The following is a 144,179-nucleotide window of genomic DNA, read 5'->3' on the forward strand; positions in this document are numbered from 1 at the left end:
GTCTCCAGCACTTTAACAGGGCTGTTATCATCAGGCTTCCATATTTGAAAGCCCCTCTTCATTGAAATGGAAGAAACAGTTGTTCCGTTATGGTAAGCAGCAGAGGAAGATCAGTGCATATGAATAGTGGGCCATTTTGTATCACATATGCTATGTACTCCTTGACGAACAAGAACATGCATATTGTGATGTTCGGTGCAACATAGTATTGAGCAAATGTAGCTTGATGCAGCTCTTCACCTCTGCCCACTCCATGTGCAGAACTTTCTACAATCCCCTCCTTTATATCAGCACTCAGACTCATGTAGTAGCTTTCTTCCAGTCATTTTCATTTATCAAAATATTGCAAAACAATATCCAGTAATGACAGGGAAGGAATCATATTAGACATCTCTTGCCATTTGAAATGACGAACAAAAGCAAATTGTATTCAGTAGTCCATATGAATATTGTACAGTGTGCATCTGCTATTATAAGCACAAGTGTGATGTAAAAAGGAAAAAAGCTAATGACAAATTATTTTATCATTTAATTCACAGAAGCTTAAAAGATTTTTATAAAACATACCTGCAAAATTTCAAAAATGTGTTGGTTTGTTTATGACAGGAAACTATGTGCATGAATACCTTTTGTTAAGAGTTTGTTAATAAAGTTAACGAAACCACATTGATGTGCACGTAACTTAATGCCATTTTAACCACATTGTAACATAAACCTCAATCAAAAAGGAACATGTAAGAATGCTCTCTCAAGATATAAAAAGAACCAATAAATGACACTGTGTAACACACTTCTGAGTGTGTGCATCAACTAATATTCCTCTGTGAGCAGCAGATTTAAATTTCAAGAACTTTTTTGATGCCCACAGTTTTTATACAATTTTTCACAAATGAGCAGCTTGGGGGAACACAAAGGTAAGCGCCAAAATCATAGTTTTGAGACTCAGTGGATTTAAAGTTAGAATTGACCTACAGATCCGCATAATTTTTTTCGAACATTGCCTTTATTCTGTAGTGCTTTTAACATCTGTCTTCGTCTATGTAGACATAAATAAAACTGAGAACTGACTAAAACATATGAAGTATACAACAGGTATTAAATTATCTACATCTACATTTATATTCCGCAAGCCACCCAACGGTGTGTGGCGGAGGGCACTTTACATGCCACTGTCATTACCTCCCTTTCCTGTTCTAGTCGCGTATGGTTCGCGGGAAGAACGACTGTCCGAAAGCCTCCGTGCGCACTCTAATCTCTCTAATTTTACATTCATGATCTCCTCGGGAGGTATAAGTAGGGGGAAGCAATATATTCGATACCTCATCCAGAAACGCACCCTCTCGAAACCTGGCGAGCAAGCTACACCGCGATGCAGAGGACCTCTCTGGCAGAGTCTGCCACTTGAGTTTGTTAAACATCTCCGTAACGCTATCACAGTTCCCAAATAACCCTGTGACGAAACGCGCCGCTCTTCTTTGGATCTTCTCTATCTCCTCCGTCAACCTGATCTGGTACGGTTCCCACACTGATGAGCAATACTCAAGTACAGGTCGAACGAGTGTTTTGTAAGCCACCTCCTTTGTTGATGGACTACGTTTACTAAGGACTCCCGCAATGAATCTCAACCTGGCACCCACCTTACCAACAATTAATTTTATATGATCATTCCACTTCAAATCGTTCCGCACGCATACTCCCAGATATTTTACAGAAGTAACTGCTCCCAGTGTTTGTTCTGCTATCATATAATCATACAATAAAGGATCCTTCTTTCTATGTATTCGCAATACATTACATTTGTCTATGTTAAGGGTCAGTTGCCACTCCCTGCACCAAGTGCCTATCCGCTGCAGATCTTCCTGCATTTTGCTACAATTTTCTAATGCTGCAACTTCTCTTTATACTACGGCATCATCCGCGAAAAGCCGCATGGTCGTATAGATGTGATTACGCTTTACCAACCACACATCATTAAAAATACATGGTGATAGAAAATTACTTATGAAAACTTACAGCAACTATTCAACACTTTACTCAAACTGCATTCATAACTCTCATCACTGACGTGTTCTCTGTCCGAAACAGTTGGCTTTAGTGACACGAAAAATCCGTGATGAACTGGATTTATGTAATCTACGAGTGACAGGACAGCAGCACTTTCTTCTTTTCAATAAGTCTTGGCCCGTTGTATTTAAGTCGACGGGTAGGAACTGGGCATTGCCTTCCACATTTTCTGAAACTTATTTCGTGCCAGATGTCATAACAGAACTTCTCACTTATGAATAAAGATGACGGAAATTCTGAGGTCCCGTTCCACCTGCATACATTCCTTAGGTTGATATCTTTACCATGAACTGTCTTCTTTCTTGAGACAAATGCTTCTTTCAAGTGCCCTATTTGAAAGAAATGCTCTCTTTTCATATTGTACACAAAAAATGGATTCTTCTTATCTAACTTCTGGATGATATCCAACCACTGAACTGGACTGTACACATCTTGTACTTGCCGGCGAACATAATTGTCAGTTGTTGCGAAATCTCTATCCGGGGGTAACATCGTGTTCACACTAACTGGGAAGTGGTTGATATTAGATACTTCCAAAACAGAACCATGTTACAGTTCTTATTTAGGCCTCGGCAGTTATCAGATATCGCGATGAGAGTCTCTCCTTTTATGTCATAACGTAAAAGGCAGCTTAAATTTCCCTTGATTCACGGGCAGCAGTAGTCTCATTCCCCAAGAAGCAGTGCCCTTTGTTCTTGCCACAGTCATGAACATTCAGGTTATATAACCAAATTTTCCTTTTGTAAAAAGCTGGCCCACACCTTAACTTAGGAACTGGGAGAGTCTGCTGCAAATCAAAAGTCACAACATGAAGATTACTGTCTGCTTCTGCTCGTTTTGTCTTGATTCCAATGTTAGCCTGCTCGGTCTCTGCGTGACGGTGGTGTAGTTCCAAGTGACACTCAAAACTTGCTTTCAGCTGGGAGTCAACAGTACTCTCACTTTTCACTTTTAACATGTCACAAGCCTTACACATATCGTTTCTTAGTGGCTTTACTCCTGTGTTATATTCTTCAGTGAAAATTCGACTGCACTTGTCTACAGATACAGGATCAAAGGACATCTCCTTGAAGGAGACATTCTTACAGTGATCGTAACAGAAGGCAGTTGTTGAGTCTGCAGGTACAATCTGCCACCATTGTTTGAGCGTCTGTAGTGACTCTCATATTTCGGTATTTTGTCAATGTGTTCCCTGATATGATTAACTCTTGTTTCAGAGTTAGCACGTGGACGCGTTTGTCCTGGGGTGGCGTGCTCAGTCCAGATGAGCTTTTCTTCTCTATATTTTCCATGCTACCGTGTTTATTATGCAGACCATGAAGGAAAGTTTGCAAGAAAAGCTTTCTTGCAAACTTTAATATCACTGCCACCAACTTTTACACTGTAGGAGATTAATCGACTACTTTTTGATGATGTGCAACAGCATTATATTTCATTGCACTAAATAAAAATGCATTTTGAACATTAAAATCACCCATTTCCCAAATTTTCTGAACGTTTTCATCACATTTGAATCTCTTACTTTCTCGAAACACTTACGAGAGCACTGGCAATTAGGTCCCACACTTTTTTTTTACATAGTTTCTCCTGTACGCAAAACATATTCTTTGCCAAAATTATGACTCTTCTGTTTAATTTTGTGCTGAGAATCGAACCTCAGCCTTTTCCGAGACGTCCTCTTCATCTCTTCGAAGGCCCATTCCTGACTTGTTTGTGCAGCAGCAATACAACGTTCATTGTTTTGGGAAATATGATCTGATTCACTATTAATCTGTATCACAACAAAAATTACTATTATTGTTACCATTAATATTATTACATGTAATAATATACATGAAAAATGTACTGTAAGAAGTGGTGATTCTAATGTAACCTCAAAATTTTTGTACTTCAGGAACATAATGGTTTGTACATGCACTTACCAGTATGTTCAAGAACGTACTAAATACATTATATTTACAAATTAACATACCTCTGAGTCTTCAGCAATGACCGAGCGAGGTGGCGCAGTGGTTAGACACTGGACTCGCATTCGGGAGGACGACGGTTCAATCCCGCGTCCGGCCATCCTGATTTAGGTTTTCCGTGATTTCCCTAAATCGCTCCAGGCAAATGCCGGGATGGTTCCTTTCAAAGGGCACGGCCGACTTCCTTCCCCATCCTTCCCTAATCCGATGAGACCGATGACCTCGCTGTCTGGTCTCCTTCCCCAAACCAACCAATCTTCAGCAATGTATTCTGGATCCTTCTTGAAAATATCAATACCACTGGAGGTATACTCATCTTCTGTTATCTTCAATCTTGCCATAACTTCAGAAGTAGTACAAGGGTTACTTTTACTAGCCGCCATTTTCTCTGTCACTTACCATTATGTTTCCGCAACTGGCGCTTACCGATAAGCTTCGCCCTGTCATCTGTTGAGTGAATTTAGAACTACTAATAAGTGTATTGCATTGTGTACCTCACAGGTGGCATCAGTAGCTATCTATCGCAAAATACACAGTGATGGTGCTAACCATTGTTTTTCCCCGAACCGCTCAGTTATTCCCATCCCCTAAAACCTGCCACTCTGGCCAGTCGCCCACTTTGCCACCCTCCCAAATATGGCCATGGCCATTTATCATGTTGTATCTCCTCCTTTCTCTCAATATCCTCTCCAAACTAGACCTTCACAAAGCATCTGTTAGCAAGCAGTCCCATGTCAATGAATTTCCCATATAGTTCTTTTTCCTTACAACCTTCTCCTCTCACCAACCCTTTCCAACACACTTTCATTACTCACTCTTTCTATCTAATTTATCCACTTGATTTTAATCCACATCTCAACTACATCTAGCTTTTTTTCATCTTCTCATCTGTATCCATAGAATGCCATGCTCTAGACAAAATGGATGTCAAGGCTTTTCCTCAGACCTTTATCTAGTTTGTCACATAATAATCTCCTCTTTCTATTGAATGCTTCCTTCACTACAGCAATGCAAGTTTTCACCTCCTGATGACATACTAAGACTTTAGAGATATTACTAGCCAAGTAAGAGCATTTAAATACCTTGGAAGGACTAACTTGTCCTGTCTTAATATTTACCAGTCTCCTCCCTTTGCCAGTCACCATATGCTTTGTTTTTGTTGTATTCCACACAAGTTTCATTCAGATCTTTTAGCATTTTATGTACAGTTTGTTCTCTTTTTGCCATCACCTTCTGTCATCAGCAGATATAGATTCTATCCTCTTTCCACCAATACACACTCCTCTTTTTTCCATCTAAGCCTTTAACTGTAATTTCTTCGATGTATAACTTGAACCATAAAGACGAGAAGCAACTACTTTGTCTAAACCTCCATCCAGTGCTGCTTCCTTCCGATGTTTCATTTCCAACCAGTATTCGAACTTTATGTTGTAAATATAGATTCTGTACTAGTCGTCTCTCCTTCCTGTCTGATCCTTTCCTCTGCAACAGTCTATCAGCTTGGAACTTAGCAGGCATGGTGGCAGTTTTTAGAACGTCTTACTTAATCCCCACTTATCACTGTAACTGGAAGAATGCTAGTGTATCAACAAAACCTGAATGTAAATTTGTCAGAATTGTCTTGGTTGGATGGCAGTTGCCAGTTACTCAAGCACATAGTGCCACACTCTCTTCATTAACCAGGGCAAGTAGCATGCCAATGGCACCAAAAACCCCGACTTTTTACTGTCTCATCAACAGGCACTTACGGATAGCCTTGCTTTTCTGCTATTGTAGGGACACACAGTAAGTATTTAAGGGTTCTTAGAACAACTTGAGGTAGGATTTTGCCACAAATAAACAAGTCAGTTACAATAAATCATCTAATATAATTGTAAGGCACATTGTTCTCTTAATATCAGCAATTTACATGGCAAGGGACTGATTGCTACAGTTGTGTTACGCACTTGCTGTTTAAGATGCGAGCAAGACAGCGGTACCAGGTAAATGGCTTCCCTTGTGCATCTTTTATGACATTTTCATCAATCATGTTAAAACTCTCCACGAATCAAGTACTCACAAAATGGAGTAACTTTACACATGTGAGCCATTTTTACAACACATCTGCCTCATATACTTTGGCATTAAAATAAGTATAATGCTGAAAAACACATGTAACTGATCTTGTACTGAATGAAAAATGCACTGCCTCGCAGGTCTTTCAACAGCGATTCTAAAATACAGTCTAGCTCATCAACTCATATTAACACTGAACCAATGATCAGTGTGATTAATCTCTGAAGGCACAACATCAAAGTTTGAAGGCACATCATCAGAGCCAATGCCCTTGCCACAATGTTAACACCAGTTCGTGTCAGACCACCGTAGTTAAGTGCTGTGAGGCTTGGGTAACCACTAAGGTCTGCCAAGTGCTGGAGGGAAGTGGGGTGCACTCGGCCCTTGTAGGGCCAATCGAGGAGCTACTTGATTGAGAAGTAGCAGTTCTGGCCACGAAAACACAATGGCTGAGAGAGCAGTGTGCTGACCACATGCCCCTTCATATCTGCATCCAGTGGCATGTATCGCCTGAGAATGAGATGGCCATTGGTCAATACGGTTGGGTCTTTCGAAATGTGTTCGGAAGAAGTTTAGAGAGAGAGATCAGGAATTCCACAAGTGCAAAGCCATGCATCGAAATAGCTTACCTCTCGTGTTGAGACAGTATAATTACTTGAGAACACAGTGTTACTGTCATTCTAAAGATCCGCACAATTTTAAATGATTCTATTACACACATTCAGAGTCACTTCCTACACGTACACAATACTTGTCTAATAAATGCGGAATAACATGTTGCTACTTACATGCTGTTTCAGATACCCAGAGCAGTGTCCGAAAAGCGATTGTACTCCAAAAGTACAAAATTAAATCAGAAATGAAAATTTTTGTAGTCTGTTTATTTGTCTCTCATGCCTCTACGGCAATTCACTAGCAACTCAATGTTTTGGGTGTGGCACTACCATAGCTGGCATCCCCCTCCTCTGAACATATGCTTCCATGCTCATGCGTCACACTAGATGCTGTTGAAAATGAATGAAAGCCTACAAATTGTAATACAGGAATCTCTCTAGATAGAGTCCTTTGTTACCCATTTTAAATTACCATTAAAACAAGTAGTTCTTAACCTGATGGATTAGGAACTTCTGGGACTATTTTGTGTCTTTTGCAATATATCCATCTATTGAATAGCAGAGCAGTGTGCGGATTTCCCTCCGACCGCCGTACCACATGCTTTTAAGCTGATGGAAAGGTCTACCTGTGCAGAGATTGTTCTGGAAACTTTGAGGTGTTCTCCACTTTCCTTCAGAAATGCCATACCCATATAACTTCCAGCTGGGTTGTTATTGTGCCTTCTTGCTCTCGGCAACTCACTGCCTTCTATACGTAACATCCAGGCATCCCACTTCCTAGTGTCACTTCAGGTGCTCCCCCTTATGTTAATTTGATTACAATGTAGATATTTTATTCATGTTACCTTATGGTTCCAGTGAGTCTTCTCTTTGAATTTAGATGAAGATTTTTAAGCAGTTGTTATTACCAAGAACTTACTGGTGGCTTTTAATACAAGTAAAAAGAAAAATAAGAGGAGGAGACATTTATATGTAACTTAGTTGCTATGTTGCAAGCTTGTTCCATTACACTCTGTTAAAAGCTTTTTCCAAATCAATAAAAACATGTTTCTCTTCTCAATATATCTTTCCCGTATGATTCTGAACTGGCCAATAGCTTCTATTGTTCTTTTTGTAAATACTGACCATTTCTCATCAGTTCAACTTGTCATATAGACTTCTATTCAAACATTAAGCAATACTTCAGCTGCAGGAAAAAAGACTGATAGGTCCATGCCCTTCACATTTTTTGACATCTCTCTTTTTCTCAATTGGTTTCATTACTGCTGCAAGATCATCATCATCATCATACATCATTACAGAATTGGCCTTTAGTTTCTAATGCCTGTTTTCCAAACTCCTCAACATTTCTGCCAGCAAGTTATCGATTCTATGCCTCGTCCTGCTTTCCATCTTCCAGAATATAGTAGTCCTCTTCAAACTTGATTCCATTTGGCATATGATCCATCTTACACAGACATTCTATAGTTTTTTGCCATCTGCTCAAATGCTCATGTGGTTCCTCAGCTGATATATCATTTGCTTTTTCTATTTCCATGTCAGTATGCTTTCTTTAACTTTCAAAAACTATCTCCCTAGCCAATTTGTACATCGCTTCATACTTTCCCTCTCTCTCCACTTTATCGCATATCTCTTTCATCCATAGTTTTTCTAGATTCTTCAGTTTATCTTCTGAAATCATTACTCACTTTCTCGTGCCTCTTTTTGCTTCTTCATTTTCCACTTTCTCCATTCTTCCTTCTTTTTCAACATGTTTTCTGTCATCCATCCATTCCTTCCTGATACTTTTAGACACACTAATTAATTCCTAATACTTCTTTGCAGAGTATATGATTCCTTCCCTCATTCTTATCTATCTGTCATTTACACATTCTTCAACTCTACCTCTTTTCCATTTTTTCATGAAGTTGTCTTACAGTTCTGAAGCTTTATCTACCTCCACGAGTATCTCTCAGTTTAATCTTTCTTTTGCTTTACCTTTCCACATTTTCTACAACTTCACTTGTATTTCTCCCACTGCTAGGTTGTGGTCTGAATTTATGTCTGCTCCTAAAGTCTGGAGTTCTCCAGAGAGCTCCTAAACGTTTTCAGTATCTGGTTGTAGTCCAACTGACACATTTCTCTATTAAAATTTGAGATGCATGTTTAACACCTCAGCAAATAACGCAGTTTAAATTGTAGCAATATCATGAAAAGTATGTACTGCAACTCACCATGCAGAGGAGATATTGAGTCTTGGATAGATGCAACAAACAAAAAATACATTTCAGCTTTCAGCCAAAAAACCTCCTCCTGAAGTAGGAAGTGTGTGCGTGCGCCCCTCCCTCCCCCTCCACATATATGCACACACACCAGCCACACAAGTTGTTCTTGTGTGAAAGTGCACGTTTTCTGCTTCAAAAGTAGGCCTTTTGGTCCAAAGCTAAAATTTCGTTGTGCCTGTTTGTGACTCAATGTCCCCTATAGGTGGAGAGTAACAATCTGCCCTTTTGGTAATATTGTTTTAATTAAATTGTAGAAATTATTCAAAATTACATACTCAATTCAGAAACACTGTGTTTATAATTCAAGAATTCTTTTACTGTGAAGCACTGTTCTATCGGAAATGGCTTACAGCGATGTTTAAAGATATTTTTACATTTTTATGTTGCTGATGTTTTAACGTGTTGGCTGATTCATGCAAATGATGGATGTTTCACCACCAGGCCACAGCATCATGCATCAAGACCCTGCCTTGGCTGGTGTCGGCCACGTGGCAGTCAATGTCCTAAACCTGTTGTGGAAAATTAAGAGCGTATTGAGTTACTTCTCTGCCCAAGAACAAAAATTTCAAGATTCTGCTGATTAGTAAATAAACTGATACTCATTTTGTAACAAATTAGGAGAAAATTAAATAAAACTGCTTCTCACACATTTCCTTCGGGCATCAGTGTAGGTCACTTGCCTCATGCCCATAAACGTGAGAATTGAAATCACACCTGTGCAATTTTTTTTTTTTTTTTTTTTTTCTGTGCCTATATATTATTGACAGATAACATAATCTATACACAGGAGGGGGTGCTAGATGTAGAAACACGCCATATGGAGTCCTTGCTAATCATATGGAACTGCACAACAGTTCAAACAAAAATCCAGGATTGTTTTGACAATATGCACTTAAATCTTGGTTTAGTCTGTATGCCCTAGACTGCATTCCTTCAAAAACTGTCTCTTGTGACGTATTTCCATTAGTCTAAGTATTCTCTGTTACTATTTACATTGTATATTTGTACAGTGTCATTTTAATTGACTCCTTACTATACAGTTATTGCCGTTAGAAAGTAGCATATAAATTACAGTATATGAACAGAGAGTTTTGAAGCTAGTGGATGGTCTGAGCACATCAGTAATATGATAATATATGCTCCTATGACTCTCAGACATATTCACATTATATTGACTGTAAGCAAGAGTTTGAGATCTGCTGCTACACATTTATCACTTGTGTATTCAGAAATTGTGTTCTTCCATTTTCCAATTATTACCTTGTGAGTATTGAACAATTGTATTTCCATTTCCCATTTTTTGCAGATACAACTTCAGTAGTATATTAGCAAGCAGTAAAGGAAACAAAAGAAAAATTCGGAGTAGGTATTAAAATCCAGGGAGAAGAAATAAAAACTTTGAGGTTCGCTGATGACATTGTAATTTTGTCAGAGACAGCAAAGGACTTGGAAGAGCAGTTGAACGGAATGGACAGTGTCTTGAAAGGAGGATATAAGATGAACATCAACAAAAGTAAAACGAGGAAATGGAATGTAGTCGAATTAAGTCGGGTGATGCTGAGGGAATTAGATTAGGAAATGAGACCACTCAAATTAGTAAAGGAGTTTTGCTATTTGGGGAGCAAAATAACTGATGACGGTCGAAGTAGAGAGGATATAAAATGTAGACGCAATGGCAAGGAAAGCGTTTCTGAAGAAGAGAAACTTGTTAACATCGAGTATAGATTTAAGTGTCAGGAAGTCGTTTCTGAAAGTATTTGTATGGAGTGTAGCCATGCATGGAAGTGAAACATGGACAATAAATAGTTTGGACAAGAAGAGAATAGAAGCTTTTGAAATGTGCTACAGAAGAATGTTGAAGATTAGGTGGGTAGATCACGTAACTAATGAGGAGGTATTGAATAGGATTGGGGAGAAGAGAAGTTTGTGGCACAATTTGACTAGAAGAAGGGATAGGTTGGTAGGACATGTCCTGAGGCATCAAGGGATCACAAATTTAGCATTGGAGGGCAGTGTGGAGGGTAAAAATCGTAGAGGGAGACCCAGAGATGAATACACCAAGCAGATTCAGAAGGATGTAGGTTGCAGTAGGTACTGGGAGATGAAGGAGCTTGCACAGGATAGATTAGCATGGAGAGCTGCATCAAACCAGTCTCAGGACTGAAGACCACAACAACAACAACTTCAGTAGAGATGTTGCTCTTTACTTTGGCATCCTGGTGTAGTGTTTTTTCCAGACTTAAAAAGATTTTAGCTAATTATTTCTCGATAGTATCAATCGTCGATGTGTACGCAATAAAGGTACTTTTAAAACCATTCAGTTCACTCAGCATGTACACATTGATGCCACATACATACATATATTTTTTCCAAGTCAAGCCTCTATGAACTGTGCGTTAAGAAGCAATTTCATTTTCATTGTCTAGATCTTGTCTGTCAGATGGCTGGCTGTGACGTCCTGCCAGTATATCTTGAGCCTGTCAGTCAGCACTTTGTTTGACTCCTCTGGTAATGACGAGCCCCACTTTCTGGTCCTGATTCTACCATAAGACTGTTAACTTTTTGCCATGTCTTGAAACTACCCCTGTAATTTATTTTATCCTTAGCCAAGGCCATCTCTCTTAAATCTCTCACCCTTAGAAATAACTCACATCCCATCTTTATGTGTACTTCGCTACTGTATTTCAATCAAACCTGTTCATCAACCCATTTGTTGCTGAGAAAACTAATCAAGATGAAACAGAGTTTCTGGACAGTACTTACCTTCGGGAGGTATTTTAAATCATTAAATGGATATTGCCTGGCAGCATAATTAAATGGATTATATTTTGGTGGATAACAGGTACAAGAATATGATGAAAAACACCCGTGGACTTCCAAGAGCTGACAATAATAGTGATCATTTATTATTCGTGATGCAAACAAGTGTAACGTTGAAAAAAGTGAAGAATGCATACAATATGAAGGCATGGACCTTGCAAAGAATAAGAGAAAAAGAATGAAAACTCTGGGAGAGAAGACAGGTCAAACCATATGAGATGGAAAAAAAGTAGGAACAAAGAAGTTGAGGAAAGATGAACAAAAATTAAAAATGTTCTAACCATACAGCAGAAGTAGCAGAACACTTCCAAGGAAACTGAGCAAAGAAACATGAGTAACAACAGAGATGATAAAGGAAATGGAAGAAATAATAAATTATAAGAACAAAGGAGATAAGAACAGATGCTGTACAAAAGACTAGATAATTACTTGAGAAGGGGGGACAGGAAAAGTGAGGGAGCAATGGTTAATAGAAGAATGTGATGATATAGAGGACCTAGGGAGAAATGGGACAGTAAGACCTGCTGTACTTTATGTTAAATGGTTGGGAATAGAACATGGTGGGGCTTTTACTGGCCATGATTCCAAGTTATCATTATTAATAAATATAGCATCGCCATATTACACTTGGCAGCAAGAGTGTTTTCACAAAAATGAATCATGACCCACTGTTTTATCACATTAGCCAATAAGATGAACATATTTGGACGACTTGCTTACACCACTTGTTCAGATGTACATAATGAACAAAAGAGAAGCTAAACTTAATATTAACTAAGATAGGGAACGGCCGAGGAAAAATATTGTCATAGTAAACAAATCCCACACTTGAGCTAGATACAATTACGCTACCATATATACACAGGAATTAACAATAGAAGAAATAACTAATATGATGCGACTGTTTTGTTGGAGGGAATAGAAAGTGTGCGTTGTTTTATTATACGTTTCTTGTGTGGTGTTTGGTGGTGAGGTATTCCCTACCTGTGAAGATGTCATACAAAGGGCCCCAAAAAGTCCAGAAGGTGATGGAACAGCCCATCAACCTTATCTTCCGATATTGCAAAACTGATTGCAAGTGCAAGTACGGTTGCTCGAGAACGTCTCTCTTCATATAGAAGGCCATATTGTTGGATTCAATGAGTACACGAACTTGATGTTAGACGACACCGGAGAGTATCATACGAAGACAAAGGCGAGAAAAAGTCTTGGAAGAATAACGATGAAAGGTGATAATATTACCTCGGTTCAAAATGTCAACCCACAGTATACGGGGGCAATGTGAAAGACAAACTGCACGTTGCCAAAATCGGCGTCCGTGTGGATTGGTCCCGATACAGTGCATAATGTGTGTTTGTGGAACTGTCAGACTTCCAGTGAGGAACTAAAAGTTTGTGTTTTTCAAGCGCTTAATATTTAATTACTTTTCCATTACCAAATACTGAAAAATGTGGACCAACCTTGTCAAAGGCAATTTGAAGTCTTGTCAAAACATATAATTATTGTGATTTGTTTGAATGGAGGTGTGATGTTTCCATATCTTTTTCCTTAGTACACAGTTTTTCTAATGAGTGATTAAATGTGGATTAAAATACTGTAATAAGCTTCACAGCAAATTAATATTATAATTTACAATAAAATTCTGATCAGGAGCCGATAGAATCACAAGGATATAGGATTTATAAGGGAATACCAGGAAAAAGAGTCATGAAACAGTGTCCACAATTTGGAACAGGATTCGTGGTGAGTCTGAAAATAATAGAGTCCATAATAGAATTTAAAGCACAATCTCCCAGGCTCTCAACATTAACTCTAAAAGCTGCAAATAAAATGTACACAATAATAAATGCCCATGCCCTGACAAATGATAAAAATAATAAAAAAGAACACAGAGAAGATGTAGAAAAATTTTGGGAGCTCTTAGATCAAATGACGAATAACATTAATAAAAATCACATCAAAATTTTAATTGGAGACTTCAATGCCCAGTTAGGAAGGGAAAAGAGATATAGAGACATAATAGGGAAATGGACAGCACAAAGAAGAACAAACAAAAATGGCATAAGACTAGTGGAATTTTGCAGAAACCATGACATGATCTCAAAGTCGACGTATTTTAAGAGAAGACCAAGTAAACTTAAAACTTGGAAACATCCAGACTGGAAAAAAGGAGAATGGCAACTGGACCATGTCTGCATGGATAAGAATTACCACAAGGAAATTTACAATGTGAAAGTACTGAGAGGGACAGATACCGGATCAGATCATTACATGATAAAAATTAAAATTAAATTAACCCCATTAGCAAAGAAAAAATCCCACCAGAAGAAGAAGAGAACCTATGACCCTCATAAACTGATACAAAATGAGGATTATGAAGCACAAACCAGGGATATAAAAATAACAGATGATCTGGAAGAAATAATTCCCAAATTGAAACAAATAGCTGAACAAGTTGCCCCTATAAATCCAAGGAAAAAACACCAGTGGTGGAACGATGAATGTGATGAAGCAGTGTTGGATCGACACCAAGCCTGGTTAAGGCATCAAAATGAAAAAACAGAAAAATCATATTTGGAACTCACAAAACAAAGGAAGACAACACAAAAAATAATAAGGAGAGTTAAACGTCAGTACCAAAAAGATATACTTCTAATGATAGAAACAAATAGTGAAAAAACAAACTCAAGAGACTATTACAAAATATTTGGTAGACAATTACAAAGATATGATCCTCCAACATTAATGTTAAAAGATAAAGATAATAGCCTAGCCCATAGCAATAGTAAAAATACAGAAATTCTAGCAGAAACATTTAACAAGTTACTAAATTGTGAAGATCCCCCAGAACTTCTTCAGATAAACACAGAAACCCCAATTAAAACACCAGCAGAAAATATAAATCCACCTACAATTAATGAGGTCTACAGAGCTTTGAAAGAACTCAAAAACTACAAAGCAAGTGGAGAAGATCAAACGTTTGCTGAACTTTGGAAATATGCAGCAGAACCAGTAAAGATAGCATTACACAAATGCATAGTAAAAATCTGGAATGAAGAGAAATTACCAGAAAATTGGACTACTGCTATAATACATCCATTACATAAGAAAGGAGAAAAATCAAATCCAGACAACTATAGAGGAATTTCCCTTTTGGACTGCACGTATAACATCATGTCAAGAATACTATACAACCGCTGTAAAGATCAACTAGAACTGGAACTGGGAGAATATCAAGGAGGATTTAGATCCTGGAGAAGCTGCCCAGAACAGATAATCACCCTGAAGTTAGTTATGGATGTCTACAAAAGAAGGCAAAAACAACTAGTCATAACCTTTGTAGATTTCAAAAAGGCGTATGATTGCATCCATAGATCTTCAATGATGAAAATATTAAGGAATTTTGGACTTCATCCTAAATTAATAAAAATGATACAGTTAACCTTAACAAACACCAAATCCAAAGTAAAATTTAGAGGAGAAATATCTGAACCATTTACGATTAAAACAGGGTTGAGACAGGGAGATTGTTTATCACCATTGCTATTCAATCGTGCTCTTGAATATGTAATGAGAGAATGGTACAAGGAAAATCCTATGAATATTAAAATTGGAACTAAGAAAGATAAAATAAACCTAAATTGCTTGGGATTTGCTGATGACCTAGCATTACTAGCTAATAATATTCAGGAAGCCACGAAACAAATAACAAGCTTACAAAATATAGCACAAAAATTAGGACTCCAAATATCATTTGAAAAGACTGAAATAATGGTAACGGATCCACTTGTAATAGATCACATCACAGTGAATAATAGGGAAATTAAAATAGTGAAACAATTTAAATACCTGGGTGAAATTATAACACATAAATTGGACGAGAAACCTGCATGGCGAGCAAGAACTAATAAAATGATAAAAGCTCAAAAACTAACGTGGTCTACGTACAATAAAAAATGTCTATCAATTAAAACAAAATTAAAACATTACAAGACGGTGGTTCAACCAGAGGTTACATACGGAAGTGAAACTCTTTTTAAAGTCACCCAGAAAAACAGAATTGACAAAATTTTAAAAGTAGAGAGAAGAATTGCTAGAACATGCATAAATAAGAAATATCAAAAAGCTGGGCAATGGCGGATAGTTCCAAATGAAGTGGTATACAGAGAACTGGAGCCCATCACTGATACTATACGAAAGAAAAGGATCTCTTTTTGTGGTCACATTCTGAGGACACCAGAAACCAGATTATCAAGGAAAATTATTGAGAAACTCTGGAAGTTGAAACAACAAGGAGGATGGCTTAAGGAAATAAGAGAGGATATGGAAGAACTGGAAATAACCCTGGATGATTTGCAGAACAAAACGCCAAATTTAAAGAAGTTGAGGGACACAGAAATAAGATTTAAACCAAAAATTGACAAACGACATACAATGAAAAGGGTATTTACAGATGAGGAACAACGAAAAGCATCGGAACGAATGAAGAGATACTGGGCCACTCGGAAGGGGAAAATACCAAAGAAGAGGACCAGAAATGATTGACTGAAGTGGTCCAATGAGGCCGTAAAAGCAGAAGAAGAAGAAGAAAATTCTGTTGACACAAACCTGATCAAAATGTCACCACTGAAAAGGACAGTGCCCTAATAGATGACATGACAACTTAAACAATGTCACTCGTTCACCAACTAAGCACAGTGCCTCAAAAGCAACGTCACTTGAACCCAGTTAACCCACACTCTAGGAATGTCACACTGTTGTACCAGAATGCATGGGTGAGGAGGAAAAGAGACACTTGGATAATCATAACCAACAATGAACAGACCACGATTTCACCCCGGGTATCACCGGTGTAGTCGTTATGCGTTCTCTTGCAACCACAGCCGCAACACCTATTAATGTGTTCCTGTCACTTCCGCATCCATCCAAATGTGACAAGCACAGAACACACGAGTGCACTGTACTTCAAACGTGGCAGTGAGAAGATGACAGGCAGAGGGGCCGCACTCGTTGCCTGTAATTGTGCAGCATCTGTGCAGTCTTCATGGTCTGTACAGGGCAGCCCAAAAGCACAGGCACACAGCCTGTATTTGTAGGCAGTATCTGTGCATCATCCATCTGGATGCTGTACTAAATGACCGGTAAATGTGCCGCACATGTTGGCAGTGCCTCTGTGATTGTGAACATAGGCTGCCTTCTCCCCAACGCACTACACCTTCATTGTACACAGGCAAACTGTGACAGACTATGCACTAACACACACTGCTCCCATCTGCCTCAGCCACAGGTACTACTCGCCACATGGCAGTTGTGTCAAGCCCCTCTGATATCAGTCCCAGAGACTTTCCTGGAATGGCTAAATATGGATGAAAAAGGTGTAACAGAAATGAGTTTTGATCAGTGTGATATATACAAAAGTGGGACACGGTGAGAAGACAGTGATGGTTTCAACCGATAAAGAAATTGGGTACCAACAAATGTACAGACTAAGGAACACTCATACAATCTCTCCTGCTGCCAAAATTACATTGGGGGTATCGAGTCATAGATTGGTATGTAAAATGGAAGAGAATGTAGGGAAAGAGGAGCTTGGTTCCAGAAAAGTGAAAAGTTCAAGAGATGCTATTGGAATAATTATGACGATTGGTGAATGACCGATAAAACAGGAAAAAGAATAAGTTTGTGGTTCATAGATCCAGGAGAGGCTTTTGACCAAGTAAAATGGCACAAGATGACGGAAATTCTAAAGCTGAAGAAGGTGAATTGGAAGTACAGGAAGTTCATTAAGAAGTTATAGACAAGGCAGAAAGCAACCATAAAGCTAATAAATGGGGTGGTGGAGTGGTTTGAAATCAGACGAGAATAAGGCTGTGGGGTTTTCTTTAATAAAACCTGCTTACTTCATATATCAGAGATTTGATAATGAAGACACCGGAAGTAGAAAAGGAAGGAGTAAGCATAGGAGGGCATAAGTTCAACTGCATCAGATTTGCTGATAACATGGCACTGATTGCAGATAAAACAATATTTCTGGGGAAGAAGAAGAAAAGAAACTACCACTGCTATCCACACTTGAAGAAATACAATGGTACCTAAGGTGATGAAGATTACATGAAAAAGAAGATACGAAACAACAGATGATCATACTGAACAGGTTGCACAGTGTAAAAATTTGAGAAGCATGCTAACTGATTCCTGGATGACTGAAAAAGAAATAAGATTCTAGAACTGAAATGGCAAGTTTTCTACAAAAGAAACACTTAAAGAAACAGATGAGATGTGGGTTTGGAGCAGAACGGAGAAAATAAAATGGTTTGGAGACATTAAAATGATTGGATAATGTGAAGAACAGTGGTGTTTTTGAAAGGGTGAAGAAAGAAAGAACTCTCCTAAACCTAGAAAAGAAAAGCAGGGTGAGCGGAATGTATACTGCAAAGAAAAGGACTTCCACCATCATCTATTGAAGACAGTGTTGAAGGACAGATGGAAATAGGAAGGAAAACAATACAATGCTGGATGAAGTGGAAAGAGGGTGGGAGACACCAACAGTGTCATGTACCTGTTAATAGGCACAACACATGATGATGATGAGAAAAAAACAAATGTCCTAGTTTAAAACAGCCCATATCTCTTAAGTGTATTCTCTCTTCTTTGTCTAGTGAAAACATTATATATCTTTTAGTTCAAATGAATGTCACACCAGCAAAGGCACAAATATTTTTTTGACAGAGATAAGCAATGATCCGAAACATGTATGGGTGAATATTTACTTACCTGAATCATCTGTAACTAAATCAGTAGTGAATAATGTTCTTTGTCTGCTAGATTGTTTTGTGATGTAAAGAAGGAGTTACAGATGGAAACACATTAATAATAATAATAATAATAATAATAATAATAATAATGTGGTACTGAAAAACACAGATGTATTGAAAATAATATGTCTGTACACTGATGTCACGTATCCCAACATACCTGCTGTGTATCCTGTGGGTAGCACTTGTGAAAGATATGCAGTAGAGTGTAGTTTGTGATGTAGGAGAGAGTTACTGGCAGAGCTGAAGCTGTAAGGGTGTCATGAGTCAGGTGTAGACAGCTCAGTTGGTAAAAACATTTTCTACAAAAGGAAAGGTTCTGGGTTTGAGTCGCAATCAAGTGTACAGTTTTAATCTGCAAGGTTTTGAAACTGCCCTGACAACAGTTCAGAATGATTATCATTCTATGGTATGAACGGTTTGTATCTTCTAAGTAGCAACAATGTTATAACCACAAAATACATTCTGCATATTAATACTTTGATTGTGGCACCATACACAATCATTAACCCGGCTCCAGGGAGGTAGGGTGCCCTTCCTGTCTGGCGCGTCCACGTCGCAGGGGTGGGCATCCTACACTTCAGTAGGCTGGAGTGCTCGGATGACTGGGTTCAGGCAGGGACCCAATCCCGTGGGGTATAACAGGGAACCCATGCCCAGGGTTACGGGTGAAGACCTTAATGGCAGCGACAACATAGGAGGAGGACTTCAGAACGGCGTAGCTGGCAGATGAGGCAACCCTCTTTTCTGGGGATTAAATGATAAGGGAACCACTGCCTTGTGGTGGAGGAGAAACTCCAAAGGCTAAGGGAGACAACCCCAACAGAAAATCCTTTCTTGCGTTAGGCCTAGCAAGCCAGTAGGAAAGTCTTCATATATTGCTTTCAAAACACAGATGAGCCTCGGAACGAACCACTCAGGATTTGACCCCACTGCTTCTTCAAGTACTGGTGCAAATGATGGGAGACCTGATGATATTCATCAGTACAAGAAGATGAAACCAACTGGACTAAAAAATAACCTAAATATTGGCACCCTTAATATATTAACCCTCAATGGAAAAATGGAAGAAATGACAGATGTACTAACAGAGAGGAAGTTAGATATATTGGGATTAAGCGAAGCAAAGTGGAAGGGAAAAGGTGAGAAGAATTTGAGAGGAGGAGGAAAACTGTACTGGAGTGGGAATAACAGGTCTGGAAGAAATGGTGTGGCAGTGATGGTGAATAAGAATGTACAAAGCTGTATTGAAAATGTGAGATATATATCAGACAGGATCATAATATTAAACCTGAGATCCCAAAAAGAAACACTAAAAGTAATTCAGATTTATGCACCTCAAGTGGGATGTAGCGAAGAAGAGAAGATGGACTTGGAAAATGTGTTAGAAAACCATATAGAGAGTGCTAATATAGTGATGGGAGATTTTAATGCACAGGTAGGCAAAGACAGAAAGGGATTTGAGCAAGTATTGGGATGTTTTGGATATGGAGGCAGAAATTAAGAAGTGGAAAGACTCCTGGATTTGTGCTAGAGGAATGGAATGAAAATAGCAAACAGCTGGTTTATGAAGAGAGAAAGTCATGTTATCACCAGATACAGTTGGGATGGAAGAACCAAGAGTGTAATTGATTATATTCTAGTAGATAGGGAATGGGGAGAGAGAGTAACAAATGTGAAGGTAATTCCAAGTGTGAGTGCAGATGGAGACCATAGATTACTGGTGGGACAATGGAAAATGAATCAGTGCGTGAAAAACAGAAAACAGAAGAAAGTGATGAGGATACGGGATTGGAAACTGAAGGAGAGTGAATGTGCTGAGAAGTACAGAGAATTAATCACACAAAAATTTCCAAAAGAAGTTTTCTGCGATGAATAAAAAGAATGGATTTTATTCAAAGACACTTCAGTCAAAGCAGCACAAAAAGTATGTGGCAGAACTTCTGGAGAGGAAAAAATAAGACAGACAAGTTGGTGGGATGATACCACAATCCAAGCAGTTAGAAGAAAAAATGGAGCATGGAGAAAGTGGTGGAAAACTGAAAATGACGAAGGCCATAAAAGATATAGAGAGGAAAAGAAGAAGTGCAAAGAAATAGTGGAAACAGCAAATAAAAAGGCATGGGAAGAGTTTAAAAAAGCTTGAAGAAGATGTGAAGAGCAATAAGAAAATGTTCTATAAAATGATGAAAAATAAAAGGAAGGCTTCTGACGTACCAGTAAAGATGGAAACAGAGGATGGTACCATTATTGAAGATCCAGGGAATATAAAAGATCTCTGGAAAGAACATTTTAAGAAGCTGTTAAACGCTGAGGAGCAGGTACAAGAGGAAACAACAAATAATGGAGAAATTGAGAGAAGTTGGGAAGCAGAATTAGGACAAATTACACGGGAAGAAATGGAAAAAGCTGTGAAGAAGATGAATGGGGGGAAAGCCCCAGGACCTGATAAAGTATCAGTGGACATGATAAGAGCAGCAGGTCCAGTGGGAATGCGGTGGCTCTATAGAGTACTATCAAGCGCGTGGAGAAATAGTACAATACCTGACGACTGGAGAACAGAAGACATTGTTCCCATCTTCAAGAAAGGCAATAAAAGACTTTGTAAAAACTACAGAGGAATAACCCTTATGAGTCATACAGCCAAGATTTTTGAAAGAATTTTACTAAATCGAATAAGTGAAAAGATAGAAAAGGAGTTGAGTGAAGAACAGCATGGGTTTAGGAAAGGGAGAAGCACAAGCGACCTAATATTTTCTATCCGTCAACTGATGGAAAAAAGTTGGGAGTATAACCAAAGGGTGATAATGGTTTTTATAGACATAGAAAAGGCATATGACTCAGTTGACAGGGAATGACTCTGGGAAGAAATGAAGAAGATAGATATAGAAGATGGATACATTAATGTTATAAACACAATGTACAGAGGACACAATTGTAGAATTAGAACACCATTGGGGAACTCTGAATACTTCGAAATAAGACAAGGACTTAAGCAAGGAAGTATTCTATCTCCTGCACTTTTTAATGTTGTGATGGAGGGAATGAATAGGGCAGTTAAAGATATAGTAAAAGAAAAAGACAAAAAGATGTTTTTTGCAGATGATATGGTAATATGGGGTGATAAAGAGGTAGATGTACAGTTACAGCTTGATGCTTGGAAGGAAATAATGAAAAGTTATGGATTAAAAATAAATAAAGATAAGAGTGAAGTAATGGTATTTGGAAGAGAGAAAGGAATCAACAGAAATATTACCTTGAATGGAGAACCCCTCAAAGTGGTAGAAAGTTTTACTTATTTAGGCAGTGAAATATCTAGGGATGGAAGAATAACTAACGAAATTAATAGGAGGTTACAGAAGGGAGGCAATTTTTACCAAAAAATAAAACACCTGATTTGGAATAATGAAGTTTCAGAAAGAGCAAAACTCCTTATGTATAAGAATTGTTACATCCCTATTGTCACCTATGGTGGAGAAACATGGACAATGACAGAAAGGGACTGGAGCAGACTGCAAGCAGGGGAAATGAAATTTTTCAGAGCAATTAAGGGAAAAACAAGAATGGACAGAGTAAGGAATGTAGAGATTAGAAAGGACCTCAAACAAGAAAGTATGAGAGAGGAAATTGAAAGAAAGAGATTAAGATGGTATGGGCATGTTATGAGGATGCATGGGCAGAGACTCCCCAAAATTATGGAAGAACTAAAGATGGATGGGAAAAGACCTAGAGGGCACCCAAGAACACGGTGGAAAATGGGAGTGAGAATATCTGTAGAAAGGAGAGGTGTGACCTGGCAGCAAGTGGAGGAAGAAAAGTGGTGGGAGGAGCGAGCCAAATGGAGAGGACTCATCAGCACCCAGACCCGGCAGTAGCTGGAGCGGGATTCGGATATAGATAGATATTAATACTATAGAACAATCTGAGCTTTCAATGGTGTCCATCTAGTAAGTGGCTGTTAAGTAATAAATGGCATTACACAGATGTAATAGTGTCCATAATTACCAGAGTTATATTGCCACCAATGATGAAATGTTATGAAGAGCATCTATTTGCATCATGATGTATAATACGGGGCATAATACGAGTGGAGTCTCTTGCTATCAGTGCCTACTTTCATGCACTGCTGAAATTGTAGCTGGTATCTCTATAAAAGCTGTTGATACACATTATAACTGCCATATATCCTTTGATTACCAGGTCTCAGTAGCTTGAAGTGTGGACTAAAATCTCGCTGCTCATTTTTGGTATAGTGGCAAATATTATGAAATTACCGGTGGAATGGGTGTCTGTGGGCTCTGTCTCCAGGTGTGGCCAACTTTTTAGTTAAAAATTTTGAACATGCCTTTAAAAACACTACTTCACTCATCTGGCTTTTTCCTGTCATGGTAATCCTTTTATGATTTGGCCTTGTGTAAAGAAACATTGCAGCAGTTCACTGATCAAATGAACAGCATACGTCCCAACGTAAGATCACTGCAGAAAAAGAGTTGTTGTTGTTGTGGTCTTCAGTCCTGAGACTGGTTTGATGCAGCTCTCCATGCTAATCTATCGTGTGCAAGCTCCTTCATCTCCCAGTACCTACTGCAACCTACATCCTTCTGAATCTGCTTAGTGTATTCATCTCTGGGTCTCCCTCTACGATTTTTACCCTCCACACTGCCCTCCAATGCTAAATTTGTGATCCCTTGATGCCTCAGGACATGTCCTACCAACCAATCCCTTCTTCTAGTCAAGTTGTGCCACAAACTTCTCTTCTCCCCAATCCTATTCAATACCTCCTCATTAGTTACGTGATCTACCCACCTAATTTTCAACATTCTTCTATAGCACCACATTTCAAAAGCTTCTATTCTCTTCTTGTCCAAACTATTTATTGTCCATGTTTCACTTCCATACGTGGCTACACTCCATACAAACACTTTCAGAAACGACTTCCTGACACTTAAATCTATACTCGATGTTAACAAGTTTCTCTTCTTCAGAAACGCTTTCCTTGCCATTGCCAGTCTACATTTTATATCCTCTCTACTTCGACCATCATCAGTTATTTTGCTCCCCAAATAGCAAAACTCCTTTACTACTTTAAGTGTCTCATTTCCTAATCTAATTCCCTCAGCATCACCCGACTTAATTCGACTACATTCCATTATCCTCGTTTTGCTTTTGTTGATGTTCATCTTATATCCTCCTTTCAAGACACTGTCCATTCCGTTCAACTGCTCTTCCAAGTCCTTTGCTGTCTCTGACAAAATTACAATGTCATCGGCGAACCTCAAAGTTTTTATTTCTTCTCCCTGGATTTTAATACCTACTCCAGCCCTTCTTAGACATTCTAGATGAGCGAAAGTTTGTTGGCTTAGACACTAGATATATCGTAAACACACTTGCAGAATTTCCTACCTCAATGGGCACAATATCCATCATCCTCCCCAAAGTAGAGCTGTACAACAGTCTGAAACAAAGCTAGACTCATATTGGACAAGAACCAACTCACAGTGGATATAAACCGTCTAACTTCTGGTCATATGAAATGGCTATCGGCCACATAAAATCAAGTTCACTCTCTGTGAAAAAACGCAAGTCCAAGTAACTCAAGAGGATTAGCACTGAACATACCTTCTATTCTGTGGTGCAGCATCAAGCAAAATTAGGTGAATCTGAAACAGGCATGTGATTAAACCTGTCTTTCAGACATCCAAAAAAAAAAAAAAAAAAAAAAACCAGAGAGATGCCATGGCCTCAGAGATCCCAGCCATTGATAACTTTTCATGTGAATATGGTAATAGCTACATGTGTCAGTCTATTTGGGCAATTTTCCATCTCTGTACCGAAGATCAGCTGCACATCAAGTACAACCATGAGGGGTTGCTTGCAAAAACCTCACTGGTCAAAAAAATGAGTCAGAGGTGCCATCGTGCAGTGTTCAGCACTATGCACACGATTACACAACTGGTTTTGTCAAAAACACCTGAAGTCATACTATATAAACCTTTAAAAATACAATGATTCTGCAAAAACCCCAGAAGTCTGGACTTTTGCCAGTAGGAACACAACTAGTCAGTGGTGCTTCAAACAGCTGCCATGACTGCACTTTGCTCAACTTCCGAAAAACAAGTCATACACGAACACTTTATTTACAAGTGTCCTTGTTGTTCAAGGTTATATTCCTGCCTCCCAGTTTTTACATTAATATGGACACAAATGGTCCAGAGTGCCTCTGGACGAGAGCAAATAAGATGAAAAATAAGGATAATATTTGTGATGCCAAAGTGTATGGTGAGGAACACATTAATTAATAGCTGGAGAGGACTGCAGGTTCACAGCATTACGTATTTATTGTATTGTCATTTATTCATTGGTATCGCATACATTATCATAAGGTGACCACTTTTATAAGTCTCAAACTAGTACATCTGAAATAGCTCTGATGTCAGTTTTATCTGTATTTATCTTTCTTTTAAATTTAATAGAAAGAATTCCATAAAATGTACTTTTATTTATACTCCTGAAAGTAATTTTGGAAAACAAAATTTATATTTGATGTTTAAAAGCTCCCATCTTTTCTTTATTTGACAACCGTATTAGTTTTATTTCATAGCAATCCAGGATGGTGATCAAAGTACCAGTTCTGTATTGGTAAAACCATTACGAATGGTCACCTTAATTACTGTCATTGTTATTGTCGGTTCCCCTAATTTCTTTGATTGTGGTACACTTGCCATATCTTAGGAAATTGCAGTCCCCACTCAGTTTACCTTTTAAAAGTTAATCAGGTTTTTCTATGTTTCTTTCTAGGTGATTGAGGTTGCGCTGCTTTGAGAAGTGGAGGAAGAAGCCTGGCACAGTATCACGAAAGACTTTAACAAAATGATGCTGAAAGACACCCAAGATATTCACCTCAGTGGTTTGATATCATGAATTTTCAACCAAGAATGGATGAAGAAGAGAATATGATCCTTCGGGTCACAACGTTCACCTACAGAGTGTGTGTAAAAGGAGATGATGATGTTCGCAAAAATGCTTTTTTAAGTTTGCATAAAGTTAATTGTGACAAATTGAGAAGACTGCAAAATAACATAGTTCATTGTGGGAGATCTCTAACAGAAAATTGTGGTAAATATTCCAAGTGGCCATTCCAAGCTCCAGAACAGCTTGTACAGGTTACTGAAGCCCGTATCATGTACGTCCCTGTTTAGAAATCCCATTATTCACTTGGAGATATTCCCAATAGACACTTTGCCAAAGACCTCACTGTCAAGGAGAGCATGACTATTTCTTTAATGTCTACCAAATAAATGTGCCCTACAAACTTCCGTGTCAGATTTGCGAAACTTTCAACAGCCATGTTGGATGTCCTACATCTGATACATCCAAAGAATGTGATTTGCTTCAGCAAAAAATAAACACAGCTAAACAAGATACGGAGAGTAAAGCTTTTGAGGAATAGAAAGCTATTCATCTCAGAAAACAGGAGGATTTCTTCGATGAAACACAAGCATTTATTACGAGAGCTTCACTGGGCAAAGTTAACCGCATCTTGAATGATTTTATGCCGAATTTCTCTCCCCCTCATTTACCACTACATGCATCTGCTGTGGTATTATATCTTTGGGATACACAATTTGGGTACAGTAGATGTCAAAATATAGAGATATTTAGAAAATGAGGTTATTTCAATACCGATACATTTAATAAATAGCATCCGACACTCAGAGTAAACGGAGGAGATGATTTTAATAACTGACAGTTGTATGGGGCAAAACAAAAGTAAAACAATGGTTTACTTCCTCTTCTGTATGGTGCACTTTCTAAAAAATTTTGAGTTACACACCTTTTCTCTGTTGGTTGTCATAGCTACACTATGTGATCAAAAGTATCCAGACACCGCCAAAAACATACGTTTTTCATATTAGGTGCATTGTGCTGCCACCTACTACACATCAGCGACCTCAGTAGTCATTAGACATCGTGAGAGAGCAGAATGGGGCACTCCGTGGAACTCTCAGACTTCAAATGTTGTCAAGTGATGGGGGTCACTTGTGTCACACGTCTGTACGCGAGATTTCTGCACTCCTAAACACCCCTAGGTCCACTGTTTCCGATATGAAGTTAAGTGGAAACATGATGGGAGACGTACACCACAAAAGCGTACAGGCCTACCTTGTCTGTTAACTGACAGATTGCCATCAGTTTAAGAGGGTTGTAATGTGTAATAGGCAGACAGATATCCAGACCATCATACAGGAATTCTAAACTGCATCAGGATTCACTGTACTATGAGTTAGGTGGGAGGCGAGAAAACTTGGATTTCATGGTCGAGCAGCTGCTCATAAGCCACACATCATGTCAGTAAATGATGCCTTGCTTAGTGTAAGGAGCGTAAACACTGGACGACTGAACAGTGGAAAAATGTTGTGTGGAGCGACAAATCACGGTACACAATGTGGTGATCCGATGGCAGGGTGTGGGTATGGCAAATGCCCGGTAAGCATTATCGGCCAGCATGTGTAGCGTCAACAGTAAAATTCGGAAGAGGAGGAGGAGGAGGAGATGGTGGTGGTGTTGTCGTGTTTTTCATGGAGTGGGCTTGCACCCCTTGCTCTTTTGGCGGGCACCCTTACAGCGTCAGCCTACATCAATGTTTTAAGCACCTTCTTGCTTCCCATTATTATGGGATGGCAGTTGCACATTTCAATACAATCGAGCATCTGTTCATAATGCACGGCCTGTGGTGAACTAGTTATATGATGATAACATCCCTGTAATGGACTGGCCTGCACAAAGTCCTGACCTGAATCCTGTAGAGCACCTTTGGAACATTTTGGAACGTCGACTTCGTGCCAGGCCTCAACGACCAACATTGATACCTCTCCTCAGTGCAACACTCCATGAAGAATGGGCTGCCATTCCCCAAGAAACCTATCAGCACCTTACTGAACGTATGCCTGCAAGAGTGTAAACTGTCATCAAGGCTAAGGGTGGGCCAACACCATACTGAATTCCAGCATTATCGATGGAGGGCACCACGAACTTTTAAGTAATATTCAGCCGGGTGTCTGGATACTTTTCATCACATTGTGAATAATGATGAACAGTGATAAAAACTGATCACATAACCTTATGAACGCTCTTGGAGTGTCAAAGTTAGCAGCAACACTATGAACGTTGAGTACTGTTGACTGTATTAATAATTAACTTGAATTGATGACCTTTAGTAGTTTGATATGAAGCGTCTCCGCGTGCCAAATTTAATGTGGCAGACTGTACTGAAGCCGCGTGGCAAAACAATAACGCAACGTTGGGTATGCAGCGAGTCGCGAAAATATTTACATTCCGCTTAAGTAAACAAAGCACACTATGGACACTTGTATGATTAACGGTGCAGTGTTGAAAATGTGCATATTGTGATAAACTTACATGTGAATCACTACATTGTGTTGAACAGTGTCAATATACAGAGCATACTCCAAAAACAGTCTAATTCCATCCGTGTGAATGCGAGTGAAGTGGACACTAATAAACTTTTCCATAGGATGAGAATAGTAATTATCTTGTCACTGCTGCTTATATCTTGATATTTCATGTACCCGTCTTAAACTGAGGGACGTGGGAAAGGAGAAACAAGACCTGCTGCAGCGCCACTTCTAGCCAGCAGCAGATCCAAACCACAATGCAGCCGATGCCCCACCGACTCGGCCGGGGGCGGTCCAGCAGCAGCCACTACCTGTCTGCGTTCCAACGGCTCGACATGGGGACAGTCTTGTTAAAGACATTCGATAAATGAGTGACTGGAAATTTTATGATATACCACCATGAAAAAACATTCATTACCTCAGATGCTTACAACAGTCATAAATTTGCATTTTCCAGCATATTTTATTACATTCATGTCAAGCCTGACTGTTAAAAGTAGGTGTCTGTATTTTCTTGAAGCCCCTTGGACAGTTTTATTCCCGGTTTTCCGAGTCCAGTGAACCCAAATGGGGTGGGGGGACAAGTTAATCCGGGAAGTATCTGCAGCAGTTTCCGAGATAATACAGTCACTGAAATAATTTAAAGTACTCGATTCAACTATAATTTTATCATGTCTAATACAACATTGAAACTAAACATTTGCATTTTGAGAGTAGCAAATCTACGTGGACTGATAAAAAATTTATACAATAGATAAACTAATTTTTTTTCTCAGCCCAAGGGGCATTGTAACATCCACGAGATAAATTTTAGCTACAGTGCGACGAGAGGAAATTATGCCTGTAACAGTTATAAACATTATCCATTCGACATATGAAAAAAAATAGTGAAAACGATGATAAATATTAATTATTTATATAATATTCTATGATGTAATTGGACATATCGATGTGTATCATACAAAGACAATGATAATTGTAAATTCCTTTTATGATCTGCGTTTGTCTTCTTTTGTTTTTACCTTTTGTTGGTTGGCTTTTGTAGGTTGCGGACGCATATTAAACTGAGGTCTGTTAAGAAATTGTAATTATTTGTTAATTATTACTTGAAAATAGAGTTCATTATTATTATTATAAATATGAATGAATAATTATTTGTAACTTTAATTCCTCTCTCAGTAAGCTTTATCTGTGTTAATTATTTATTTCTGCTGCAAGGAGTGCAGCCATTGATGATAGCGATTTGTATCGCGTTTTTGTCTGTGTTTTCCTTAGAAACAAATCAAATGTCTGCTTGATGAAGTCTAAATAGTGCACAATACGAAAGTAGAGTTTATATAAAGTTTAATAAGCATTTAAAATACTTATTTGCTCTAACAATAGAAAGTCTATCAATTGTCTGCCGCCATCTTAACAATTATCTCAGCGGCAAATTCAAATTACGCAACTCTGCAGACATAAATGCCGAACGTAATACAAATGTGTAAAAATAAATAAGCACCGATGGTCACGAACTCATTTTAATGAAAATGATTCGAATCAGATTGGTTCTTTAAAAACAGTGCTCATAGCACGATCGATAACAAACTTTTCTAGCTGATGTATGGAGCTGAAATTAATTACGCACCAGTTGCGAAAATTATTGTTTCAGGTAACATACGTCAGAGTTGTGCGCGTCTGATATTCGATGGTTTTAATGATCATTTTGCTGAAGATAACTGTTTCCATCATAATCAATAGTTGTATAGGATCTGTTGTATGAACTGTGATTTAGCGACAGTTACACAACTTACAGACAACACTTTAACACAACGTTAACTTGGAGTTCTTTAGCAACTTGATCAAATCGTTGGCCGGGATAAAAATTATTTAGTAATTACTTAGTGTAATAAAATAAGATTATCATTTCCATTTACAAGTTAGTTAAATACCAAACCACTGAATAACACAGCGAATGCCACACAATGTTAATTTGAACCTGTTTTTAGGTTAACTTACCTGTAATTTTCAAGTGCTTTATGAAACAATGTTTGTGGAGGAAAAAAGTGAAGTAAACATAAAATAACATTGGCATGACATTGGCCTCCAGGTGGTGTTACGTGGTTAAGTTTCTTGACACAAAGGTGCTCTATTCAGCAGATCTGAATCGGTAAAAGTCTCAATAATTTGTGCTTTGTGTCCTGTCACCATTCTACTTGGTGTGGTGGCTGATGGGAGTAACGTTAAACACTGCACCGGTTACGATTTTTTTCTATTAGCATAGCACTTTTTGAGGCTTTATTCTTATTGTCAAGTGCAAATACTTAAGTACTTTTTGTGATGCTTCACAAACAAACAGAGTGTGTGTGTGTGTGTGTGTGTGTGTGTGTGTGTGTGTGTGTGTGTGTGGTTTTCTGCATAGTGGAGTAGGCATAGTACACTTTGTAACCTTAAAGAAATGACTACAGTGCAATAGAGGCAGATGAAAACATGAGACAGCATCATTACATAAATATTTGCACTTGAAAACGAGAATAAATTCTCAAAATGTGTCATGTAAAGTACTAAAAATAATGTAACTGGTGTAGTGTTTCATTACTTAAATAATGACTGACACAGTTTCTGGTTTTCCAGAAACATCAGTTATGATGACTGAAATTAAGTTAAATGCTTCTACTTCCCAAACAATGGAAATTCTAGATTGGAGAATATAAATATCATAAAAAGGACAGATTGCTTCTCACTGTAAAGATGACACATGCCAAGTGTTGGGAGACTGTGTGTGTGTGTGTGTGTGTGTGTGTGTGTGTGTGTGTGTGTGTGTGTGGTGGGGGGGGGGAAGAAGAGAAGCACTGAAGGGGAAAGACCAGTGAGTGTATTGGCAGAGAGTGGAACACAATGAGGGTGGGGGGATGTGAATTGGAAGGAAGTGACAGGACAGATGGGGGCTTTGACTAAAAGCTTTTATGTAACAGTCTTTCCGTTGTACCTGTAGGCAACTCACTGTGTCATCTGTAGGACAATGAGCAGAGATCTATTCTTTTCATAATACTGTTTCTACTTCCCAGTCAGTTGCCAGTTTGTTTCATCAGCAGCTAAACACAGAACAAAATTCAGACACTGAAATCTATTAGATAATAAGTCCCCAGCAAATATTTTAATTCCTATTATGTACACGCATCATACATAAACTATGAGAAAGGAAGGGCAGGAGATCCTAAATGTAATTTTTACCACTTAAGAAGTTATTCTTCACATTTTACACTTTTTAAGTCCCTTGAAAAGTATAAAAGCAGAGTTCTATTGCATTGCCAACTTCTGGTATTTCCCTTGCAAGACCACATGTATCATATAACTTTACTTCTAATCTAGATCCAAGTCGTTTTTTGATTTAAAAAAAAGCTGTTTGTCAATGAAAACTGAACTATGACACTAGTGGTGTACCACAGAAATAGCGGTTAACAAAAGGCACTGAAGTATCATGTGGCAGAAAGGGAGAGCTACATATAATGGTCAGGATAAGCACAGATGCACTAAGGCTTTCATACTGTAGAAGGCATTTTCTACACTCCTGGTAATGGAAAAAAGAACACATTGACACCGGTGTGTCAGACCCACCATACTTGCTCCGGACACTGCGAGAGGGCTGTACAAGCAATGATCATACGCACGGCACAGCGGACACACCAGGAACCGCGGTCTTGGCCGTCGAATGGCGCTAGCTGCGCAGCATTTGTGCACCGCCGCCGTCAGTGTCAGCCAGTTTGCCGTGGCATACGGAGCTCCATCGCAGTCTTTAACACTGGTAGCATGCCGCGACAGCGTGGACGTGAACCGTATGTGCAGTTGACGGACTTTGAGCGAGGGCGTATAGTGGGCATGCGGGAGGCCGGGTGGACGTACCGCCGAATTGCTCAACACGTGGGGCGTGAGGTCTCCACAGTACATCGATGTTGTCGCCAGTGGTCGGCGGAAGGTGCACTTGCCCGTCGACCTGGGACCGGACCGCAGCGACGCACGGATGCACGCCAAGACCGTAGGATCCTACGCAGTGCCGTAGGGGACCGCACCGCCACTTCCCAGCAAATTAGGGACACTGTTGCTCCTGGGGTATCGGCGAGGACCATTCGCAACCGTCTCCATGAAGCTGGGCTACGGTCCCGCACACCATTAGGCCGTCTTCCGCTCACGCCCCAACATCGTGCAGCCCGCCTCCAGTGGTGTCGCGACAGGCGTGAATGGAGGGACGAATGGAGACGTGTCGTCTTCAGCGATGAGAGTCGCTTCTGCCTTGGTGCCAATGATGGTCGTATGCGTGTTTGGCGCCGTGCAGGTGAGCGCCACAATCAGGACTGCATACGACCGAGGCACACAGGGCCAACACCCGGCATCATGGTGTGGGGAGCGATCTCCTACACTGGCCGTACACCACTGGTGATCGTCGAGGGGACACTGAATAGTGCACGGTACATCCAAACCATCATCGAACCCATCGTTCTACCATTCCTAGACCGGCAAGGGAACTTGCTGTTCCAACAGGACAATGCACGTCCGCATGTATCCCGTGCCACCCAACGTGCTCTACAAGGTGTAAGTCAACTACCCTGGCCAGCAAGATCTCCGGATCTGTCCCCCATTGAGCATGTTTGGGACTGGATGAAGCGTCGTCTCACGCGGTCTGCACGTCCAGCACGAACGCTGGTCCAACTGAGGCGCCAGGTGGAAATGGCATGGCAAGCCGTTCCACAGGACTACATCCAGCATCTCTACGATCGTCTCCATGGGAGAATAGCAGCCTGCATTGCTGCGAAAGGTGGATATACACTGTACTAGTGCCGACATTGTGCATGCTCTGTTGCCTGTGTCTATGTGCCTGTGGTTCTGTCAGTGTGATCATGTGATGTATCTGACCCCAGGAATGTGTCAATACAGTTTCCCCTTCCTGGGACAATGAATTCACGGTGTTCTTATTTCAATTTCCAGGAGTGTATTATTGAGAATAGTTAAGAAAATCAAAAAGCTTGCATTTAAAAATAAAGACTAAATGATTCATGATACGCAGTATATAACAAGCCCTTTTAACAACATCTTTCTAATTGTAACAGAGAAACTCTGTACTTAGTTCAAAAGAAAAAAAGCGCTTCAGTTTATGCAATAATCAATACCGCATCAATTCCATCAATCTGAGATAACACGAATTTATTAAGTAGCTCATAGGGGTTAATAACATTTAAAACAAAATAGTGGAATCATGTTGTTCAAATGAAGCTACTGTACTGAGCAACATATTTAATGAATCACTTTCACTAGGTGTCTTTCCAGACAGACAGAAGTTTAAGAACAGTTGTAGGATAAGATATCAATAACTATAAACTAGTTTCACTATTACCTTCCTTCTCAAATTGTCTTCCAAAAGGCAATATTTCTAAGTGATGGTTGAGCATATCTGAAATATAAAATTCTTAGCCAGTAAGAGTTGCTACTTTTTAGTGACCTAAGATTTTTTTTCTCTCTGCTACTGAAGAGCCAGCAAAACTGATATCTGATGGAGGAATATACTTTGCCTGTACAAGTAAATTTATTGGATCTTCTTTCAATACATTATTTTTTGCAACACTCATCATGAGGGTTGCATGGATTATGAAACATGACCATATGCCACAACATATTCTTTTGATAAACCAGACACTAATTCTCTGGTTGTTGCCTGCCTTGCTATTTTGTAATGTGTAAAAGTTACCATTAAAACTCATGACACTTTGCTGTTCTCCAATGTCATCTGAATCAAACATAACTGTTTGCAGCACTTGTGTTATGTAAGCCAGGCCACAGCAACTATGTCATATGAATCCGGTTGCATCAAATGTTGTCTAAATGTTATCACAACCACCTCCGCTAGCAATACTCACTATGATAACCACTCCTATGAACACTGATGTGAGTGCATGTAACACAGTAGTCATACCACCACCACCACCACCACCACCACCACCACAATTATACTGGTAAAATAACCTTTCATTGTGATTTTTTAGGACTAAAAAGCCAGTTTGTCCCAGCATATGTTACTTCTGATGAAACAAAGTCCAATCATGTCTTTGCATTATTCGACGCGTGTTTGGACACAGATGCGCAGGATATCTTAGAGCCACCACTGACTTTAAAATGGAATGCAGGAAGGTTAGGGCTTAGTGTACCATCCATCAATGGAGTCATTGGAGACAGAGCTCCAGTTCACACTGGGGATGTACACCTCCCAGTCTCTTTCAAAGGAACCACCCTGGCATTTGGCTTAATCAATTTAGGGAAATCATGGAAAACCTAAATCTCGGTAGTAGGATGAGGATATGAACCTCAAACCTTTTGAATCCAAGTTCAGAAGCATTTCCACTGGGCCACAACACTCGGTACCACCCACTTCAAATAAATACACTGTCACATTGCTTATCCGAGGAAAATGTTAATAGGCCCAACGATTGCACGCAGCTGCAACTGTTGGGTCACCTAGGACACTGTGAGGTAGTGCAATCTGCGACGATATTCCGAGGCATTTTTAGCTACAATGTTCACCCATAGATGTGCAATAAATCTTCCTGGTCTGTGATGGTGACCTGGACACATATCCGAGCACATTGTTGAAAGAAACCCGTTCTTACACTTTGTGATTTTGGACACACTTGTTGTTTTCCCTGTCTCCCTCCCTATCCACCTGTCTGTCTGTCACTACTCCTTAATTTTACAATCTCTGCCAACATTCTATATCCCTGGCTAAATTTTACTGTTCCAGTTACAAAATAAAGCACTTGCACTTGTCTTACTCATGCTCCTGATGCCCTTATGTGAAATTTAGGTGCCATTAATATGAACATGTCTTCTCCTCTGGTCTAGTTACATATTTTATTTTTGTCGGCAGTTGTGGAATTTTACGTAGATGTGTAGAACAAGAAACAGAAGTATGATGGGCAATATGAGAGGTGTAAAGACAGGATTTTTACTGTTGGATCAATAATGTATGCTAGTACCAACTCTGAGCATCATATTCATATTTGCAGCAATTACGGAGATAATTAGTTTCCATGTCACAATTCGTTTGCATGTTGGATATTAATGTCAGCACTTGGAGAAAAAGTAAGGCAAAACTTCTACAGTGATTTCATAATTTTGCTGCTTTTATGTACAATTAAGTAACAGAATTTGTCGGAACACTTAGGGAAATGAATATTTGTCACACTATCTTAATATTGTATTTCATAATGGCACACATGATGAGTCACATATACACTGCACGGCTCTCCCACTGCCGCGTAATAAATTCATGAAAACTTAAAAATGTAGCACAGAAATGAGGACATCCACTTAAGACAGTAATACTGTTCACACCAACACTGTATTCTTACAATGCTAAAGCTCTTACAGTCTGATTACAAAGGCCATTTCTGAACAATAAATCAGGATGATACAACACATGTATTTACACAAAAGTTGACAAGCAACTCCTCTTCAGTTCCATTAATTTTCACATAAATAGCTCTCAATAATACCATCACTATTCAAGTGTATCTAGTTCAACAACTTGCTGATTAAGGTTTCTAAACAAGAATAACTTTAAATACACTTCTCTCTACTGACAATGTCTTGTCCAAGTTAGGCCCATAAGAGGACATTTTAAACACACAGAATAATTACTGCTAGCACATTGTTGGCTTCTTACATTGTTGGTGCTTAATCTCCAAACTAGAGACAACAAAATGGCTGTGTAGACTAAGAACCTGTAGCACAAAGTCCTGAGACAAAAAAGTCCAAGTTACTGTCCAAAATTGATGAGAAATGACTTTTCATCTTGTGTTTATAGCTTATGGATCCAGCGGAACCTGGAATGTAAGAATTACAATTTGCAATGACATTCACAAGAACCTTGTTACAAGTCTAAATCTTCAAATAAGAAAATATACACACTTTAGGTAATTGTATAGAAACACAATTTTGGTACATGCTGAGAAGATGGTATGACACTACCTACACATATTATATTGCAGTATGGAATCAACAAGCAAACTCTACCAACTACTACATACCCAAATATATATGATTAAGATTTTGAGCAACAATCTGATCTTTGTATGTACTAGTGACTGCTTAACACTATTGTATAGGGATTTCTAAATTTATAATTGTGTGTCCTAACTGTTCCTTATCGTATCTAACATGGGCCCTCACAATTCCTTTTTATATCATGAATTTCCACATGCTTTTAGAATATCAACCCCACTGTAAATTCAAAGGAATACAGATCTAAATATGAGAAGTTCCAAACTTTTGAGGAAATAGTTTCCTGTGTTGTCCAGCAAAACTATTTGATTGATATACCTTCACATAATTTTTTAACAACAGCAACATAACATTTCATCTGTTTCCAAATAAAAAATTATCACCGAGAAGCAGTTGGCGAATATGGGCTTTATACTATACTCTGTGTGAAAATCTTTGCTTCTCCTGTCTAGATGCAGATTTTCATCTGACATTTCATACCAAATAATTCAATAAACAATAATTGCACTCTATAAGAAACATAAAATCTAACCACATTATGTGTCTGACTAAATTAATGTTGGAAAACAGCTGTCAAGAATAGCGAATATTGTTAGGAGGGAGTATTATGGCTGTCACATGATCCATCCATCCAATCTGGGCTTGTTGTCAATCTCATAAATTTAGCTATTTGTCTAATTTAATTATTGCTCTGCTAGTACTTGGTGTGCCATTAAGTACTTAGTTTTGTTGTTACACTTCACTATTTTGTTTGTTATTTATCTTACTTGGCAATGACAGTAGCTACAAAATTAGCTGAAATGGAAATTAGGGTTTACAGTTCGGTTGATAAAGAAGTCATTACAGACAGCCCAAGTGCGGGATGGGGGAAAGAAGTTACCTACAATATGTGATCAAAAGTATCCGGACACCTGGCTGAAAATTACTTACAAGTTCATGGCACCCTCCATTGGTAATGCTGGAATTCAATATGGTGTTGGCCCACCCTTAGCCTTGATGACAGCGTCCACTCACACGCAGGCATACATTCAGTCAGGTACCGGAAGGTTTCTTGGGGAATGGTAGCCCATTCTGCATGGAGCGCTGCACTGAGGAGAGGTAGCAATGTCAGTCGGTGAGGCCTGGCATGAAGTTGGCATTCCAAACTATCCCAAACGTGTTCTGTAGGATTCAGGTCAGGACTCTGTGCAGGCCACTCCATTACAGGGATGTTATTGTTGTGTAACATTCCACCAGAGGCCGTACATTATGAACAGGTGCTCGATTGTGTTGAAAGATGCAATCACCCTCTCCGAATTGCTCTTCAACTGTGGTAAGCAAGAAGATGCTTAAAACATTAATGTAGGCCTGTGCAGTGATAGCGCCACACAAAAAAACAAGGGGTGCAAGCCCCCTGCATGAAAAACACGACTACGCTATAACACCGCCACCTCTGAATTTTACTGTTGGCACTACACACGATTGCAGATGACGTCCACAGGGCATTCGCCACACCCACACCCTGCCATCGGATCGCCACACTGTGTACCGTGATTCGTCACTCCACACAATGTTTTTCCACTGTTCAATCATCCAATGCTTATGCTCCTTACACCAAGCGACGTGTCATTTGGCATTTATTGGTGTGATGTGTGGCTTATGAGCAGCCACTCAACCATGAAATCCAAGTTTTCTCACCTCTCGCCTGACTGTCATAGTACTTACAGTGGATCCTGATGTAGTTTGTAATTCCTGTGTGATGGTCTGGACAGATGTCTGCCTATTACACATTACGACCCTCTTCAACTGTTGGCGGTCTCTGTCAGTCAACAGACAAGGTCAGCCTGTACGCTTTTGTGTCGTACGTGTCCCTTCACGTTTCCACTTCACTATCACATCAGAAACAGTGGACCTAAGGATGTTTAGGAGTCTTGTAATCTCAGGTACAGAAGTATGAAACAAGTGACACCCAATGACCTGACCACATTCAAAGTCCGTGAGTTCCGCGGAGTGCCCCATTCTGTTCTCTCACAATGTCTAATGCCTACTGAGGTCGCTGATATGGAGTACCTGTCAGTAGGTGGCAGCACAATGCACCTAATATGAAAAACGTATGTTGTTGGGCGTGTCCGGATACTTTTTACCACATAGTGTATGTCCTCAAAGGAACTGTCCCAGCATTTGCTCTAAGTGATTTAGAGAAACAATGGGAAACCTACAGTGGACAACATGACAATGATCTGAAACGCATTCCTCTGACTGAGTACAAGGTCTTACCACACTGTCACAACACATAGTATTTTAGCTGAAATCAAGTAAGTATGTCGATTACCTAAGATTTCATGCTTAAGTGGTTGATGTTCTCACGAAATTCCTCAATCCCAGTTTATTTTTGTGAAAATTTCTCAGGATAGAATTTCATTTGGGAAAAAGAGTCAGAAGTGTTAACTTGGAGACCTACTTGTTTACATTATTTTTCCTTGAATTTTCTAGGTGTAAGGAACAGTTTCCTAGATAAATGTGGTACAAATTTTGTTAAAATACAGTATAACCCCACATTTACATGCCTGGAATTAACGTTTCCATGCCATTTACGAACCTTTTTTATTGCTCCTATCAAATTTCTTACATGCACAATGTTAATTTGCACCTGATTTTGCATTAACAAATTTATAATTTTTCTGCGATTTGTACATTATAAAAACATATTCTTGGAGAAAAAAACTGACAGAAAATAATGCTGGTATAATATTGGCTGTCAAGTAGTGTTTACAAACATTACAGGATTAAGTTTCTTGACACCAGGGCACTTCACTCAGCAGATTTGAACCAATAAACACGTAAAAGCTGAACAATTCATGCCGAATCTCCTGCCGCTCTCAAGCTCTACTCAGTGTGGTAACTGATGGGAGTAACTAGATTCGTTTGGATAAGGAACTTGTGATCAATCCCAAGCATTTCCAAACTGTCTTTCCTGTGCATACATAGTTTTGTCATTGTTGTGATCATTGTGACACCTTTGTCGAACCATATTTAGTGTGTCTCTTGATTTGGCCACTTGTACTGCTAGCTGACGTAATCACTCACTTTTTGTTGCTCAAATGTTTCTGGTTTAAACAGCACCTATTACGTATTTTTTCATGCTGAGCAAACCATATTTCAAGAACTTATTCTCATTGTCAAGTGAAGTTTTTACGATTTTTGTTTTTTGTTTTATTGAAGTTACACAAACAAAGAATGTGAGTGATAGTTTGCATGTTTGGATTTCCACATAACTGAGGAGGCACAGTACACGATAACCTAAAAAGACTACTACAGTGCAAGATACACAGAACACCACACGTGCTAACACCACAGAAAATACTTATGTACATAATTGCACTTGACAAGAAAAAATTCTCAAAACATTGTGCTTAAAAAAAGGGGGGAGGGGGGTAACTACTGCAGTGTTTCATTATTTAAATAATTAATGATGGCTGCAGGCTTTCCAAAGACACCGATTATGACATATGAAATTGAGTCAAATGTTGCTAATTCCCAGCCAGCCATCAGTTCCAGTTACATCAGCGGTTTTTGTTAGATAATAAACCTTTATTAGATAGTAAACAAATCCCTGACAAGGATTTTGATGCCTATTATGTACATATTGCTTCCCATGGTCCAGGGGTAGCATCTCTGATTAATAATCGAAACGTCTTTGGTCCCAGGTTCAAATCCCGCTGCTGCTTAAATTTTAATTAAGAATCCGCATAGGCAGAAGACGACTTCCAGCATAAGAAGTCGCCCTCATTCTGCCAACATCCTTGTCAAAGAGGACAGAGGAGCGGACAAAGGTTCAGGGCACACTCTTGTCCTAGGGGTGGAAAACTGCCAATAAAGGTAGAAGAATCAGCAATGATCAATGGCATAAGGATGCAGAAGGCAATGGAAACTTCTGCATTAAAGATGTGTAATGCGTATCCACAGGACATGTGGCCCGTAACTGAAGAAGTATCATGATGATCTCCCCATTGGCAAAAGATTCCGGGAGGGGACTTAGAAGGCAAAGGTGACCATGAGAGAGAGAATGAATAACCAATGGAAGGATAGTGTTCCACGAGTTGGAGCACGGAATGTCAGAAACATGAATGTGGTAGGGAAACTAGAAAATCTGAAAAGGGCAATGCAAAGGCTCAACCTAGATAGAGTAGGGGCCAGCAAAGTGAAATGGAAAGGAGATAATGATTTCTGGTCAGATGAGTATAAGGTAATATCAACCGCACCAGAAAATAGTACAACGGGTGTAGGATTAGTTATGAATAGGAAGGTAGGGCAGAGTGTGTTACAGTGAACAGACCAGTGATAGGGTCGTTCTTATCAGAATCTACAGCAAACCAACATCGACAATGATAGTTCAGGTATACATGCCGACGTTGCAAGCTGAAGATGAAGAGAGAGAGAAAGTGTAGGAGGATATTGAAAGGGTAATACAGTATGTGAAGGGGAATGAAAATCTAATAGTCATGGAGGACTGGAATGCAGTTGTAGGGGAAGGAGTAGAATGAAAGGTTACAGGAGAGTATGGGCTAGGAACAAGGAATGAGAGAGGAGAAAGACTGATTGAGTTCTGTAACACATTTCAGCTAGTGATAGTGAATACTCTGTTCTGGAATCACAAGAGGAGGTGGCATACTTGGAAAAGGCTGGGTGACACGGGAAGACTTCAGTTAGATTACATCATAGACAGAGATTCTGAAATCAGATACTGGATTGTAAGGCATACCCAGGAGCAGATATAGACTCAGATCACAATATAGTAGTGATGAAGAATAGGCTGAAGTTTAAGACATTAGTCAGGAAGAATCAATGCACAAAGAAGTGGGATACGGAAGTTCTCTAAGGCTATATATACAGCAATACAGAATAACTCAGTAGGCAGTAAAGTTGAAGAGGAATGGACATCTCTAAAAAGGGCCATCACAGAAGTTGGGAAGGACAACATAGGTACAAAGAAGGTAATTGCAAAGAAACCATGGATAACAGAAGAAATACTCCAGTTGACTGATGAAAGGAGGAAGTACAAAAATGTTCCAGGAAACTCAGGAATACAGAAATACAATTCGCTGAGGAATGAAATAAATAGGAAATGCAGGGAAGTGAGGATGAAATGGCTGCAGGAAAAATGTGAAAACATCAAAAAAGAAATTTTGGTCAGGACAGACTTAGCATACGAGAAAGTCAAAACAACCTTCCGTGACATTAAAAGCAAGTGTGATAACATTAAAAGTGCAATGTGAATTCCAATGTTAAATGCAGAGGAGAGAGTGGATAGGTGGAAAGAATACACTGAAAGCCTCTTGAGAGAGACGATTTGTCTGATGTTATAGAAGAAGAAACAAGAGTCGATTTAGAAGAGATAGGGGATCCAGTATTAGAATCAGAATTTATGAGAGCTTTGGAGGACTTAACATCAAATAAGGCAGAAGAGATAGATAACATTCCACGAGAATTTCTAAAATCAGTGGGGGAACTGACAACAAAACGACTATTCACGTTGGTGTGTAGAATGTACGAGTCTGTCGACATACCATCTGACTTTCTGAAAAACATCATCCACACAATTCCGAAGACGCGAGGAGCTGATAAGTGCAAGAATGATCACAGCACAATCAGTTTAACAGTTCATGCATCCAAGTTGGTTACAAGAATAATACACAGAAGAATGGAAAAGAAAACTGAGGAGGCTCTAGATGTCTATCAGTTTGGCTTTAGGAAAGGTAAAGGCAAGAGAGGCAATTCTCACGTTGTGGTTAATAATCGAAGCAAGACTAAAGAAAAATCAAGACATGTTCATAGGATTTGTCAACCTGGAAAAAGCATTCAACAATGTAAAATGGTGCAAGATGTTCGAAATTCTGAAAAAAGTAGGGGTAAGCTATAAGGAAGATGGGTGATATAAGATAAAAAGGGTGTAAGCCAAGGATGTAGCCTTTCGCCCCTAGTGTTCAATCTGTACATCAAGGAAGCAATGATGGAAATAAAAGAAAAGTTCAGAAGTGGAATTAAAATACAAGGTGAAAGGATATCAATGATACGATTTGCTGATGACATTGCTATCCTGAGTGAAAGTGAAGAAGAATTACATGAACTGCTGAATGGAATAAACAGTCTAATGCGTACAGAGTATGGACTGAGAGTAAATCGAAGAAAGACGAAGGTAATGAGAAGTAGTAGAAATGACAACAGCGAGAAACTTAGTGTCACGAAGTAGATGAAGTTAAGGAATTCTGCTACCTACGCAGTAAAATAACCAATGACGTACAGAGCAAGGAGGACATCAAAAGCAGACTAGCAATGGCAAAAAGGGCATTCCTGGCCAAGAGAAGTCTACTAATATCAAATATTGGCCTTAGTTTGAGCAATAAATTTCTGAAAATATACATCTGGAGTACATCATTGTATGGTAGTGAAACATGGACTGTAGGAAAACCAGAACAGAAGAGAATCGAAGCATTTGAGATGTGGTGCTACAGTCGAATGTTGAAAATTAGGTGGACTGATAAGGTAAGGAATGAGGTGGTTCTGAGCAGAATCGGAGAGGAAAGAAATATGTGGCAAACACTGTTAAGGAGAAGGGTCAGGATGATAGGACATCTTAAGACATGAGGGAATGGCTTCCATGGTACTAGAGGGAGCTGTTGAGGGCAAAAATTGTAGAGGAAGACAAGACTGGAATACACCCAGTAAATAATTGAGGATATAGGTTCCAAGTGCTAAGCTGAGATGAAGAGGTTAGCACAGGAGAGGAATTCGTGGCGGGCTGTATCTAACCAGTCAGAAGACTGATGACAAAAAAGTACATATATCATACACAAAGAGCAAAAATGCAAGGGCTACTCTACAAGTAACTTTTACAGCTTAAAACATTATTTCACACATTTTACATTTTCCTGCAAAGTAAACCATTTTTATGAAGTCCCTTGAAAACTATGAAAGTGGGGTTTCACTGCACATAAAAACAACGATGTAACACCAAAAACAGAGAAAATGCTGTTGAAAAATAGCACTGAACTTTTCAGAAATACATTTATTATAATACAGAATAAATTTTTACTGTCCCAGTTTCTCAGAATTCTGCTCAGTTTTTAAAATCAACCGAGTTGTATTTTTCCTCTCGCTGTTAATACTTCTGCTTGACTATTTGGTTATTTAATGTGCTTTTCTCCACAATACAGTGACTTCCAAATACCATAATGCATTTAAATTCTAGGATCAGTGTGAAATATACTGCTTAGTGTGCGTAAAGTCTCTCATAGTCCATTGGTTTGATTTTCTCTTATATTTGAGTTTTTTCCAGAACTATAATTTTCTATATTTCCTTTAATTTTTCTCTAATACCTGCTGTTAATTGAAAGAAAATGAGAGATGACATGCAGCTAGGATGAAAATACTACAGCAGAGAGAAAATATGAATAGCATAATCCTCTGGTGATTAGAGAGAGAGAGAGAGAGAGAGAGAGAGAGAGAGAGAGAATACACGCAGTGCAAGGCATTGTTGTGCCAAACACAATAAAAAAACAACACATTTTTACATCTAGAAAGAAACAAGAAGTTAGTAAATCAAATTATTCAAATACTGCACAAACTACAAAATTATGTTAAACATTTCACATGCTATAATTATTCTCATTAAACTGAGACATTTATTTACCTTTTCTATGATAATAGTCTTTTGCTTTGGCTTTCCTTTGATAATGGCATAGCATATCAGGGTCATGGCCATCACAAACAAGAAGTAACTCGTGTGTATCAAGTGGAGATTGATCAATGAACGATCACGCTGTAACAAATAGTAAAATAGCAGTCGGCAATAAAATCTGAACACTACCTTAAATATGAAAATTCTGAAATAAATTAAATCATTTTTGTCAGCATAAAAAATGAAGTATAATTGGGATATTGTCACTGAAGACAATTTCAAATGTGAGTATTACTAATTGTTTCAGTTGGTAACCAGACGCTTCATATTATCTTAGAAGTTGAGAAGAAAAGCCTATATTTATAGCACTTTCAAATTTATAAAAAGCATTTGACAATGTTTATTGGATTACATGCTTTCAGATTCTGAAGGTTGCAATGGTATACAAAAGAAGAAAATGTTATCTACAATTTGTATAGAAACCAGAGTAGTGTTAAAACTCATGATTGCAAGCAGCTGTATGACTCCAAAATTTATCACACAACTGGTTTCAGTTGTTTCCAGACCATCTTCTGGTGTCTGCATACAACACAAAACCAAAATAAGGCTAAAAGCGTCATCACAAAAGAAAATCTTAAATGTAGGAGTCAACATAGACAATTTACTGTGAATTTACACACTGAAATTTTAAGCAAATGTGGTACAAATAATAACCATTGTAAATCGTCATGGCCAAGCCAACCGCTCCATTTACCTCCAGAACAAAAGCAGATGCAGCATCTCTTACTTTCACATGCCATCCAATTAGCTCATATCGTGTAAGATGTGAGAATTCAAAAACACTGATAACTGAGTAGGATCTGTTAACTGACAAACTGTACATATTGGTACTGGTTGCTGTTATACCACATAATGCAGTATAGGTGTTCACAAGAGTTGTCACCATATGCACAATAGCCTAAATCTCATATCTGTGCTGTGCCTGTTGATGCAATTGGGAGGTGGGGTTACACTAGTCATGGCCTGCACCTGAATAGGAGGGGGAAGGATAGATTAGTTGATCATCTTGCAGAAAATGTAAGGGGGGCCACATGCACACAAGACAAAATACCTGTGATTACTGGAGTCAGAAGGACGCATTTCTTAGGTTAGAGTCAGGTTACAGACAGAGTATTGAAAGAGATTAAAACAGAACAGTGCCATAATGTCTGTAGCAGTATCCAAAGAAATAAAATCGGTGTGTTTCATCAGAACATTAGAGGACTGAAAAATAAGATAGATGAGCTTTTTGTATGCCTAGAAAATGGAGTAAATTCTGAAGGTATAGATGTTTTGTGTCTCTCTGAACACCATGTAACTGCAGGGATGGAGAAGTTAAATTTAAGGGATTACAGATCAGCATCTTATTCATGTAGAATCAACATGGAAAAAGGAGGAGTTGCTGCTTATATAAAAACTGGACACAAAGTGAAAAATATTGAAACATATAGTTTTTGTGTAGATCAGATCCTTGAAGTATGTGCTTGTGAGTTGCTACTGCAATATACTTCTATACTAATTGTAACAATCTACAGATCTCCTCAAGGTAACTTTTAGCTACTCATGAAAAATCTCGAGGCATTATTCAGCTACCTGTCAGACAAGAAGAAGCAGTTAGTGGTTTGCGGTGATTTTAATGTATATTTCCTTGAAAGATACGGATAGGACAAATGAGCTAGTATCTTTGTTTGGTTGTTTCAATCTAGTATCTGTTGTAAATTTTCCAACTCGTGTGCAGCAGGATAGTAGGTCACTTATCGATAACATTTTCATATGTAGTGCTCAGGCAGAAACAATTAATGTGTACCCAGTTGTTAATGGGTTATCTGATCCAGGGTGTATACGCGGACAAGGTAAAAAAGTTCCCAAATTTTTCCAGGATCTATCGGTTAAAAATACATTTTCTCAGCAGTGAAAATACATTTTCTCCTGGGTGAAAACACACTTTTGCCATGTTAAGTGAGAGTATACTTTCCCTTAGAACTGTAAAACTTATCCTTTTAAAGGATATGGTTTTATACAGCAACGTAGAATTTCCCGGCACTTTAAAAAATGATACTCAGGGGGGGAAAAAAATGCCATACGTGCTAGAAGATGAAAACGTGCACCTGAAATGCAGCGAACAGTTGAAACTGGCCAACAGTGTGGAATAAATTGACTGCCTCAGCAGGAAAGCTTAATAAAAGCCAAATTTATTTATCAAACCGACAAAAATAACTTCATTGTTCTGCAAGGCGATTAACGCTTGACTGTCAGAAAGGTGGAAATAAAATAAAATCTGAAACTAGTAACATATTTTAGCCTTCCGTAATTATGTGAATGTATTTTAATTCACTTAATAGCTCCCAGCCACAGAAATCCGTCTTGTTTTCATTTGACATGAGAGTAATAAACAACGAGGAAACAGAAAAATCACTAAATGTAAAAAAGGGTCACGTGGAGACTACTTTTACCCCCCCCCCCCCCACACACACACACACTCTCTGTAACTCAGGCTGCTCTGCGGAAAAAAAAGGACTTTTAAAAAATAAGTTAATTTTCTAGCACACATCCTTCTGAAGAGTCTGATACATAAAACATATATCTTCGAGGAAATGTAAGACATGTTATTTGGTCTTAAGTGTGCAGTGCGGTGCCACCCATCTTCAAACAACATTGTCACACCGCATGTCACTGTATTTCGCTCTGTGGAACTCAAACGTGTATATTTTGTAATGGATGCCATCAAACTATTTCAGGATGGTGGAAATTAAAATGTCCTGTAGCGTCTCTTCTGCTCCCAGTTGGCCGGTTAGACATCCTGCCCCTCTTTTTTTGTTATTGTAAAAAAAGGCCTCACAATTAATACCGGATAGCATTATTTGTAACCAGGAGAACAAGAACTCTTCAGAAAATCTGGACTCTTTATTGCCTATTAGCCAATAACTTGCTCTTCTGTGCGACATAAAATTAAATATAGGACACCTAAAACCAGCAAAGACAAGAGACAGGCAAGACAGTAAACATTTCTTCAATCCTTAGGTCCCAGCAATTTATCTCTCTAATCTTGCTACAGTTTTACATGGTGTGCTTTCTTTTCTGCAGAAGAACTATTACCTTAGCGAAGTTCATCAAACATTTTGCTACATGAAAAATAGAAATGTTGTTGTCTAATACTGAAAAAGCTGTTATACAAATAGTACCCAAGACTTGTGTGGTTTCTCAATCTGATTACACCTATTTTATCACTGTGTGCTGGAGAAAACAAAATAGCCATTTCTAATGTTGCAGCAATTGTAATACACACAAAATAAGCGAGACTGTTTTGGCAATAACGATCATTTTTATAATACGTCAGAATATAATTCACGAAATACCTATTTGGTCTACTACAGGCAAAAAGCTTTACGTTAGGAAATAGTTTCACATTTCATTCATATGCCCCAGTTTCTCATGCATGAGACCGAAAAGTAGTAGAAAGAAATTTTTATATAAATTTGGAATCGTCATATTCTTCCATAATTTGTGTGATGTCCCTGTTTCTTCTCCTTCCTCGTTCTAACAAACAGTCTTGTCATCACTAATTCTGTAACTATTCCTACCACTGTCAAAACTCATTCTCCAGTTAACTTTACGAACACTGCCACAATCACAGTTTATTTGTCCAGCAATTATTCTCCCGTTAGGCGTTATTAGTGTTCATACAATCCGTTTTCCGCGCTACTCCCAGAATGGAACTTAAGCGACTGCTAGCCCAGGACTACAACTGGTCCTGTCTAGTCTAGCAATCTGGCCAAAAAATTTCTGTCAAAATTTCACTTTCTTGGATACACCGAGAAGATAATACGTAATCTTTCTTGCCTGTAAGTAATTTATTTCCATTATGGTAGTCTGAATGTATGGATTTCACTAGTAATTATAACAAGGATGGACATTCGCAAACCGAATCAACCACATAAACAAGCAGCAGTTAGCATTCACCGGTTCAGCTTTATTCTGCTCAGCTCGTATAGCACCATCCCGTTTTGTCTGCAGGAAAGTTTATTTCTAGATGTGACGAGGATTCCCCTGGCAGAGACATCATGCAAACTATGCACGCTTTCAAAAATCAACTTCTATTGTTTTCAAAAAGCAGCAGGGATGTGTTTCAAAATCATATAATAATCTATAGACCGATGGGTGCAGGATGCTAGGTGCTTTGTGAAACAAGGTTTTCCCCCCCCTAAAGAATATGAATTTGCCCCCTCCCCCCAAAATTGCCACCCGGTTCAGATACCCCGGTTTGCCCCCACTACCCACTAGATCCGGGCCTGCAGCACACCCATGAATCTGGCAGCTTGGGCGTGCCAGTAAAATTTTTCCAGGTACCATGTGGCTGGTTGCTGCTACTGCTGGTTACACAGCCAACAGCCACATTTTTTTTAGCCAGAAGCGGGAGAAGGTACTACTCTTACGCGACTCAACTGCTTGTGTGCATGAGCCCGCTCGTAACTGATTAAATGAGTCTAATGTAAACAGTTTGTGACGTCACTCTCATCAAAGGCAATTTGTTGTTATGAGGCATTGCATAGCCTTTCAAAAGCCATTGACACATTTTGCTGCTGGCAGACACTTGTACGAGCACTGTGTTATTTTATTTGGTGCATTTCCTTTGCAATTTAGGTTTAATTTTTTTTTCTATTGTTCATATTTTAATGCTGCAGTATTATTCTGCAGTCGCGGGATACAGAAATATCTTTTGTCAGAGTATTGGTTCTTACCAGTCAAAATTACAAAAATTTAACTGAAAACTAAAACAATGAAAAATTCCCGGGACTCTAAAAAATTCCCAGGTTTTTCCCCGGTTGTCCCGGGTCATATACACCCTGTGATCATGACGCACAATTAATGGAAATAACACATATAGCACCTTACAGGATTCAGGCAGGTTCATACAAGGCAGGGAGGCTTATTAATGCAAACAGGATAGAGAGCTTTATAAAGTGCAGCCTAGAAGAGGTAGAATGGGATGAAGTATATACAGAAAATGATGCTGATGCCAAATTCAATTTATTCCACCGTAAATTTTCCTCAATATTTGAGAGTTGCTTTCCTGAAACGTTATCCAAAAACGCCATTACAAAGTCGAGTAATCCATGGATTACTAACGGAATTTAGATATCGTGTAAGAGGAAGAGGGAAATATTTGGACAGGCCAGAATAAGTCAGGATCCTACGTTACTTGCTTACTACAAAAGATAATGTAATATTTTAAGGAAAGTCATTAATAAGTCAAGAAGCTTGTGTGTTCTGACAGAAATTAATAATGCGGATAATAAGATTAAAACTATATGGAATATTGTGAAACAGGAGACGGGGCAGCCCGTCAGTGCACAGCACACCATAGCAATAAAGCTAAATGGTGATGTTAGTGATAATTCACAAGTTGCAAGTATTTTTAACAATCACTTTCTGAATGTAGCAGCAAAATGAGGGTTAAAGGGTTCAGTTGAAGAAGCAAAAAAATATGTTAAAAATATCATTCCCAGGACTTTAGGCATTTAGAAATAGCACCAACATCCCCCACTGAAATTAAGAGAATTATAAATATACTAAAAAACAAGAGCTCATGTGGTGTTGAGGGAGTCTCTAACAGAATTTTGAAGTGTTGTTCTAATTTAATACGTGGAGTCCTCAGCGATATATGTAATGCTTCACTGGCACAGGGAATTTTCCCATCATAAGAAAGGGGGCAAGAGTGACTTAAATAATTGTAGACCAATCTCATTGCTGATTTCATTTTCTAAAATACTCGAAAAAAGTTATGTATTCAAGAGTAGTCTCACATTTAAGTGAAAATAATTTACTTAGCATGTCACAGTTCAGATTCCGGAAGGGTTACTTGACCGAGAATGCTATCTACACATTTACCCATCAAATAGTACAAGCCCTAAATAACAAATTATCGCCAGTTGCTTTTTTTGTGATCTCTCCAAGGCATTTGACTGCGTGGATCATGTCACACTATTAGAAAAACTCAGGTTTTATGGAATTGAAGGCTATACCCACAGCTGGTTTGAATCATACTTAATGAACAGAAAGCAAAAAGTTGTGCTGAATAGCACAAATAATGTTGGGAGGGTGGTAAATTCTAGTGAATGGGGAGTTATCACAAAGGGAGTCCCAAAGGGTTCAATTTTAGGTCCTCTGCTGTTTCTTATTCATATGAATGACCTCTCACTTAACTTTCAGCAAGCAGAACTAGTACTTTTTGCAGATGACATGAGTGTTATAATAAATCCCATTCCAGAAAAAGTAGTTGAAGATATTGTTAAGGATGTCTCAAAGAATTATTAAGTGATTCTCAGAAAATGGACTCTCCCTTAATTTTGGAAAAACTCACTATATCCAGTTCTGTACACCGCATAGAGTCCTACGGACAATTGATGTAGCATATGAACAGGGCTCAGTTAACAGGGTAGATTTCTCCAAATTTTTGGGTATTGACATTGATGACAATTTGAACTGGAAGAAGCATATTACTGAGTTTCTCAAACAACTAAGTTCAGCTTCTTTCGCTCTTCATTTAATCGCTAGTCTTGGTAATAAACAGATCAGCCTCCAAATGTACTTTGCATATTTCCACTCAATAATGTCTTATGAAATAGTTTTCTGGGGTAACTTACCATTTAGACAAAGTATTGATTGCACAAAAGAGAGCAGTGAGAATAATTAGTAGTGTTCACCCAAGAAGGTCATATAGGCATCTTTTCCAGGAGTTAGGTATTTTAACTGCACCATCAGAGTACATATATTCGCTAATGAAATTCATTACAAATAATCCATCTCAATTCGCGAAGAACAGTGATGTTCATACGTACAACACTAGAGGGACAAATGACCTTGCCTATCCGTTATTGAAGATGTCAGTTGTTCAAAAAGGAGTACATTATTCAGCAACAAAAATCTTTGATCATTTGCACAACAACATAAAGTGTTTGGCAGGTAGCAGATCAAGTTTTAAATCTAGCTTAAAATCATTTCTTTTGGACAACTACTCCTACTCCATGGACAAATTTCTGTTTCAGAAATATGAGAGAGAGAGAGAGAGAGAGAGAGAGAGAGAGAGAGAGAGAGAGGATAAGAATCATACCTCTAAATGTAGTTGCATGTGTAGAACTAAAAATTTCAGTAACATTAATATTAGCACTATTCATGTGTGTGTGTGTGTATATATATATATACACTCCTGGAAATGGAAAAAAGAACACATTGACACCGGTGTGTCAGACCCACCATACTTGCTCCGGACACTGCGAGAGGGCTGTACAAGCAATGATCACACGCACGGCACAGCGGACACACCAGGAACGCGGTGTTGGCCGTCGAATGGCGCTAGCTGCGCAGCATTTGTGCACCGCCGCCGTCAGTGTCAGCCAGTTTGCCGTGGCATACGGAGCTCCATCGCAGTCTTTAACACTGGTAGCATGTCGCGACAGCGTGGACGTGAACCGTATGTGCAGTTGACGGACTTTGAGCAAGGGCGTATAGTGGGCATGCGGGAGGCCGGGTGGACGTACCGCCGAATTGCTCAACACGTGGGGCGTGAGGTCTCCACAGTACATCGATGTTGTCGCCAGTGGTCGGCGGAAGGTGCACGTGCCCGTCGACCTGAGACCGGACCGCAGCGACGCACGGATGCACGCCAAGACCGTAGGATCCTACGCAGTGCCGTAGGGGACCGCACCGCCACTCCCAGCAAATTAGGGACACTGTTGCTCCTGAGGTATCGGCGAGGACCATTCGCAACCGTCTCCATGAAGCTGGGCTACGGTCCCGCACACCGTTAGGCCGTCTTCCGCTCACGCCCCAACATCGTGCAGCCCGCCTCCAGTGGTGTCGCGACAGGCGTGAATGGAGGGACGAATGGAGACGCGTCGTCTTCAGCGATGAGAGTCGCTTCTGCCTTGGTGCCAATGATGGTCGTATGCGTGTTTTGCGCCGTGAAGGTGAGCGCCACAATCAGGACTGCATACGACCGAGGCACACAGGGCCAACACCCGGCATCATGGTGTGGGGAGCGATCTCCTACACTGGCCGTACACCACTGGTGATCGTCGAGGGGACACTGAATAGTGCACGGTACATCCAAACCGTCATCGAACCCATCGTTCTACCATTCATAGACCGGCAAGGGAACTTGCTGTTCCAACAGGACAATGCATGTCCGCATGTATCCCGTGCCACCCAACGTGCTCTACAAGGTGTAAGTCAACTACCCTGGCCAGCAAGATCTCCGGATCTGTCCCCCATTGAGCATGTTTGGGACTGGATGAAGCGTCGTCTCACGCGGTCTGCACGTCCAGCACGAACGCTGGTCCAACTGAGGTGCCAGGTGGAAATGGCATGGCAAGCCGTTCCACAGGACTACATCCAGCATCTCTACGATCGTCTCCATGGGAGAATAGCAGCCTGCATTGCTGCAAAAGGTGGATATACACTGTACTAGTGCCGACATTGTGCATGCTCTGTTGCCTGTGTCTATGTGCCTGTGGTTCTGTCAGTGTGATCATGTGATGTATCTGACCCCAGGAATGTGTCAATAAAGTTTCCCCTTCCTGGGACAATGAATTCACGGTGTTCTTATTTCAATTTCCAGGAGTGTATATCTTGTAATCTGACTTGTTCCACATCATATTGATGAAATAATCTATGGAACATGACATAACTAAAACTAAACTAAGCCTTCTTCATTTATATATAGAGACTTCGAATACAATTTATGGTTTACTTCATATGGTGTTCTTTCTCTAAGTATAGGGCTAATCTTTTTAATATTTGGTAGTTTCTAATCTCATGGAATATTGCATTTTGTTGTTCCTCTTGTAACTGTGAATAATAGAGGAAGTACCAGGCCTGTACAGTCATATAGTGGTTTATAATGGTTATACAGGCATTTTTCCTCTCTAATTTTGACACTGTAATTTTATGATAGCTACTTATGAGCACTATGAATTGGGTTTAATGTTTTGTGCACATATATATAATGATGCAATCTACTCACCAAGTGGTGGCAAAACACACACATATAAGAAGGTTGTAATTCGCCAAGCTTTCTGGGCCAGCGGCTCCTCCTTCAGCCAGAAGGGGTGAAGGGGCAGGAAGGCAGGTGATGGAAAAGGACTGGAGAGGTTTAGGAAAAGGGGTAGACTTCGGAAGTCACCCAGAACTGCGGGTCGGGGGAAACTTACCACACGGGATGAGAAGGAAAGACTTAAGAAGGGTTTGGCCAAACTGAAAGACTTTATTAGAAGGAAAGACCGAAGGTGGCTTAGGCCGCAAGGAAAGACAGAATCAGCGTTTCCTTCTCATCCTGTGTGGTAAGTGCCCCCTGACCCACAGTTCTGGGTGACTTTCCCAAAATCTATGCCTTTTCCTAGACTCCTCCAGTCCTTTTCTACCACCCCTCTTCCTTACTCTTTAACCCCTCTCCCTGAAGAAGGAGCCACTGGCTCCAAAAGCTTGGACAATTACAACCTTCATTTACGTGTTTGTTCTGCCACCACTTGGCGAGTACAATTTTTATCCATTCAGTTAAATTATTTTGTGAAAATTTATTGTTTTCATTGTTTGTATTTAATGATGATACGTAAGATAACAGTACAATAACAGCTGACGGGCCAGCCGAAAAGCAGCGAATCACTCACTGATTAGATGCTGGACAACAATAACTAGTAACCACCTGGATCTGCTTCTGATGTACAGAATCGAGTGCTAACACACACAAACCTCTTGTTATCATATCACAGAGCATAAGTTTGATGCAGTAACACAATCATTCAGTGCTGAAAACGTGGAAAATGTCATTTGGAGTGGCAAGTTACAGCACACATTGGTACATACTGATGGCAACATACAACCAACCTAGAAACCTCATAATGGCACATGTCCTTCGATATATCGTGCAAGCCACACAGGAAGAGCAGCTGTGACAATGCCTATAATGTCACAGGGATAAGAGAAAACTTATTATACATTCACTCAATTCGAATCCATTCAACAAGAGACCATTCGTGAACATAGTCCTTTTCTATGTGATTGTGATTCTCCAAACATTAAAATGTTAAAACAACATTAAAATTAACAGTCACTGTACACATGAGTACAATATACTATATATTGATTATCATCAGCATTGTATTTATTTTGAGGATTGGATGTTGGATTTGTACACTTAACTTTCAGCAGTAACTGCAGCACTTCAGGAAATGAAGTTCAATTGGAAGAGGTTGTGAGTGTGCTGAAATAGTAAGGCGAGTAAGATTGAATAATAGAAAATCTTAGTTTCCGGTCAGAATTTACTTTGCTATCCCAGATCACAGATAAGAACCAGCAGAACACTGCAAGCTGTATGCATTCATGGGTTTTCACCATTTCCTAAGAGCTGTAAACCATTGCATTTTTAAAATACTGTTATAAGTGGCATGAAATGGGGCAAGAGGTGCCTTTAATTGAGAAGCAAGCACAACTTGGTTGCAGCCTATCACCCATATTATACAATCTGTATATTGAACAAACAATAAAAGAAATAAAGGAGGAATAGAGAAATTCGAAAATTTGTAGATTTATTTAGTGGAACTACTATAGAGATTTAGTTGTACATGAAGGAAATTTGTTGGGAAAAAACTGGGAAACTATGCATGTCTACAAAGGAAACTGAATAGTGAACATTTATATAGTCCTTACCCAATTATTGCTTAAGTGTATGGTACCTACAGTATTTCCGGTCAGCCTAACAGGACACTGAATACATACAAGGGAAGGTGCTTGATTAGCAGAAGAGTTCCACTAAAATGTTGAGAAACTTGATTGGCAAACACTCGAAGCAAAGAGTGTACATCCTCTGAAAACCTGTTTATAAAACTTTTAGAACTGACCCTCACAGCAGAAACTATGAATATTCCTTAGCCTCCTACACATCTATCCCTTAGCAATTGAGCAGATAAAATGACGTGAATAACAGTTCGCACAGAGGCCTACAAACGATATGCTCTGTGACTGTACCTCATAGATGGAGCCACCACCTATAAACGGGGAGGGGAAAACACACACTTCTATTTAACAGTTCACATTTGGTAAGACATCAACTGTTAGAATTGGAAAAACCAATAGACACCTATACTCTCAGATTCACTGTGGAGTGTGCAGCAGAGTGTATGTTGCACTGTTCCAGTCACGGAAAGAGCAGTGAATACAAAAGTGCACAGTAATATAAAAGAACTGGAAATGATATATTTAACTGAATTATAAATGTGCGAGGAAAACAACTAACACATTTCTGATGTAACAGAATCTGTCTCTCATTTGTGTTATTGCTCTCTTTTTTGAGATGCATGCAAGTGCAGTAGGAGCAAGGAAAGTACTTTGTAATCAGGAACTTTGTGTAACATCATTAAATTTGTTGAATTTGAGGTACTCTAAGTGTATCAAACTCACTGGAATACAGCAAAGTAATGTCATTAACAACTGTCAATATTTTGATAGGTGATCACAGTCAATTTCAAGGCTCAAACAAAATGAGAGATTGCTGCGTGCAGTAACTTAAAGCCTCAGTTGCTATGCCAAACAGGAAACAAAAGATTATGTGTGCAGAAAGATAATCACTGTAAAACAACTAACACCATCACACAAAGTTACATTTTATCAGCTGTGAAATAGTAATTCACAATAGGTGAGCAATTAATGCTAACTCCTTCCATATGTAGTTTTACCAGGGAGCGAGCAGGATTCCAGGCAGAATTTAAGCTAAGGACACTTGCTAGTTTAATTACAACAGCATCCTTAAAGTAAACTATCCTAATAACTAGAAGTACGTGCCAGAATCTGTGTGTTATGTTCCAGAGGATGACTAGTACAACGGAAATGTTCAGCAACTGCAGATCTGCTACACTGTTGCAGGTGTGTGTGACACGTATGTTCTATCCACTGGCAAATCCATGGTTCCGATGGTCTGACTGACAAGACATGGCACAAATGCACAGGATATAATCAAAATCTGCCTCACACAAAGCATGACCATCCTTTACAATCACTAACTGGGCCTTAGTCTTACATTTTGGTCCTGTTGGAAATACCACCTGCAACGCGCACGCACGCGCGCACACACACACACACACACACACACACACACACACACACACACACACACACAGGGAGGGAGGGAGGGAGGGAGGGAGGGAGGGAGGGAGGGAGGGAGGGAGGGAGGGAGGGAGGTTTACCTTATGCAAACTTTAGGAGCCAGTGGCTCCTTCTTCTAGCAGAAGAGTTGCAGGGGAAGGAAGAGAGGTGAAGGAAAAGGACTGGAGAGGCTTAGACAAAGGACTACAGTTTGGAAAACTCACCCAGAACCCTGCTCCAGTCCTGAATCCCTGAACCATTACACCAATAACCTGAAAACAGCTTTCGCATCCCGCAACTACCCTCCTGACCTGGTACAGAAGCAAATAACCAGAGCCACTTCCTCATCCCCTCAAACCCAGAACCTCCCACAGAAGAACCCCAAAGGTGCCCCCACTTGTGACAGAATATTTTCCTGGACTGGATCAGACTCTGAATGTGGCTCTCCAGCAGGGATACGACTTCCTCAAATCCTGCCGTGAAATGAGATCCATCCTTCATGAAATCCTCCCCACTTTACCGAGAGTGTCTTTCTGCCGTCCACCTAACCTTCGCAACCTCTTGGTTCATCCCTATGAAATCCCCAAACCACCTTCCCTACCCTCTGGCTCCTACCCTCGTAACCGCCCCCGGTGTAAAACCAGTCCCGTGCACCCTCCCACCACCACCTACTCCAGTCCTGTAACCCAGAAGGTGTACACGATCAAAGGCAGAACCACGTGTGAAAGCACCCACGTGATTTACCAACTGACATGCCTACACTGTGAAGCCTTCTATGTGTGAATGACCAGCAACAAACTGTCCATTCGCATGAACGGACACAGGCGAACAGTGTTTGTTGGTAATGAGGGTCACCCTGTGGCTAAACATGCCTTGGTGCACCGTTCGGGTTATCTGAATACTTCCCATTGACATGACTGGAATGACTCCTTACCCTCTCCCTTAAAACCCACATCCTTCGTCTTTCCCTCTCCTTCCCTCTTTCCTGATGAAGCAACTTTGGGTTGCGAAAGCTTGAAATTTGTATGTGTGTTTGTGTGGTTTTGATTGCGTCTATCTGCCAGAGCTTTCTCGTTTGGTAAGTCACAGCATCTTTGTTTTTTATATATCAGGGTGTATACGTGGACAAGGAAAAAAAATTCCCGGATTTTTCCCGTATTTCCCAGTTAAAAATACACTTTCTCCCGGATGAAAATACACTTTTTCCGTGTTAAGTGACAGTATACTCTTCCTCGGCACTGTGAAACTCATCAGTCCTATCGTTTTATATGCAGGAGTAGAATTTCCCAGTACTTTAGAAAACGAAACTCGGAGGGGGGGAAAACACATTTTGAAAGACCTTTGATGTGCAGCAACATCTACGCTGCATATTTTCGTATTACGAAGGTATAAATTTGAATTCCACCGAACACCGCATGTTACTTTCCGAAACATTGAAATTGAGATTGCAATGCACTTTTGTAAGACAGTCATAGCTCCTGTCATGTGATCTCGCCAGCTGATGATGACAGCATAGGACATGTTATGTAGTCAGCCAATAGCAGGATCACTCATAAGTAGCGCGAACACACAAGTAAGAAAAGTTAATGGTTTAAATTAATATACATAGCATTCACATATAATATTGGTCTTGAAGATTAATAAGCTGGAAGAGAAGCTAAGCTTCCACATATAATGTTGATGTTTTTTGCTCGTGTTGCACTTTAAGCTACATCACACAAATGTGCCACTAAAACGACGTAAATGTCTGATATTTTGGGCTCGAAATTCTTCTAAATGGTCGTCCTCAAAGAGTTGATTTTTAAATGAGAGTCAAACGCTTTGCAATTTAAGAAATTCATCGTACATTCTCACACATAGTTCATCTTGCGTAAAATGAAATCTGTTTTGAATGTCACGCTTTTCAAACCACCATTCGCAATATTTTCCCGCGGCCTGTTAGAAATAGGCTCGTTTCAGCAGTTCCAAGAGAACGCCAAATAACAGGTGTCACCGCGCTTGCACAGCTACAATGACGCAGGAAGCCCATATGTTCGTATGTGTAAAACATTAAAAGATCTTACGTATGGCATAAAAGAAACAAGACATCAGATGATAGTTCAAGAGCGTCGGAATTTCGTGAACCATACTAAAACGCATAATTTGGCTTAAAATGCACATTCGTATGTAAATTTTCTTGGAGTACCAGTACTGTATTATCTCATGTTTGGTTCTTTATTATGGCACAATGCCATACGTGCACTTGAAATGCAGCGAACAGTTGAAACTAGCCAATAGTGTGAAATTAAACATTTCGTTTCAAATAAACTGACTGCCTCAACAGAAAAGATTAATAAAAGCCAAATCTCTTTACCAAACCGGCAAAAATAACTTCATTGTTCTGTCAGAAAGGTGGAAATAAAATCTGAAACTAATAACATATTTTAGAATTATGCGAACGTATTTTAATTCATTTGATAGCTCCCGGCCACGAAATTCCGTTTTGTTATCATTTAACGTGAGAGCAATAAACGAAGAGGACACAACAAAATCACTAAACGTAAACACAGGTCACGTGGAGACGACCCACAACAACTCCGACTGCTCTGTGCATCAGCCCCAGATTTACCATATTTCCGAACCGTATTAAGTAGTGGCGTCCAGCCACACTTCTGTAACCAGAAGCGGGAGAAGGTACTACTCATACGCGACTCAACTGCGCATGCGCAAGAGCCCGCCCGCAACAGCTCAAACGAATCTAATTTAAACAGTTGTCACGTCACGCTCATCGGAGGCAGTTTGTTGTTATAAAGCATTGCATAGTCTTCCTAAAGCCTTTGACACACTTTCCTGTTGGCAGACGCTTGTATAAGCACTGTTTTTTTGTTGTATACGGCGCATTTCCTTTGCAACTTAAGTTTTATTATTTTCGTTTTCTTTTTTCTCTCGTTAATGTTTTGTTGCTGCAGTATTATTCTGCAGTAGCGGGATACAGTAACATCCTTTGTTAGAGTATTGGTTCTTACCAGTCAAAATCACAAAAATTTAACTGAAAACTAAAACAATGGAAAATTCCCGGAATTCTAAACAATTCCCGGGTTTTTCCCGGTTTTCTCCTGGATGAAAAAATTCCCGGGTTTTTCCCGGATCTCTCGGGTTGTATACAGCCTGTATATATTTCTCCCACGTGGAATGTTTCCCTCTATTATATTCAATAAATTAGACTGGTTGATACCATTTGAATACAAACTCAGCAATGCCGTAACTGGTAAGGACACAGAAGTATATTGCAATTTGATGCCTCATAAATGAGTGGCTTGTGTAAGTAATAAGATTTTTCAGAAGAACCTCCAGGAAGTGTAATCCATGAAGTCAGTTGCCTACAGAGTTCATCCAACTACTGGGTACTGTTTACCAATCTGGGACACAAAGTTTAGCAGAAAGGCTAAGGAAGTTCCAGTAGAAGATACTGCAAGAAAAGCACCATGCATTGCAGAATGCGGCTTTTGTACAATTCCTAGAATCCACATGCTGGTAGGAGTCAATAAGCATAGTACTTCCTGCAACAAAAAGCTCACATTATGATCACGATGATAAATTTGCAGAATATTTTGGGCTTCTTGAGCTACCAACAATTGTTATTCTCACATACTATTTGAAATAAAAGAGAGGTTCAGGAGTTGGATTAGCATTTAGGATGAAAGGATATCAATGATAAGCTTCACTGATGACATTGCTATCCCAGTGAAAGTGATGAATAATTACAGAACTTGTAGAATGGAATGAACAGTACCTTAGGCTACCATAAGCAAGCACAGGTCATGATAGTTTTCTAGTAGCCTAGGTCTGTTAAGATCACAATCACGTTACCTCTACATTAGGTGTGTGTTACACCCATTGGGTGCTACCTGATTTCGATCACTTTCTATGTGTATGCAATCATCGTCTTACTAGATTCCCCTAAAAACTGGAAGCAATGAACTGTCTAGAAACTATGTGAGGATATGTAAAGGGCCATGTAACCTACAGTTATCCTCCTGTCTGTTACTTAATAATATAGTATATATAGCAAAATTGAAGACATCCATGTTTAATTCAGATTTTACTTAAAAACGTGAAACAGAGGGACATCGGCTGGGGGGGGGGGGGGGGGGGGGGGGGGAGGGGAGGGGGGGGGGGGAAGAGGAAGAAAAAGGAAAACCAATATCATATAGAGACAGAAAATTCAATTTTCTTAAAACTTTCGCAGATATCAGTAATAACTGGAAACTCTTGTCTTTGATCACGATAAAAGAATGTTATATAGAGTACAAAATAACAACAATAACTATATAGATTTTATTGTTGTACACATAAACTGTAGTTGCATCAAAAGTAACTGCTTTACTTACATAGAAACACAGAAGTTACATGGCCAACTTGTTTTTATTAGTTAGTACATGCAATTTATATTTTCAAGGACATACAATACACAAAGGTGTGTATTGCTGAACAATATGCAGTTCTAATTATGTGCAAAATAAACAAAAAAATAAAGGTAAGTCATTGGCTCTCAGTTCCTCTCTTAAATATTAATTTATATTTCTTTCCCTACCAATTCTACCAATGTTACTGGTAAACCTACTGGGCACATATGTACTGTACAAAAACTACTACTCTGTAATTTTGGTACCGCATTAACTCTAGGACAAACTAAAGAGCGCACTGCAGTAAACACAAGATAGAACCTGAAACTGATGAAGAGCAGCCGAGAGGAGATTAGCAATAAACTTCACATTAAATTATGGAGTAGATGTAGTGAAGTAATTCCATTATCTTTGTGGACAATTTACTCTTGTCACACAGAACAAGGAAAGTGCAATAAGCAGAGTAGCACAGGCAAAATGGGTATTCCTCAACAAAATATAGTCTATTGATATCAGAAGAAATTTCTGAAAAAAATTAGGAGCATATCATTGTTTGGAAGTGAATCACAGACTGTGGAAAATGAGGAAAGAAGAAAAAGAATGTTTCAGATGTGTTGCTATATGAGGGTGTCAAAAATTATGTGGACTGATAAGGTTAGAAATGAGGAAGTTCTCTACAGCAACAGCAAGTTGAAGAACGTGTGGAAAATACTGACACGAAGTAAGGGCAGAAATTAGGACACATATTAAGAAAGCAAGGAATAGCTTTCACAGTACTTTACAGAGCTGTAGGGGATAGACACTGTAGCAGAACGAAAGATTGGTATAGATTCAACAAATAACTGAAAATGTAGGGTGCTAATGCTACTCCGAGATGACGACGTTGGCAGAGCAGTTGAGGACCCAACGGATCTCCTCATAAAACTAAATAAATAAATAAATTTGAGAGAGGAAGAAGAATTAATCTGGGACAAGGTGTGCACTCAGCCACATTCTGGCAAGTAAGTACACAGATACAGGCAAGCTACTCACCACGGTAAGTGTGACTGAGAAGCCCGGGCCAGCCCTGTAGCTGAGGCGCACCTGCGCCCCACCCGCACACCAGCCATCACCCACCCTCTCGCCGAGGGCGGCTGGGTCACCGCTCCTGGCCACCAGCCTCGCCGTGCTGCCACTCGCCGTGTAAAGACTCAGACCGCCACTACCGCAGGTCGGTGGCGAGTGCTGGGCAGCGGGCAGCATGGAACGCGGGCCGGAGAATGTCACGCAGACTTCGCGAGAGTTCGTTGCAGAACCGTTGGCGGTCACGGAGGCCGGATTAGGGGGCAACAGCACCGTCACATTGAGATTCGTAGTCCCGGAGAAGGTGCTGTCTGCCTCACCTGTGCAGCACGACTGAGCCCATTCTGCAATGAAAATTCCTATATTTTCTTTCCTGGTTCATTGGAGACAACACCTAATTATATGGCATACTACAGATCATAGGCAACACACAGCTGCACTAAAGGGAGCAATCTCACTAAAATGGTATAAGACATTATGAAGCCATTAGGCAATGACTCTGCCTAATGTGACTGGACAGTGAGAAAATTAAACTGATTGACTTGTGAGAGGAGAGGAAAGAAGTATCTGTCAGTTAGGTGGAATGTCACACACACACACAATATATATATATATATATATATATATATATATATATATATATATATATATATAAAAGATGATGTGACTTACCAAATGAAAGTGCTGGCAGGTCGACAGACACACAAACAAACAAACATACACACAGAATTCAAGCTTTCGCAACAAACTGTTGCCTCATCAGGAAAGAGGGAAGGAAAGGGAAAGACGAAAGGATGTGGGTTTTAAGGGAGAGGGTAAGGAGTCATTCCAATCCCGGGAGCGGAAAGACTTACCTTAGGGGGGAAAAAAGGACGGGTATACACTCGCGCACACACACACACATATATATCCATCCACACATATACAGACACAAGCAGACATACACTCCTGGAAATGGAAAAAAGAACACATTGACACCGGTGTCTCAGACCCACCATACTTGCTCCGGACACTACGAGAGGGCTGTACAAGCAATGATCACACGCACGGCACAGCGGACACACCAGGAACCGCGGTGTTGGCCGTCGAATGGCGCTAGCTGCGCAGCATTTGTGCACCGCCGCCGTCAGTGTCAGCCAGTTTGCCGTGGCATACGGAGCTCCATCGCAGTCTTTAACACTGGTAGCATGCCGCGACAGCGTGGACGTGAACCGTATGTGCAGTTGACGGACTTTGAGCGAGGGCGTATAGTGGGCATGCGGGAGGCCGGGTGGACGTACCGCCGAATTGCTCAACACGTGGGGCGTGAGGTCTCCACAGTACATCGATGTTGTCGCCAGTGGTCGGCGGAAGGTGCACGTGCCCGTCGACCTGGGACCGGACCGCAGCGACGCACGGATGCACGCCAAGACCGTAGGATCCTACGCAGTGCCGTAGGGGACCGCACCGCCACTTCCCAGCAAATTAGGGACACTGTTGCTCCTGGGGTATCGGCGAGGACCATTCGCAACCGTCTCCATGAAGCTGGGCTACGGTCCCGCACACCGTTAGGCCGTCTTCCGCTCACGCCCCAACATCGTGCAGCCCGCCTCCAGTGGTGTCGCGACAGGCGTGAATGGAGGGACGAATGGAGACGTGTCGTCTTCAGCGATGAGAGTCGCTTCTGCCTTGGTGCCAATGATGGTCGTATGCGTGTTTGGCGCCGTGCAGGTGAGCGCCACAATCAGGACTGCATATGACCGAGGCACACAAGGCCAACACCCGGCATCATGGTGTGGGGAGCGATCTCCTACACTGGCCGTACACCACTGGTGATCGTCGAGGGGACACTCAATAGTGCACGGTACATCCAAACCGTCATCGAACCCATCGTTCTACCATTCCTAGACCGGCAAGGGAACTTGCTGTTCCAACAGGACAATGCACGTCCGCATGTATCCCGTGCCACCCAACGTGCTCTAGAAGGTGTAAGTCAACTACCCCGGCCAGCAAGGTCTCCGGATCTGTCCCCCATTGAGCATGTTTGGGACTGGATGAAGCGTCGTCTCACGCGGTCTGCACGTCCAGCACGAACGCTGGTCCAACTGAGGCGCCAGGTGGAAATGGCATGGCAAGCCGTTCCACAGGACTACATCCAGCATCTCTACGATCGTCTCCATGGGAGAATAGCAGCCTGCATTGCTGCGAAAGTTGGATATACACTGTACTAGTGCCGACATTGTGCATGCTCTGTTGCCTGTGTCTATGTGCCTGTGGTTCTGCCAGTGTGATCATGTGATGTATCTGACCCCAGGAATGTGTCAATAAAGTTTCCCCTTCCTGGGACAATGAATGCACGGTGTTCTTATTTCAATTTCCAGGAGTGTATTTAAAGACAAAGAGTTTGGGCAGAGATGTCAGTCGAGGCAGAAGTGCAGAGGCAAAGATGTTGAATGACAGGTGAGGTATGAGTGGCGGCAACTTGAAATTAGCAGAGATTGAGGCCTGGTGGATAACGGGAAGAGAGGATATATTGAAGAGCAAGTTCCCATCTCCGGAGTTCGGATAGGTTGGTGTTAGTGGGAAGTATCCAGATAACCCGGACGGTGTAACACTGTGCCAAGATGTGCTGGCCGTGCACCAAGGCATGTTTAGCCACAGGGTGATCCTTATTACCAACAAACACTGTCTGCCTGTGTCCATTCATGCGAATGGACAGTTTGTTGCTGGTCATTCCCACATAGAATGCGTCACAGTGTAGGCAGGTCAGTTGGTAGATCACGTGGGTGCTTTCACACGTGGCTCTGCCTTTGATCGTGTACACCTTCCGGGTTACAGGACTGGAGTAGGTGGTGGTGGGAGGGTGCATGGGACAGGTTTTACACCGGGGGGCGGTTACAAGGGTAGGAGCCAGAGGGTAGGGAAGGTGGTTTGGGGATTTCATAGGGATGAACTAAGAGGTTACGAAGGTTAGGTGGACGGCGGAAAGACACTCTTGGTGGAGTGGGGAGGATTTCATGAAGGATGGATCTCATTTCAGGGCAGGATTTGAGGAAGTCGTATCCCTGCTGGAGAGCCACATTCAGAATCTGATCCAGTCCCGGAAAGTGGGGCACTTTTGTGGTTCTTCTGTGGGAGGTTCTGGGTTTGAGAGGATGAGGAAGTGGCTCTGGTTATTTGCTTCTGTACCAGGTCGGGAGGGTAGTTGCGGGATGCGAAAGCTGTTGTCAGGTTGTTGGTGTAATGCTTCAGGGATTCCGGACTGGAGCAGATTCGTTTGCCACAAAGACCTAGGCTGTAGGGAAGGGACCGTTTGATGTGGAATGGGTGGCAGCTGTCGTAATGGAGGTACTGTTGCTTGTTGGTGGGTTTGATGTGGACGGACATGTGAAGCTGGCCATTGGACAGGTGGAGGTCAACATCAAGGAAAGTGGCATGGGATTTGGAGTCGGACCAGGTCAATCTGATGGAACCAAAGGAGTTGAGGTTGGAGAGGAAATTCTGGAGTTCTTCACTGTGAGTCCAGATCATGAAGATGTCATCAATAAATCTGTACCAAACTTTGGGTTGGCAGGCCTGGGTAACCAAGAAGGCTTCCACTAAGCGACCCATGAATAGGTTGGCGTACGAAGGGGCCATCCTGGTACCCATGGCTGTTCCCTTTAATTGTTGGTATGTCTGGTCTCCAAAAGTGAAGAAGTTGTGGGTCAGGATGAAGCTGGCTAAGGTAATGAGGAAAGAGGTTTTAGGTAGGGTGGCAGGCGATCGGCGTGAAAGGAAGTGCTCCATCGCAGCGAGGCCCTGGACGTGCGGGAGATTTGTGTATAAGGAAGTGGCATCAATGGTTACAAGGATGGTTTCTGGGGGTAACGGATTGGGTAAGGATTCCAGGTGTTCGAGAAAGTGGTTGGTGTCTTTGATGAAGGATGGGAGACTGCATGTAATGGGTTGAAGGTGTTGATCTACGTAGGCAGAGATACGTTCTGTGGGGGCTCGGTAACCAGCTACAATGGGGCGGCCAGGATGATTGGGTTTGTGAATTTTAGGAAGAAGGTAGAAGGTAGGGGTGCGGGGTGTCGGTGGGGTCAGGAGGTTGATGGAGTCAGGTGAAAGGTTTTGTAGGGGGCCTAAGGTTCTGAGGATTCCTTGAAGCTCCGCCTGGACATCAGGAATGGGATTACCTTGGCAAACTTTGTATGTGGTGTTGTCTGAAAGCTGACGCAGTCCCTCAGCCACATACTCCCGACGATCAAGTACCACGGTCGTGGAACCCTTGTCTGCCGGAAGAATGACGATGGACCGGTCAGCCTTCAGATCACGGATAGCCTGGGCTTCAGCAATGGTGATGTTGGGAGTAGGATTAAGGTTTAAGAAGGATTGAGAGGCAAGGCTGGAAGTCAGAAATTCCTGTGTGGATGGATATGTGTGTGTGTGCGCGCGCGAGTGTATACCTGTCCTTTTTTCCCCCCTAAGGTAAGTCTTTCCGCTCCCGGGATTGGAATGACTCCTTACCCTCTCCCTTAAAACCCACATCCTTTCGTCTTTCCCTCTCCTTCCCTCTTTCCTGATGAGGCAACAGTTTGTTGTGAAAGCTTGAATTTTGTGTGTGTGTGTGTGTGTGTGTGTGTGTGTCTATCGACCTGCCAGTGCTTTCGTTCGGTAAGTCACATCATCTTTGTTTTTAGATATATTTTTCCCACATGGAATTTCTCTCTCTCTCTCTCTCTCTCTCTCTCTCTCTCTCTCTCTCTCTCTCTATATATATATATATATATATATATATATATATATATATATATATTGTTGGCCTGGCTTATTTTGTTGATCTGCAGAGATTGTTTTTGCAAGGACTATTTTGTTCTTGTTTCTTTCATGGTGGCAAGTTTAAGTGAACAATGTGAGCTGTGAAATTTTTCTTTTCTTCTCAGTAAAAAAGCTGCTGAAACTGTTTTAATGTTTAAAACAGATTACCAAAATGACACTATGGGGAAAAACTCAAGTGTACAAGTGGTTTGCTCAATTTAAAAATGGCTACATGTCGACTGATGACAGACCTTGTTCTGGACATCTATTTCTCGATGATTCGACAAAAACATTGAAAACATTTGAGAGCTAGTGCTCACAGATCTTTGACAGACAACTGATAGACTCTCAGAGATTAGTGGGTTATTTTGGAGCTCTATTTGTGACAAACAGGAGACGGTCCTTCCATCACGTCAATGCACCTGCACACAGTCATCTAAGACAGTTTTTGGCTAAAAAATGGCACGGTTCTGCTGCCCCACACACCTTACTTACCTGACCTGACTCCGTGTGACTTATTCTTATTTCCACGCAAGAAATGGGGCATGAAAGACACTTATTTGACAACACTAAAGTAGTCAAGAGAAAAACGAGTGAAGAGCTGTCAGCCATTTCTAAAGATGACTAGAAAAAATGTTTTGAACAGTGGAAGCACAGGTGGGACAAATGGGTTGGTTATAATGGAGAGTATTTTGAAGGGGATAAGGTTGTTTTGTACAAAGTTTGAAAATATATAGTTTTTAAAAAATAACTCTTATTTTTGGATACCCCCTCGTATTTACAAAAAAGAAATAACAACAAAATTACATACATTATTGTTGATGAAGATCAGGCAGTTTTCTCCTTGTATTTCTGTGATTATTAGTACACACGAAGTACTGATTTAAGTAACCATGAGAGTTTTCTTATGTTTTACTTTTTCCATCAGCCCATTTACTGCAAATAAATATTCTGAATATTGTTCATACCATGAAGCTAATTATGACTTTTCAAGCTTTCCTGGTGGATGTGTTGTAAATAGTCTTCATGGGTTTGCCACCGGAAGTTAATTACTACCAAATTTAGAACTACTCAAGCAACAGCTTACTAGCAACACACTATTTACTAGTTTTACACTTTCCCAAGGAAACTGGTAACTGAAGAGAAACAAAACATACATGAAAATGCGAAGTTCTAGGTACTCTTTAAAGTGTGTTAATTACACTTTGTACTTGCATGCATTATAATGAGTATATTTCAGGAACTTCTTAAACATAATTTTGAGTGAATGAAGGGTACTTGGTTTTATTTTCTCACCTTCATTATCACATGATTGTATGGATATTTTTTCATTTCGGACTGGTAGAAGGGCAAGAGTATCACATACTAAAGACTGAATTTTTTTTATCAACACTACCAAGTACTCCATTACATTCCATTCCACTTGGCTGACATGGGAGTAAAAAACAAAAAAAAATTGCGGAACTCAATATTTTCACTCTGTTTAGTGGTATAAATAACAATTTGAACACAAAATCAGACAGACTTGAAATGAACGAGAGTTCTTCATTGATGACTTATTTGTTATTATGTTACGAATTTCGAAAGCTCACACTGCCAATTTTGGGTGGAAAATTACAAATTTACATTCTTTTTGTGTTTTGAGAGAACAGAAATGACTTTTTACTAGTGACAATTGCCTTATCACATATGTCAGATTGTAAATATACTATCTAGACTAAAAAAGTGGTATGTTACAGTGTAAGTGTCAACTATATTATATATATGATTGTGAACTTCTCTTTCAGATCCACACATTAGCCTGTATCATATGTTCTACATGCTAATGTGACCTCTGACCACAGTGGGTACTACTAAGTTCATGTGATACCTTTACTACTACAACAATGAGGTTCTCTCCTGCAAAGACAATGGTGGATATTGCCAAAAGTGTGGATTTCATAGAGCATTAATATGACAAGTGTACCTAGAATAATTCACATGACTTTAATTTGTTTTTATCATCACTGTTGTCCAACACAAAATGCATAAAATGTGAAGAATTTCTCTGTAGAAATCCAGTATGTTTTCTACAAGTAAGCTGTTATGATAATACGTTCATTCTAGTTTGAACCTCTTGGTCATAAATTTTAATATCCCTGTCTCTTATAAGGAAAAACCATAATTAAATGTACGAGACATTTATTCTCTATGCTATAAATGGCAACAGCAACATATAAATTAGGTATGATAAATCAATTTGCTAAATTACACATTCACAAAAGGAAACTATACAATCACATTCCAGAACAATATGTTTAGATCAGATATGCTGCCCATTCGACAGGCCTATAGTAAGCAGATATATGCTGAAGAGCCAAAGAAACTGGCACACCTGCCTAATATTGTGTAGCGTTCCCCCGAGCATGCAGAAGTGCACCGACATGATGTGGCATGGACTCGACTAATGTTTGAAGTAGTGCTAGAGAAAACTGAAACCATTAATCCTGTGGGGCTGCCCATAAATCCGTAAGCATATGAGGGGTGGAGATCTCTTCTGAACAGCAAGTTGCAAGGCATCCCAGATATGCTCAATAATGTTCATGTCTGGGGAGTTTGGTGGCCAATTAGGTGTGTTTAAATTTACAAAAGTTTTCCTGGAGCCACTCTGTAGCAATTCTGGACATGTGGGGTGTCGTATTGTCCTGCTGGAATTGTCCAAGTCCGTTGGAATGCACAATGGACATGAATGGACGCAAGTGATCAGATAGGATGCGTATGTGCGTGCCACCTGTAAGAGTTGTATCTAGACGTATCAGGTGTCTGATATCAATCCAGCTGCACATGCCCCATGCCATTACAGAGCCTCCACTAGCTTGAATAGTGCTCTGCTGACATGCAGGTTCCATGGATTCATGAGGAAGTCTCCATACCCGTACACGTCTATCCGCTCGATATAATTTGAAATGAAACAGGCAACATGTTTCCAGTCATCAACAGTCCAATGTTTGTGTTGATGGGCCCAGGCAAAGCATAAAGCTTTCTATTGTGCAGTTATCAAGGGTACATGAGTGAGCCTTTTGGTCCGAAAGCCCAATATTAATGATGTTTTGTTGAATGGTTTGCATGCTGACACTTGTTGATGGCCCAGCATGGGAATCTGCAGCAATCTGAGGAAGGGATGCCCTTCTGTCACAATGAATGATTCACTTCAGTCATTGTTGGTCACGTTCGTTTTTCCGGCTACAGCGATGTCAGATTTGATGTTTTACTGGATTTCTGATATTCATGGTACACTTGTGAAATGGTCAAATGGGAAAATCCCCACGTCGTCTCGACCTCGGAGATGCTGTGTCACATCACTCGTGGGCTGTCAATAACTCCACTTTCAAACTCACGTAAATCTTGATAACCTGCCATTGTAGCAGCAGTTACTGATCTAACTACTGCGCCAGACATTGGTCTTCACAGGCGTTGCCGACCACAGTGCCGTATTCTGCCTTTTGCTTATCTCTGTATTTGAATACACATGCCTATACTACACTCCTGGAAATGGAAAAAAGAACACATTGACACCGGTGTGTCAGACCCACCATACTTGCTCCGGACACTGCGAGAGGGCAGTACAAGCAATGACCACAGTGCCGTATTCTGCCTTTTGCTTATCTCTGTATTTGAATACACATGCCTATACTACACTCCTGGAAATGGAAAAAAGAACACATTGACACCGGTGTCTCAGACCCACCATACTTGCTCCGGACACTGCGAGAGGGCTGTACAAGCAATGATCGCACGCACGGCTCAGCGGACACACCAGGAACCGCGGTGTTGGCCGTCGAATGGCGCTAGCTGCGCAGCATTTGTGCACCGCCGCCGTCAGTGTCAGCCAGTTTGCCGTGGCATACGGAGCTCCATCGCAGTCTTTAACACTGGTAGCATGCCGCGACAGCGTGGACGTGAACCGTATGTGCAGTTGACGGACTTTGAGAGAGGGCGTATAGTGGGCATGCGGGAGGCCGGGTGGACGTACCGCCGAATTGCTCAACACGTGGGGCGTGAGGTCTCCACAGTACATCGATGTTGTCGCCAGTGGTCGGCGGAAGGTGCACGTGCCCGTCGACCTGGGACCGGACCGCAGCGACGCACGGATGCACGCCAAGACCGTAGGATCCTACGCAGTGCCGTCGGGGACCGCACCGCCACTTCCCAGCAAATTAGGGACACTGTTGCTCCTGGGGTATCGGCGAGGACCATTCGCAACCGTCTCCATGAAGCTGGGCTACGGTTCCGCACACCGTTAGGCCGTCTTCCGCTCATGCCCCAACACCGTGCAGCCCGCCTCCAGTGGTGTCGCGACAGGCGTGAATGGAGGGACGAATGGAGACGTGTCGTCTTCAGCGATGAGAGTCGCTTCTGCCTTGGTGCCAATGATGGTCGTATGCGTGTTTGGCGCCGTGCAGGTGAGCGCCACAATCAGGACTGCATACGACCGAGGCACACAGGGCCAACACCCAGCATCATGGTGTGGGGAGCGATCTCCTACACTGGCCGTACACCACTGGTGATCGTCGAGGGGACACTGAATAGTGCACGGTACATCCAAACCATCATCGAACCCATCGTTCTACCATTCATAGACCGGCAAGGGAACTTGCTGTTCCAACAGGACAATGCATGTCCGCATGTATCCCGTGCCACCCAACGTGCTCTACAAGGTGTAAGTCAACTACCCTGGCCAGCAAGATCTCCGGATCTGTCCCCCATTGAGCATGTTTGGGACTGGATGAAGCGTCGTCTCACGCGGTCTGCACGTCCAGCACGAACGCTGGTCCAACTGAGGCGCCAGGTGGAAATGGCATGGCAAGCCGTTCCACAGGACTACATCCAGCATCTCTACGATCGTCTCCATGGGAGAATAGCAGCCTGCATTGCTGCGAAAGGTGGATATACACTGTACTAGTGCCGACATTGTGCATGCTCTGTTGCCTGTGGTTCTGTCAGTGTGATCATGTGATGTATCTGACCCCAGGAATGTGTCAATAAAGTTTCCCCTTCCTGGGACAATGAATTCACGGTGTTCTTATTTCAATTTCCAGGAGTGTAGTTTCTTTGGCGCTTCAGTGTAGTACTCTTGTATGTGGAACATGCCGGGGGGGGGGGGGGGGGGGGGAGAAACCCTTATGTAGTTTCACAAAAATATTGTGGGGGGGCTAATTCCCCTTACATGCAATTGTGTAGTTACATTAGTAGCTACTATACCTTAAGATTACACCATTTTAATGTAGTTCACTACAATAAATGTAGTGAGTTGATCATGAATGAAATGTGACTATTAACTGACAGCTTTTTTCCTCAGAATAATAAAAACAGTGCAATGGGTTAAAAATTGTGGCCACTGTATTAAAATTTTTCACATTTCGGGTACACAAAAATTGGAACCCTTCAAAATGTTGTCCTTTGTGTCTGCATCTGCATCTACACTCCGTAAACCACTGTGATGTGCAAGGCAGAGGATATGTCCCATTATACCAATTATTAGGGTTTCTTCCCGTTTCATTCATTCACATACGGAGCACGGGAAGAATGGCTGTTCGAATGCCTCCACACATGCAGTAATTGTTCTAGTTTTATTCTCACAATTCCTACATGAGTGATATGCAGGAGATTGTAACATATTCCTAGAATCATCATTTAAAGCCAATTCTTGAAACTTTGTTAACAGACTTTCTCAGGATAGTTTACGTCTGTCTTCAAGAGTCTCCCCGTTCAGTTCCTTCAGTATTTCTGTGTGACTCTCCCATGGACTGAACAAACCTGTGACCATTCATGCTGCTCTTCTTTGTATATGTTCAATATCACCTGCTAGTCCTATTTGGTACAGGTCCCACACACTTGAGCAACATTCTAGAACCAGTCACACGAGTGATTTGTAAGCAGTCTCCTTTGTAGATTGATGACACTTTCCCAGTATTCAACAAATAAATCTATGTCTACCACCTGCTTTACCTACAACTGAACCTATGTGATCATTCCATTTCATATCCATACAAAATATTACATCCAGATATTTGTTTGAGTTGGCTGATTCCAACAGTAACTCATCGATATTGTAGTCATAGGATACTACATTTTTTTTCTTTTGTGAAGTGCAAAATTTTATATTTCTGAACGTTTAAAGCAAGTTGCCAATCTTTGCACCACTTTGAAATGTTATGCAGGTCTGACTGAATATTTGTGCAGCTTTCTTCTGACAGTACTTCCTTAAAGATAACTGCATCATCCGCAAAAAGTTGATGTTAATAATGTCTTCAATGTCATTAATATACAGCATGACAGCAAGGGTCCCAACACACTTCCCTGGGGGCACACCTGATATTACTTCTACATGTAATGACTCTCCACCCAAAGTAATAAGCTGTGTCCTCCCTACCAAAAAGTTCTCAATCCAGTCACAAATTTCACTTGACGCCTGATATTACTGTACTTTTGACAGTAAGTTTAGGTGTGGTACTGAGTCAAATGCTTTTCTGAAATCAAGAAATACTGCATCTACCTGACCGCTTTGGTCCGAAGCTTTCAGCACGTCATGTAAGAAAGCGTGAGTTGGATTTCACATCATTCATGTTTTCTGAATCCATGCTGCTTGGCAGTGAGGAGATTATTCTGTTCAAGATACCTCATTCTGCTGAGCTCAGTATATGTTCTAAGGTTTACCAACAAATCGATATCAAGGATATTGGATCACTTCTATTTCTTTTGTTCCTTGTTCGAGGGATCTACGATAGATTACAGTTAGAAGAGGAGCTAACTCAGCCTAAAATTCAGCATAGAATCAGAGAGATTCTCTTGGGCCCCAGAGCTTTATTCATTTTTAACGATTTCAGCTGTTTCTCAACACCACTGATGCTAACATTTATTTTATTCATATTTTCAGTGGTATGAGGATTAAACTGGGGCAATTCTTTTGAATTTTCCTTTGTAAATGAACATTTGAAAATGGAGTTAAGCATTTCAGCATTTGCTTTGTTACCCTCAATTTCAATTCCTGCCTCTTTCATTATGGACTGGACACTAACTCTGGTGTCACTAACAGTCTTTACATAAAACCAGAATTTCTTTGCGTTTTGTGAAATATTATTTGATAATATTCTGCAACAGTAGTCATTAAATGCATCACACATTGCTCTCTTAACAGCCAAAATTGTTTCATTCAGCATCTCTCTATCTATAGCCCCACACTTTTACACCTAGTTATGCAGTAGTTTCTATTTCTTTAGACATTCCATTAAAGTGACTGTATTCAATGGAGATTCCCTCCCATTATATACTTTCCTACTCAGTACATATCTATCCAGTGCATGGTCAATTATTCTTTTAACCTAGAGCCACAGTTCTTCTACATGCTTCTGCCCTGTGCTGAAAGTTTCAAGTTCCTCACTTAGATATGACATTACTCATTTTTTTATCTTGTTTATTGAATATAGACACTGAAGTGTCAGAGAAACTGGTAAAGGCATGCATATACAAATACAGAGAGATGTAAACAGACAGAATATGACACTGTGGTCGGCAATGCCTATATACGACGACAAAGTGTCTGGCATAGTTGTTAGACTGGTTACTGCTGCTACAATGGCAGGTTATCAAGATTTACACGAGTTTGGAAGTGATGTTTAGTGATGGAGTGGGGATTTTCCTGAACGACCATTTCACGTATGTGCTGGGACTATCAGGAATCTGGTAAAACATCAAATCTCAAACACTGCTGTGGCTGGAAAAAGATTCTGCTAGAAGGTGACCAATGATGACTGAAGAGAATCGTTTCACGTGACATAAGTGCAACCCTTCTTTAAATTGCTGCAGATTTCAACGCTGAACCATTCAACAAAATGTCATCGATATGGGTTTTCGGACCAAAACACTCACTTGTGTACCCTTGATGACTGCATGACACAAAGCTTTACACCTCATCTGGGCCTGTCAACACTGACATTGGACTGTTGATGACTGGAAACATGTTGCCTGTCTCATTTCAAATTGTATCAAGCAGATCGATGTGTACGAGTTTGGAGACAACCTCATGAATCCATGGGCCCTGCATGTGGGCAGAGTACTGTTCAAGCTGGTGGAGGCTCTGTAATGGTGTGGGGCGTGTGCAGTTGGAGTGATAATGAACCCTGATCTGCCTAGATACGACTAACAGGGGACATGTATGTAAGCATCCCGTCTGAACACCTGCATCTATTCATGTCCATTGTGTATTCCAATGGACTTATGCAATTTCAGCTGAACAATGCGACAACCCACACGTTCAGAATTGCTATAGGGTGGCTCCAGGAACACTTTTGAATGTAAACACACCTGCTGGCCACCAAACTCCCTAGACATGAACATTATTGAGCATATCTGGATTTATGGAGAGCCCCACGGGATCACAGGATTCGTGGTTTCAGTTTCCTCCAGCATTACTTCAGACATTAGATGGGTCCATGCCACTTCTGCGTGCTCACGGGGACCCTACGCAATATTAGGCAGGTGTACCAGTTTCTTTGGCTCTTCAGTGTACATCTTTTTACTCGTTTTAGTTGTCCTTTGTACTTTGGTAATCATTGTTGGCACATCATTGTGCTCAATACCAGTTTTGATGTGGAAAACCCCCAAGAGGTCAGGTCTGTTTATTGCCATTTGAGCCAATACATTTCTGTCACGAGTGGCGTCCCTATCTATCTGTTTTAGGTAGTTTTCAGAGAAGGCATTTAGCAGCGTTTCACATGATGCCTTGGCACTCCCACCACCAACAGAACTGTAATTTTCTCAATCAATTGTTGGATGATTAAAGTCTTCACCAATGATTACCATATGACTGGGGAACTTGTGTGTGTGTGTGTGTGTGTGTGTGTGTGTGTGTGTGTGCGCACACACGTCTATGAGTCTTGTCTATTTTTGACAAAGACCTTGTTGGCCAAAAGTTTATTTTGCAACAGTCTTTTTGTTGTGTCTATCTGCGACTCAGCATCTCCTCTATATGATGGGTAGCGACTGTCCTTTTCATAAAAATACGCGTAGAGATCAGGCCAGTAGCGCTGTGTTACTGATCTAATTACGCCGTGGTACATTGGCTGTATCATGGCACTCACTTTAGGAGGTAAGAACTTAGTTACGATGAGCCCATCATCACAAACAATAATTCTCTCATTGGGACATGAAGTAATATTACTGAGCAACAGAACAGCCTTCTGTAGCAACCCTCTTTTCTAGAAATCACCAAATTTTGCTACAAAATGTGAGTGGAAACAGTTTTTGAAACTCTCACTACCCATCCTTGCTCCTTTTTGGTTGTAATAATGCAAAGGGAGATACTTAGCTGCAATATTTTTTTTAAATTTTCTACTCACTAGAAGTTTCATTTTGTGGTTCCCAGATGAATTAGCAGTGCACAAAACTTTTAATGCATTCTTTAAGCGATACATATCCAGGAGCATGAACGTCACTCTTAAAAGCAAGGGTTCTGGTTGGTAGATATTTCCAATATAGAGCACTTTTATCTGTATGATAAATTTGGTCTGGTTTGAACTACTCTTCTCCCACAAATTTCTGGGACTGTTTGCAGAAGGAACCAGCTGCCCCAACATTTGAACTAAGCTACTCTCCTCACACAGTAATTCTGTGAATCATGTGACATTGTTTGAATCTGGTTAGCTATCCAGATGAGGCATTAAAGTCACCCCATAAACCTACATCATCATGAAAAAATTTAGCTTTTTGGCACGCATCACACCTAAACTGACACGTTCCGCTTATTTTTGGCTAAATCACTGCAAAAGATCAGAATTTAATTCATTAAATGTATATTTCTATATGCTTTTCTGTGCAGATGGTCCAGAACGAGAATTGCATTTCCTGACAAAATTCGCTATTTTCTGCTTATTCTTTTTAATCTCACGAATAGTCTGCATCCCAATACCATAATCAGCACTTAGTTTTGCAACATTTTTCCATCTTATCAAATCTTTCCATTAATTCTAAATTGTTGTTTTAATTTCAACATATTTCTTTTGATTCTCTTGTCATTTCTCTGTCATCTTACACATTTGTTTTAAATTTCTTTGGTGACTATTACATGATGATTAACATCAGAAAATCGAATCTGTTTTTGATTTACACAGAACAGGCTGGCTGATAACTATGGAATATTTCGTGGCAGTAAAATCTTCTCGGTTTACATCACCACAAGAGTTCCCTTGAATTTTTTTTTTACCTTGTTGATAGGGACAGACTAAAGTAATTTAATAGTTTAGCCAATATATGCATCATTTTTGCCCAATTATTTGTGTGCAGATTACACAGGAATCTAAAAATTACTATCAAACTGTAATAAACAACTCCCCCCTCCCACCCGTGTGACCATAAATGTCACTTCCAGTGTTTAAACGTGTGCCTCATTATGACCAAGTACCATGTCTACTGCTTCAGTAAAATCTTCTTGGTTTACAATCAGTGACTTCAAGTCTCAATGACGATGGCAGAGAGAGCTATCAAACTTGAGTGATTTTTTTTTTTCCTTCCTGTAAACCAAGAAGATTTTACTGAAACAATGAACACATTATTCTGTTGTCATGTGGCAGTTGTTTAAACAATGGAAATGATATTGGAGGAAATGGCAGGAGGAAGGGGATAGTATTTTTTCTAGATTCGTGAATAATCTAGAAACAGTATAACCTGCACACAAATCATTGGGAGTACACTGTATAATCCCAAATTGGCCAAATACGACACTGAAATTGGCCAAAATATTACACTACTTTTGCTTGTCCCTATCAAAAAGGCAGGGGGGGGGGGGAAGAAAGGAAACGCTTGGGGTTATGTTTTTATCTACATACAGGTCGATCCTTGTGGTCGATACAAAGATCCAATTACAAATTATACCTGCTTGATACGGAGTCTTGGCCGAAAAATCCTGAATGTAGCTTCAATTTCTGCAGGGGTCAAATTAAAGTATGGAAACACCACAAGAAATGCGTGCTGGAGTATAAATGCAGACGCTAGTCGAGCCTGCAGATTGCACTGTTGTATTTGGCCACGAATGGCACCTGTGTGATGTCTTTGCAAGTGAATTTGAGTTTTGGCAAATTGTAGGTGCTCATATGGAGGGTGCTTCTGTAACCGAGGTAGCTGAAGTGTGTTTCATGTTTCAAGAGGTACTAATTGAAGATTCATACCACTTAGAGGGAAAATGGAAAAATCATCATCCACTAAGTTGCAATGCAGACAAAAATGTGTGTCGAGTGATTGTGACAGACAGTCATTGAACAGGATTGTGACAATAAATTAGATAATACCTGCAGAAAACTGAATGTCACACTCGCAAACCCTGTCACTCCCAGAATTACACGAACGGACCTTCGTAGCCCGAGAATTGCAGGGCGAGCTGGAATTCCCAAAGTATGATACAAATGTCCATAACAGGAAAAACATGGTGCTGGAGCCATAAAACCTGGATTACAGAACAATGGAAGAAAGTCATTTGGCCACGTGACACTTGTTTCAGAATGTCATAATGTTTCCAACTTCTGGCCAAGTTTACATTTTGAGAGCAAAACATGGCGGGATTCAGTGATGACTTGTATAACAATATTATGCGATTCCACGGGCCCCATGGGTATTCTGCATGTTGCATTACTGTCAAGGATTATGTGACCATTTTGACTGATCAGATCCATCCCGTGGTACAGTGTTCGTTTTCCAAAGGTGATCCTGCATTCCAGGACGACAGGGACCCTGTTCTCATGGCTCCGAAGGAACAGGACTGGATTTGTGAGTGTGACAATGAAATTTCACATCTCCTCTGGCCAATAAAGTCCCCAGACCTCAATGTTACCGAGCCTTCGTTTTCTACTTTGGAGAGAAAAGTGCGAGATCGCTATCTACCTTCACCATCGGTACCTGACCTTAACAGTATTTTGCTGGACAAAAGGTATAAGATTCCCTTAAAAACCATACACTATCAGCATTTATCCACTCCAAAATGACTGGAAGTTGTTTCAAATGCCAACGGTTTTTCTAAAGTGAATGATGTGTGGTAATGTGTTGTGTTTCTGGTCTTTCCATATGTTTGCCATTACCTGTATCTGTGGAACTGAAGTTCTTGTATACTCCAACAAATACACCACATGTATTTCCCATCAGTCTGTCATTCCAATATACATTTAGATTTACATCAAACATCTTACTGCTGTCAATTTTGAGTTTTAGCCAGCTTTCTGTATCCACAGCAAAATCCAAATTAACGTACCCACTTAACTCTCTCTGTTAAAAATAAAATCAATGTTATTGCTCCCCACTTTTAAAAAACCCCGCTTTAAGAAAAAAAAATTCACTTTTAAGGAATGAACACGAAGTATTCTGCAAATTAAAATCACTTCTCATGCAATTCCTAATGTGTGCAAGTGAGTTTCTGATTTCTTTCAGTTTCACAAAGATACACTGTGTCAAGTGATGGCAGTGTACGGTAATCGATCCTTTCGGTTGACAGGTATCTAGATTGAATTCCATTGTAGTGATACAGAAAAAGCATCAAACAAATTTGAAAGCGATTTCCGTGCTGCCTGCTGTGCAACTCTGGTCACGTGATCTGACATCACAGTCGCAGAGTAATGAATCGCGAGCCATGAAGAGTTGTCTTTGTTATTGTTGAATTTATCAGTTTTACTTTTGTGGAGTTATTGCCTGCAAACACAGAAAGCTTACGATTCAGCAGAATCTGATGATCATCCGTGATGCTAAGGACAATCACAGCATAAAACTTTCCACACTTAATTAGTAGCACTATTTGGTACAGTCTGTACGGGGTGCCTTTCTCAAAAATAAGGGAGTGGTAACTGCTGCTACTGGTTTTGGATGCAAGAGAAAGAATGAGCACATGTCAATGTTTACTGATGTGGAACCTATTCTTTTAAAATGTTTTCATGGAATAAGAAGTAGCAGCATTTCCGTTAAGTGAAAACATTCTACAAGAGAAGGTTCAGGAAATCGTCCTGAAGATCAGTATTGAAAATTTCAGTCCATCGAACGGCTGGTTATATCATTTTAAGAAACATAATAATCTTTCACTTTAGAGTAAGTGGAGAGATTGAGGCTGTGGACATAGAAACTGTAAACCATTGGAAGAACAGTACAACACCATGATTAATAAGGGATTACAGCAACTTGAGGAGTTTTTTGGTATGGTAATCTCCAGCAGCATGGCTACCAGACCAACAAAGGAGGCATTTCGTATCACTGAGTTCTGCAAGAGAATCTGCACTGCAGTTTGTTGGACTATGTACATTCAATGAGGATCCACCTACCAGATAATCCATTTACGAGTATGCACAGAATTTTAAGGAAACAGGATGTCTTTGTAATGGCACTAATTGTGGCAGTTGCAATTGGCACAGACATGGACACTTTTTGGGTGAGTATGCACCAAATTGGACTACAGACTGGACATGTGCCACGTGAGTTAACAGAATGATCATTTGTGAAAAAATGTACTGAGTTACTGTTTCTATACATATAATCACCCAATGATTTATCTCAACACAAATAATTTTACAATCAACTTTAAGTCTCTAGATCACTGAAGGAAAACGCCTGTTTAAGAAAAAAATATTTCGATTCCCAGAGATTCATTAAAAAGGATTTTTTTGTACTATTACATGAGCAGCATTGCCTTTCTGAAGTGTTTCAAACTGAGATACTGTTTCAGATGGTGGTAGTTGCTCAGGGCATTTGTGATTTCATTTCTGAGGTGCATTTCTTTGGATCTTACACTAATATTCCCGATTTCCTACTGTTACTATTTGGAATGGGAAGAAACTTGTACACACTCCATATACAGTCAGCTACTTATGTTGCAGCCTTTGATGTGTAGTGCACTGTCGACACATTTAGGTAGGCCATGCAGTTCTCAACCGTATGAAGTTAAATGCACGAAGTTTCAGCCTAGTTCATCGCAAATCTTTCACAGTTCCTGGTTCAAGCCTTCTGCCTGACTCAGAACTGGAGGGCCACGACTAGTTCTAAAGAAAATATGTTTAAATCCATCATATAGAGAATATTAAGCATTGTCAATGTCACAGAGCTGACAAGATTAATGATAAATGTCAGTAGCATTAATTAGCTTAAGAAAGTGTGTTGTTGTTTGACGATTTCTCAGCTAAACAACTTAAAATAGTACCTGCACAAAGCTTCAAAGTGTTGAAGTCAAAGGACAAACTGAGAACAGCATGTTATACAGTCCAACAGATCCAGACTAAAGAGATCACTGACTTACCACTAAGTGGGAGGGACCCAGAAAGGAATGTCACATTTTGTGGCAGCTGTTCCCTAAGGCTCAGAGATGCAGTCACTGCAATAGAGACATTTCCATAGCTGTCAGACAACTGCTCGTCATAGATTGCAGTTGTCGTAGAAGGGCTCCCACTACTGTTTGCTGTGACGTGTGTCACCGAGGTGTTCTCATCCGGCAATACGCAGAGATCCAAGCTGCTCAAGTGCCTCAGGAATGTTGGCCAATCCTGTAAAGTATTAAAGTACTATCAAATCCGAACATACATATTCAAAAGAGACACTGGTCTGTACAAAACGGAAAGACGAGCAATATTCAGGTTTTGTACTGACTGCTTCATCACTGATCTCATGCGCACACAATACAGTTAACGCTAATACAAGAATTAGTGCAAAATATCAAAAGTAGTGTAACTTGTGAACAACATGTCATTTATAAATGAACATGTGTCCACTCTGTTTTATATAGTAATAACTATCATTAAAATGGCTATGCGCATGAAAGGATACAGAAGAACTGTCTGCCTTGGGGACATCCAATACCCAGCTGCTGAACATGCTCTGCAGCATGACGAAGTATATAACTGCTTGCTGCGTGCCTCCCCTCCAAGCCAGCACAAGTTTCACTGATCTCCAAAGATAGGATTGCTCGATTTGGGGTAAGGGATCAAACAGCGTGGTCATTGGCCACATCAGATTAGGGAAAGGTGGGGAAGGAAGTTGGCCATGCCCTGTCCAAGCAACCATCCCAGCATCTGCCTGAAGTGATTTAAGGAAATTGTGGAAAACCTATATCAGGATGGCTGGACGTGGATTTAAACAGTTATCCTCCCTAGTGTGAGTGCAGTCTGCTAACCACTACGCTACACTGCTTGGTCCAGAGATGGGAACTTTTCCTCCAACACATCCTCACGATCTGACATCTCCTGGTAATATCACTATTTACTCAACATTATACTCTATTAAAGCTTACTTTTTTAACTTCAAATGTTCGCCCTCAGAAACATTCACGTTTTCCTCCTATCTCCTTTTCTGTTACCCCTAATCCTCAATTGCACTTTTATGTTACTTCTCATTTCGCTTCCACTTACTCCGTGTTCAATTCTCACTTTGTCCTATCATATCTAAACCAAATCTGTCACAGTGCTTACCATCGTACTATTTTTGACCACGTACTGTGCAAAACTTGCCCTCTCAACTTCGGGACTGAGAAACACTACACTCATTTTTATCCAGAATAAAATTTTCACACTGCAGCTCAGTGTACACAGGCATGGAAAAGTTTCACTTATTTTTATCCTTCCACAAACTGCATGTCTATTCTCAATTAGAAAAAACTATTAGTTCCAAAAATAATTTTTGTCTACTGTAATCTGGATTTACTGGCATTACGAAGTATGGGGGGCATTTGAAAAGTCCGAGACATGGCACCACCGGCACGTATCAATGTCATGTTTAGTTAGTTAGCATGTTTGGAAAGAACACACACCAAGTTTCAGCCATATTGGTCTATTTCTTTGTGTTTGGCATTCATGTGAATCAAGGAAGTCAAGGGATTGTCAAAAAATGGATGAAAAAGAATTTCATGTGGTGATTAAACATTACTTTATGAAAGGCAATATGCCTCAGGAGACTTAAGAGACGCTCGATAAACATTACGGTGACTCTGCATCTTCGATTAGAACAGTTTATAAGTGGTTTCAAAATTTTTGGAGTGGCCATATGGGCACAAGTGATGCTGAATGTTCTGGACGCCCTGTGGAGGATACGACTCCAGAAATCATTGATAAAATCCACGATATGGTGATGGATGACAGAGTTAACGTGCTCGAGACTGCTAGTGCTGTGGGCATCTCGAATGAACGGGTACATAATATTTTGCATAAAACATTTGGACACTAAAAAGATATCCGCAAGATGGGTTCCGAGATTGCTCACACTTGACCAAAAATGGAATCATGTGAAGTGTTGCAAGGATGGTTTGCAGCTCTTCAGGAAGAATCTCCAAGACTTTAAGTGTCATTTCGTCACTTCGGATGAAACATGGATACATTACTATACTCCTGAGACCAAACAACAATCTACCCAATGGATTACCAAGGGATAATGTGCACCAAAAAAGGTGGGAGACCATTCCTTTGGCCGGAAAGATTATGGCAACTGTTTTTTGGGCTTCGCAAGGGATAATCCTCATCGTCTATCTGGAAAAGAGTAAAACTATTACAGGTGCGTATTATTCATTGTTATTGGACCGTTTGAAATCCGAACTGCAAGAAAAACACCGGTGATTGGACTGCAAAAAAGTACTTTTCCATCATGACAATGCACCAGCATACACCTCAGCAGTTGTGGTCGCATAATTAATGGAAATGGGATTCCAACTCAATTCACATCCTCCCTATTCTCCAGACTTGACTCCCTCAGACTACTATTTGTTCCCCAATTTGAAAAAAATGGCTGGCGGGACAAAGATTTTATTCAAACAAGGAGGTGATTGCAGCAACTAATAGCTATTTTACAGACTTCGACAATTCCTATTATTCAGAAAGGATCAACAAATTAGAACAGCATTGGATGAAGTGAATAAGTCTAAAAGGAGACTGTCGAAAAATAAAAAGGGTTTACCCCAAACATTTAAGTAGTTTTTATTTTTGCACGGGCTTTTCAAACACCCCTCATAAATACTGGTAAGTCATTTGCAATTATATAATAGCACTGCTAATGGGTAGTGGTCTGGCAGTGATGTCTGACTAGAAATCAAAACATTCCGGGTCTCACGTTTGAACCCAACCACCGTTTAAATTCTGAATAAAATCCATCAGCAATAGTAGCTGAAGACATTCAGCAAGGTGGACTAATCAGTAATGATCAATGGCATAAGAACGCACAAGCCAATGGAAACCACAGCATCACAATGAGTATGGCATGTGGCCTGTAACTGAAAAAGTGTCATGATAGTATCTCCATTGGCAAAACATTCCTGCCTAGTCCTCGACCCAGGTCTCCAGGAGGGATGGATTGCCCAGTGGGAGATAACCACAACACGATGACTGAATAGCAACAAAAATATTATGACAACGATAGATTGCTACTCACTACACAGAGGGGATGTTGAGTCGCAGACAGACACAAACTGCTACACATTTTAGCTTTCACCCAAAAGTCCATCTCCTGAAGTAGAAAAGATATACACATTCACACTAGCATAAGTCAAACACACATAATCACTTTATCTGGCCACAGCAACCAGGAACAGTGGTCTTATTTGTGTGTGTGTGTGGGGGGGGGTAGATGGGGTGGTGGTGCACACTACATCAGAAGACGGCCCTTTGGGCAACAGCTAAAATATGTAACAGTCTTTTTGTTGTGTCTGTCTGTAACTCAACAGCTTCTCTATATGGTGAGTCGCAATCTATTCATAATATTGTTGTTATTCCATGCTGGACTTTCCATCGTTTAACAGACAAAAATGTAACATTCTAGGAGTAAGAGTGTGGAATATCAGACTTCTCATTGTAGCATGGAAACTAGGAAATCTGAAAAGAGAAATGGATGCTCAGATGAATACGGGTAGTATAAACAGCAGAAGAAAATAGTATACCCGGAGCAGGATTCATTATGAATATGAAGGTAGGGTAGAGAGTGAGTTACTGTGAATAGTTCAGTGATAGGGTTGTTCCATTCAGAACTGACAGCAAACCAATGCAAACAGTAATAAATCTGGTATAAATGTCAACATCACAAGCAGAAGGTGATGAGATAAAAGCATATGAGGATACTGAATGGGTAATTAAGTAGGGAAAGAGAGATGACAATTTAATATCATGGGGGATTGGAGTGCAGCAGCAAGTCAAGGAAATGGAGGTATGGGAGATTATGGGCTTGGTAGTAGGAATGAGAGAGGAGAGAGACTAACTGAGTTCTGCAAAATATTTGTTAGCCATAGCAAAGACACTGTTCAAAAATCACAGTAAGAGCAGGTATACTTTTAAGTCCCAGACACATGGGAAGATTGCAGCTGGATTATACCAGTGTCAGACAGAGATTCTAAAATCGGATGCTGGATTGTAAGGCACATCCACAAGCAGATACAGACCTGGATCACAATTTAGTAATTATGAAAAGCAGGTTTAAGTTCAGGAGAGTCATCCAGAAGATTCAGACGGGAAAGGAGTGGAATACCGAAATACTGAGAAATGATAAGATGTGTTTAATATTCTCTACGGCTGTAGATTTTATGATAATGAATATTACAGTAGCCAATTCAATTGAAGAGGAATGGCTAGCTATAAAAATTGCTATCACATATGATGGACAGATAAACATAAGTACAAGGGAAACACCTGCAGAAAAACCTTTTGTAACAAAAGAAATATTTCCATTTATCTACGAAAGAAAGTCAAAAAATTTTCAGGAAAAGTACATCAATATAAGTCACTTTGTAATGAAATATGTAAATAGGAAGTGTAGTAAAGCCAATGCAAAATGGTTTCAGGCAAAATGTGAAGAAATCTAAAAAATTGTTGTTGGAATGACTTTTAGCACACTGAAAATGCTAAACAACCTTCAGTGAAATTAGAAAACAAGGACACCAACATCAAGAGCATGAAAATTCCACAGTTAAATGCAGAGGAGTGAGCAGATAGGTGGAAAGAGTACACTAAAGGCCTTTACGATGGGTAGGACTTGTCCCATGGCATAAGAGAAAAGGGAATAGGAGTCAATAAGGAAGACGGGATCCAATTTGGTGTCAGAATTAAATAAAGATTTGGAAGACTTCCGACCATGTAAGGCAGAAGACATGAACACCAAAACTTCAGAATTACTGTGATCACTAGGGAAAGTGGGATCCAAACAACAATTCAAGTTGGTGTATACCTTTTTTACCTACTGCCCACTTTTGAACCTCTCTTAGTAATAAAATTTTCTAACTGTGCACTGGTTCCACAGCAATGGGGATTTATAAAGTAGGGCAGTAACATCACTTTATAAAATTTATACAGCAGAGTTACAGTAAAGCATACAGTAATAATTACCTACAAAATACTTTGTCAAAATTTTATGAAAAACCTAATTAAAATACTTTTAAAACCTGTACCACCTGCTGCACACCATAAAAGCTAGAACACCCATTAGTGAGCAGTAGGGACCAGGATGACTACCATTGTTGTACACAAGTATATTTGACTGGAGACATACCATCACATTTCCAGGAAAGTTTCATTCAGAATATCCTCAAAGATAGCAAGGACAGATAAGTGGCACAACTACTGCACAGTCAGCTTAATATCTCATAGGGTACATCCAAGTTGTTGACAAGAAAAATATATAGAAGACTGGATCGACTGAAATTTAGGAGTTGTTAGATTATGAACAGTTTGACTTCAGTAAAGGTAAAAGCACCTGAGATGTAGTTCTGATGATGCATTTGATAATGGGACCAAGACTTAAGAAAAATCAAGACTTTTCAAAGAATTTGTTGATCTACTAGTATTCAATCTATGTATCAAAGAAACAATGGCAGAAATAAAAAGGATTCAGGAGTGGGATTATAATTTGGGTGAAAGCATATCAATAATAAGATTCACTAATGACATTGCTATCATCAGTTAAAGTGAAAAGAATTACAGAACCATTGACTGGAATGAACAGTCGAACGAGTACAGACTACAGACTGGCAAGAAAGACCCAAGTAATGAGGAGTAGCAGAAATAAGATTTTCAATTTTGAAGTTATCAAAACTGGTGACCACAATTAGACAAAGTGACCGAATTCTGCTACCTATGACGTTCTGCAACATATGACGACTGTAGCAGAAGGGACATAAAAAGCACACTAGCACTGGCTAAGAAGGCAATTCCGGGCAAAATAAGTATAAACAAAGGCTTTAGTTTTTTGGAACATACAACATTCATTTTAAAAAGACGGTGATTGACTTATTATAAAAATACTAAATAATTTTAATCTAAATTACAAATTGATTCAACATTTAAAAGTCTCACACACATGTACTAAAAGCATCACTGATTTATTTTCTTAGGTGAGAACTCCAGATTAAGCTATATTAATCTTTGAAAAAAATAAACTGAAGGACAATTTCAGTGACTCGACCAGATATTCTATTACCTTAGTGAGAAATCTTCCATTGGATGGATCATCAAAGCACTGACAAAATGTTTCTAAAAATTAAAATTTTATTAAATGGCCAATGAAACATAGAAGCATGTCACAATAAAATTTTCACCCTCTGGATTCGACCACCCATTAAAATATGGCAACAACAACATGAAGGAAAATTTCGAGCACTAACGCCAACAAATCGGGTTCTGGAACATATTGTTTCAGTGCGACTTCCGTCGCCAGTATATCGACGTCTTGTTAATCAATAGCTTCCACTGTCTAGAGCTACCAGTAGCCAAGACATACTCTATGAAATGTTCGTTTCACAGCAATATACGTCTTTCGACAAGCAACAATCTTAATGTATAAATATTTACTTACTATTGCGGCATCAGGGTTTGGTACAGAATCAGAGTTCTTGATGAAGTATGCTAACGAAAGAGTGGTCAATGCAAATGCTGTCACACACAACGTGAAAACCACTAACGGCGGTCGACTAGATGCGAACCCTTTCAGGTTGTTTAGCGGGTAGCTCAGTCCCATGGTTACAACTACCTGTTATCTTCACTGAAACTGAGAAACGTCAAATGTAAACAGAAGCTACGAATTATAAACATTGATACTTTCTTGTAAGTTAATCGATTTTACACGATACAGACAAATAAACTGTTACATACGAATCACCAACTCATATTACAAATAATTATTATGCTTACTTCTATCTTCACATTTTGTGAACATTAGAAACTGTCAGCTTTCCTCTCACAGTGCCGTCCATTTTACATATTACCACAGTTACGGATGCGGAAGCGGGAAGCCTAACAGACACATCATTGTGGTCCAAAACCACTCGGAAGTGACGTCAAAATGACGTATAAGCAAACGCGCTGCACACTTGTCGAGTATCGAGATCCGTGGTCGAGTCGAGTTACGTGGAAGTTTTCGGACCACACTGGAGTGTATGTTAAAAACGTCGGTGCGTGTCTGCTGAATCTTCCTGATACGAGTGTGATCCGCTGATATGTGACCGTAATGTGAAAGAAATGTGGCTGTTATCGCACGTACACTGTAACGGAGAAATGGAAATGTATTTATAAATTACGTAGAAGTAAATAAATCGTACGGATTCTCAGCTTATCGGATTTTACCTGTTTCTTGACCATGCTGTGATTGATCTGCTTATTCTGTCGAGGACCAAATAGGTAGCATAAAATGTTATACACCTAAATAATAAATGCAGTATTTCCGTTACACATTCGATAAACCATCATGTATAACCGTTGAGAGAAGCTAAACATTGCCATTGCTTACGAGAAATAGCATTTGTTGTAGAGTACGTAGCTCATACTAGGGGAAAAAACAAACTGTTAAGAATAGTGTCGTGATAAGGCTATAAATTTTCGTTTCCTGGGATACGTAAGATTCCAGTGCAGTTATAATGAAATATTGGTTTACCAAGAGCTGTTACTTGTGTTAAAAAAAAAAAAAAAGATATGTTTTCTAAATTGTGTCTCACAGGAAGTTAATGCCTTTTGCCGTCTTCTCAGTTAATTGTGAAAACAACTTTTCAGAAGAAGCAGGCTTTGTTATACATTTAAGGAGTAGTTGTTTGGCTATACATAGGACAGCTAATCTTTTATATTAATAATAGTTTCTATGATCATACAAATGAATTTTGATCATGCAAAAGCGGCCTTAAAGGATCAGGGAAAGAAACCTCCAAGGGCAACATAAAATTCTTTAAAAAACTACTTCCTGTGTTCATTATACCACAGTTAAATTAGTAAGAATACTTGTGTGTTGTGCCATGCAGTGTCACACAAAAACTATATATGATTTAAGAAGAATGGATAAATAATTTGACTGCATAAGAAACAAGGCAGTTTGCTGAATCCAGGTCATGTGGACTTTCTTCTCATGTGGCTCTGACTTCAGTTTTGGAAAATTTTACTAAAAATTTACAAACAACAGAACGCTATGAAGCTTTCCATAAAGTATTCTTGTAACCATTCTTACTGTGAGAGCATATAAAAATTAGTTCTGCACCCCTCCCGTATCACAGTACATTTACATTTTGCGCCACATAATGCAGAGTAACTGTAGATTTGATTCAGATGTTCAAATACTGAGAGATGTAAGGTATTTATTGTGCTACACAGTTTTGATTAAGAAATTGTCTCCAGAAAACACTTGTTTTACTAATGCATCTGGTATCCTGTAAATAATGATAAGATAATCTGATACACTACAGTCTGACAAGACGACCAAATTTAAAGAGACTACAGTAACAGCTATGTTACATTAACTGTGATTAGGAAGACAGGCTACTGTTTGCCTTACAGATAACACTGAAAGAAAATCATTTCTGCTGCCTTCTGTAAATTAAGTAGCAGTCTGACTTCCTATTGAGATAAAGCAATGTGTTATTTAAACTTGTTGTTGATGCTGTGATACATACAGGTTCTGAATTTTGAAAATTCCAGTAACACTTCAAATTAAAGTAAATGAGACATTGGTAACAAATGCATGTAGTGTTGCAAACTTCTTAAATAGGTACAGTACTTTGTATCTGTTACTGACAGCTTGAAGTTATCAGGTTCAGTTAACAGTGCAATTGAACATCTGAGACCACTCCCTACAAATAACTTCAGTAAAATGGAAATGACACTCACTTCTCCCTAAGTAGCAGCATCCATCATAAAATCCTTAAAGTATTCTAGTGAAGTTTTTCAAAGTGTATTCATGTGAGTTGAGTTGTACCTCAAATTATTTGTGTACTCAATCTCTTATCAGTGGAACATTTCCAGGCTGGCTAAAATATGCCTAAGTTAAGCCTCTGTACAAGAAGAGCGTTAAAGAGATACTATCAAATTATTGATCATTTTCACTTTTGCTGGCGTCTTCAAAAATATTTGAAAAGGTTGTGTCTAAGCATCTTCTTAAGTATCCGACTGCAAACAATATATCATCCAAGTCACAGTTTGGGTTCCTTATGCTTACTGATATCGAGAAGGGTATTTGCACATACAGTGGGAATAATTCATAAGAAAACCAGTTAGAGGCTACTGGCATTCTCTGTGACCTGTCAAAAACCCTTGACTATGAATCACAGCTTTCTCTCAAGAGAATTAGAATATTGTGATGTCACTGGCAGTGCTGCAAAATGGTTAGAGTCTGACCTAACTAAAAGGAAACAAGGGTGTCACTGCAAATACATGCAGAGTAAGCAAATAGTCTTCATCTGATTGGGAAGTAATTACATGTGGTGCTCCTCAAGGTTCCATCTTGAATCTGTTGTTTATTCCTGTCTACAGTAATGACCTCATCTGTTAAATTGCCAGATGCTAAGTTTGTTTTGTTGGCACATGACACAAACATTGCAACAAATAGCAAGTCAAGTACAGATTTAGAAATTGCTACTAATCAAATTTTCACTTACAATAAATGGTTTAGAAGTAATTTACTGTCAAACTTTTGGAAAGACCCACTATATGCAGATAAGAACCTGTAAGAAATTTGTTTCCAGGATGTGTATAATGTACGAAGACATGCAGATAGAAGCAGTTGACAGTGTTAAATTTCTCGGGTTACAATTCAGTAATAAATTCAGTTAGGAAGGGTGTGTACCACAAAATTGCTGAAGCACCTAAACAAGTTTGTATTTGCAATGGGAATGATGTCAGATGTAGGAGATAGAAAAAAAACTTGCTTACTTCATTTGCTTTCATATTTTGAGGTACCTCGTCAAACCGAGCAAAAGTTTTTAGACTGCAGAAGCATGTAATAAGACTCAATTGTGTTGTAAATTCCATATAATCATGTACAAATCTGAGCAAGGAAGTGGGTATTCTAACCAATGCTTCAGTATATTTATCCCTTAAAGAAATTGGTTGCAAATAACATGTTTATTTCCAGACAATAGCTCAGCACATAGTAAAATACTAGGAACAATAAGACCTAAAATTGCTTACCTTGGTCCAAAGAGGAGTCCAGTTTACGGGAACACACATTTTCAATAAATTGCCAGCTAGCATTAAAAAGTTTGTTTCAGAAACAGCACAGTTTAAACAAAGTTTGAAAGATTTTTAGGCAGGCAGCTCCTCTATAAATGAATATCTTAACAGGGACTGTTAGACCAGCTTAAGTAAAAATGTCTTAGATTTGGTTTTACAACAGTTAAGATTAGGTGTTGTGTGTGATAAATTTGTTAAAGTGCATAACTGTTTCATTCTGAGTGTATTAATTCTGTAAACGTTGGCAGTCCCAGTTTATCTGTTATGTATTCACATATCTTTAAAGTATCCTGGCATGTGATCAGGGAAGTGTTATATTCAGATGGTCTTTGTTTTTTATGTTGTACTTTGACATATTCCAATTTGGGTCTATAGAATGAGAACTGAATCTAATGTAGTAAAATACATCTGAGGTTGTTAAACATGGCTTCAGTTATCAGCATAGATGTGTAGCCGTTTCAGTTGCTAAGATGAGTACTTAAAGATACTAGTGATATTTATTATGGGTTTATTATGTTGATCATACCTGTGTACACCCAATTCAATTGATAAGCAACTCTTATGGCTATAATTTATATGTAAAATATTGCCAGGATAGAGCAATTGTCATATCCAATCACTCAATGAATGCTACTTTTATGTCAGGTCTTTCGTTCCACTGTTGAATCTTCGAATTGTGTGTAATGAACTGGCAAGAGCTACAGACAGTGTCATGATATACATCCAAGCATTTTAAATGCATGTTGAATCAGAGCTTGAAGATGATTCTCATTAGTTAAAAACCTTTGTTGAATTTGTATACCGTTACTTTAATATTTCCATTCCCCTCAAAACATTGGTAATACAAATCACAGTAAGGATTGTACACTAAATTAATTCCTCTGCAACAGGAACAACACCCCTTTAAACATACATCTGCAAGTCGTGGTTTCACCTTCTACAGTACTTCATTCCCGGTCTCACTCCCTTCCCAAGGACTGCACACTTTTCATGTCTTTACACATTACTGTTACATCAGTGTGCAAATTTTAGTCTTTGTATTTTATCCTTGCTACCTTCAGAATTTCCTAGTGTATAGTCCAGCCAACAGTGTCAAAAGCTTTCTCTATATCCTCTTGTAAGATTTTTCATAGGACCAATACTGCCTCATGTGTTGCTACTTTTTCCCAGGTCAGTTGGCACCTACCAGTTTGTCCACTATTCTTTACTTAATTTGTGTCAAACTACAACCATGACTTGCCACACTGATAGTTCTGTAATATTTCCAACTTTCAGTGCCTGGTTTTCGTGGAATAGGAATTATTACTTCCTTCTGAAACGTGAAGGTTTTTCACTTGTCTCTTATCTTGCATACCACATGAAATAGTTCGACTTGGCTGTCTGTCTGAAGGATCTCCACAAATGTGAGGGAATGTCTACTCCAGGTGCCTTGTTTGGGTGCAGGTCTTTCATCACCATGTGAAATTATTCTCTTAGTCTATCTCCCACCTAGTCTTCATCTGTCTCTTATAATATTGTACTCTAATTTCTCTTGTTATAGTAAACAGTTTAAGTAAGAGCCCGTATTTACTCTTTTGATGAATTTTATACACAATCTAATGTACCTTAGGTTAAAGGTAAGTTAAATAATCCCCATTCTTCCTGCTACAATAAAAATATTCAGAAAGAATATGTACAATCTGAATGCCTTGACACAGTGTATTTTTTGGAAAGTGGTCCATACATGAAGGTAGTTACCAGTCCTTTGTGCATTTAATAAAGTTTTTTCTGCTCTGTTCATATAACACTAAGGTTTTTGGTTAGTCTATCTCTACAATAGGATGCAGCTGGCTGAAATATCCAGAAAGGATATGGAAATAACTTAATCCAACAAAAGTGACTGCTTATGGCAACCTTTATACTTTTGGGGAACCCTGCCTCCTTTTCACGAGTTTGTAAATGACTTTTTTCTTAATCTTCCTTAATGTGGCACAAATCAACTCTTCCATCATAACAGTTACCAGCAACAACAGAGTGAAACTGAAATAAGGTTGTGATACATAGGTAACATGTGACTGATATTCCTTATGTGGATTGCTAGTGGTTGTAACAGAAGCCTCTTTAAGAAATTTAATAAATCTAAAAGGAAAACTTAGCAGCAGAGTGCAAAATCACATGACATTCAAGGCAAAGGTTTCTTAGTTGCATGTGAAACATACCTTGAAGAATATACTTTGCTCCTGCTGATCTAAACCACTTAAAGGGTTCAAAGTTGTACTGAAGTATCACCATTATGTAGTACTACTACTGAATGCAGCCTGTTTTGTCGGCTTTGGTGAATAATAGTCAGTAAAAACCTTTCTAATTTATATGAAGCTGGTATCTGTACAGATACCATTGATGATCTTGCAGCTCTCTAAGAATGAAATTATAATGAAATCCAGACCTTTAGCCGCTTACAGGTGTTGATAATTAGGTATATTCTGCACACAATTTCTGATCTGTTATTGCCACATTTCCGATGAAATGATAATATCTTACACACACACACACACACACAACTCAGGTCACCAAGCTACAGAATTATTATACAGAAACAAAAAATATAAATATCAATCTATTTTATTGGGCATTTACATATTATTACACCTTACTACAATCAATGTTAAAAATATTACATGAACATAAATCCATCTGCCACACAGCAAAAAATAAGCTTAAATGGATAATTCAAAATTTAACTTGACACAGAATAGCCTTAAAAATTGAAATTGTATCAAGTGTCATCAGTGAAGAACTAAACATTTTTAAGTGTTGACACATGAACTGCAATCCACCATAATGGGTTACAAATACTCAGTTTAAGAATATAAAACATTTCTCCAACCACAGTTTTACTTCACTTGGCTCATACTGGAAGGAAATCTTAGGTTTACCACCTGACAGTGGATCAATACTGTGGCTATGGCAATCTCTTCCACAATCACCAACTGAGGAACTGTTTATAGTTTGTACAGAAAATTTGAAAACTGTTTTTCGTATCAATCAGGACACTCATTTCTAAAGCACCTCCTTTAACTGTCTCAAAGATAGCTGAAACACTTATCTCTCTGCTTCTCCAGCAAATCAGCACACACACATGCTAACAATAGCTTGTAAAGGAAATACAAATTCAGGTGCACGATGGAATGACATCATACAGCCAATAATTTGGCTCTAGATACATTTATTGATAATTTCACTGGGACACACATACCAGGTCTAATGAATACTACATTTTACCCCACTGAAAAAAATTATATTCACACATATTGGACCTTGCAATGTACAAATAAAGCATTGTTTGACGAGACTAGATTGCAGAATCATGCTGACGAGTGGCACAAGGAATAAAGCAATCACATGATTTATTACAAACATGGTATAGGTGCCAATGGAGGAGTGAAACCATCACTTTTTTCTATCAGAGCTGTTAGCGAAGAGATCTTTTGAAGAAGTACAGGGATAGTTGTTATAGGCAACATACAAAACAACAACACATGATATGCCTTTATTTTTTTATAGCTGTAAAGAGTAATGTGGGTTATTTGATTTTCTTTTTCATTCAAGTTGAAAATGCGAGATCCATTCATGAAGCACTAGCCATTTTCAAGGATTGGAATCCCACCTACTGGGTTACTGATTTCTTATAGTCTGAGATAAACGCAACTGATCAAGCATTTCCTCAGACAAAAGTTTACTTGTGCCTTTTCAGTCAAACAGGTTTGAGGAAGATGGCTGAATAAATACCAAATGACATGAAGAGATTTCGGGGCATGTGGCAAGAAATTTCAGAATCACCAACAGAGAATTTACAGATCATACAGAAGAGATAGTGAGGCTTCTCAGAGAAACAAATATGCATCACCGTACGTTTAACAGCAGTGGCTATTGGTACATGAAAAGTGAGTGGAAGCTTATGAGGACAAGGGCAATTTTGATACCATTGACATTACAAGTGGAGTTGACGCCATGAACAAGATTGTAAACATTCTTTTTTCCTAAAATGGAACACAGATGGGACCTTCAATGGGGCTACTAGGGATATAAGAAATCAATTTCTTCCAAGCCTAACTAGAAAGTACTGTCTGCAGAATTCTGCCATCAAATCATAACAGACATGTTCCACTGTTTTTTCATGTTTTTTTTTTTTTTAAAAAAGCAAGTTTGTGAAACATGTCATGCAGTGATATGCACCAGGGAAAGTTGAATTAACTGCAAGATTAGTGAATGTGAAGTTGGACAATGTTTTGTATGGAGAGTACAGTGTTCAAAGACTAATTATGTTGTAAGCTTTGCTCTACCAAACTGCGCATGTGAAGATTTTGAGATATATAAATACCCATGCAAGCATTTCTGTGCAATCTTTCTTTTCTATCCAGAGTGGGGTTTTGATAAAATACCAGAAAGCTGCAGGAATAGCCCATTAATCTGTCTTCACAAGATGTACAGGTTTGGTTTCAAAAGCGTCTGCAGTAATTTCACATGAAGACAGTAGCAATGAGGACACAGTTGAGGAAACACATATAGAGCATCACACTGATACCTTAACCATTTCTTTGCAGCAATTTGAAGTGAAGGTGTTGTTCAAACAGGTTTATAATCTCACATACAACTGTATCAACAGTGAAACATTATGAAAAGTACTTGAATCACTCAGCAACTGTGTGCCAGATTTGCAGCAAACCCTGAAATTTGTGGTCCCCCACAGCTGTGCCATCAAATTCCCAACAATAATATTAAGTAAGATGCCATTACTTTTACAGGGCCTGGCATAAAGACCCCTCTCATTGTAATGTTCATATATTTGTGCCTTAATGGATAATTAACTACTAAGGAATAGATCACATGGAGGTCATAGCATTCCATTTGTAGGATCAAACAATAAGAGCTACCTAAAAAATACAAATAAGGGAGATCTTTATGCCAAGTTCTGTAAGCAAACTTTGTCACACATTTGAATTTTTAAGTAGCAGTAGTGAAAAATATTTCTCTGTGAAAGTTAATAAGGTAGTTATATTGACCGTGATTTGTATTTCCTTTACCCAAGCAACAATGTGTACTTTTCATTACAAGAAATTCTTGGATTGTTGAGAAACTGTTCAAAAATTACAATCAAGTTGCAAACATTTATGTGCCACAACAAATGGAGTTTGATACACACGTGAAATACTATATGGATTGTTTTCCTTCAGGAATACTATCAATCTTCCAAGATATCCTTGGAATATAACAGTCTTGATGCAATATGGTGTGAATTTTCCCATGGACTGAAGGCCAGAAATCCATCATAACTGAACCTAACAAATAAATTAACAACAAGTAATTGAGTTATGCAACATGAAGGCAACTGATACACATGTTTTCAAGGCACAATTCCAAAATTTAGTACTCACTTCTTTTGGTGCCCAATGACATTGCTCACCAGCTGCAATGCCCAGAACTACTTTACAACTGAATTTAATAAACATTACTGGTATTCCAGTAACAGTAATTGCTTCTGTGTGGTATCTGCAGTAACTCTGCAAAGTTATTAAGAACATTAGAACCAAGGTGGTAGATATCCAATATGTAGGTAACTGATACACATTAAGCTTCCAAAGCAAATAAAAAAAGTCAATACTTACTTCATTTGGTCCCAATGACATTGCTGATCAGATACCATATCAAGGAAACACCATACTCTTCTGTCAGAGTGATACTGGGCAATCTCATGTTCATTAACAGGGCAGTCTATCCTTTTCTCTGTTTCACGTGAATCACTAGACATGTATTGAAGCAAGTGAGAGCAAGTGCATTCTTACTTGGAAAAAGAAATGCAAAATCTTTCCTCCATCAGTCATACGACATCTCAATGCCACTAAGATATACCTTATTTATTTTTTCCACCTTTTCAATTCTTAACATTGTCCCATATTTGAATTAACCTAATTTAAAGTTAAAATCTTTTACTTCATATTTTAAAAAGTTTGCAAGTTCTACACTACCAACTAGTTTAATTCCTCAGAAAAATCTTTTCTCTGATGAACAACGAAAAATCAAGGATGGAATGTAACAATATTATGAAAGGGATAGTTGTTGCTGCTCACCAAATGGTGAAGATGCTGAGTCACAGAAAGGCACAACAAAAAGACTGTCGGACTTATCTTTCGGGCAACAAGGGCCTTTTCAAAAGCGCACGCGCACACTCGCTCACTCACAAACACACACACAAATGTAGCAACTATCCTTTTTATAATATTTTATCTATTGCTACTTCGAAATTCAAATGTGCAACAAAGTTTAAAAGCAGAGACCAACATAAAGACCTCATAGCATTCCATCTCGAAGATCAGAAATGACGGAGCTTATTTGTATTTTACATAGACAAAGAGCTATCTAAAATTCAAATAAACTGTCATTTCTTACCCTTCAAATGGGAAGTTATAATGTGTTTAAGACAGATCTTGTAAGGCTTTTGGCATCGTTCTTCGCTATTGTTTGGAAGTTGATGGCACTGCTAATGGGAGACCAGCAACTTCAGGATTTGCTAATTGCAAATCTTGCACACAGTTGCTCAGTGATTCAAGTACTTTTTGTAATGTTTCGCTGTTGCTGCAGTTGTATGTGAGATTATAAATCTGTTTACACAGCTCCCTTGCTTCAAACTGCTGCAAAGGAATATTCTGGGTTTGAGCAACACCATCTGTATTTGCTGCCTCGACAGCCTCCTCAACCTCGACAGCCTCCTCAACCTCGACAGCCTCCTCAGCTGCTTCAACTGCCTCCTCACCAGCTTCGTCACTACTACTGCCTTCACATGAAATTACTGAAGAGCCACTTCTAAAGCCCACCCCATACATTTCATCAAGACAGATTAATGGACTAGTCATAACTTTCTGGCATTTTATCAAAACCCCACTCTGGGTAAAAAATAAAGATTGCACAGAAATGCTTGCATGGGTATTTATATCTCCGAAAATCTTCATATGTGCAATCTGGTACATCAAAGTTTATAACATAATTACAGTTTTTGGACTTTGCACTCTCCACACAAAATGAACCATCCGATCTCCTACTCACTGATCTTGCAGTTAACTCAACTTTTGCCGATGCATATCTCTGCATGACATGTTTCACAAACTTGTTTGTTTTTTTATGCAAAAACAGTGGAACATCTTTGTTATAAGCTTTGATGGCAGAATTCTGCAGACAGTACTTTCTAATTAGGCTTGGAAGAAACTGGTTTATTATAACCTTAGTAACCCCAGTTAAAGTCCTGTCTGAATTGTGTTTGAGGAAAAAATGTTTTACAACCTTGTTCATGGCTTCAACTCCATTTGTAGTGTCAATAGTTGCAAATCTGCCCTTGTCCTCATACGCTTTCACCCATCTTTCACATACCGTTAGCCATTGCTGTTGAAAGTATGGCCATGCACGCTCGTTTCTCCGAGAAACCTCATGCGTTCGCAACTCTTCTACGCGATCTCTAAATTCTCTCTCTGTTGGTGATTCTGAAATTTCTTGCCACATATCCAGAAATGTCTTCATGTCATTTGGTACACGTAGATTATCCTTTTTTTTCAACCATCTTCCCCGTGCCTGTTTTCGATGGAAAAGGCACAAGTAAACTTTTGTCTGAGGGAATGCTTGCTCAATTGCATTTATCTCTGACTCCGAGAAATCAGTAACCCAATAGAGGGGATTCCAATCCTTTTTCCAGTCCTTGAAAATGTCTAGTGCTTCATGAATGGATCTTGCATTTTCAATCTGAATGAAAAAAAAACCGACAACCAAATAGCCCACATTACTCTTCACAGCTATAAAAAATAAAGGAATATCATATGTTGTTGTTTTGTATGTTGCATCTAACAAACAACTACCCCCATACTTCTTCAAAAGATCTCTCTGCAAACTGCTCTGATAGCAAAAAAGTAATGGTTTCACTTCTCCATTGGCTCCCGTACAATGTCTATAATAAATCATGTGATTGCTCGAGTCTTTGTGCCACTCATCAACCTGATTCTGCAGTCTAGTCTCGTCAAACAATACTTTATTTGTACCATAAAGGGTCTGATAAATGTGACTGTAAATAGTTTTCTCTGTGGGGTAAAAGGTAGTATTCATTTGACCTGGTATGTGTGTCCCAGTGAAATTGATTTCAACAAATCTGTCTAGAGCCAACTTAATGACTTTGAGAGATGTCATGCCACTGAGTACTAAGTTTTTGATTTCCTTTACAAGTGAAGGATGTATGTACCCACTTGCTTCAACACTTTCAGTAGCATGTGTGTGTGTACTTGCTGGGGAAGCAGTCAAATAATAACGTAGATAGCTCTTAGGCGGGCATGGTAATGCCAAATCTTTCTGTAGACTTGCAAGAACCTGTAAGACAAAAAATGTATCAATTATTTAATTAAGAGCATTAAAAACAATAGATTTTAAAGTATACCGTCAACTGATCATGTAAAATTTTCTCCAAGCAGAACCCAAACTGGATACTTACTTTTGCCTTGGCATCCCTGTGTTCAGTTGCTGAGTGCATACTGTAATCAGGATACACCCTTATACACTTCATGTTTAAAATTGCTGGGCAGTTGGATTTTCTAGTATCCATGATCCTCAATCTCTTACGAGGAGTCACATGGTCTTCCTAAAGAGGGTAAAGAACTACTATAAAATTTATTTAATAAACTTTCCCTGTAACGAACTTGTTTTATGGAAAGTAAGTATATCTTAGCACAGCATGATATTACCAAGTGCTCAGGTACACTAGACTCTTTACTTTTATAGTATTTTGGCCCCAAAACACAGTGCCTCGACCACACACTCTCCACTGCGAATGCACAACCAAAAAAGGGGATAGGGACATGTCCCTGCATTTGCTTGAAGAAATGCTTTGTTTTACCTGGAACAGTTAATATATTTCTCACAGACAAAAAAACATTGTTATTCCAAAATTGTTAAGGCTTTCGTGGCCACTTGTTGACAAACTGCCTATTGGCTTCTGTCTCGGGTTCTTCGGCCGACGTTCATCTAATGATTTTTCTGACGTTCACCACCGGCAATGGAGGGTGAAGCTTTGACAATGCCAGCCACTCGTGCTGGCGAAACGTCAGAAAAATCATTAGATGAACGTCAGCCGAAGAACCCGAGACAGAAGCCAATAGGCAGTTTGTCAACATTGTTATTGTTAAATAATTCACATATGTTATTGTTAATTAACTAAATACAATGTGAGAAAACATTTCATTCATTTGACAGGTATTGTCAAAGTTCTGAACTGATAGAAGCAGATTGTCTATCTACTTTACATAGTACTGGAGCAAAATTTTACAGGATGTCACACCTATTGTATCTAGCAAAGAAATGGAACTGTCTGCCATGTGCAATGAGGATACCATACTGATTTCGGGCAACTGAAGTGCTTTATTGTGGTTCCAATAAATGTGGAATTAATATTCTTTGTAAACAAAGGAGATGTGAAGAACACTTATGTAGAAAAATGTAATTACTATAAATGTGGAATAACAAAAAATAAACTTAACTAGGAAGACAATAAAGCTAAACACGCCTGTCAATAGGTTCAATGAGCTGACTACTGTTTTACATATCAACACCACAATTATCGAAAACCATAGAAACCATTTCAACATGAACACAGCAGTATAGATTCATTAAAATTATTTGTTAGTTGGCATCTGTCACTTGTTGCTAAAGTGTTGGCACACCGGCTGCTGCTGTATTATAGGCAACAAACAGAGCAGGTCACTCAGCAAGTGCTGTTCAATTTAATTTTCATGTTAAAAAAAGTAGGTTTAGCTCAGTAGAGGCAGAGCACAGGTTGGGATTACGAAAGGATGGGAGACGTATACATTTAACTCTGGGCAGTGTTGGAAGTGGCCATTATGAAATAACATGAATATGACATGCTCTGCTGACAACTGGTTTTGGAGTGACCAATGGCATAACTGTGGCAGATACGACATTTTATAGCCCAGAATTTAAACTCATTTGATAACCTAACCATAACATGATGTGCAATATATCCTAGAAAATGGCTGTCAGCATTCTACAGAAGAACTGTTAATCGTACTTTGTTCACAACAATTAATACACTGACCACGGACAGTCGCAGCAGAGCCTCACACCTAATGCTGTTGCCTGGCCTGGCTTGATGGTGAAACATCCAACACTAAGCATGTGGCAGGAAACTAGCTGAAGCTATTCTCTATAAGCAAACTCAAGACAAAAAAAAAATTGTATTGCAATGCTAAAAGCAAACTAATTTCTTCCTTTCATTAATTATGGCACCTGAAACTGTCCTCACACAAGCTGCATGGACTGCCAAATTACCAACTAATGAGCAGTCCTGGTTTGTATTCAGTTACAGGTTATAGGTGACAAGCTGATTTCAAATGAAATAATGATATGAATAAGAAATATAAGGAATTAAAAAGTAAATACAATGTCGAAAATGACACAGCAGAGTGTTAGAAATAAAACTGCATCCAAACCTATTAACTAAATAAAAATAATGAAGTAATTTTGATAATATTTTGGTATAAAAAATATGAAAGAATCTGTCAAGACTCAAATCCACAACTTTATATGGATCAGGAATGTTTCTTATCCGTTGCACTATGCCACCACTCTACATTACACTAATGTAAGATTATTTGGTCCCAACGATCATGTGCTACCTTCAACCACATCAGCCTTTCACATTATGTTACGTATTATAAGGATACGTAGTTATGCCTACTGTCTGAAAATGTTGTTTAAGGCCAATCTTGTTGAAGGCAGCAAATGATTGCATGGCATTCAAACACATCAAGAAAGGAAGTCAGACAAGAAAATGGAAGTGGATTGATCAGCTGTTGTGGCAGTCAGGAAATGGCGAACAGAGATAGTTTGGACCTGACGCATTCAGCACTCTGGAGGAAACCAGCTCCGACAGGAATTGTCAAGCAACTAATAATTTTAATCAGCCTATTATCAAATGCAAGTGTGTAAAAATTACTGAGTGTATGGCTGTGAAAATGGATAAATGACAAACAAGTCAACACAGAGGAAAATAATTAATACAATTCTGCCTTGCATATCACAACTATTAACAATAACAAAAACAGTCAATTCCATCAATTTTTAGTGCAGCTTAGAAATAAATGTCCATTTAAAGTAGCCTATATATACTATCCCTAATTCCAGCAAACTAAGTTCTTCCTTCAAGTACACATATATGAACTAAAATGGTAAACCACAGAAAGTAATTAATGCAGCAGTTCACTTACTTTTCATAACATCTGAAGAAGGCTCTTTAAAACGACTACTTCTCACGCAGTATGAAAACCCCACAGTTTTCAGCTGATCGAGAAGTGTTTCCACCTGAGAATAAAGTGACCAGTACCATAAACTGAGGGTAACTACACTTAAGGTTAACTGGGAAACGTGAATGAAGAGGGAAATTTTAGGCTTTACAAAATTCAGTTATTTAATGTACACAGCCTTTCATCACATCTGATGTTTTTGACAGCTAAAGTAAGTAAGTGTTATGTTATTAATCATGGATGAGTTAACAAAATTGGGAGTTCATTTGTTTGCTCTTTTGCTTTTATTCCATTGTCATTCACTGACCACAAATTATGTTACTGTTGACTTCAGTTAAAATTGTGATCATAAAATGTTCTTTCAGTTGTGATTATGATGATGAAAAATATTTTCCAAGTGCACATGAAGTTTAATGACCTAGTTTTAGGGTTAACTGATCAGTGCTTCAGTTAACCTCATTTCAAGCACGCCTTGCCTTATGTCAACAAAAGCTTTATTAAGCATAATAATTACGCATACTATGAATTCCAGGTTGTATATACTAAGAATAAGACAATCACCAATCAAAACTATCCAGTACAACTGATGAAAGTTGAAACTGGTTAATACATCCATGAAAAAGTTTTTGTAAAAATTACAAAATGATTTCTCTCCTACAACTGAAAAATATCAGTTTTCGGCTGTCAAACTCTTAACAAAAGTGGAAGAAAGACCTCTGACTACATTACTTCAATACAACATCCATTAAGCTTAATCACAAAATCTGCAAGCATCTTGGCACATTAATTTGCAAAGGGATTGAAATCTGTGACAGAGACCTGGGAAAGAGCATGATACGACGAATTGCTCACAGAATTCATGAAACTTTCATTACGTACATGAGACACTCCCCTCAAGGACCACAACTTATGATTCTGCATAATCATCATATGAAAAAAAACCAGCATAATTTTGCATACTCTGCCACATCATACAAGCCATAAGCTATGACTTCTTGTCTTGAAGTCTTACTTAAGTTATTGTATGATACAGGAAATTATCTAATGACAAATAGAGCAAAATCAATCACGATCTGGGCTGGTTAGCCAGAATTCCTCCTTATCACCAACAGAAATAATACAGCACTTTTAAGGCTTATTTGACTGATACACTCCAAACTTAAAAATAATTTGCCATCTATTTCTACTATTGGTATTCCTGACAAGGTTATAGATGCAGACCTCAACATTTCTCCTCCTCGAGAAGTCAACACTATCCAGTAGAAGAACTGAGATAATATCTCCAGAAGACATTTTGCCTCATCCCAAGTCCTATGTTGTGAGACAAAAAACTAAGAAAAATAAATAAATGACTTAATAACTCACTCTCATCGTCATTATCTCCAGTAAAAGCCAGATCAATAGAAGAAATTAAAATAAAATCTAGCAGGGCAATAAGAAGAGTGTAGATGTGAAAGAACACCTGTAAGAGAAGTTTAACTTTGAGGGCTTCAAAGTGTCATAACGTTCTATACCCTATGAGGACCCATATTCACCAACGAGTATTTCTAAAGACCAAAACAGCTTACATTATCATCAAAATTTCAGTGTGGTGCTGAGAAAATTTTAGATCCTGACAGACTTTATCTACCAATATAATCCAGGAATCCCAATAGAGTTCCAACATTATCCACACATACTTAAGCAGCCACCTAAGCAGTGGTAATAATTGAAACATCGTAACATGTATTAATTAAGTGGACAGTTATTACTGAGCAATGGTATCCTGAACAAAAAGCTCTCACTCAGCATCCATCAACAATACACCTTTGCTCAGAATTCAGTAGGGAGGACAAACGTGGTCATGTTGCAACATTTGCATAAAGTGGCATTCATTACAGTGCTATTGATGAAAAAAGTTGTTTCATAGTTGATGTCACTGACCTTGCTGAAACTTTGGTGGGAAACTAAGGATCTTACAGTCATTTGAATTACAGAGCTCCATATCCCTGCATAGACAGTTTTCTAGCTAATCTCTGAATTCAGTACCTCAATGAAATTCAGCTCAGTGCCAGCACAAAGAAAACAGCAGTAATGGATTTGTGCAATTATGCACTGGAGCTGATAGTGCAATTAGAAAGAACTACGTAAAATTCCTGGGAAAATGCAGGATACATTTATGTGGAATACAGAGCCCACGCTCTGGCAATGACATTAGCTGCAAATATACTGCTTTTTATTTTCCTTTTGCGTGATTGATCCCAGGCCCTGAGTCCCATTTTCATGTGTGTGTCTTCTAAATTATGCCATTTACTCGAGACGACGTTTGCGCTTGAGCTGCTGCAATGTTCAGTTTCTCTTACTGTAATACATAGATGACGAACTCACAAACGGCGAATTTTGAAACAAAGTTGCCATTAACTTCCTAAACACCGATCATTAATTACAATATTCCACGTGTATATGTTACAGTAAAGGTAATGTAACAATGCAGCACCTCACAACGAAAACAAAGAAAAAATTGCATAATACATAAACTCACTTAAAAATTGGAATCAGATCGCGGAAAGCGACATATAAAATTTATTAAAGTGAAATCTTAACTGGCAGCAGAAAAAAAGTTATTTTCTAAGGCGCATATTTTTGCCAGCCAATTCTAACATAAAATTATTATTACCTCCTCCAATGAATTACAACAGCCTGAAATCAGGCCATCCTCCGAAACTCTGAAATCTTTCAGAGCGTCACGAAAGATGTTTTCATACACCTGAGACATTTTGCTCGATAGCGAAAACACAACCACTCAAGATACACGGTCAGTATGACAGTGCAGAACAAAGCAGACGCTTTTCCCGCTAACTCGATTCGACCACAGATCTCGATCAGTCGACAAGTGTGCAGCGAGTTTGCGTATACGTCATTTTGACGTCACTTCCGAGTGGTTTTGGACCACAATGATGTGTCTGTTAGGCTTCCCATGCGGAAGCCCTTCCAGTCGTCACTAACATATGACTATCCACAAGTCGAAACATGTTGACGTCTGATGCACAGCGTTCCAGTATATTAGTGACAATTGTTTTTTAATGCTGTAAGTAAACAACAGTTCGTGCTGTGGTTATTAAATCTTTGTTATAAGACTTCAGTTCGATTCTACATTTCTCCTGCAATAATTATTGACAAACAGGAACGTTAATTTTCTGGACAAAAATGCAGTATCGCCTATTAACAGCTAATTAAATGAAACAGTTCGAAAGAAACAATATAATAAAATAAATTATGTTCCATGCATGAGCCATAAAGGCTATATCGGGACAATTTCTTAGTATATCCTAATGCGTGGGCTTAATTATCACCATTATTAAAAAGACAAATCAGTCTGAAGTTAATAATTCAGATAATAGAATTAAATCTACCTCAGCAATAAACAATACGAAACTTGGAGCTCAGGTAAGAAATGCGAGGACTACTTGGTTAAAGAAAACAGCCAAACAATATATAATAGTAATCAAAGTAGTTAATAATCACATTATTCATTTGATGATCCGAAGCGATTCTGCTGGTTTGTTGGTTGGTTTGGGGGTTGAGACAAAATGCGAGGTTATCGGTCCCATTGGATTAGGGAAGGAGAGGAAAGGAAATCGGCCGTACCCTTTCCAAGGACCCATTCTGGCATTTACCTGGCGCGGTTTAGGGAAGTTACGGAAAATCTAAATCACTATGGCCACACGCGGGTTTGAATCGCCGTCCTCCCAAATTCGAGTCCAGTTTGTTAACCACTGTTCCGCCTCACTCAGTAACGATTCTGCGTTGATTAAGGTACTTCCGATCATTCGAAACTGGTTTTGGAGCTACGAAAAATAAATGAACCAGACATTAGAAAAATGTGCAACAAATGATGTATCAACAAGGAAAATATAAACCTATTTTACTGTAGGCTTAAAGAAGTAAATTGGCCAGTGGATCATTGTATTACAAGTTCTAAAAATTATAACGCATTTCTCGACAAGTTTTTAGGATTTTTTTGACGAAATGTTATCCCCTACAGTCTGCAATAAAAATCACTAGTACAGTAGGATGGATAACTGCTGGTATAAAAGTGGCAAGTGCCAGAAAAAGACACTCACATAATGAACTAAAGAGTAATACAGATTTAGATTTTGGTAAACGACGTAAAAAGATATAATAAAACTGTATTTAGAAAGATGCTAAAGGCAGCAAAAGAAAAGGCACACAAAAATGTATTATGAGCCACATAAGTAAATCAATGGCAGTATGGTTTCAATCAGTATTGTACTCTCCCTTAAGAATAAAATTTCGTATGCTTGAACTGAAATATGCACTAGTGTAATAAAAACACAATACCAGGACCCCTATCTGAAACAATAAACCAGTCATTTGAAGAAGATACACTGTTGTTGTTGTTGTGGTCTTCAGTCCAGAGACTAGTTTGATGCATCTCTCCATGCTACTCTATCCTGTGCAAGCTTCTTCATCTCCCAGTACCTGTTGTTGTTGTTGTTTTGTGGTCTTCAGTCCTGAGACTGGTTTGATGCAGCTCTCCATGCTACTCTAGCCTGTGCAAGCTTTTTCATCTCCCAGTACCTACTGCAACATACATCCTTCTGAATCTGCTTAGTGTATTCATCTCTTGGTCTCCCTCTACGATTTTTACTCTCCACGCTGCCCTCCAATACTAAATTTGTGATCCCTTGATTCCTCAGGACATGTCCTACCAACCGATCCCTTCTTCTAGTCAAGTTGTGCCACAAACGTCTCTTCTCCCCAATCCTATTCAATACCTCCTCATTAGTTACGTGATCTACCCATCTAATCTTCAGCATTCTTCTGTAGCACCACATTTCGAAAGCTTCTATTCTCTTCTTGTCCAAACTATATATTGTCCATGTTTCACTTCCATACATGGCTACACTCCATACAAATACTTTCGGAAATGACTTCCTGACACTTAAATCTATACTCGATGTTAACAAATTTCTCTTCTTCAGAAACGCTTTCCTTGCCATTGCCAGTCTACATTTTATATCCTCTCTACTTCGACCATCATCAGTTATTTTGCTCCCCAAATAGCAAAACTCCTTTACTACTTTAAGTGTCTCATTTCCTAATCTAATTCCCTCAGCATCACCCGACTTAATTAGACTACATTCCATTATCCTCGTTTTGCTTTTGTTGATGTTCATCTTATATCCTCCTTTCAAGACACTGTCCATTCCATTCAACTGTTCTTCCAAGTCCTTTGCTGTCTCTGACAGGATTACAATGTCATCGGCGAACCTCAAAGTTTTTATTTCTTCTCCATGAATTTTAATACCTACTCCGAATTTTTCTTTTGTTTCCTTTATTGCTTGCTCAATATACAGATTGAACAACATCGGGGAGAGGCTACAACCCTGTCTTGCTCCCTTCCCAACCACTGCTTCCCTTTCATGTCCCTCGACTCTTATAACTGCCATCTGGTTTCTGTACAAATTGTAAATAGCCTTTCGCTCCCTTTATTTTACCCCTGCCACCTTTAGAATTTGAAAGAGAGTATTCCAGTCAACATTGTCAAAAGCTTTCTCTAAGTCTACAAATGCTAGAAACGTAGGTTTGCCTTTCCTTAATCTTTCTTCTAAGATAAGTCGTAAGGTCAGTATTGCCTCACGTGTTCCAGTGTTTCTACAGAATCCAAACTGATCTTCCCCGAGGTTGGCTTCTACTAGTTTTTCCATTCGTCTGTAAAGAATTTGTGTTAGTATTTTGCAGCTGTGACTTATTAAACTGATAGTTCGGTAATTTTCACATCTGTCAACACCTGCTTTCTTTGGGATTGGAATTATTATATTCTTCTTGAAGTCTGAGGGTATTTCGCTGTTTCATACATCTTGCTCACCAGATGGTAGAGTTTTGTCAGGACTGGCTCTTCCAAGGCCGTCAGTAGTTCCAATGGAATGTTGTCTACTCCGGGGGCCTTGTTTCGACTCAGGTCTTTCAGTGCTCTGTCAAACTCTTCACACAATATCATATCTCCCATTTCATCTTCATCTACATCCTCTTCCATTTCCATAATATTGTCCTCAATTACATCTCCCTTGTATAGACCCTCTATATACTCCTTCCACCTTTCTGCTTTCCCTTCTTTGCTTAGAACTGGGTTTCCTTCTGAGCTCTTGATATTCATACAAGTCGTTCTCTTATCTCCAACGGTCTCTTTAATTTTCCTGTAGGCAGTATCTATCTTACCCCTAGTGAGATAGGCCTCTACATCCTTACATTTGTCCTCTAGCCATCCCTGCTTAGCCATTTTGCACTTCCTGTCGCTCTTATTTTTGAGACGTTTGTATTCCTTTTTGCCTGCTTCATTTACTGCATTTTTATATTTTCTCCTTTCATCAATTAAATTCAATATTTCTTCTGTTACCCAAGGATTTCTACTAGCCCTCGTCTTTTTACCTACTTGATCCTCTGCTGCCTTCGCTACTTCATCCCTCAAAGCTACCCATTCTTCTTCTACTGTAGTTCTTTCCCCCATTCCTGTCTCCCAGTACCTACTGGAACCTATATCCTTCTGAATCTGTTTAGTGTATTCATCTTTTGGTCTCCCTCTACGATTTTTACCATCCACGCTGCCCTCCAGTACTAAACTGGTGATCCCCTGATGCTTCAGAATATGCCCCACCAACCGATCCCTTCTTCTAGTCAAGTTGTGCCACAAATTTTCCTCTCTTCAATTTTGTTGAACAGCTCCTCATCAGTTTTGTGATCTACCCATTTAATCTTCAGCATTCTTCTGTAGCACCACATTTCGAAAGCTTCTATTCTCTTCTTGTCTAAACTATTTATCGTTCATGTTTCACTTCCATACATGGCTACACTCCACAACCCTGTCTCACTTTCAGAAACGATTACCTGACACTTAAATCTATACTCGATGTTAACAAATTTCTCTTCTTCAGAAATGCTTCCCTTGCCATTGCCAGTCTACATTTTATATCCTCTCCACTTCAACCATCATCAGTTATTTTGCTCCCCAAATAGCAAAACTCCTTTACTACTAATTTCCTAATCTAATTCCCGCAGCATCACCCGATTTAATACGACTATGTTCCATTATTCTCGTTTGGCTTTTGTTGATGTTCATCTTATATCCTCCTTTCAAGACACTATCCATTCTGTTCAACTGCTCTTCCAGGTCCTATGCTGTCTCTGAAAGAATTACAATGTCAATGGCGAACCTCAAAGTTTTTTATTCTTCTCCATGGATTTTAATTCCAGCTCCGAATTTTTCTTTTGTTTCCTTTACTGCTTGCTCAATATACAGAATCAACAACCCTGTCTCACTCTCTTCCCAACCACTGCTTCTCTTTAATGTCCCTTGAATCTTATAACTGCCATCTGCTTTCTGTACAAATTGTAAATAGCCTTTCGCTCCCTGTATTTTACCCCTGCCACCTTCAAAATTTGAAAGAGAGTCAACATTGTCAAAAGCTTTCTCTAAGTCTATAAATGCTAGAAATGTAGATTTACCTTTCCTTAATCTATTTTCTAAGATAAGTTGTAGGGTCAGTTTTGCATCACGTTTTCCAACATTTCTACGGAATCCAAACTGATCTTCCCTGAGGTCAGCTTCTACCAGTTTTTCCATTCATCTGTAAGGAATTCATGTTAGTATTTTGCAGCCATGGCGTATGAAACGGTAATTTTCACATCTGTCAACACCCACTTTCTTTGGGATTGTAATTATTATATTCTTCTTGAAGTCTGAGGGTATTTCGCCTGTCTCATACATCTTGCTCACTAGATAGTAGAGTTTTATTAGGCCTGGCTCTCCCTAGGCTGTCAGTAGTTCTAATGGAATGTTGTCTATTTCCGGGGCCTTATTTCGACTTAGGTCTTTCAGTGCTCTGTCAAACTCTTCACGCAGTATCATATCTCCTATTTCATCTTCATCTACATTCTCTTCCATTTCTATAATACTGTCCTCAAGAACATCGCCCTTGTATAGAACCTCTATATAGTCCTTCCACCTTTCTGCTGTCCCTTCGTTGCTTCGAACTGGGTTTCCATCTGAGCTCTTGATGTTCATGCAAGTGGTTCTCTTTTTTTTCCAAAGGTCTCATTAATTTTCCTGTAGGCAGTATCTATGTTACCTCTAGTGAGATAAGCTTCTACATCCTTACATTTGTCCTCTAGCCATGCCTGATTAGCCATTTTGCACTTCCTGTCGATCTCATTTTTGAGACGTTTGTATTCCTTTTTGCCTGCTTCATTTACTGCATTTTTATTTTTTCTCCTTTCATCAATTAAATTCAATATCTCTTCTGTTACCCAAGGATTTCTATTAGAACTGGTCTTTTTACCTACTTGATACAATGCTATTTTCACTATTTCTTCTCTCAAAGCTACCCATTCTTGTCAATCGTTCCCTAATGCTCTCCCTGAAGTTCACTAGAACCCCTGGTTCTTTCAGTTTATCCAGGTCCTATCTCCTCAAATTCCCACCTTTTTTCAGTTTCTTCAGTTTTAATCTACAGTTCATAACCAATAGATTGTGGTCAGAATCCACATCTGTCACTGGAAATGTACTACAATTTAAAACCGGGTTCCTGAATCTCTGTCTTACCATTATAAAGGGGCCAAATATCTCACGAAATAAGCATCAAACGAAAAAACTACAAAGAACGGAACTCGTCTAGCTTGATGGCGCTACGGTCGGCCCACTAGATGGCACTGCCATAGGTCAACCGGATATCTACTGCGTTTTTTAAAAATAGGAACCCCCATTTTTATTACATATTCGTGTAGTACGTAAAGAAATGTGAATGTTTTAGTTGGACCACTTTTATCGCCTTGTGATAGCTGGCGCTGTAATGGTCACAAATGTATAAGTACGTGGTATCACGTAACATTCCGCCAGTGCGGATGGTATTTGCTTCGTGATACATTACTCGTGTTAAAATGGACCATTTACCAATTGCGGAAATGTCGATGTCGTGTTGATGTATGGCTATTGTGATCAAAATCCCCAACAGGTGCGTGCTATGTATGCTGCTCGGTATCCTGGACGACATCATCCAAGTGTCCGGACCGTTCGGCGGATAGTTACGTTATTTAAGGAAACAGAAAGTGTTCATCCACATGTGAAACGTCAACCATGACCTGCAATAAATGATGATGCCCAAGTAGGTGTTTTAGCTGCTGTCGCGGCTAATCCGCACGTCAGTAGCAGACAAATTGCGCGAGAATCGGGAATCTGAAAAATGTCGGTGTTGAGAATGCTATAGCAACATCGATTGCACCCGTAGCATATTTCTATGCACTAGGAATTGCATGGCGACGACTTTAAACGTAGTGCACAGTTCTGCCACTGGGCACAAGAGAAATTACGGGACGATGATAGATTTTTTGCACGCATTCTATTTAACGACGAAGTGTCATTCACCAACAGCAGTAACGTAAACCGGCATAATATGCACCATTGGGCAACGGAAAATCCACGATGGCTGCGACAAGTGGAACATCAGCGACGTTTGCGGGTTAATGTGTGGTGCGGCATTATGGGAGGAAGGATAATTGGCCCCCATTTTATCGATGTCAGTCTAAATGGTGCAATGTATGCTGATTTCCTACGTAATGTTCTACCGATGTTACTACAATATGTTTCACTGCATGACAGAATGGCGATGTACTTCAAACATGGTGGATGTCCGGCACATGACTCACGTGCGGTTGAAGCGGTATTGAATAGCATATTTCATGACAGGTGGATTGGTCGTCGAAGCACAATACCATGGCCCGCGCGTTCACCGGATTTGACGTCCCCGGAGTTCTTTCTGTGGCGAAAGTTGAATGATATTTGCTATCGTGATCCACCGAAAACGCCTGACAACATGTATCAGCGCATTGTCAATGCATGTGCGAACATTATGGAAGGCGTACTACTCGTTATTGAGAGGAATGTCGTTACACGTATTGCCAAATGCATTGAGGCTGACGGACATCATTTTGAACATTTATTGCATTAATGTGGTATTTGAGATAATCACGCTGTAACAGCATGCGATCTGAGAAATGATAAGTTCACAAAGGTCCATGTATCACATTGGAACAACCGAAATAAAATGTTCAAACGTACCTACATTCTGTATTTTAATTTAAAAAACCTACCTGTTACTAACTATTCATCTAAAATTGTGGGCCATATGTTTGTGACTATTACAGCACCATTTATCACAAAGTGAAGAAAGTGGTCCAACTAAAACATTTATATTTCTTTACGTACTACACGAATATGTAATAAAAAATGGGGTTCCTATTTAAAAAATACGCAGTTGATATCCGTTTGACCTATGACAGTGCCGTCTAGCGGGCCAAACATAGTGCTATCTGGTTTCCCTCTTCAAGCTAGACAAATTTCGTTCTTTGTAGTTTTTTCGTTTGACGCTTATTTCGTGAGATATTTGGCCTGGTCACAATCAATGGACCACCCTGTATAATGTATCTGATACCTTCTAGTATCTCCAGGCTTCTTCCATGTATGCAACCTTCTTTTATGATCTTCAACCAAGTGTTAGCTATGATTAAGTTATGCTCTGTGCAAAATTCTATCAGGCGGCTTCCTCTTTCATTTCTTCCCCCCAATCTATATTCACCTACTACATTTCCTTCTCTCCCTTTTCCTACTATCGAATTCCAGTCACCCATGAATATTAAATTTTCGTCTCCCTTCACTATCTGAATAATTTCTTTTATCTCATCAAACATTTCATCAGTCTCTGCGAAATCTGTGGAGCTAGTTGGCATATGAACTTGTACTACTGTGGTAGGCGTGGGCTTCATATCTATCTTGCCCACAATGATGCATTCACTATGCTGTTTGTAGTAGCTTACCCGCATTCCTACTTTCCTTTTCATTATTAAACCTACTCCTCCATTACCCCTATTTGATTTTGTGTTTATAATCCTGTATTCACCTGACCAGAAGTCTTGTTCCTCCTGCCACCGAACTTCACTAATTCCCACTATATCTAACTTTAACCTATCCATTTCCATTTTTAAATTTTCTAACCTACGTGTCTGATTAAGGGATCTGACGATCCATGCTCCAATCCATAGAACGCCAGTTTTCTTTCTCCTGATAACACCGTCCTCCTGAATAGTCCCCACCTGGAGATCCAAACGGGGGACTATTTTACCTCTGGAATGTTTTACCCAAGAGGACGCCAGCACAGCAAGGCCATTTTGCTTAGTATTACAAGGCCAGATCAGTCAATCATCCAGACTGTTGCCCCTGCAACTACTGAAAAGGCTGCTGGCCCTCTTCAGGAATCACAAGTTTGTCTGGCCTCTCAACAGATACCCCTCTGTTGTGTGTTGTGGTTGCACGTACGGTATGGCTATCTGTATATCGCTGAGGCATGCAGGCCTCCCCACCAACAGCAACGACCATGTGTCACGGGGGGGGGGGGGGGTGACATCACTAAAGTACACAATAGTAAAGCCTTTACTTGAGAAAGGCTCAAAAGAAGATGTAGGAAACTACCAACCAGTAGGTCTTCTTCCAGTACTTTCAAAAGTATTCGAAATGGAGCAAACCAGTTGGCAAATTTCATAGCAAAATCTAATATTATCACTGAACCGTATCATCTTCATCTTTACCTAGGTGTGGAGCCTTGGCTTTCCTCTGCCATGATTAGTCCGTTTGCTTTTAAATTTCGGAGGGCGCTGCTTTCTGGGGAGAGACCTGCTGTCGACGAGAGTATCGAGTGCTGCTGCCGGAGTGAGATGGGGAGTTGCGTTTCCAGTTGTGTGGCAGCGCAATGTTGCGGGAAAAGTGGTATAACTTCCTGTGAATGCACGTGATTGCTACGAGCGTGTGTACTCTGGACGGCGGCAGTCGTTCTGGACGGGCTGTGTGATAAGGAAGCTCGGCATGGCAACTGTTGACGTGGCGTGTCCGCGTTGCTATGGCGGAACTGGGGCGATTGACATAACTCGAGTTGGTGCTGGTTGCAACCTGTCGCCGAATGCTTGTCTGCCTTCTGGACCAATGGTGAGAATTTCTTGACTTGATGTGTCTCACTCAATCTCTGCCCGTATCGTCGGGTGTGTTTTGCTCTAATTTCGTGTGCCATGGTGTTTAGCAATTTTAGTAGGCTCAGGCGTGCACAAAATCCCGATTCAATGATCTGCTGTTATATTGTGAAGTGTAGCTATCACTAGAAAAGAGTGTTAACTCTCTGTGCCTTAATAACTGAACCTAATATGTTATCTGTGGTTGAAATTTTTTTCTGATCCAAGTGCAATAACGATCTTGTATTTTACAATTTGTTGAGTGGTATTATTATTTAGTACTGGCTGTCACATTTACTAATTCGAAGATTTACGAAGGCCAGTGGGCGTCATTAACAGTTCCTGCCTAGATAGGCCTTATATTTTGAACCATGTGTTTCAATGTTTAGTAATTTTTATTTTATGTGTTATAGAGAGTTGCTGTCATGCCCTATGTGTACGATTCGCCAAGTTGGTGAAGTTTCTATTTGTTCTGCAGGTCTGTGCCATATTGCTAAAGCAGGCAGTCCTAGCTCAGCTGATTGTAAATTTTTCCTTGTGGTAGGGGCATGGGCTGGTTTTAAGTGCTGACTCACTAAATTCAACCATTCTCAAATATTTATTACTACTGATATTCAGGCCCTTCATGCCCAGTGGCGACGTCACTACCCCTTTTTGGTTATTAATTTTATCTTGTTAGCTTGTTTCATTAAAAAAGACCTTTGGTATATGAATTTGTCTTTTGGTCTTTACTGCTCCTTTGGACAAAGTTAATTAACTGTTGGTTTTGCATTCTTGTAGCATTATCAAAACAGCATTTGTGGTTACATTTGATTGGCCCTTCTGGCCGAATGATTTAATTCCTTTCAGTAACTTATTGTATTGGTCAATAATTAATCAAAAATGCTGGGTCCTTCAGACCGTGATTATCTCCTTATGTGGAATCTTAAGGTTGTCATTCTGACATTACAGTTGTGAACATTCAGCAGTCCTATATTTCTACCAGTGAACAAGTGTTTTTTAATGTTTAGTAAAATTAAATTGTGTTTGAAACTGTAACCTCATTTGGGTCTATGCTTTCACTCCCTGCAGCCTTTGAGCTCTGCTTACCTTACATTTTGGTTAAGTTTTCCCATACAACAACCTATCAATCACATTAAATTATAGGAGAGTAAAATAGGCGCCATCAACAAATTAGTTGAGAAAATTTGCTTGTCTCTGGATAAATTCCAAAAATCACACGAATTTTTTGTGATTGTATAAAGGCTTCTGATTGCATAAATTACTCTCTATTGTTACATAAATTAGTAAGGATACGAAATAAACAGTAGTGCTTTGAGAAGGTTGACATCGTATTTAACAGACAGAAAGCAAAGGGTAGTTGCAATGTCAGGTACAGGAAATTGTTCCTCACAATCGAAAATTATTTCTCTGTGTGTTCTGCAAGGTTCCATCTTAAGCCCAGTCATGTTTATATTTTCTAGAAATGATTTACCGTTAAATAAAACATCCCACTCAGTTTTTTTTGCAGTTGACACATCTGTACTTATTGAAAGTGAGACCATGGAACAAATTCATAAAAGAATCACTGATCCCTAAATAGTGTAGAACATTGGTTTGATGTAAATGGATTAAAACTAAACATGAAAAAAAATTACTTACAGAGTTTAAAACTAAACGATCACAATCAAGTGACTTAAAAATCACCTATAAAAATCCTGAGCTCAGGGAGGCAGAATCTGTCAAATGCCTGGGAACATTTTTAGAAAAGCAAAATTTGTCTTGATCTTCTTATATAAACTACTTAGCAAACAAGCTAAACAGTCTTGCATTTGCAATGAGAATATTGTCCTATGTAAGTGACTTGAACACTAGGAAACCTATCCTGAACCTTTGAGGGAAAGCGAATAGTGTAAACAGAATATCATTACTACAAAGAATTACCATTAAAATATGTGTAATATTAAGCCCAGAGGGTCATGCTGACCTTTATTCAGAGATCTAATATTTTACCTGTTCCATGTAATTACATTTGTGAACTTTTTGGCTTTGTCAGTATCAATCCAAAATTATTTATAAAAACCATTATCAGCACACACACACACACACACACACACACACACACACACACACACACACACACACACACACACACACACACACACACACATATATATATATATATATATATATATATATATATATATATATAAAGTTTTACATCACCCTGGTTCCCAGAACTCCAGAAGATATACGTTGACTGTTGATATTGCGTCACGCACAGTCCCTCTGACTGTTCAGAGATGTCACTAAACCCACACAAAGATGTAAACAGCCATACATGAGCAGCGCCTATTAATCAGATCCAGACATTCCACCAGGAAGGAGGTACATAGCTCGTGTTGCTTGTAGTTCAACCATGCCTAGACGGTCAATATCGCGGTTCCATCGCGTCCGCATTGTTACTTTGTGCCAGGAAGGGCTTTCAACAAGGGAAGTGTCCAGACATCTCAGAGTGAACTAGAGCAATGTTGTTCGGACATGGAGGAGATACAGAGAGACCAGAACTGTCGATGACATGCCTCGCTCAAGCCGCCCAAGGGCTACTATTGCAGTGGATGACCGCTACCTATGGATTATGGCTCGGAGGAACCCTGAAAGCAACGCCATCATGTTGAATAACACTTTTCGTGCAGCCACAGGACGTCGTGTTACGACTCAAACTGAGCGCAATAGGCTGCATGATGCGCAACTTCACTTCCAACGCCCATGGCGACGTCCATCTTTGCAACCACGACACCAAAAGCGTGGTACAGATGGGCTCAACAACATGCCGAATGTACTGCTCAGGGTTGGCATCACATTCTCTTCACCAATGAGTGTTGCATATGCCTCCAACCAGACAATCATCGAAGACATGTGTGGAGGCAATCTGGTCAGGCTGAAAGCCTTAGACACACTGTCCAGCGAGTGCAGCAAGGTGGAGGTTCTCTGCTGTTTTGGGGTGGCATTATGTGGGGCCGACGTATGCCGCTAGTGGACGTGGAAGACGCTGTAACGGCTGTACGGTATGTGAATGTCATCGTCTGACTGATTGTTCAACCATATCAGCAGCATATTGGCGAGGCTTTCGTCTTCATGGACGATTTGATGAACTTGTGGATAGTATGCCATGACGAATACAGGCATGTGTCAATGCAAGAGGACGTGCTACTTGGTATTAGAACCTCTGAAGTTCTCGCTGTACGGGGGTACAACATGCAAAGTGTAGTTTTCATGAGCAATAAAAAGGGCGGAAATGATGTTTATGTTGATCTCTACTCCAATTTTCTGCCCAATTTCCAAAACTCGTGGAACCAAAGTGATGCAAACCTTTTTTTGACTGTGTGTATGACACAATGAACATAGATAAACTCATACTGCTAGCTCTTAGACTCAAACTCTGCTCCTCATCTCCTCAATACATGGCTATGAAAATTTATAATAAATTAAAAACGAAAAACTTTCACAGTTTGGAACAGTCTCTTTGAAGGTACTGGAATAGCTAATGTACACAAGAGCTGCTACATATCTCTCTCAAAATAAGGTATTTAGTCAATGTCAATTTGGATTTCAAATGGGCCTCTCCTCAGAACATGCCATTTATAATTAATAAATCAGATTATACAAACTTAAATGACAAAATATTTCTAACTAATATTTTTCTGTGGTTTGCCAAAAGCTTCTGGTTGTGTAGTTCAAATTATTCTTGAAGAGAATCTCAGTATTAAGTTATCAGAGGTGTTGCTAATATCTTGTTTTTATCCTATCTAACTAAAAACATATAGAGACCCGTATTAAGAAGCACAGAGGGTTTACACAATGAACAGACATCTTCAGGATGGAGAAATTTCACCATATTTCTATCACAGGGATTGATAATGGGTCTGTTGTTCTTATTATTTACTAGCAAGGCTGGCAATGCCTCACAATTGCTAAATATCTATAGGAGTTGAATGTATATCCTAAATCCTTCTCCCCCCTCTCTGTCCATCTTCTCCTCCTTCCTTTGTCTCCATTGCCTCTATCTATCTCATCTTTTCCCATCACTGCCCATCTTCTCTTCCCCCTATTTCTGCCCTGGACCTTTTTCTTACTGGTATTCCAAACGAAACTTTTATTTGGAGGTAAAGTTATTTAAAGTGAATTGATAAGTCTTTTAGGATCATTGGTGTATGGACTATGAGAGTAATCTCTCCTGATGATGTCTCTATAAGGATAATAACTCCAGCGACAGCATTTCACATAGTTTTAATATGAACCAGGTAGGATTACGATGTTTCAGACAATTCAGATATCATGGCAATATTCTAACAACGAGCCGACAAGTCATAAATACGATTTTCCTGTTTTCTGTTAGAACTGACTGAAAGAAAGGAAACAGTAGCACAGTGTTGTGTATACAGTTTTTGTATAAATTATATATTAGGTATATATTAGGAGAAATAATATATATGGAAGAGACACTTTGTCTAATGGTTTAAATGTCCCAATACCATAATTAGAACTGAACTAGTAGTTAATGCATGTATCAGATAATGAAGATCTCCAAAAGTTTTGAAACACTCATAGAATCAGCCATTACAATCATTTCTATGAATATTGAAGGAGTATTTAAGTGTAAGGAACAGCTGTTACACAATTTGTGCCACTCTAACAAATTTGATCTACCACATATCTTAGAAGCTTGCAAAGGGTATAACCAGCGTCGTTCTAAAGTTCCAGGAATGAAATTAACCACGGAAAGATTTCACACACACTATGGTAGTGCCATTTTTGGCAAATCAGACCACCGGATTCTATCAACTTCATTTGCAGAACACAACAACAGTGAAATCTCAGAGCCAAATTTAGTAACTTGGTAGTTTCAACCATCTAGAAACGGCCAAATGAAGACTTTTCTTTCAGTCCTCCTCGTACTTTCAACAGCACGAAAATTCTGTTGTCATTGTCGATTTCAGTGGTCACAGCATTGCGTTTGGATACTCTCAAAATGAAACAAATAGAGAGGCCATTCTAGGATGGGCGGAACATCATCAGCTATCACTTATCCATGATAACAAAATACCGCTATCATTCAACAGTGGCAAAGGGAAAAATGGTTAAAATCCTGATCTTATTTTTGTTCATGAATACCTGTCCCAGCAAAGCATCGAATCAGTATGCATACCTACCAGTTCCTCATATATAACACTGTCCAGTAATATGCCAGTTACATCAGAAGTCCAGTCACAAACTATGAGTTTCAAGTGAAGACACAATTTCGAAAAGGCAAATTTTTAAAAAATTCACGAGTCTGTTAGATGAGAAGATCATAACCATTCAACTTATTCTGTAATGACACGAACAATTTCTGAACACTGTCACATTCTGCTGTCACAAAGTTATCCTGGGAAGTTGTAGAAGTACATGCATACAGAGACTTATTGCAGAAACATCAATTCTATTGAATAAATATAAAGATCATTTCAGAATGAACCCATTTAGTGCTGAAACCATCACATGCATCCAATGTGTCATTTCCTGTACTTCGGTGTCAAAATGCATCCAGTGGTTTAAGTTAGTGGAGAAGGCTGACACAGGATTAAACAGCCACAAGATTTAAATCATGTGAACGATTCTTTTATCGAAATGATGTGTAACGAGTGAGTTTGCAGTATATGTATACACAACCAGTGTTAACATTAACGAATTGATTAGTTTTTTAGTCCTCCTCATGCAGATACACTTAAAAAGAAGGCTTTTTGATGACTACCAGCTTTTAAGTCGAAATTCGTCAATTGAATAGAAAGAGTTGTCCAAGAGAAATGATATTAAGTGGAATTTAAAATTTCCTTTGCTTCAAGGCAGATGTTTTATGTTATTGGACAAATGATCAAAATTTTTTGTTGCTGCATACTGAATTCGATTCTGAGCTGCTAACAGCTTCAATAATGAGTGATGGACACTTTTACCTTGAGTGTTGTACGTATGGTGTAAATTATGCATGTCCTTTACGGGACGATGACCGATTTTTTGCACGCATTCTGTTTAGCGACGAAGTGTCATTCACCAACAGCGGTAACGTAAACCGGCATAATATGCACTATCAGGCAACGGAAAATCCACGATGGCTGCGACAAGTGGAACAACAGTGACCTTGGTGGGTTAATGGGTGGTGCGGCATTACAGGAGGAAGGATAATTGGCCCCCATTTTATCAATGTCAATCTAAATGGTGCAATGTATGCTGATTTCCTACATAATGTTCTACCAATGTTACTGTAAGCCGTTTCACTGCATAAAAGAATGGCGATGTACTTCCAACATGATGGATGTCCAGCACATAGCTCGCATGTGGTTGTAGCGGTACTGAAGAGCATATTTCATAACAGGTGGATTGGTCGTCGAAGCACCATACCATGGCCTGCACGTTCATCGGATCTGACGTCCTCGGATTTCTTTCTGTGGGGAAAGTTGAAGAATATTTGCTATCGTGATCCACCGAAAACGCCTGACAACATGCATCAGCGCATTGTGAATGCATGTGCGAACATTATGGAAGGCGAACTACTCGCTATTGAGAGGAATGTCGTTACACGTATTGCCAAATGCATTGAGGTTGACGGACATCATTTTGAGGATTTATTGCATTAATGTGGTATTTGAGATAATCACGCTGTAACAGCATGCGATCTGAGAAATGATAAGTTCACAAAGGTCCATGTATCACATTGGAACAACCGAAATAAAATGTTCAAACGCATCTATGTTCTGTATTTTAATTTAAAAAACCTGCCTATTACCAACTGCTTGTCTAAAATTGTGAGCCATATGTTTGTGACTATTACAGCGCCATCTATCACAATGTGAAAAAAGTGGTCCAACTAAAACATTAATATTTCTTTATGTATTACACGAATATGTAATAAAAAATGGTGGTTCCTATTAAAAAAAACGCAGTTGATATCCATTTGACCTATGGCAGCGTCATCTAATGGGCCAACAATAGCGCCATCTGGTTCCCCCCTTCAAGCTAGACAAGTTTCGTTCTTTGTAGATTTTTCGTTTGACGCTTATTTCGTGCGATATTTGGCCCCAGTCACGATCCATGGACCACTATATATATATATATATATATATATATATATATATATATATATATATATATATATATATATATATATATATTTGTGTGTGTGTGTGTCTATGGAAAAGTTGTAAGTAAAAATCTCAAAAAGTTCTCAACCAGTTTACTTGAAATATTTATGTGATATTCTAGACAAGATTTGGACAGACACGGAAGTAATTACTATGACACATTCTGAACTCTGTGCAAATATTGGTTTCAGCACAAACTTATATTTTTTAACTAGACACCCCATATTATTCTACATGAAATCAAGAATATGAGGAATTCGAATAACAGTGAGTTTGTTGCATTTCAATACAACAATTACATCCCGAGAAATTGGAATGTGAAACTGACATGTAAAATGAAACGAAACCCGCTAATATTGCACTTTCACAATGCAAGTGTGACCCACACATTGCTCTTAATCGCGATGTGACTGATGTACATATTCTTACTTTCACTGGTATCATGAGGGCTGAAAGTAAGAACAGGAATTCCTGCCAGAAACACTGATATGTACATAACAGCGTCCCTTGCGCATGTTGTATTTATCTAAGTACAGACTACAAAACGGTACTGGCTGGTGTACGCTGCTCCGTTACTCTGCCGAAGTCAACCGTTTGGCTCTACAATTGTCTACAGGAACAGGCAACAATCAGCACTGTGTATGGGAACGAAGCAGGTTTTCTGTGTGGAATTACATACAGGCACACGGTGCTAGTGTACTGCTGTAATTGTGATATTAATTTACCTGTCCATCCATTCTAGGCATTTGACATGGTACTCACAAATGAGAAAATGGTTGACATGATACTACCGCACAGAGAATGTCACTAAAATGGCACACATGTGGCCCAACTGAATGGCCAGTGGTACCCTAACAGATGACATCCAACCTCCCCTACTTTCATGAATATTCTTAGAAGGTATTGCATGACAAGACCTGGAACAGAGGTGTAACACATGAAGTGGCAGGGGTAGCTGTTCCGATGGGCGTTGCGGAAAGCCGTCATTCAAGTATTCATGAAATGGAGAGACAGATGGGAACCCCTCAAACAAACGTGATTCATATTCTGCACAGACAGGGATGCCATCCATATCATGTGGCACTACACTATGGCCTCCAAGGCAACGATGTTCACAATCGCCTGAAATATTGTCAGTGGGTTCGGTGGCAAGGTCATGACTTTATGTGTTGGGTACTGTTTACCCACAAGGCCGTGTTTACAAACTATGGGAATATCAACCTACACAATATGCACTACTGATCAACAGAAAACCACCAGATTCGCCAGATTGAATATCAGTATCATGGCAGTGTCACTGTATAGTGTGGTATTGTAGGACGCCACATCATTGATGGCACTCTTACTAAGGCGACAGTATGAGCGGTTTCTGAGATCTACCTTACTCCAACTGATGAAAGACCTATCCCCTCATTTGCATCAAATAATGTGGCATCAACATCATGGATGCCCTGTGCATAATGTAATGGTCGTATGACAGGTCCTAAACCAACGATTCACATATCAATGGCTAGAATGAGATTTTCACTCTGCAGCGGAGTGTGCACTGATATGAAACTTCCTGGCAGATTAAAGCTGTGTGCCAGAACGAGACTCGAACTCGGGACCCTTGCCTTTTGCAGGCAAGTGCTCTTCCAACTGAGCTACCCAAGCATGACTCACGCCCAGTCCTCACAGCGGAAGTAAAGCTCATATTATTGATTGCATATGGAATAATGTGGGTTTCTATATAAAAAAAGAAAACACAGTTTAGAATCTCTCATGGTATTTACTTTCGTGAGTCCCTGCCATACATTCATCCCGTGAAAACTGTTGTCAGTATCTGTAGTGATTCCAGAGGTATTGGCGGTGAAAAGTTTAGGTGGGGCACAATGTATATATACAGCCTTCGACTGCCCATGTGTTTATTATAATATCATCTAAATATTTGAAATAAATTGATTGAGAACTTCTCGAGGTTTTTGATATTTGTTAGAGGATTGGCTAAATACTGAAGCAATTTTTTAAGAACTTTTAGATATTTTTGCTAACGATCTTTTACCATTATATGCTACATACATATTATTATACCACAAACATTTAAAAATATTCAACCTATGTCAGCCTGAACACTAATTAGAGTATTGTGTAAAATTTTGAAGTAAATAGTTGTGAACTTATCAATAATATTGGTAACACTATTAAACAATGACTTGTCTTAATATAAAGACTTCGATTAAACCGATCAAGAAGTTTTTACTTTAAACTTTCCCCTTTTTGTAGTATATCCATATATATTTCTATGCTATATATATTACTGAAGTGTGTAGGCTATGCCTATCTGACCATTTCATGTACTAATTTGTTGTAGAGTGGTCAGGAACTTATTAATATTCTTACTAACATTGTATTTTATATATACATATACAATAAAAATGTAACCTATGTCCCTCTGCACATTTATCAGAGTATCATTTAAAACTTTGAAGTAATTCTGTCAGGAAGTTTCTAACATTTTTGCAAAATCATTTTCATTTTTATGTATATGTGTTCTTATATACAATATAGATTAAATAAGTGTTTAAATTAAGTGTGTCTGAACATGTCCTATCCTGTGCAAGTCTCCTCATCTCATTTCTGAATAACTATTTTAACATACATACTTCTGAATCTGCTTAGTGTATTTATCTCTTCGTCTCTCTCTACGATTTATACACTCCACTCTTCCATCCAATTGGTGATCCCTTGATTCCTTGGATTGTGTCCTACCACGAATCCCTTCTTGTAATCAAGTTGTGCCACAAATTCCTCTTCTCCCCAAATGTATTCCGTAATTCCTCATTAGTTACGTGATCTATCCATATAATCTGCAGCATTCTCCTTTAACACAACATTTTGAAAGCTTCTGTTCTCTTCTTGTCTAAACTAGTTATCATCAATGTTTCACTTCCATACATGGCTACACTCCATCAAAATACTTCCAGAAAAGACTTCCTGACACTTAAATCTATACTTTCTGTTAACAAATTTCTTCTCTTCAGAAACACTTTCCTTGCCATAGCCATATACAAAGAATGTGTGTAACCTATATATATATAAGTCGAAGAAAGCCATATCCAGCACCTTCTGCAAAACGTGCAGAAACAGAACGACCTGAGTTAGTGCAATAGGACCGTGTTTCGAACATTCGGTGGAAATGCACGCAATATATATATATATATATATATATATATATATATATATATATATATATATATATATATATATATACATGGTGTTACAAAAAGGTATGGCCAAACTTTCAGGAAACATTCCTCACACACAAAGAAATAAAATATGTTATGTGGACATGTGTTCGGAAATGCTTATTTTCCTTGTTACACCTCATTTTATTAGTTCTCTTCAAATCACATTAATCATGGAATGGAAACACACAGCAACAGAACGTACCAGCGTGACTTCAAACACTTTGTTACAGGAAATGTTCAAAATGTCCTCCGTTAGCTAGAATATATGCATCCACCCTCCGTCACATGGAATCCCTGATGCGCTGATGCAGCCCTGGAGAATGGCGTATTGTATCACAGCGATCCACAATACGAGCACCAAGAGTCTCTACATTTGGTACCGGGGTTGCGTAGACAAGAGGTTTCAAATGCCCCCATAAATTAAAGTCAAGAGGGTTGAGGTCAGGAGAGCGTGGAGGCCATGGAATTGGTCTGCCTCTACCAATTCATCGGTCACCAAATCTGTTGTTGAGAAGCGTATGAACACTTTGACTGAAATGTGCAGGAGCTCCATTGTGCATAAACCACATGTTGTGTCGTACTTGTAAAGGCACATGTTCTAGCAGCACAGGTAGAGTATCCCGTGTGAAATCATGATAATGTGCTCCACTGAGCGTAGGTGGAAGAACATGGGGCACAATCAAGACATCACCAACAATGCCTGCCCAAACGTTCACAGAAAATCTGTGTTGATGACGTGATTGCACAATTGCGTGCGGATTCTCGTCAGCCCACACATGTTGGTTGTGAAAATTTACAATTTGATCATGTGAACCATTCGCAGAAGTGTACCCGTGGAGGCCAATCAGCTGCTGATAGTGCCTGCACACACTGCGCATGGTAGGGAAACAACTGGTTCTCCCGTAGCACTCTCCATACAGTGACGTGGTCAACGTTACCTTGTACAGTAGCAACTTCTCTGACGCTGACATTAGGGTTATCGTCAACTGCACGAAGAATTGCCTCGTCCATTGCAGGTGTCCTCGTCGTTCTAGGTCCTCCCCAGTCGCGAGTCATAGGCTGGAAAATTCCGTGCTCCATAAGACGCCGATCAATTGCTTCGAACGTCTTCCTGTTGGGACACCTTCGTTCTGGAAATCTGTTTCGATACAAACGTACCGCGCCACGGCTATTGCTCCATGCTAATCCATACATCAAATGGACATCTGCCAACTCCGCATTTGTAAACATTGCACTAACTGCAAAACCACATTCGTGATGAACACTAACCTGCTGATGCTATGTACTGATGTGCTTGATGCTAGTACTGTAGAGCAATGAGTCACATGTCAAGACAAGCACCGAAGTCAACATTACCTTCCTTCAATTGGGCCAACTGGCGGTGAATCGAGGAAGTACAGCACATACTGACGAAACTAAAATGAGCTCTAACATGGAAATTAAGCGTTTTCAGACACATGTCCACATAACATCTTTTCTTTTTTTGTGTGTGGGGAATGTTTCCTGAAAGTTTGGCCATGCCATTTTGTAACATCATATATATATATATATATATATATATATATATATATATATATATATATATATGTGTGTGTGTGTGTGTGTGTGTGTGTGTGTGTGTAGCCATATATATATCAAGAATGTGTATAGCCTATCTCCATTCATATGTTTAATTGAGTATCTAGCAAAAATTCGAAGAAAATTGGTCAATAATGTGCTGATATTTTTGCTAACAGCACTTCCCTCTTTATATATATGTATAACTTTGGCCTATGGTCCTCCAAATGTTTATTAGAGTATCATGTAAAATTTGAAGTATATATATATATATATATATATATATATATATATATATATATATATATATATATATATGTGTGTGTGTGTGTGTGTGTGTGTGTGTGTGTGTGTGTGTGTGTATTTATGTGCCATATACGTTAAAGAAGTGTGTAGATATGTCTGTTCAAACGTTTATTAGAGTGTTGTGTAAAATTGTGAAGTAAATTGGGCAAGAACTTTAGAAATTTTGGTAACAACGTTAAATGACGAATTGTTTTAACACATTAACCAACTCCTTGCCTTTATATGGTAGTACAGATAAATAACCTTCAATCAAGTACCTGAGAAGCCAAAACAGTTATCACAATTGATGATGGAAGTATTATAATCAAGCCTAATGAATAAGGTTTATGAATTACAAGTATAACTATTATTTCTTGAAAATTATAAGTGCTTGACTGCAAGTGGACTGTCACTTAACTTACAGTAAATAAAACACAATACATGCAATTCTGTACTTTAGCAAATTGTTTGAAAGAATGTGTGAGGGTAAATCAACAAACGAAATGGATTATTCGTAAGTGTCAGATGTTTTTATATTGACAAGAACCTGAACTGGAAGTCACATGTTACAGATTTTTCTCAAATGCCTAAGCTCAGTAAGACATATTACAGATAGTAACAGAATTTAGAGATGAAAATTTCAAACAGCTGACTTACTTTTCCCATTGTCATTCATTTAAGTCTGATGGTATCATAATCTGGGTAGCTCTTATTTAGAGAGGAAAGCACTTTAACTTTGAATGGTCTCACAATACATTTACATCCTGAAGTTTATAGTTAAGAATCATTCTTAGTTTGAAAAACCAGTAAACTTAATAAATTCAGTATTTAACAAACTAAATAACACCATGATCATCCCAGAGGACCACACAATTCTGACCATTTCACACATCATCCTCTGCCATATGGTGTCATTCAGACACAGCATGAAATGGTATGGGGTTGACACTGTACTCCCCTAAATGCTGTATGCCATTGTTGGCTTGGATATCTCATGGGATGGGTTCAGCTGCCTGCTGGAAATACTGTTCTTCTTCTGGCCCATTCCCTGCTGGATATGAGGGAGGTGTCCCACATGTATATTTTTAGAGTGTAGGTGAGTGTAGTGGAGGCATTTATAGTGTAGTGTTATGTTTGTGATCTATAATGATGATTACAGAAAGGAGAATGTGAAACCCTGTGCCAGCATATAGCCTACTCCTTTTGAATAACATGGCCAGACTTAAAAACCCCACCTGACTCATGACATGTAAGGGTCCATTATCCCTTCCCAATGGTAAAAATGTTTTTGCCTCACACAGGTCGATGACAGGTAAAACTGATTGTCAAGTGTTACTAGCATCAAGTGTGTGTGGTGTCAGTGGAGTTTGAGTTTGGAGTTCATCGAGTCCGAGTTGAAGCATGACCTACACATAGTGTCGTTCTAGCTGAGAGAGTCTCCGCTGCTGTGGGACGACCTTCAGCAAAACATTACCAATTCGTGACAGATGATATTCACAACAAATTATGTTTTTTGATAAGCGTCTTAAATGCTTACAGTGTGCCAAATATCGAAGTTCACATCAATTGCACTGGCACAAATTAGAATGCAGTGTGTATTAACCATTGTCATAGTGTGTGTTGCAATGTCAGAAATATTGACCTGTGGTGAGACTAACCGAAATTATAAATGTTAGACAAAATTAGTGTCTGCCTCAAAATTGTGTTTAATCAAAATAATTTAGTCAAATAGCGTAAAACATCGTGGGATTGGTTACTGAAACACACTTGATCATTGTGTAAACACTGTTGAGCAGTCGAGACAATTTCATAACGGTTGCTGTTGTCTTTGCCATGATGAAAATAATTGTTGAGCAGCCTCATCCTAATTAGAAACAATTCCTGAAGCAGTTAAGTCCGATGAGCTCTTAACCATTAGGTAATGATCGCATCAAAATTAAAACTAGGCTGCTATTTTGATCAATAACAAATGACATTGTATTAATTGGGGGTGCTTCATCTTGGCTCACTGTGAAAAGACTATAGCAATCTTCGATTAACAATAGACAGGATACAGTACTTCATATAGTTGGCGAGTTTCGTCTAGCGACGTGTGAAATGACAGATGCAAGCATCAGAGGAACAGAAATATTTTGGCACAATAGCGTTTCATCTTGCCTCACCATCTAAGGTATGATTTTCGGTGAAGATAGACTACAGAAAGCAATATTTTATTTAATTGCCATATGTAGTATAGTGAGCACAATCACAGGGGTCGGTAGGTCGACAACCCACTCCAGAGACGGTGTATAGTCCAGCCAGCCATTGGTGCAAGAAGAAGTTGCAACAGTGGCATTCTAGTGGGGCAAGAACTGTTTGCTATCCATCCTTAGTTTCTCAAATAGTAATTGAACATCAGGATATGCTGCCTGAGCCAATTTGTGCAAAGTTGAGTACTCACCAATAAATGTGTGTGTTCTCGTCACTAATCATTATCAGTGTATCAGTGTTCTTCTCGTTCTCCCCTCATAGTTTTTCCCTCAGCGCATAGTAAATATTTGAGTGTAGTGACAAGTAAAGCCTCCTTCTGTGATTGTATCCAAAGTACAATGCAACAACTGGCACCAAGGAGGGATAGGATCTGGCCAAGTTACAGGTTTAATTTTAGCTTTTGGCCACCCACCCACCCATTTTACTTGTAGTTTATTTCTTGCTATTTCTTTTTATTTGCCTAGCACATTAATGTGTGGGTTTTTGACTCAGACACTGTTACTGAGACGATTCTGTAATTTTGTGTGTGACGTCTAATCCAAATTCCTTATAGGCATGGCTTCTGTGTCACAGGACAGTACTCTAATGCAATGTTATTCAGTTACAGAGCAAGCAAATCCACAACTTGCTGCAAGCCATGATGCAGCTAATACAACAACAGCAACCTCAGCCACAGCCTCCATCAGCCATTCCACCATTCCATAGTTTCAACTAACAGCATGAGGACTGGTCGCAATAATTACACTACTGGCCATTAAAATTGCTACACCACGATGATGACGTGTTACAGACGCGAAATTTAACTGACAGGAAGAAGATGCTGTGATATGCAAATGATTAGCATTTCAGAGCATTCACACAAGGTTGGCGCCGATGGCGACACCTACAACGTGCTGACGTGAGGAAAGTTGCCAACCGATTTCTCATACACAAACAGCAGTTGACCGGCGTTGCCTGGTGAAACGTTGTTGTGCAGCCTCGTGTAAGGAGGAGAAATGCGTACCATCACGTTTCCGACTTTGATAAAGGTCGGATTGTAGCCTATCGCGATTGCGGTTTATCGTATCGCGACATTGCTGCTCACGTTGGTCGAGATCCAATGACATGGAACGACGTGCTGAATCCCAACGACCTCGTATCACTAGCAGTCGAGATTACAGGCATCTTATCCACATGGCTGTAACGGATCGTGCAGCCACGTCTCGATCCCTGAGTCAACAAATGGGGACGTTTTCAAGACAATAACCATTTGCACGAACAGTTCGACGACGTTTGCACCAGCATGGACTATCAGCTCGGAGACCATGGCTGCGATTACCCTTGACGCTGCACCACAGACGGGAGCGCCTGCGACGGTGTACTCAGTGACGAACCTGGTTGCACGAATGGCAAAATGTCATTTTTTCGGATGAATCCTGGTTCTGTTTCCAGCATCATAATGGTCGCATCCGTGTTTGGCGATATCGCGGTGAACGCACATTGGAAGCGTGTATTTGTCATCACCATATTGGCGTATCATCCGGCGTGATGGTATGGGGTGCCATTGGTTACACATCTCGGTCACCTCTTATTCGCATTGATGGCAGTTTGAACAGTGGATGTTACATTTCAGATGTGTTACGACCCGTGGCTCTACCCTTCATTCGATCACTGCGAAAGCCTACATTTCAGCAGGATAATGCATGACCGCATGTTGCCTTTCTGAATATAGAAAATTTTCGACTGCTGCCCTGGCCAGCACATTCTCCAGTTGTTGTTGTTGTGGTCTTCAGTCCTGAGTCTGGCTTGATACAGCTCTCTATGCTACTCTATCCTGTGCAAGCTGCTTCATCTCCCAGTACCTACTGCAACCTACATCCTTCTGAATCTGTTTAGTGTATTCATCTCTTGGTCACATTCTCCAGATATCTCACCAATTGAAAACGTCTGGTCAATGGTGGCCGAGCAACAGGCTCATCACAACATGCCAATCACTACTCTTGATGAACTGTGGTATCGTGTTGAAGCTGCATGGGCAGCTGTACCTGTACACGCCATCCAAGCTCTGTTTGACTCAATGCCCAGGCGGATCAAGGCTGTTATTATGGCCAGAGGTGGTTGTTCTGGGTACTGATTACTCATGATCTATGTACCCAAATTGCGCGAAAATGTAATCACATGTCAGTTCTAGTATAATATATTTGTCCAATGAATACCCGTTTATCATCTGCATTTCTTCTTGGTGTAGAAATTATGATGGCCGGTAGTGTAACAAGGTATCTTCATTTTATTTGCAATATTAATAATAGTTGTTAAAATACATAAATACAGTCTATGGTATAATAAATATCCGTTCCTCCTGAAACTTATTTCTTGACAATCACATTAGTTTCAGATTTGTATATTAACGATTTAATAGAAATTATAGCATTGCCAATTATTTGCATAATCTGTTGTATTGAAGTTATTGTTCCCAAATATGTTTCATGTTAAGACTTTGTTTAAAGATAAGAATAGAATAGCTATTACTATGAAGTATTTTCTCTATACCTTTCTTGTGTGGTGGAGGTGAGGCAAAATTGTGGTAATAGTATGGACAGCAATAGACCTGCTGAAAGGATGGTCCATGAAAGGGGTAGCTGAAAGAGGTTAAGTGAAACAGTGATGATAGTGCAGATGGCAAAAGAACTGCTGAAAAGGTGGCACAGCAAAGTAGGTTAAATAATTGTTTCTTCTGATTTACTATAGAGAAAGTAACTGTCGACAATTATGTGTTTGATGGCCCAAACAAATTACTAGAAGGAATAATTCTTTATCATTAACTGCAAAAAACCTGTGTAAAATATACACTATTTTTTGCAAAGGAAGAATTTGTGTCATTTAATGTACAACCAATTTGTGTAAAATATTTACTGTTTTTCACTTAAATCTGTTAAATTTTTGTATAACATACTTATAAAGGCAATGCGCTACCAGATCCAGGGAATTTATATTGCTTTGATGGACTAGTGTAGGCAGTCTTCTTAATAGATCTGCTACGTTTCTAAGTGTCCTGCCATTTAAAAGCAGTCTTTGGTTAGCCTTCCCTACAACATTTTCTATGTGCTCCTTCCAATTTTTAGTAATTATTTGAAAATAAAACGTGACTCTTGATATCTAACTAATGCACATGACTTACAGAAATAATTTGCTTTGTAATTATATTTTCAACTTGAATATACTACATGAATCAACAATGAACCATAACAACAGCAGTCTTAATAGAAATCTCGAGAGAGGTGAATGATTTTAAATTGTTTCATGACATTTATACTTCTACAAAAGAAACAATTTCAGCCTGTTATGACATATCATACATCATGTCTCTGGTTAAGTAATAATTCTTTACTCTGTAAATTTACAATCTCAGGCACTTTGGCTCATTATTAATTACAATTTCTTAGCAAAGTTAGAAAATACCCTTAAGTTGTAAAGTTCTTTTATTATCAGACGATGGGGTTTGGGCTCTATATGCCCATCTCCAGGTGTTATACTGAAATAGCAAGATAACATAACATTTCATAATAATTTTCAAAAACATTTCAAAACTGCCAGTCGCACTAGGTGCTGTGAAACCTATGTCAATACGAAAGTGACACCAGGCAGTACTACAAACGACTGTCTGGTTAGAGAAATATACAAAGAATATCAGGATACTTACACTTGGTGCTGTGGCCCCTCAGTGCGTGGTAGACGTGTACAAGGCTTACATAAGATAAGACCTGAGAGACATGTTACCTCATGAAAAACAGGTAAATTTTAAATTAGTGAGGACACAGGTAATGACGCAGCATCATAATGCACCATAGTCATAGGATAAAATGATAACCCTGAAATTTCTATTAAGAGAGGACAATTTTACAGGTATGTAAAATGAATTGGGTGGACCTTGTAGACCTCACTTTAGGAAACAGGCATATGCCGTACATTTGTTCATTTTACATAGTTGTGAAATTGTCCTCTCTTAATAGAAGTTGCATCATTTTCATTTTATCCTATGATTATGGTGCATGATTGTGCTGCATTATTATCTGTGTCCTCACTAATTTAAAATTTACCTGTCTTTCGTCATGTAACATGTGTCTCAGTTCTTATCTTATGTAAGTCTCAATTAGCTGTCGACTTTCTCTACCCAGGCAGTCATTCGTAGTATTATCTGGTGTCACTTTCGCACTGACATACGTTTCACAGCACCTAGCATAGCCTGCGGTTTTGAAATGTTTTTAAAATTTTTATAAGCTGTTTCGTTTTTTATGTGTATTGCTGTGTGTAAAAATTATCTCCCATTTCTTGTTATTTCAGTATGACACCTGAAGGTGGGCGTATAGAGCCTGAAACTGGTCGTGTGATAACAAAAGAGCTTTACAACTGAAGTGGTATTTTCAACCTCTGGTATAATGCTTGGTTGCGAATGTTCCTCCAACAGGATTGTTTGTACATATTTTTACTTATAAGGAAGTAAACACGAATAAAAATACGAAAAATAACTTAAATCTGGACAATATGCGCCACAAAACTCCCTTGAAAGATGAAAGCATTAGTATGAAACATCTTGCTATCAATATTCAAACCAAAATGAATTATGTACTGTATTTTTGAAAAGCACTGATAAATAATTCTTTAAAACTGGGTGACTGAGGTTTTTTAAGTTTAATCATTATTTTCTTTCCACAGAAATTATGCTTTGCTTTGTAGTCCTCTGCTACATGTTCAGTTTCTTTAGGCACATGATATTTAGTGTTGTATACTTGTGTGAACAGTTCAAAATGGTTCAAATGGCTCTGAGTACTATGGTACTTAACTTCTGATGTCATCAGTCCCCTAGAACTTAGAACTACTTAAACCTAACTAACCTAAGAACATCACACACATCCATGCCCAAGGCAGGATTCGAACCTGCGACCGTAGCGGTAGTGCAGTTCCAGACTGTAGCGCCTAGAACCACTCGGACACTCCGGCCGGCACTTGTGTGAACAGTCTTTTTGACATGTGTCAAGAATATTTTTGTACGTTGTTGTGAATCAGTCTCATCTGTAGCATCCTCTGCTAAAGTTTGGATTATGGGTCGACTTCACTAGTCATTCACATTGGGATTTATCCCTTCACTTCTCAAAATTTTATGTGAATATTTACTCTTTATGAGACATACATAGGTACATGTAATATACTTCTCGACATGTACCTGCATTACACTACCAGGCCTGAAGGGTAGAGTAAAAGAAATATTTACACTGGTTAGGAAAATCGATCGAGAAACAAATTCCCCCATTTGGGCATGGTCTCTGGAAAAACCTGAGCTAAGTACCAGGATGGAGGTATAAGCCTTTACCCACCACATTTAATTCACAATATTTCATGAAATACATGATGAATTTTTCATTGATATTAATTATTTTCAGAAAAATTAGCTTTAAAAGTGCATCTTTCATCAAAAAGTTGATTTTACAATACAGTTCAATTTGATTTTCATTAAATTGCGTAGTAGATATTTTTTTCATAAGAGTTGAAACGTCCACTAAACCCGCAGACAGAACAGGTGATTAGGACTGTGGGAAGGGCCAAATAAGGTGTCAGTCAGGTTCACTCAAAATTGTAATTTATTATAATTTAGTAACACCTTTAAACCATAACGGCACATAGCCGAACCTTTAGAACTACGAGTTTCAAAAAGGCAATTTTTTCATGGCTGAGGGCCTCCAAACATGAAATCATGAAGTCAACAAAATAAAAATGCAGTTAAAATAGCAAATAAAATAATTAAAATACATATGGTATCACAGCTAGGCTGGAAAGCTTCAAGGCAAAGTAGATATAATGAACGTATGCAAGGTGCAATACAAGTGGCAGAGGGCCACAATAAAATTTGAAAATTTTAAAATATATTATCATAATCTTTTAAGGCAGAAGGCCATAATGTTGTTGCTTAAGGGGTAATTTCAAGAATAAAGTTTCAAGTGGCTTAAGGTCCCAAATAGATTTATCAAAATTCAAAATACATAAAGTCCAGTAAAAACAAGATATTTTAAATCATTGGCTATGATAGATTATTAACAGAGAATTAAACACCAATGAGAAGGACAATAAAGAAAATGGCACTCAAAAGCCTCCAGGGAGGTTGCTCTTCCCTCATTCACTTAGGTGAGACAAGTGGTGAGCCCAACTACACTTGATCCGTCGGAACCCAACCAGGGGGCACCCATGGACCGACTGACACAACAACTTGCTTGCCACCAATCAGTACATGAGAACTCAAACACAAAAGGTTACGAACGTGATTATCCACAATGAAATATGTATTAGCTGTCAAAATTATACACCATGTTGGACAGTGACATCAGTTGAGGAAAGGACGCTGCCTGAAATTAGGTTAGTGGCCAGGGCAGGTAACCGAAACACTAACGCCCACAAGGCAGAAAATTCCGCTGATACTATTGAATTTGAAATACAGTAATATAGATACTTCACCCAAAAGGAACACTGCCTGAACTTATGTCAATGGCCAGGGCAGATAACCGAACACTAACGGCCACAAGGCAGAAAATTCCTCTGGTGCACTCGCATTGTAGTCAACCCATATAATTTATTGCACCACATGGCGGCTAAATTTCAGCAATAGAAACACTCGGTGTTGCTCACAGGAAAACCTCCTCAACTGTGAACCACCGAAACTAACCACACAACATGAATGTATATAGCTTGGGTAGTTGAAATCACTACTCAGCTTTGACGTCCTGGGTCGGTGAACCACGAAGCTCATACCAATTGGACCGCTCCACACATGCTCTGTCACTGCACAGGGACTGCCAGTGGACCCAGCCGACTGCACCGCTCAGAGGTAACTTCCCTGGTCCGCGGCAACCGACCGACTCGCCGCAAAATGCCGACAACATCTAAAACAGTCGTCAGTCGAAATAACGCCAACTACACACACAACCTGACAAACACTTGCACGAAGACCTGATACCCAACAGTAACTAAGCACACAAGAAGACAAATCTGGAGCCGATGCACACACACACACGGCCGACTCATGAACAATTGGCGAGCCATAATGCGTCCTCCTGTAAGACGACCGACTGACAATATACCAAGACCATGGCCTAACTCAAGTGATTCGTGGCGGCAATGGTCGGGCGAGCCATGTCGACGGAGACCTCACTGTTGCTCCAACCTGACTGCACCAGTGCCGCATTGCAACTCCCTGACTGGCAGTTCCGGGCTGCGTTCCAGAAGAGTTCCAACTGACTGGCAGCCCGAACTCGCGACCAAAACTTGCTTACGATAGACAATGACTGGGAAGTAATAGCACTCGAGCAAAGATACTACGAGAGGGGATATATCGATACGCGCTACTAGCGCCGGTCATGGTCAGGCAAAGTAGCAACTCAGTGACAGTAGTAATTTAAATTAACGTAGTGAGGTGGAAGTATGTTAAAAATAGGGTGTAAAATACATTATGGCGGCAAGATGAGCCACTCGCAGCTCAAGAGTCTGTGAGTGTAATTCTGTTTTCTTTTAGTTTCTGGTTATGTTGTTCAGTAAAATGTTCATAGAATGATTTTGATACCAATGTCAATTATGTGTGGATAATGCTTTGCCATTGTTACATGGTTTGGTTATTCAATGTCGATCATTGTGTTGCTGGTTGGACTGGCGAGTGTACGATGGAACATGCATGACATAGCTGTGACGTCCGAACCTCTGATGCGGCGGCAACCTTGCGACGTCTCAGCCTGCCAGCCACTAGCGAAGATGGTTTCGCAGTAGTGGCGTGTTGGCAGCATCAGGGTTGACAGGCAGCTCGCTGAGATCTGTGAACATCCAAACCATACAGCAATATCAGATTGCTTTTGGGCAAAAAACATCTACATTGTGTAGGGAGGTTTTTCTCCTAATGCATTATAAAATACAGAATAACATTGTTAATAGTTTAGTTTCTAGCTGTGTGTAATGGGGTTCATTAGTATTTGTCATATATAGATATAACACTGAGTTTTGCAATAAAAACGTAGTAATTTCAAATGTGTGATTATTGTATGTATTTCATAATTCGCTCTGCAAGCTCATAGATATTTTATACTGTTACAGAGGGAACATGCACTTACCTGTGTCCTTGTACAGTCACTTTATCCATGAAACGCCATTACTTTTATTTTTATACAATTTACCAATGGGCACTCTATTCCTGTGCAACTGTTAGTCCAGCATTGTTCCTATTGTTGCGTGAGCACCTTAAAGTCCACTCAATGTCTTTCATGCTACTTTACTTCAGTGAAGAATTTGCGCTGCAAGCTACAAGCGATGCTCACCCCAAGTCTCTACCCGTCGTATAGATAATGTACATGTGACTGAACTTGGCAGCTCCAATCAAAGATAGGGGATTCTTTCAGCCCAGTGTCCCCTTCCACAAAAGCTCACATCGCCCCTTTCGATGGAAATTGTCTGAATTCATAACAGTGTCAGTCAAACATCACTATAAAAATGAAGCATTAATACACCTTTTTCGTAAAGTTCGTGTCTTGATTACAATCTCATTACAAAATTTTGTATTCATATAAGACTGGTTTGACATTGGCCATGTGTCCATAGTGAACAAGTGAACTTCGGCTTGTGCTTAAGACCTTCAAATAAGCAATGTCTGTTTTGTGTCATGAATATCGTTTTAAGATACTCTGGGCATCAATGTTCAGGCTTCTGATAGAGGGGAAAAAGCCCTAAATGGATGGAGTCTCACGTTATGGGAGCTCTGTAGTAAAGCAGAAAATAGTACTCTGAACCAAAAATGACCAAATAAATGTGTTCTTGACAAAATTAAACTGTGATCCAGACACTCCATGGTTCATGTTTCTGTTTCCTAAGTACCTATGAAATTGTGTACAGTTAATCACAACTCATTATCATTGCTTAAACGCAGTGAATCATGTCGATGACCTTTACTTCAAAAATAGACATGACATCATTAATCAGTTAAATATAAAAGAAATATCATAAGTTTTTCATTTAAGATACGTCTTGTAGTATTCTGTTATAAATCAGACTTCAGCTTGAGGAGGGTAAAGCACGTATCTACTGTATTTTTGTAATATGAGTTGTGCTAGGTAAATTCTTTCACAATAATTTTGTGAATTAAACTTAAGCACATTTATGAGCCTGAACTAACACACTAATTCCCAGAAATGGAAACACTGAAATACTACTTTGTAGCAGGTATATACATATGTACAACTTAATTTGCTCAAGACAAAAATCTCCATTGTTTTTTCAAATGTTCTCTTGAATCATAGGTCATTGACCTATGTTAACTTCAGAAAAATATTAATATCTAATGCAAAAACTTCTCTTAGCTAGTTAAGTAAATGATTCAACTCAATGAAAAAACCTTAGAACTACATAACAAAAATCACTAATGAATATTTTTTTCAAATCATTGTGATGGTATAGCCCCTTTTACTTCAAGGCTCTAGGATTTACAAGAAAATAACTTCCATTGTGCCATATATTGGTAACTGAAAATGTTCTGTATACAAATCCATTTTTTAGATTAGATTTGCTTTCATTCCAATTGATCCGTAGTGAGGAGGTCCTCCAGGATGTGGAACGTGTCAGAAAAACAACAATACATGACAAATATTTACAACTAAAACAAATAAGCTAATTTACCATTCCACAGGTCCCAAGTGGAATGATCGTCATTTTTTAATGAACACTAAGAGTCATTTTACAAATACTAATGCACTGAATTTAAAATAAAAAAGTTTTTTATTTATTTATAAGGTAATAAACATGTAATACAACTACTGTAATAGTTATTTACAATGAACACATTACTGCACTGAAATGGTGCAGAAGTTAGATTATACTTACACACACACACACACACACACACACACACACACACACACATACACACACACACACAAATTTTCAATGAACACATTACTGCACTGAAATTGTGCAGAAGTTATGTTGTACTTATATACAAATCAGTTGGTTTTACTAAGAAATTCATCAATGGAGTAGAAGGAGTTGGCCACCAATAAATCCTTTAGGCTTCTCTTAAACTGAATTTCATTGGTTGTTAAGCTTTTTATGGCTGCTGGCAAGTTACTGAAAATGTGTGTTCCTGAATAATGCACACCTTTTTGTACAAGACTAAGTGGCTTTAAATCCTTGTGAAGATTATTCTTACTTCTAGTATTGATTACATGAATTGAGCTGTTGGTTTGAAAAAGTGATATATTTTTAATGACAAATTTCATTAAGGAATAAATATATTGGGAAGCAGTAGTTAGTATCCCTAGTTCCCTAAACAGGCTTCTGCAGGATGTTCTTGAGTTCACACCACATATAACTCATACTGCACGTTTTTGTGCCCGGAAAACTTTAGCTTGGCTTGATGAATTACCCCAAAAAATAATCCCATATGACATTATGGAATGAAAGTAAGCATAGTATGCCAGCTTTTTCATTTTTATATCCCCTATGTCTGACAAAATTCGCATTGCAAACAGAGATTTGTTAAGACGCTTCAGCAGTTCTGTGGTGTGCTCCTCCCAGTTGAATTTATTATCAAGCTGTAATCCCAAGAATTTAACACTGTCCACTTCTTCTATCTTCTTGTCATCGTATGTTAGACATATACTCTTGGGACACCCCTTACAAGTTCTGAACTGCATGTAGTGTGTTTTTCCAAAGTTTAGTGACAAAGAATTGGCTAGGAACGAGTGATTAATGTCCACAAATATTTTATTGGCTGATCTTTCTAAGACTACACTTGATTTTCTATTTATTGCAATGTTTGTATCATCGGCAAACAAAACAAACTTGGCATCTGGTAATGTTACTGATGAAAGGTCATTAATATACACAAGAAAAAGTAAGGGCCCCAAAATGGAACCTTGTGGGACCCCACATGTAATTAGTTCCCAGTTGGATGATGCCTGATAGCTTGATACATGTCTCTTTCCTAATAACACCCTTTGTTTCCTGCCAGAGATATAAGATTTGAACCATTTTGCAGCATTTCCTGTTACACTATAATATTCTAGTTTACTTAAAAGGATATTGTGATTTACACAGTCAAATGCCTTTGACAGATCACAAAATATACCAGTTGCCTGCAATTTTTTGTCTAATGAATTAAGCACATTTTCACTGTAAGTGTAGATAGCCTTCTCAATATCAGAACCTTTTAGAAATCCAAACTGTGACTTTGACAGTATGTTATTTGAGATAAGATGGTTATAAAGACGACTGTACATTACTTTTTCGAAAATTTTTCAGAATGCTGGCAACAGTGAAATTGGACGGAAATTTGATGCTGTTTCTTTATCTCCCTTCTTAAACAGTGGCTTAACTTCAGCATATTTCAGCCATTCAGGAAATATTCCACTGATAAACGACTGGTTACACAGATAGCTTAATATGTTACTTAGCTCAGAATCACATTCTTTAATTAACTTTGTTGATATTTCACCATACACACTAGATGTTTTTGATTTTAAAGATTTTATCATGGACATTATTTCTGTTGGGCTAGTGAGGGTCAAATTCATATTATGGAAGTTACTTGAAATGTCTGGTCTAAGGTAATCCATAGCAGCATCTACCGAACCTGACAACCCCATCTTTTCAGTAACAGTTATAAAATGTTTGTTAAAAAGTTCTGCAACACTATACACATCTGTCACCAATGTATCATTCACTCTTAATGCTATTTGTTCCTCTTCATGTATGGTTCTACCGGTCTCCTCCTTCACTATATCCCATATTGTCTTTATTTTGTTATCTGATATGACTATCTTTTCCTTGTAATATATTTGCTTTGACATCCGTATTACAGTCTTTAATATTTTGCAGTATTTCTTGTAATGTGCTATAGCATCAACATTGGAAATGTTTCGGATTGACAGATATAGTTTTCTTTTTGTTTTACAAACTTATACTTGGGCTGTGAAGATTTGGGGTAAGCTTTTAATAGTACCTTTCTCTTTATCTTATATGTTTGAATGTTACATAGTTTTCTGTCACATCATATTTTCCTAGATTTAGCCCTCTCAGTAAGTACTTTTCGTATTTTGTCTTTTCAGTGATTTTTCTCTCTGTGTATTTTTGGTAGTGGGTTTAACCAATCATTTGGTTCTTTCTGTTGTAACAGAAATTCTGCAAGTGAATATGTTGTTGAAAAATATGGAAAAAGATTAACAATCTGTTCATATGGTTTCTTGTATTACACTCATTTAATCTATTTATGTGCAGCATTAAGTCTTAACAAATGTAATGAGTTCCCTGAGAATACATTCTAATCAAATCAAAGGCGTTTTGATCAAATCCAGTACTGCCTCTTCACCTCTGTCTCTAATGAAACATTTACCCTTAACAAATTCGAGTCTTGGCCTTTTCTCATAAGGTGCTCAGGTTACAGATAATTTTATTTCTGCCAGGAAAGTGCACTTCCCATTCTAACTTCTACCTGTGTCTGCTCCTTAGCACGTTGCGACCTGGCACCAATAGCACCAGTCACATTACAATTGTGTACTGATAAGTTAGGTGTATTATTCCCACTACTTATCTTTTTACATTACGTTTATAGTAGCTCCTGTGTCGAGTATAATTGTACCAAGGCATACCACATGTACTAGCCCAGACTGCAGCTTGTGCTATCTTAATATTCTGTTCTTTGTACTTCATACGTTCAGTGAACAAATCTTCTTTCATCTCCTTTCCAACACTGTACCTGAGAATATATACACTTTTATTAGTTTAGTATTAAGAAAACATTCTTAATCGTAATTAAGACTGTTTTCTTAATACTAAGTTAATTTATATTAATCGCTGTCACTCCACAACTATGTTGTCCAAACAGCTTTTATTAGTGTTCTTACTGTCACAAATGTTTTTCTGTGTAGATTTATGTGTGTGGACGTGATCCCTATCCTAGTCCACGACCAACATTGCAGTGCACAATTCTATCACATCTAGTTTGTGCTGATGTATTTGGCAGCTGTCGTCCTCGACTTCAAATTGTTTGAAATTCAAGTTCTGCATAAGTTCATTCTGCATGGGTGATGGACCAATATTTTGTCACCATTGTTATGAACCTTGATGTTGCCATGGGTTTTTGTAAGACTTTCGATTACCATTACCGTTATTGTAATGTGGACTGTAACTGGGGTGCTATTTATTGCCATTTCCTCACCTGTGGTTTGCATTAGGCGAATAATTGTTGTTAAAGTGAGGCACAAGGTGTTACCATCTGACCTGGTCCATGTTTGATTTGTTATTACTATAATGTTGGTTTCTTTTTTTCTTACGGTTGTCGTTGTTGTAACTTGAAGACTGCAACTATAGATTACTATTATGATGGTGTTGCTCACTACCATTGTGTAGTAAGTCTATGGAATCCAGTATGAACAGTAATTGTCCAAATTTGTTTGAGATACATTAATTAACTTCTCTTTAAAATTAAGTAGTTGTTTCTCCTTCAGAATTCTTAGCACATCTCTGTACAAGATAGGTTCATCCCATTACTTTGTTTTATTTATGTAGTTTCCGAAATATTTGCTTGGTGTTTTCCTGCTTTTGGTTGTATGGTTCCGAGTTGTACACTTCTTTTCGTAATTCTTCTTGTGTGGAGGTCTACCAATATTTGGCTTGAAAAGTCTTCTTCTTGAACTACGCGAATGTGTAACATCGTTCAGCTGCCTTGATAGCCCAATAAACAGCGTCTCCCTGAAAATATGCTACTGCGAACTCTGTTACTCTGTCCAGTTTTGTGGCAAGGCATCTTTAAATCCTTTTATGAACACAATTGAATGTGGGTTTTTCCTTCTCTGGGATAAAAGCTTGAAAATGTTTGTTCCTTATTAGGCCCTCCTCAGCTAATATTATGGAGACGGAACTCATTACTCCCACAATATCAGGCGAGCTACATTACTTTGCTCTATTTACTGCCAATCTGACGATTCATGCAGATTGCTTGTGTGATATGTGTTAGTCATGTGAGTATATGAGTGTGTATTAGGCTGTGCCATATTCCTAACACCTTTTATTTCTTATTGTACCTCTGTCATTCTGTTATTCATGTGCTCCTGCCACTGTGGTAAATCTTGTTTAATCTGGTGCCATTCTGCTTTGAAAGTCTCAGTATTCCGATTTCTCCTAACATGTTCTGTGAACTACTTGCTGTTAATATCAAGTAACTCTGTATTTAGTTTTTCATTAATCTGGAAATGCTTTTCTGACAGCCACTTATTAAATTCAGCTACCATTACTCGCCTTTGTTATGGAAACTGCGTTTAAATAGATCTGTACTTCCCACTGTTAGGTATGCATTTCTGAGGACAAACTACTTACAATGGATTTTTTTTCTTTACTGTGGATTATAAATTTGATTGCATATCCCATAACGAAGAGTCAAATAGTTTAAATGCAACAGATGGTAACGAAGGTGAAATAAAGGCTTACACTTACGATAGCGATGAAAATCTACATACTAAATTTCCTCTGGAGGGAGTAAACTCAGTATTGCAAAATCTTGAGAAGGAAGAGTTAGTATATGAATGAGGTTGCAAATGTAATAACATCAAAGGACCTATGATTTGTGCTAGCTAGTCAAATGGAGTTGAGGCAAATGATGATTTAAATAGCAGTGGTGTGAAGGTATGCCATTGCTCAAAAAGTTTTGCTATCATGCAGCAAATGATGGCAGAAGAATTCATCAACTACTATCGTCTGAAATTGGTGGACAGGCTATGAAAGACAACTGCAAATGTGAATACTGACAACTCTATGAGTATATATGTAAATGTAATTGCAATTTAAAGACACTTATTTAGATGGAAGCAGACTGAGAAAAGCAAAAGCAGTCGTGTTTACTTTAACAGAGGTCAACGGCAGTGCTAGAGTCTTGCAAACTGCAGACAGTCCGGGCAAATGTTCCAGGCGAGAATTTTCACTTCAGAGAATTGTGTGGTAACTCCATCCATCGACTAGATGCTGTTGTAAAGCGTCACAGTACGAGAGAGCCACAAAAACGCACGTTTCAGCAGACACAGCGAGCTTGATATTTTCCCCTGAGAATCGCAACGTCTGTGGGTTTACACTGGCTAGAGTGCCACAATAGTGGTCCTCACTCACGAAAGACCTCTGGGCGGGGCCAAGTGGCGCAAAACACTATTGTTGCTGGCCATAAGAGGAAGGGCAGAGATGTTTAGCTTTCAGCTGAATGCTGTTGCTACCAAACCAGGAGTTTGTTAATGTAAAGTCCAGGTACATCCTTACCTACTGAGTGGGAGAAAGGGAGAAATCTGGATGTGATTGGACAGAGGGGCCATAGAGGTGTAGTGCCAGTGGATTGCTGGGCTGACTATAAGAAGGGAGAAATAATGCGCCGCCACAATCCTTTGCACTCAGATACAGTTCTCAGTCGGATCATTGGGATGCCAACTCTGTGTCGCTCATTGCCAGCTTAGTAAGCTCTGACAAACCTGTTTCTCTCACTTGGAGTGCTGCTCTCAAACTTTGTACTTAAAATGCTGCTAGTGTTCGCTGCACATGTCAATTCTCACTCCAAGGGCTCAGACACCCTTCTCAGCTACAGCCTTTGCTTTTTCTAATGTTTGGAAATAGCCTCAGTGTAGTAGTTTGTTTGACTGCAAACAAATAGTGTTAATCAGACCCCCAAGTATACTTGAGTCTCCTGCTGCGATTATCCTAGCGAGTCTTAAAATTTGCACCTCTTTTTGGTGCCTTGTGTCAGT

At 39.3% G+C, this 144,179-nt stretch overlaps 2 protein-coding genes and 1 long non-coding RNA gene across 4 annotated transcripts; all 3 read right to left on the minus strand.

Annotated features, from left to right (window-relative positions):
• Positions 1–35,215: 35,215 nt before the first annotated feature.
• On the minus strand, positions 35,216–87,344 carry LOC126228341 (transmembrane protein 248-like). Its single transcript, XM_049942290.1, has 6 exons — positions 87,250–87,344; positions 86,915–87,106; positions 80,400–80,643; positions 61,292–61,665; positions 43,713–43,841; positions 35,216–35,865 (listed from the first exon to the last, which is right to left on the minus strand). Exons 2-6 carry the CDS (start codon positions 87,074–87,076, stop codon positions 35,848–35,850), a joined length of 927 nt encoding a protein of 308 aa, XP_049798247.1. The 5' UTR covers positions 87,077–87,106; positions 87,250–87,344; the 3' UTR covers positions 35,216–35,847.
• Positions 87,345–93,158: 5,814 nt separating this feature from the next.
• LOC126228332 (uncharacterized) lies at positions 93,159–96,553 on the minus strand. The gene is made up of 3 exons (XR_007544129.1): positions 96,192–96,553; positions 95,961–96,086; positions 93,159–95,864 (listed from the first exon to the last, which is right to left on the minus strand). It is a non-coding gene; the product is annotated as an uncharacterized LOC126228332 (long non-coding RNA).
• Positions 96,554–97,418: 865 nt separating this feature from the next.
• On the minus strand, positions 97,419–104,680 carry LOC126228337 (uncharacterized). Of its 2 annotated transcripts, XM_049942288.1 has the most exons (5): positions 104,530–104,680; positions 101,838–101,931; positions 99,300–99,451; positions 99,050–99,196; positions 97,419–98,928 (listed from the first exon to the last, which is right to left on the minus strand). In XM_049942288.1, the coding sequence occupies exons 1-5, from the start codon at positions 104,626–104,628 to the stop codon at positions 97,429–97,431; spliced, it is 1,992 nt and encodes a 663-aa protein (XP_049798245.1). In that variant the 5' UTR covers positions 104,629–104,680; the 3' UTR covers positions 97,419–97,428. The 2 variants fall into 2 exon arrangements, with proteins under 2 accessions (XP_049798245.1, XP_049798246.1); XM_049942289.1 differs by lacking the exon at positions 101,838–101,931 and having other exon boundaries at positions 104,530–104,660.
• Between the last annotated feature and the right edge of the window lie 39,499 nt (positions 104,681–144,179).

Source organism: Schistocerca nitens, unplaced genomic scaffold, assembly GCF_023898315.1.
Source record: "Schistocerca nitens isolate TAMUIC-IGC-003100 unplaced genomic scaffold, iqSchNite1.1 HiC_scaffold_363, whole genome shotgun sequence".
Classification (NCBI taxonomy): domain Eukaryota; kingdom Metazoa; phylum Arthropoda; class Insecta; order Orthoptera; family Acrididae; genus Schistocerca; species Schistocerca nitens.

Coding starts and splice junctions, on each gene's coding strand:
- LOC126228337 (XM_049942288.1), bottom strand. CDS start 104,628: ATGTCTCAGGTGTATGAAAACATCTTTCGTGACGCTCTGAAAGATTTC. Junction 101,932..104,529: donor GTTGTAATTCATTGGAGGAG/GTAATAATAATT, acceptor CTTTATTCTCAG/GTGGAAACACTTCTCGATCA. Junction 98,929..99,049: donor ACAGGGATGCCAAGGCAAAA/GTAAGTATCCAG, acceptor TTTGTCTTACAG/GTTCTTGCAAGTCTACAGAA.
- LOC126228341 (XM_049942290.1), bottom strand. CDS start 87,076: ATGGGACTGAGCTACCCGCTAAACAACCTGAAAGGGTTCGCATCTAGT. Junction 80,644..86,914: donor CAAACCCTGATGCCGCAATA/GTAAGTAAATAT, acceptor AATACTTTACAG/GATTGGCCAACATTCCTGAG. Junction 43,842..61,291: donor TCTCAGTCACACTTACCGTG/GTGAGTAGCTTG, acceptor TATTTGTTACAG/CGTGATCGTTCATTGATCAA.